Below are 121,896 nucleotides of genomic sequence, written 5' to 3'. Positions count from 1 at the left end.
GTACTACAATATATACTGCCGTCGAAGTCATCTGGTCGCTATTGAAAATTCGTATAGACGAAACTTTTGATGAAGAAAAAAAAAAACGTTCTACACGCAACAATACTCACAGTGAACATTCTTGACAGTTATTTTTGTGCTATGTCTTTTAGATCAGGAATTGGACGTATATTGCATTTCGCGTGTGTTAAAATTACAAAACGTTCATATATATTTTTTTTCGATAAAAACGTATATTACAAAATAAATGTACAGACAAAATAATACGAAATCTGTTGAAATCGTTTTTACAGTTCATCGATGATAAATGACTCTTGTACTTATCTCGGATTTAACGGGACAACACTAGTCTAGGACACATACCAACATCTGTTGCCATGCATTTAATATATACATGGTAGTACATACTTGATACTTGCAAAGCGTGAAATATGTTTATACATTTTTGTAATTACATTTTTACTAAAGCTCGTAAAAAAAATTTTTTTTAATTTTTTTTTGTCCCTGCTGTCGGACGAATAAGAAATATAATTATTAATATATGTATAAAGGAAGTAGGTACATTTTAAAATTCTCTATGAAATGGAAACAGTTTTTCTCTCATATTTAAATTATATTATTCTATTTTCCAATGTTTAAATGAGTAGTTTGGTTTATACTGAAAGATATAAGCAATATGAAATAATCATTTTTTCATATTGAAAGTACCTATCTCTAAAATAATTTTTTTTATAATGCTTATTTTTCATTTCTTTACATTTATTATTTATAATTTATTCACGGATGGATTTAAATTTAATTGCAATATTAAGTTGTGCAGTACACCAGTATGTCAGTACTTATGTATATTGTATACAATTTTAATATGTTAGATTAATTTCCTTCTCATTGAAATTATATATTGGAAAACAATGATTTTTTTCTAAAATAACTTAATAATATGACTATACTTCATAATATGATAAAAATATTTTTCTTATAATAATACAATATATACTCTTCTTTAAAATTAATAGTAATTACTATTTAATTTTAGTTATATCAAGTCTTCTGAATTTAGTATTTTGTAAAAGTTTTTCAATCATCATATTTCTTAAGCTATAAAGTCCAAATTTAATGAAAGCTAAAAAAAATTCATTATAAAAAATAAATAAATTTATCGAAAAAAATGAATTTTTATTACTTATCACATCGAGAGTATTTTTTATTCCTTGTTAAAGTTTGTAATAATAGAAGTAAAAATCAGTGTTGTTAATAATATTTAACTTATTTAAGAATCCTAAATATCCAAACATAATTATTTTCTAAATTAGAATTATAAAACATATTACGTTTTTTTGTTAATTTAAATACAAAGCAAATATTACTATTCACTAGTATTATATTTTTGTTATTTTTAAATTTACAAATTAATGAAACATTTACATTTCAAACAAATTAATAAGTTTTTTGTGATGTTAAATGATACTACCAGTAAGTTATTTTCTTGTTAATGTTCTTTAACTCAATTGCATAATAATAATATTTTTCTGTTCGCTTCATAACAACTTTCAATTTTTCTAGTTTAATGCACGTATATTTTTTAAATTAATATAGGTAGGTACTCTAGTTTCGAATTCTATCACGATTCACATGAAACTTATTACAGCGATTGAAAAAAATTATTCAAATGCAACTATTGAACAGAGCCCGTAAATTGCAACAATTAATTGAACTGCTTCTTCTTTTTCTGAAATTGTATTATCGATATTCCCAGTTTCTTCTTCATTCCATAATATGAGCATGAAGTAAAACTATATACTCACAGAGTGTAATAAAAATGACTGACAAATGTAATTAATTTGCTTTGGTTGGTATAAGTATCTAATAAGTATTATTCTTATAATTTTTTTCATTTAAATATTATATGATTATTGTGAATTATGTAGGTATTTAAAACCAAATTGGCACCGAAAAGTGTTATTACATAATAACTGGTTAATTTATTTTCAAAATGTTTGTTTTTTATTTCTTATTTTTTGTATATAAATATAATGTTTTATATATATGTGAGTAATATATCATACACATATGGAATATGTCCTGAATCGCTACATATTAAATCTTACGATATCCAACGTTCAATGAACTATCCATTTCACCACCGTAACGAGGTATATCGGGTCGTATAATAACGCGACCCAAACATCATATATATATATAATTATCATGTCGTGCAACCGGAGTCTTTGGGTCTCCTCGGGGCAATAATTTTCCGCGGAAAACGGCGATAACATCGTATACGTAATAATATAATATAATATAACGTATAAGAACTATACCTATATAATTCTTTCGATACATTTTTATTACGGGTATAATATTGTTATTTTATTCGGTTTTTCTCCTCGTTATAATTATAATATCATGCGCCTCTCTCGTTATTTTGCCGTTGGTCGACTCGACGCGGGGTACATGCCCGACATGCCCGCCGAAACGTGCTCACCTTCTATAATTATTGCAGTAGGTAGTTGATCGTATCCAATATACGACGCACTTAATATAATATATATATATATTATGTACACGTTTTCCCGTCGTACTTGCGTTGGCGTGGGTGGGCTGCGCGCTTGCGTGTGGGTGTGTGTCCGATCTTCGTGTCGTGTTTTGCGACGCCGAGAGGCGCTTGCGTCCCAGCCCGGTCCCGCCGCAGATAAATGAGCGGGATTCGGCCGCGGAGACGTCACAAAGTGTTCGCATCGCAAATCGCCGTTGGAACACGGGCACGGCCGCATCACCGTCGTCGTCGTCGTCGTCGTCGTCGTCCCGAGGAGCCGCAAGCAACGCAACCGTCAGCCGGCGCCCCAGATGAAAGCCGCAACGATCCTGGCCGCCCTGGCCTGCCTACTCGAGGTAACCGTTTTTTTGGACCGATTGATATTATTATTGTTGTCGTTTTTTTTTTTTCATAAATAGACTCGTTTTTTCGACTGTACCGTTCGTTACACCGTATAGATTTCGGTAGCGACGACTATGACCTATGTTGTTTGTGCTACTACTGCAATGATTTAGTAAAAGATTTACCAAAGTAAATTCTGTTGGTTCGATTTCAAATTATTTGAAAGTAAAATATTTACTAACTACTAAGTAACATTTGGACAAGGATATGCAGTTATATTATAAAATACTCAGTCGCTTGTCAACTGTCGGCTTACTTTTTTTTAATTCAATACAATGAATAAAACAAATAAAATACGATTTAATAAATTCAAAGCAGTACAATATTTATATAATATATTTTAAGCTAATTAACTACTAGGGATAAAATACGAAATAAGGAACCCATTAAAAACAAAATAATTAAAGAATGGTTTTCATTAAATTTATCAATGATGGGGTTAATTTATTAAACCTTAGTATAAAATAACAATATAATATACATAAATAAATCATAATCAATATTAATGATTTACCTAAATTGTACGTAGCACCCAAAAGTGTTTGAAAATTACAATTTAGTTTTAAATATTGAAATCCAATTATTATCCTTATAATCTATTTAAGCTTGGTTGATCATAATTAACTTGTTGGCTTACAATCGTCAAATACCTTTTTAATTTCTAAAAGATTTATTCTATACCTATATATATATTAATATTAATACATTTTTTATTAAATTTGATTTTTTTGAATAATTATACAGAATATGTACATAGTTATCTATACCGGCTTAACTATAACGGCTTAGTGTATATCAATATAAAATTAAAAAAACAATAGTTGAGTGAAATAATATATTTCAAAATTAAACGATTACAAAAAACGGAAAAATATAAATTATAGTATAGATTTGTTATATCAATTAAATATTTGTACTAAAATCATAATTTTCTATTTAAGATATATATTTTTAAGAATTAAAAATCGATAAATCTATTGCTTAATATATTATAATCATTCTACAACCATATTATAAGTTTTAGTTTCTAATTTTTTATTAATTAAAAGAGGTTTTTAGTATTAGATTCTAAGTGGAGTGATGAATGTGTTGATATGTTATTTTTAAATACTATTTTTTATCTCTTGGTTTTTTGTTTTGGAACAGTAAAAATTCTACAATCTTCAACTTAATAACAGGTTGGGTTTCTGGTAGCAAATTGGTTAAAGTTGGTAGGTACTTACTTTCCGTGGAATCGAAAAATACCTTGTACCTACTTGTATTTATAATCGGAAAGAACTAAAAAAATTACAAAAAACGAGAAAAAGACTTGTATTGATGCAATACGCGATTTCTAGACATGGTATATTGACTCTTTTTAGAATATTAAAAAACATTTCAGATTTTCGATTTTCGAAATGTTTACGCTAGGTTGAAAAACTTGAAAATTTAGTTCAAAGTTCATCATATTAATAATATATTGTTTTTACTGAAGTCAAACAAAAAGTTCAGCGTAAATCCTACACATTAATTTTTTATAACAGTTTCATGTTCTAGTTTTGAGGAAAGTCGTCAAATTCGTAAAAATGTTATAATTATTTTGTAGTTAAAAATTCATACAGTTTTTAATAATTACACTTGAACATTTAATGCAACATTTCACATAAGTTGACCTTACTAAAATTTTAAAAAAATGTTCAGCGTTAAGTCACAGAAATTGTTCTTAAGTTTAAATGTTGTACGTCATGAATATTCAAAAGGTCTTATTAGTTTGCTATTATTCAAAAAATATTAGTTGAAATCATTTGAAACAATTATTAAGTACAAATAATTATCACAATGACTTAAATTATCATTTTACAATATCAAATTTTCAAAATATTTGAACTACTTATATGACCTATGCAGTATTAACTTATAAGTAACAATAATTTATACGTATAAAAATTAATAATATAATAGAATATCTGTGATATTTTAAAATTAATATATTTAATATATTTATTATATTTTAAAATTAGTTCAACATCCATCAAAAATAGAGGCTGAGAATCGTTTTTCGTATGCAATGATTTATCATTGAATTCAGATTTACCAATACGTAATGGGTGTATTAAGTTACATCGTGATTTAATCAATGTAATTTTGATCTCATAAATGAAAAATACACTTGAAATCTATACTATACAACAGAATGACTTCTCCGATATTATAAAGTATTATCTTAAATAAAAATATCATAAAAATTGTTCAATAAAGACTAAAAAAATTATATTAAAAGATCAACAAACTCGTAAATATATTGAATTGCTATAAAATATTTAAAAGAGTAATATTTTTAGTTGTAGTATAACATATTATTTTATTAAAACTTCAAAAGGTAGGCTTAGGTACTCTATTAATTTATTATTAAATTTTCTAGGCAATTAGCATTTCGAAATAATATTTAATATAAAAATATATTTTATTTATGTTTTATCAACCAATATTGTATACAAGTAGTAATTTAATTCATATAGAATATAAAACATAAATTATATCCAATTTAAAGTATTAAATGTATGTAATATAATGGTTTAATATAGACCATAGTAGCTAATCAGGATTTTTATACGTTTGGTGGTTGTATTTAGAAGCTTTAGTTAATAAAGTATGTATCACAGATATATTAAACATTTTATATAATATCTGTAATATGTATTAATAATTTTTTTTAAACTATTATCCATATGGTAATTTTATTCCATATTCTGTATTAACTATTAAGTTCGTGTTTTTGATACATAATTAAATTTTAAAAAAAATAATATTTCTCAAACCTAGTTTATTTAAATTGTTATACTTGTCTTATAAGTATTGTCTAACAATTTATGGATTCAAAAGAAAATAAATTACGATTTTATATAGGGTAGCATTTAAAATTAAGTAGTTAATTAAAACTACATAATAATGGTGATAACATAAGGTAAATCATTTTGAGTTGTAGAATAATGAATTGTAATTAAAATATTTTAAATATGTTAAAAATTCTTTTCAAACACCGTTCATATAAATGGATTAACTCGCTTAAATACTTTCCGTTGTATTATGGTTACAATGAATATGACATACCATTCGTACAAACATTATCATGGCATGCACTTACTAAATTACCAACTTGTGTTCTGTATAATAATATAATAAACTAATTTTACAGCACTCGAAGAAATAATAATCTAAAATCACTTTTAAAAAAATAACTTAAATACAAATATTTATTCACGTATTTTGTTTATAGATGTTCAGATGTAAATAGAATGTTTATGCAATAAATACAAATGATAAAATATCAAATATAGAATAAATTTGAAATCCTCTCGATAAAATATTTTTTTATATACTTCGATGGAGAAGGAATATTAATTAAAAAGTTCTCTACAACATTGTAGTTGTAGACAGTTATTAGATACATTAGTGCCGGGTTGCACAATCATTAAACATTTAATGAATCAATAGTAAGCTTATGGTCACTTTAAGATGATTGATTGGACCATTAATTTAATAATTTTTTTATGCAACCCTGTATGGAAAATTTTTCGAGAGAGATCTGAAACTAATCAGCAAACAGACGAGCATTTGCGTGTTATTTAAAGTGTCTGTTGAGCAGTTTCTTTAATATTCTTTTACAGTTTGTATTTTAAAATATGTAGAAATGTATCATTTTTAAGACGTAAAGCGAAACTTTTAAATATTATTCTTCGAATTTTTACCGAAAGATTCAAATCTTAATCAATTTGGACATTTAATCAATACCCCATAATTGAATCCCATAAAATCAGACTAGTTCGTTTAGTAATTTTTATATATTTATTTCATTACTTTTTTTTAAAGAGGTGGCTTAATAAGTTGGATCTAAGTTCTATAGTTATACATTTGGATTGGATAAAAGCAAATACAAGAACTAAAATTTAAAATAATATACTACTTCATATTATAAAAATAAGTTTATTTTCATATAAAATTATTCCACATAATAATATGTTTTATTATAATTTATAGCATTTTGTAGTTCTTTCATATCATAAATCTAGTACAAGAAGTATAACTTACACCTTTCGTGAAAGTATTTGATTTTGAAAACATATTAATTTATCAGTAATCTCAGAAAGCAGTAAGTTTTAGTATAAAATTGTGTAACGACTTGTAAAGGTTATTTTTATGACAATATGGCGTTGTACAATAACCATATAGGCATAATAGTAAACTACCTACTAAAATCGATCATTTTCAATTGAAATTTCTTATAATAGTGTTAAGCAATAAACACAAATCTGAATTAAAAATATATATAAGAGCTGTATTCGGTTGGAAAACTCGAAATATAAATCAGACATAAGAGTTCTTATCGTACGTATACCTGCCATAAAAACGAACTGCCTCAGTTGTAAGCTGTGGAGTAGCCATTTAGTCGATTATGTTTATTCGACCGGTAACAAATAAATATTTAATACCAATCTAGAGGGATGAAAAAATATAAATAAATGATAGGCTCCAATATTATATACTTTGAAATTAGATTTTCGATCGTATCTGACCGTTTTAGATTTTCCGATTTACCGAGGGTTCTTCAGTCTTTAGAAGTATAATATTATTATTGATATTTGATCAGAAGATTAAAAATATTGTTTCGGCCAAAACCCGAAGTAACATAATTTATAAATATAATATAGGTATAGTGTGTCCCATATATTTTCCACCTTTTTCCAGTTCATGAAATAATTTATGTCTGTATGTGTCAGTCGGCTACTTATTTGCCGACGCCAAACCATTGTCCTCATCTTGGAAGTCGAACTTACTTTTCCTTTTTTGAGATAAATAATTTATTTAGTTTTTCAATTCATAGTCTCCCCATTCATAACTTTCAGGTCATTCTTTAAAACTCAAAATTTTCAATTATTGCTTGCCTATTAATGAATGAAGAGTTATTATGATATATTTGAATAATTAAAATAAAGTATATTAGACCAAAACATAATTGTTGGAATTTTGATTTCGGTACCTACATCAACATTTTTAAATAAATTCATCGCTTAGCTCAGAATCTAAAATAATATCTGTTTAAAATTTATAGTAAAAATGCAGGTTCTTGTTAGTGAAACAAAGGTTTATATTGCCATAAATCAGTAAAATAAAAAAATTATGTCTTTTTTAAAATTTTAAAATATGGAATTAATTATAGGTATCTGATAAAAAATTTCAAAAATCAGAATATTTAATAAACATAGTTTTAGCAGAAAAATGGGGTGAGTATGGTAAAATCCTTCTGTATTTATAATTTATATAATTATATGTAGGTATAGTTTATAACAATATAGAAACAAAAATGTTATTAAAAACATAACATGCAAATTAGAACATCATAAATGATATTACTATAGGTACTTTTGTTATGCTAAACATAATTATAAACGATAATAGTGCAATACATTAATACCATTATTTACAATATAACGAATTTTATTGATCGATAAAATAATAGTCAAAGTAAATAATTTTAATATTATTATAAAAACAACAAACAACTAAATAGGTATGTGTTTTATATTATACCAATAAAGTACTAGTTTATTTTAATATGGTATAATATAAATCACCTAATCTAAAAAAAAGGTTAGAATTAGAAATAATGTAATACTGATTCACATTAAATTAAAAAAAAAAATAACCGATTATAATTAAAGAATAGTAGAAAGTGAGATTATAAAGAATCTAGCGCAAATATTTTGGTGCAATTAAAATTAATGGATTGTAAAACATGGAATTAATTTTACTGTTTAAACCTAACTAACAATAACGTTTGTATTCTGGATGATAAAAATACACACTTGTTTTAAAGTTATTAACTAAATTTATATTACAAATATTAAGATGGTATATATAATGTGGTTGTAAAACAAAATATTAAAAAACGTACATTTATATTGAAACACTGGTACGTGGTTTATAAACTTCAAGAGGATGAACTTTATTGAAAAAAGAGTATTTTGATTATTTTCTACGATTGCATTGAAAGGTAAGTACCTACATAAGCAGTAGAGCGAAAACAGTTTATTACATTTTTGACATTTTTATGTGACAATTTAATACCAAGTAATACTTAAATTTATGAAAATAAACAGTTATATATGAGTATTGATGATGATATTTAATTTATTTATTGTCAATTATGTAAAAACAATTTATTGCGCAAATGGAAATGTAGGCACATTAAGCTTTTTTAAGACAAGAAATACTTATATTTATAGATTGATTGCATATTATACCTATTTTAATAATAATTAATAAATAATATTATATACTTTATAATGTTAGGTTTATTTTTATTTTTATGAAAATAAAATACTAATTAAAAAATTGAGAATTAAAAAGGGGAGTGGTACCTAAGTAACAGCTTTGCTGTAAAGTAGGAGTCAAGTGTACTTCACCGAGTAGATAACTTTAATGGATGTGTTAAATTTGAATTCAATGATAAATCATTGCATACGAAAAACGATTCGAAGCGAAGGCAATTTGTCAGTCTATATTACTACAATTTATAATTTATATTAAGTACTGTATAATTGTCATAAAAACCGAAAATGTAAAATGTATATAGTTAAATAGCTAAAAATAATTGTATTATATACAGAAAATACTAATTTAAATATTTTGTGACATTTTCAATTATCTACGATTATTCGTTTTGGAGTTACACCAAAAAACAAAATTTGTTTCGCCGAAAACTTGTTTTGCGTAAAAATTCCAGTTTATCATTTATAAGTAGGTAACTTAATTTTTGTTTTTCCCGAATATTTTGAAAAATACTGGGAATATTCAATTTTTACTTATTTTAAGTACCATCTAGATCTAATTTGCTATCAGAAGCCACACTCAGTGTTGTAAATTGAAGCATTTTTTCTGCTACTTTTCGTGTATCACGATGCAAAGAAAACACACACACAATATCATTGTACAATCAATACATTCATCGCTATAATCAGAATCTAAAATATAAACATATAAAGATATCTCCCTAAGTACTGCTTATTATGAAAAATGTTTGTTATAATGTAAGAGAAACGGACAAACCAACAAATATAATAATATTATAGCCAGTTTATGCAACTCGGTGCCTTGCTCATTTCGTGAAATTGACAAACAAAAGACAATTTTACGTGTTTTTAATAATCCATAATATAAAGAACTAATATTATATATTTTTACCTCATACCTATTATATCATAATAATCAATTGTACAATAAATCAGATAAATTAAAACATTTAAAAAAGACATTAATTTAAAAAAAAATCGACAGGAGATCCTATTACAGACAAATGCGTTGCGTGCCTGTATAGGATATACAATGAGAGTATCTGTACAAAAAAATCAATTAAAAGGGCAATTATTTCATGGTGTAGGCCGTAGGGGAACCGATTTAAATCGTGTCATATTTATACAACAGGCTGAAATCAATATATTTTTACAACTTTATTCTGTTTAATTTAGAATTTAAACGAACTATACATCAATGTTTAATTAAATATTTATTATAATACACAAACAGGCACATCATAATACGTTTAATTCATATCACATAATACGATTGTTTTATATTAAATCCGTAATATAAATCTGAAAAATGTATGTACCTATAGTTGACAAACCATACATTTCAACTGAACATGAAACGCTTCGAGATCATTATTTTGTACAGCATACGTATAAAAATGTACCACAAGACTAAAAAAATAAAAACATATCTAAGTATTATATTATTTTATGATATAAAAAAATTCAATTCAATTTTTTTGTACGCGCATAATACCCGTTAAATATAGATATAGGTAACAACTAATATGAACAATTATTACTTGACATAGCAAAGTGAGAAATATGGTTTATGAATAAGGTACAACAATAAAATAACAAGTTTAAATAATATGATAAAAGCATATGTGATGTTATAATTTTACATTGTAGTTTTTCACAAATATGTTGACTAATATTGGAAAACTCCTAACAAAAACTTTATCAAATAACATCCGTGTCCAATTTCCAATCTACAAATAAAATTTAATGAACCTTATATGCATGTTAATAAATTCATGTTAATAAACCGTGGATCTACCGCGATAATATAAAAAAAAATAACCATCATTGTAAAATCAATACATTTCTCAACGCGCCCAGAATCTAAAACTTTAAAAATATTAAAATAAAATAAATAAATATGAAAAATATTCCCAAAGGATAATGTTAGAATTTTTTTGAATATTCTTAAATTGAAAATCTACAACAAGTGTGCCTTTTGATGTGAAAGTTATTTAAAAAAGAATACATGAATAGATCTAACTCGACGTCAGCAATTCCATTTGAATGGAGATACAACCATCATATTTCGTCGAACAAAAATACGATAAATGGAAAATAATATATACGTATGCGTATCAGTCGTATCAAGTCCTGATATACATACGTGTGGCATATTATATAAAATACAGAAATGGTATCTATAAACTCTTTTTGAATAATAAATTCATCGTTTCACACTGTCATTCACACTAATATACATAGATAGTTCGTTTCACTTTATGCCAATCCATTGATCTCCAGTTTGTTCTAATTGGTATACCTATAACATTATTTACAAATTACATACTATACTGAATCAAAAATTGTAATATTATTATTATTTTTTTAATAACGCAATTTTCAATAAAAAAACATCAGCATATTTATTAATAGTAAGTACCTAGTAAGTCTAAAAAATATTTTCATACGTTAGAAAATGGACGTCACACGTCTAAACAATTTACACTTAATCTTGACTATAATACCATGGAATGTGTGAAGACATACTTTAAGGTAACCACAACTGGGATACTAGATGACCCGATCTTTTATAGTCAAGGAATGCAACCCCTGCGGAATCATTTCTATATTGTAATAACGTTCAAGTGATAAAAAATAAAAACGGACCCAACGCGTAATATTGGCCCAAGCTTGACACATGGGTTATATGGTTTTCGTGATAAATGGAATGTTTTTGGAAGCGCATAATACAAGTTTAGGATTCGTTGGGGGCCTTAGAAAGAAAAAAACTAATATTGTCTATCATTTAACATGTGGAGGTTATATGTTATGGCAGGTCTCGCATGCATTCCCGTTCAATTTCAACAAGAGGAATTTAGATTCCCTAGCGAGAACCGGACAGTTACCAGAATACAAACGATCGCTTGCTTCGTTGGCCAAGAGTGGACAATTACCCGAAAAATTGGTTCAAGAGAAACGAATGTTGGACGTTTTGGAACAAGCAAGCGATGCAAACTCAAAAGCCATCCAAGACCAAAAGAATCGGGTAATAGAGGTACTGTTTTTCATTTTATTTTTATAATATCATCACAATGAATTGATTCGCCGTAAATCAAATAACATTGAAACCTATTGGTAGCGATATTTACTTTTGATTTACAACTCATGTCAAACGTAACATAACGTTATTGTTTGATAAAAAAAAAAAAAAAAATCCCCATGACAATTTATTTATAATAGCGATATATCAAAATATATTTTATTAACGTTACTGAATCATGCAACATAACTGTCTGTAATAATATGGTATTCAGAATTTTGACACCCAACAGTTGTATTGATATCAGACGTTTCACGCCCGATATTTTTAAACCACGGACAATAGACACACTGGCGAGTCAGGCTTTTATAGTATGCAGAATTGTTGCAGTCGCCAGTAATGTATTGTTAATTTAATAATTTTAACTTTATAAGATGTATGCATTTAATCGAAGTCATAATAACAATTAAATACAGGCATATCAATAGATTATAAAACTAAACAAGTGAAGAAAGACTCAAAATATATGTAAAAATTCTCAATTTATTAGAAATTCTGAATTAATTAAGTAAATAAATCATTATTATAATATATTATCATATAATAAATTTTCATATTTTTAATTATTTTATTTTTACTGTGTATTTAATATTTATATTATTATTTAGTATTACAACTTTCACAATTATACATTCAAAATATTTTATTTTTCAAATTTTATTGATGTAGTATTGTAGCTCCCTCTTTAAACAACCTCAGAAATGTGCACCTGAATTTGGTATGTGTGAATTACTGGTAAAAACAATATAAGGTGCAAATATAATAATCAAAGTTATAAATAAAGTTACAGTTTTCAAAAATGTGTTTGAGTTTATAAATAATTATGTTTAATAAATCAGTATTTATGTTGTATAAAATATATACAGGGTGATTTTTTAAATGTGCTGTACTCCATTTTTTCCCTTAATTTTACATTTATTCAAATTCTGATTTTTAGGATTTTTAAATTCCAAAAGTACCTAATTTAAATATAAATTAACCTAAAGACCATATTTTTAAAATCCTGATTTTTTTGTATTGCTTAAGAAGTTGTCTTGTGGCGATACAAACATCTATTTTTCAAATGAAAACCCCCCTTATTTACTTAAAATTATTTAGCTGTTAATTTTCTTGAAAATTTTTTTTTATCTAAATCAAATTTCTAATAAGTAATTGCCGAGTTATTAAAATGTTTGTACTGAGGATAATAATCCTTAAATATGGTTTTACAATAATATAAGCTATATGTAATATTAGATGTAGTATTCATTATACTTGGATCATTTTTACAAATTATTTATATTGATAGATCACTAATCATTAATTACTAAAATTTTCAAATCATCTAAACCCCCAAATCTAATTAACCCGTTTTCATAGACAAATTATCCTTAATACACAAAGCTATATAACTCAAAAACTACTAGTTCGAATTTAGATTTACAAACATCAAAATTCTCAAAAAAAATATTTACTGAATAATAAAAAATAAAAAAGGGGGTTCTTATTGGAAAAACAGAAGTTTGTATTGTCACATGATCATCCTTGACAAAAAATTAAAAAAGTATTGGAAAATATGGTCTCCGTGTGTATTAAAAAAATTCCAAAAATCAGAACTTAAATATGTGTATAATTTAAGCATAAATATTAGTTGAGCATGCTTAAAAAATCACACTGTACATTTAATGTTTATAATATTATGTATTAAACATTTTAGTAAATATTTTTTATATTCATGTGTAATTGTACTCCACGTAGTCCAACTAAATTGAATAGGTAATATAGTTCGCTGGAGATAATGATATGCATCACGGGGGAACACCACTCTTATCAGGGTTTTATTTTTAATTTGTAATTATTAATTAATTTGTCAAGTGTGGGAAACTCTTATCATTATTATTTGTCCATTTTAATTTTTGGTACCTAGTCATTTAGTATTCCGTTAGTGTTATAATTTATAACTTATAAGACTACGTTTCCCAATCACAATAAATTTGGAATTTATATTTTTATCCAATTTATCGTGGCCATTTATTTTTTGAATATTATTTTAAATTATTTACATGTGTGTTTGTATTTTTGAAGGAGATAAAAAATTTGGCACTAACTGGGTTATCAAAAAGACAAGCAGCCACCGAGCCTGATTTCCGCGACGAGTTTAAATCAGATTTGCGAAGCATATTAGACCAATTTTTGGAAAAGTTTGGAACGACATATGATCCAGAAAAGGTTGAGCTGTTCTTAACCAACATGGCCGACGAAGTTTTTGAAAATCATGGTGTAGTTTCATTAGACCACATCCGATTCTTGATCGAAACTGGTTACTTTCAACCGGAAATGCGCGAGGTAGACGATGTAAAACCAGCTGATGGAGATTCGTCACCGGACGACTATATCGCCAAACGTTTCATGGCCTCGCTAGCCCGGAATGATAACATGCCGTTTTGGTACAACAGCCCGAGGTATGTCGCCAAGCGGTACATTTCTTCATTGCTGAGACAAGGGAGACTGCCTTACGGATTCCAACCCACCACAGAGTCGTCGACGAAAAACCAAGATTGGAATTTACAAGATGGGCAAAAACCTAAGAGGAGCGACCGGCCGTATCAAAATAGCGAAGAGTTTATACCCGTGATGCAAGGTAGCAAAACTTTGCAGAGCATTATCGACGACTTGACACAAGAACCTATGCAGAAAAGATACTTGGGTGAGTACATATATATTATACATCTTAATTGATGACGATATTGTTATTAACAAATTATGGTTTGTAGTATTAATGTGTTGCACATTTTCGTAAACGTAAATAAATAGTTTCAAACAAAAGTGATCAATGCGGGGACGATCAAACGACATTGATTGGACAATAATACTAAAAATCGTAGGAATGTTCGTTTTTTGAAGATCAGGAATTAAAAAATATAAATGAAACCTACAGAATTTTTTCGTCAGATTATTCACTGTTGTAGACCGTATTGAAACGGTTAAAATATTATTTTTTTTTAATAAACTCATTCGCTTAATTTCCCGGTCGTATTATATTTGTCACATATATTTTGTATGCAGTTTTCTTATTTTCATTAACAATGGAATTTAATCTAATACACATGAACGCATACAAGAACCATATGATATACGAATTTAATACATGTGCAACATAATTGGAGATGTTTGATTCCCATTTAGTTTGCGCTTAGTATGTGAATTCCTATAGTAATGAGAAAGCCTCTTGCCCACGGTTTACGAGTAAATCTTGTTTACAGTCTGTCGGGTATGACAATGAGCTGAACTCTGATAATGCTTGGATCTTTGCTTGCGTACGAAAAACTTTTGTTGCCTGCCTAATATATTAGGTAGCAAATATACTAGATTGCCTAAATGGTTAGCTAATGGCAGACACTTATATATGAGTGCACAAAGCAGAGTTACGGGTTTGATCACCAAAAAAAAAATAAGTAGAAAGTACCTAGCGACAATTGAAATAACTATTTACCTATAAATCAAACAATACGCATTGGGGTAGTAATTAGTAATAACAGTATCAGGCCATCTATCGGTCATCATCAGAGTTCATCTTGTTGTGCATAGATGTTTTAAGTATTCGTAATTTGCATGTGCTTTCGTATCTAATCATCTTAGCCTGTAGCATTGATTAAAGTATAATCTCAATAGAATATTTTATATTAGCATTGAGTATAAGATCTAGAAGTCAACAATTATATTAAATAGTATAAGTTTAGAGAGGTTACGTCGTTACGATGTACATCAATTGCTCTTATAGTGTTTATAAACACTATTATTACGTTTGAAATAGTTACTTACGTAAGCAATGTATAATATTGTATTTCTATTGAATTATTCTGTTATGCTTTCCAAATATATTTATTTATTAAGTTTATTACATACGTATAACTATACTACATAATATACTATGTATAAAGTTATTTCTTCGGCCCATTATATCATACCGTATGAAAAATTAAATTAAATTAAAACACATTTATTATTTTTATACCCATTAAAAAATAAGTAAATAAAACAGATATTTACTTATGCAATTTAAAACATATTTTACAACTATTCCGGACTTATTTTACACTCATACAAACATTAAACTTATAAAAAAGTTATTATTATTATTACATTAATTTATAATCCACATAATATTAAAACTAAAATATCAGCTTATATGCAACTTAAGTCAGCCATTTTGGTTTTGCGTTGTAGAAACTCAAACATGCATACTATATAGTATATACAAATTCGTCCAACATACAAAATTAATTTTTACCTATGATTGCAGTTTAAGATAACAATTTAGTACAATATGTCACAACATTATAGATAACTTTATTGAGGAAATAACATTTTATTACCTATATGTTATTTAGATATAAATATTTTATTGAATAATAGTCTTGAATTAAAATTACATATACGATTTAAAGTTGGGTTAAGATTACACACTTTTAAGTATTATTTAGAAATTGAAACTATTATTTAAAATAGATCATAAGTTCTTCTTGTCTTTTTATGTCTAAGTAATACAGTACTTTTTTTGTAGAAAACTGTATAAGTAATAAGTATAGTACATTAGTACACGATAATTTGGTACATAGTGCGTGTATCTAATTTATTACTATCTCCTGAAAAAAAAATCAAGTCTATATAAGACCAGGAGCGCCATTTCAGTTATAAAATAGGGCTTCCAAATTTTTTACCAGGCCACAGTTATAACAATGAAAATTGAAATGTAGCCATGTTGGAGTTATTTCTAACCTTACTATTAGGGATGAAAAATAGTTAATATTTTAAGTGATAACACTGATAAAAGTATAATATCATTATTCATTAATATACATTTTCTTTCTATATCTTTAATTCTTTAATATCCAAGTATATCTATGTAGGTATATCCCTTTATTTATTTCAAATTTCAATTAATTCGATTTAACTGATACATCGGGCACCGGCCCCAGCATGAAATTAAGGCAGGCCAATATGATACGTCGAAAAATAGGGCAGCCAATGTATACCCTGCGGTACCCCAAATGGCAGACCTGTATAAGACGATTACAAATCTTCATTATTTTCCAAAAAAATATCAAAACTGGTAAATAACTAGGAGAAATACGTATATTTTTCAGTAAATTAATCATGTTATAACATTATAACGTTTATGCACCAATGCTCATAAAATCAGGGGCGTATTATATATTTTGAAATTTAGGTTATTCATTGGTGCATAATTATCATAGGTGTTTTGAATTTTGATTTACCTATGTCCTATACCTACTCTATAGGTACGATTATACGAACTTTATTTAGATATATTGTTCATAAATATAAAATAATATAAAATGCGTATAAATCCCCAGATTACACAATTGAATATTATTATAGGAATAATGCGTGTTCGTGGAGTATTATGTACGAGTATTAGACGTGAATAATAAGAGACAAACCTAAGTTGTTTTATAACAATGACATTTTTATTTTAGATTTTTCACGAGGTATAATAAAATCGAAAAAAATCGTAAAACTCTCCGATAAAATGCAATAAAGTTCCAAAGCTTAACATTAAACACACCGTTGTTTTATTAGTCGGGATTAATAACTTTGAAATCTGGTTGAGATTTGTCGGATGACGTTTTACTCGTTACGGATATAATACTTATATTTAGTTATTTTTATCTCGACCTTACCTACTTTTGGTTTTAATAGACAATTAGTGAATTTTGTGACCGAATAGGGGATAATTGATGAGATTATATTTAGTTCATAGTATACAGCGTACAAATCTAAGTAAAGACTGGAACGTTTCGTTTCAAGCTTTCTGCGTATCATATTATTAATAAATGTATTACCTATCATTCAATAACATTACCAAATTAATATACATCATAATATAATATATTATTAGATACATAATATGTTTACCTGTTATATCCTATGTAATATGATTGTGACGTTCTATGTAGTATAATATAATGACTGAGTGTTGTGTTTGTTATTTATTATTTTTTTTTTGCGGTAACCGTCTACATTATAGATACATGGTTAATGGTGATCGGAAAATAAATATGTAGTTTGAATTTTAATGTGATAATATAACGATTTACGTATTATTGTAGTGTTTGTACCTATATTTATACATAATAATATAATTTATTAGACTCGTATTTCCTCTTCTAAAATATACCTATAACCTATCTGTGTTACGTTTATTAGTGACGTGTGTGTCGTAGAGATTTGTTTTTGTTGTGTCGTGTACTCGTGTGTGATGTCGTGTTTTCGCCATATTTACGTAATATTTTGCATTCTACTTATAGTCGTATTTTTGAACCGCATACACCTAAACGACAGTAATATTAATAAAATATCTATAATGATCTCATTAGCTTACAAGAACATGACATTTAAAGTCAACTTTTTTTTTTGATTTTCACTGTCGTGTGCGCCGGCGACTGATTTCCCGATGCCGTGCTCGTGCGTGTATGTGTGTGTGTGCGTGTATGTGTGTGTGTGTGTGTGTGCGCGTGCAGGTGCGTTGTCCCGCAGCGGTTGGATGCCCAGAGGATTCGCTTCGACGTCGTCCCGGTCACCGGCCTCGTATCATTCGTTCGGCAGCACCGGCCAGAGCGGCTACGACAAGAGGCATTTGGCCGCGCTCGCTCGACTCGGCTGGCTGCCGTCGTTTAGAAACCCTCATTCGTTTTACATGCGTAACGGCAGAGGGTCGTCGTTCCAGTGCGATATAAACAAGAGGACCTCCACCACAGTCTCCGAGTAAGATGGATACGAATGTTTATACTGTGTTGAACGGTAATATTGACGCGTTTTACACATATTATGTATGTACTTGTGTATGTGTGTGTGTGTATCTCTGCGGGTTCTGTTCTCTGGATCAGGTTCACTTATATACCTGGAATTCACACTTTTTTTAAATTCAAATCGCCAGCCGAACAATAAAAGAGGAAGCACATAGTATATTAGTATCTTCTACACACACTTCCGTAAACGACTCCTAACTCATCCTAACCCCTCCCATCTCATAGAAGATCTTGTCATCCTTACACTCACAGAAAACTCTAACCGCAGGTTGAAAAAAAAACAGTGCCGTCACCTTTTGCAAAACTTTAATACCTTACGCCTCTAAACATATATACCTATATCAGGGCCGTGTTAAGGGGGAGGCAAAGGGGTAATTTGCTTGGTAAAATCAAGGGGCGCCTCGAGCTTGAGAAACCGCTATTGCCAGTTCCCTGTTGGTGACTCCTCAATTTATATTTAATAAAAATTTGAATGAAAAAATTACGATGATTACTTCCTTAGTTATATCTTATATATTTAGAAATATATTTTTGTCGTACCGATAATAAAATAAAAATTAATCGAATTCAATTTTATGTAGGTTTTAGTAGGTACTTAGGTACTAAAAATAATGATATCATAAACTGGTGAACTGGTCACAAACTTCTTATCGCGATTTATTTATACTCGCACGGGTTTTCCGATGAGTGATTGCTGAGTTGTGACCCTCTAACCATAATAGTTAATAAATTTGCTAAAGGTAAAGCGAGAAAAAAATTGTTATAATTTGTTTATGTAATGCAATTTTATCGAATAAAACTAAATTTAATTTAGATAAAGTTTTCAACATTATAATTATATAATAGCTTAATATAAACTTATTACCCACTAAATCTATGTTAAGGTATTGTAATGCACATTTAAAATTGACCAAATTAGCCATCCATTTCAGTTCTATTTGTCTTATGTCAACACAACATCAGGGATCAGGATCATCAGAAAATTAAAAATATAGATGATAATCTTTTGGAGACTCCAAAAAAAAATCATCCTATACTTCTTCACATACCTGAAATACTAAATAACGTGCGAGGTAGTCAATAAGTGGATAATATAAAGAAGAGAGGGGGACTGGGGTGTTTAAAAATGAGTGCCCCTGGGCGCCAAAAAGCTTAACACGGCCCTGACCTATATACATAAATATGTATAATAACTATGATTAAAAATTAATCAACTAGCCAATAGTAACTAATGGGTGGCTACTTTAATCATACTTTTCATGTTATATAGTACTCTTATCATATAAACTATTTTGTGCTAATTTGTATGGATTGTTTAAGTCAAATAAAAATTTAAAAAAAAAAACAAAAAACTTTTTTTGTACATTGCTTGTACTAAAAGATTGATAATATCCAATTTCCAAATTTTACACATTTTCGTTGTTGTTTCTATAAGGATATGGTTTTACATTTTTACGTTAATCCGAAATTTAATAGTTTAATACTATATAATAGTTCATAATAAGGCCAAAGTTTGTTCATATTATACGTTGTTAATGCTAAGTTATTTCTACAAGGTGGATCTATACGTGAATACTAAGTCCCATGCTCGGAAAATTAAATACTTAATTTTGCCGTCAAATTGAAATAAAAAATCCATTGTGGGTGATGAAGTCTTTATCTTCCAACTATTGGACATTTAAAAATGTTCAAGTAATAGCATTGATTACATATTTATAATATTTAATTAAGAGGACGCCACACCCGCCTGTGTTGTCTCCGTCTTACAAATGCGTAACATAGCAAATTTACGCACAGCAGATTATGTTTACCTCCGTTAGTTTAAACATTAGAGTGAATCGATCTATTACGATATATAATGGTAAGAACATTATCTGTGTTCGTATGTTTGTTTTTTACGATATCTCAATTTTCTAGCAAGTTATGTTTATATAATATAGCGTGAATTCGAAATTCTCATAACTCACTTAAAAACTGAATAATCGTAAAATATCAACATACAAACACAGATATTGTTTTTACCATAAAGTTTCGTGATAGATAAGATTCGCTCTAATGTTTGAATTAACGGAGCTAAACGTGATCTGCTGTGCTTAAATTTGCTATGTTACGCACTTGTAAGACGGGGACATACGTGCGCATGTGACGTTCTTAATGGTAATAGTAACCAGGGGCCTAAAAAGCGTAAGTAGTCTGCTACTGGATAAATACACATAATATGTCTGACTGTGGACAAAAACTTAAAGATAAATCGCATAGGTGTATGGTATCTATCCTATTTTAGATTTTACGGCAAAGTGGTATATTTAATCTTTTGAAAAACACATTGAGTAAACATTAGGTAGATAATAGTGGGTTTAATATTTAATATGGTTCAAAAGATTCTCGCAAGAACGAATAAATTAATACGCTCTAAGGAAACGGATTTGAATGCAATATTGCCGAATAGAAACAAAATGGTGTTTAAGTGTTTAGTTAACATCAACATTTCGGTTTACTCTTGGTATTATTACTACATTTTATGGGTGTCCATTTTATAACCTAAGTATTTTAATAATAGTTACTTACATCATTTATTTGATATATAATGTTATAACTTATGACACAACTATTGTCCTTAAGCTTTTGTCAAATCGTGTAAATATCAAAACCTATACTTATAACAATATACATTAGTACATTACCAAGTATTATAATAGTAGTGTAGTAAGATACATTCGCTTCAAGTGTATTGTATTGTATTGTATTAAAATTGCATATACACATCGCCGTGATACGAAAGTAATTAAAATAATATTCATAACAATATTATCATTGGCCTACTCTTGTAATTTAAGATTTATTGCCTGAAACCCTATTATTTGAATAATGAAATATTGAAGCCTCTATTTGTATTAATGAATCTAATATTACCACATCACACATCAGCCGGAAACGGCCACAGCTCACCAAAACAAAATTACCGTTTGATTAGATATTTACATCTTATAATACGCTTATTATTTCATCGTTTAATACTATGAGCAATATTTATTGAATCAATTGTTTGTTATTTATACATATCTAATAATCTGATTCATTAAAAGTTATAAGTTAAATAATATATGTTAAATATGTTTTAAATGTCAATAATGAATTATTATTCTATAAGCTAATAAAAGTGAAAACTAAATTCCGAGATGACTCTTTAAATATTTATATAAGGGAAAGTAAGTAGACATGAAATAATTAAATGTCTTCAGACATACGATAAGCCATGTATCTCTATATAATAATATATCGTGTAAATACTTTCTTTGTTTCTCAAATTCGCATATTTTTAAATCACTTTTAAAACACAATATTATAAAACTAAATTTAATAATGACATTCTTTTAAAGTATTACACAACTTAACGAAAGGCTGGGTTTAAATGCTAAATTCTAATTAATGTTTCTTTCAAGCTGCAGTTTCATAAAAAGTTTTACAAAAATGTTTAAACTTTGGGAATTCTATTTCGACTAAAATTGATAATAATTTAGTTGGAATACAAACAACTTATTTACTATAGTAACTAATTTATATTATTTTTTTTTGTTTCTTTTTATTGGTTTTACATTGAATTTTTTTTATATAAAAATGTCTATGTATATTATATTTAATTACGAGGAGATTATTGGGCTGATTTAAAAATCATATCGTATGCTATTAATTATTATAATATAATTTTTTACAATAATATATATTAAATTATACAACAAGTAAATTGAATAAAATATATAAAAGGTTTTGACATGGGGTTCACATGACGAGAGAAAATATCCATTGATATTACTCTACAGTTATATAGAATAAGTAAAAAATATAATTCTTATACCTACTTACTTATATTGATTATTGATATGTTACTCGAGATGACCCCATACATCAGTAGGTACGTCATTTTTTTAAAAAATAATTAAAGACTATTTTAATTAATTGTTGAAATTACATATTATCATATTATATTATATTCAAGAAAAAAATTGTTTGCGAGTGTATCAAACATCATAAGCACATGACGGCCAAAACGGCCATTTGACAAGGGTTTGAAAACCGCTAATACACGTGTGGTGTAGTGATTTTGTGGATAACTTAATATTATGATAGATTGATAGCTATAATTTATCTTATAATAAAAAACAATACTGTACGCACGTCGTGACATGTAATTTAGATGTTTATGTATAAACATGCTGACATTCACGATATTTTAAACGGAGACATCCCACGTAAACTGCGGACTGACCCACGGGAAAGTTTTGATGGATCGATGTGGCTCGCTCGTCTGTGATATATAGATGGATCATATTGCTCACAGAGTCTCTATATAAGACCACAAGTAATAATATGCAACCCTTGGCTTTTTTTATCCTGAAGTAATTTTTTTCTTTTGTCGTCCTTTAATAAACTTGTGAGTGTAATCTCTTACGACAGCCACATAGAAAACTATTACACACGAACACAGTACATGTCCTTCCTCGTGCATCTTTTGGGAGAGGAAATAAGGGGCTTCCCCCCTACAACTTTTCTCGAAATTATAACAATACCTATTTAATATTTGTAGCTTCTTTATTATATATTCTGTGCCGGCAAAACATTATACTAAACGCTATGTACATATACTGTGACTTATCAGGTCGATTTTGAAGTTCTCTGTAGTTGTTATTTTGGGACGCAAGTGATAGAAGCCAGATTTATTTGTATGGCTTATAATTTGTAAATTAATCATACACACTATGATTAAGTACTGGTATTGAATAAACTAGGTTTAGTCCTTATGGATGATTGACAATTTTTTTCGAACCGGAATTTCAAAGGAAAACTTATTGAAAGGTCAGTGGACTGTGCCGAGATACTTAGCCAAGTTAGTTTCAAAACTCTATTGATTCAATCTAAATCTCTTTATCTTTTATTTATACCATTAAAGACTCCTGTGACCAACTAATGAATAGGATGATGTGTATTACCAATTAAGGAATTTGCAATCATTTTTATTTAATAAAGTTTTTTGTGTATATTTGTATCGTATAATTTAATATTTTTCAATACATAGCTGGTAATAGTTATCTGTATTTTGGGCTATGACCCGTCCTGTAATAAGACAAATAAATATTATGAAAATATAATATATAATATACCACCAACCACTACGAATTATATTGATACTTGATGGCTTGGTGCGTTTCTATAATAATAATCAATTAAATAAATTATAATAACAATATAATTCTAATATATAATCTATAATACTGGTAGATACATTAGCTCGTCGTTTCTAAGATAATATAACATAAGTATATTCGAGAAAATATTCTTTAGGGTCGTTAGGATCGATCGCGTTCAGAATTCCACAGTGTGGCTAATATAATATAATATCTGCGATGATTATCGAATAATAATAATGATATTATAAGATCTGATACCTACATTATTAGGTACCACGTTTCTCTCCGGTCACTTTGGCCGTTGTTATTTTTATTTCGAGTCCATTAACGCATTTTTTCGTTTTTCCAGACACGATCCTAACGAAAAACACGACTTCACGATTATACCGCATAATATTATATTATAATTTATATTGTGCACGGGGTATGTAAACCTATATGTGTGTAGGTCTGTAACCTGTATGGGTTATGCTTGGATTTTAGATACAATAACCTGTAAAACGTATCCTGGACACGAGCCTAAGTAAGTGTATATAGATTCGGAGCGCCGGTCGGTCTGTTTTTTCTATTCTACCGTTCGGTTCGAAATCGATATCGATAATAATAATAATAATAATAATAATATATAATAATATTATTGTGTTGTATCGCTATCATCGCTTCGACGCAATAATGACGCGGACGTTTCCGACGAAATGTAATAATATATTGCATACGTCGTAATACACCCATCAAGCTCGTACATATAGGTATATTTCACCATCCGCAGTTCCCCCCCGTCGCAGGACAAAAGATAATAATCATATTATTTACAAAACTGCTGTGCATGGGTTACCAATAATAACGGCAGCGCCGACAAGCCGGGTTTGATGGCGAGGTGGACGAGAGACGGATATGGAGACAGGAACACGATATTTTCTCGGGGCCGGTGAAAATACTTTTCTAGGCGTATAATGATAACAATGACGGCAACTGCATTTGATATAATATTTAATCAATATAATATTATGACGCAATGTAAAGTTACGAAAAATAACGCGACATGTCTAACGTCACAGCGGTACAATGACAACAGTAACAATAATAATATAATACCGTCTACTCGTGTCTGACCGACCAAACGTCGTTTTTACCCGCTACCGGAATCGCACGTGTTCGCACCCGAGTCTGATAGATATTACATAATATTGTTGTACGCGTATCGCGTTCGAGTGTACATAATATTATACGTCGTGTTTAGGGTGCAAAAATGACGGCTGGTGAAATGTTTTCGTCCGGCCCGGTGACTGTCGCGCGTTGCGACGAACGCACGTCGTGCTTCCCATACAGTCGACTTCTGGCCGGCAAAGCATAACGATGTTATTGTACACACAGGACGCGTGTATAATAGTTTTATTGTTGCGTGTTTGAGGTATTTTTTTTCTCTCTCTCCACTCCGACGTGACCGTGCGGCATAATAATGTGCGCGTGCACCCTACACGTGTAGTTGTAGTTCTCCGCAGTTGTTCGGCCCACGCGCGTGTCAATAGATTTATCGTTTGTTTTTTTTTTTTTCATTTTTCTGTTTTGCAAAGCTCCGACAAAGTTCCGGAAACCAAAAAACGTGTGTGGACGTGCAAATCAGCCTCCCACGTCGACGCTCCTATTATAAACGCGCGTGCATATTATAATAACATTAATTTATATTATTATTATTATTATTATCATCGTGATACGAACTCGAATGAAAAATCGCTCACGCGCATATAAATCGTGTGTGGCGTCCGTCGGTTTCAAGTTTTGATTACATTTTATGATAACCGTATTCGCGCGTATTGGCTGCTGCCTAGACCCGAGAATCATTATTATTGATATTTCCAACTTTTCATATCTATAATTGAATCTTTTCGACCACATCGTTTCGCGACTAAGCCAATTTGTTCGCGCTAAACAGCATGCGTACGTTATCGCGTATAAATAGGTGTTTTTCGGCGGCTGTTTGCAGAATAGTTGCGCACCAATAACTAATAACGTCAAACATCTAAAAACAAACTTGCTAAACTAAACAAATCTACGTGAAATATTATGAGACACGCCATAATGCCATCTTGTGATAAAAAACGAACAATTAACGAAGCGCATTGTTGGTACGTAGATGATGTATACAGGTACAATTTTCATCACACATGCAGTATAGGTACCTATTTCAATATGACCAATATAGATTTTAATATGAATTATACTTTATTCTATTCATCTGAATAAGGTTTTATAATTTTTGAATGAAAAACATATTTTTGATTTCAAATTCTGAAGCATAACATATTTATTATTTTTCGATATGTTTTCGTCTAAGTGATCGGCGAGAACATAATCTGGTGTATAATATAGTAAACAATGATTGATTGATATCTTTTGTAAAATATAATTTTACCAACAGATAAATAATATAAATTAATAATAATAATGTACAGGGGATATCAAATATTATTGCAAATCGTTTAAAACTAATCTAAAAGTCAACGTTTTAATATATGCAGTTCTCAAATTGATCTTCCGACGATAGCGTACGTAATGTGAATGTCGTATTAATATTATGTATTTGAATTTGATCGGTTTACGTGACTCGTGGATTATGTTAGGTCATACTTTTATAGGAACTTTGGTTTTGATCATAAAAGTATTATTATTATTATTATCAAGGATTATCGAAGGTTTTGAATTATCGGTTGAGGATAATAATTGTACCTATTATAAATTTTAATATTCTATAACAATATGGGTACCTATTCGGCATTCGTGGTATTACACAATATAGAGTGGTTAAAAGCTCGGCGAGCTGAAAAACAGTATTTAAATAGTTAAATATTTATATAATGATGATACTATGTTTTCTTTTTACTGAAAAATCGGTTTACAATAAATTTATACATACGGTATACAATATGTTTACATAACAAAAACATAATCGAATCACGTGACAACGACCATGAATGGCAGGGACGATGCTGGAGAGGGTAGAAGAATTGGGAATTTACATTATATTCGATTTTCCGTCGATATCGTATTATAATATGCATATATTACAATGACAATTTATATTATTATTATTATTTTAAGATCAAGCTGGCCGCAGTATGGGGAAAATAATCCATACACACTTTCGCACGGGCCGATAAACATTATTCATCCAATACCTGTACAATAATATATTTATAAGCATTAAGCACATTACGCCCATCCTAACAATGGTGGCTGCTTTTGAAAGTCTATTATACAAAGGTCATTATTTAGGTCCAATAACAAAATGCTTAATGGGACCTTTGTTTTTTTTTCAAATGCTAAACCATCTTTTTAAGTTTTAATCAACTCGAATCCAATTGTTCAATCGGGTATACTATACATTTATACGAATAGCTGCAAGTAAATGGTATTAAATATTACCTCGGTTGCAGCCGGTGCAGATACAGATAATCATTCATTGATAAATCGTAGGCAATTGGTATGACTGTGAAAAAAAAATGAAATATTAAAAACGAAATTAGACGACAAACAGGCCAGATAGCGAGCGGTCTATTTTTGAGAAATACGTGGTACAGAGATCGATTATAGCACCAGACGGAACGGCGGATATTTTGATTAATTTTATAATTTTTACAAACACGTATTTTCTTACCCAGCAATAAAATTGAGCTACTTCATTGATCTTTCACAAACTATTATTTGATTTGCTATTTGCGAAATATACGAATCACGTACAGCTGTCATCGAATCATGTTTTCTATGAAAGCTATAAAATTAAATTAAGACCTGTATGAGTACATATCAACAATGTAAAATTAGCATAGTATAAAGAACTAAATTAATTAATCTATGTACCTAAATTATCGACTAATATTCTTCTTTGGGCCAACTATATCGATCCACCATCATACAAACTCGATTTCAGACTAAGCGCACATAAAAGTGATCAAAGAAATTTTCGAACACTCGTTCTATTTGTAAAATATGTAGTCATAGCAAAGAGTCTTAAAAAAAACTTCGCTGTAAGACAAATATAGGTACTCTTCACCGGGGGTGGATCTAGAAATATGAAATGGGGGGGGGCTATCCGCCGACATCGAAAAGTGGTTGTTGCCCGAAAAGTAATATATTATATATAAGTATATACACGTCCAGAGGGCTAAAGCCGCTTAGCCCCTCCCCCTTGGACCCGCGCCCGCTCTTCACTTAGTTCTGAATCCAGAGTGCACTACATTGATAAATAAAATAATTAATTTCAAGTTATGTATTATGTACAGTGCGGTTAAAATTTATGCAGATGGTATCTTCAACAATGATTTGTTCTTGTCGTCAATACTTAACCTATATATATTAACAAACTTTTACTTATTCTAATTTTTCACTCTTTTTTCATTACAACTTTTGCTCAATGTATTTAGTTCGAAATAATACTTGTCAGCATGTTTGACAAGTGTGAACAGCCTGTCACTCGTCAGCCTGAAAGCACATCGAAATCCGTAAATTATTCTTATTCGTCTGCTCAAACGTAGTTGAACTTATCTCATTATACTGGTTATAACTTATAAATATAATATATATTATATAAGTAGAATGAAAATCATCCACCCCGTACCTATTATATAAACAAAGTTAAATTATTTTTTTTACTACTTGCATAGCAATTTAATTTTTATGACAAATAATTTTAATCTAGTATTGTCTAGTAATTTATTTTAACTTTTAATTGCAATTTTCATAAATAAAAAACGCAACTAAAACTTCAAAATCTCTATATAGTTTGTGCGAAAAAATTCACGAATTAAATAATGGCTTGGTTTTATGAAAGAATATAGTTTATGTTAACAGCTTAAGTATTCTGCAACATATGAAACTTCAAGTTTTAAGCTTGTAACTTGATGTAAGCTATACTGACTATGTTGCAGCAGAATATGCCAAAGTGTCAATTCGGCATCCATGATTTTGCACATTATTGTTATTTATTTTAAATATTAATTAGCTATTTTATGTGATACAGTGGTTTCTATTGACAGCTAAACAACCTAAATCTAATTCTTACTTAAAGAAAATAAAATATAAAATAAATATTATAGAAGGAGAGTACCTACATAGGCTACAGTAAAAATGTCATCTAATAAATAATAATTAAATGGCCAAGGCCAACATTTCGCTGAAAAAACGGTGATGTCGACGTTTAGGGTTTTCTCTTTCATTAGTGCAAAATAAAGTAAAAATATTATGTGACCATTAACCATTTTCGGGATGTCTGTCAACACTGTATGTATTCAAATGATTCTGATTCTGATGTTAAACATAATGTATGGAGTAACATTTATTATGAGTATAATAATTCACATAATGCTTAATGTAATATACTAAATATTTATAAATCATTATAAAAATATTTCACGATTAGCAAACTTAAAGTGTTTAAGCAATCAAATATTGAAAACAGTTTGTTCGTTTACTGTGTATAATAATGTGTTTTTTTGGAACGTATGAAATGTATGCTTGGCATCGCTGCAATAGCACCTATGACCATTGGTAGTTGAGTTTATTTTGTAAACGATATTCACCTCTGACAAAATGAAATATGTGTTCGTAATTGAAAATAAAAACTGCTTATTGGGTAATTACTTTAACCCTCATTTATTTTGTTTAAGAAATGTTTTGAATTTCTATACGAAAATATGTAAAGCACGCTGTTCCGGAAGGGTGTTTTATTATCTCTCGTCGTTTAGCAAAAATAATGATAAAATTACGCAGGTACTAGGTTTAAGAATTTATATTATAATATTATACAATATGTTTATGTATAAAAAACCTATAAAAATGTTTTCTTTGTGTTTAAACGACCGATTATAATATAATATAAACATTTTAAAATACGGATTATTTATTAAGCTGATATTTATGAACACTTCTGAGCATGGAAATATTATTTCGAAGAACCATATTATAATGGATAGGTAGGTACTAAAAAAGTAAAATATTGTCGCTGAAGCTTATATAAAAGAAAGGCTGAATAAAAATTGTAGGGGGGAGGGTGGGTTACGACACTGCTTCGTCGGAATGATCATTCAATACGTCTCGAATATTACTTTTTAATTTTCAAGTATTTATTAATTCAAATCTAAATTAAGAAAACCACTACATTTATTTCCATGGTTGGTAGAAATTAAAGAATTGAAAAAAAAAACAATTTTATTATTATATTACTTCTTTAATATTTCTCAAATGATTTTTTTTTTTTATTTAATTTTTTTTTAATATGCACGATATGAATAATAGGTGGGTAAAACTGTACAGAATTTTATCTTACAATTGTTTTTAATTTTATTTATAAGTTTTTAAATTTAAATTTTAGATTCTGAGCGTCCCTCAAGCTAAGAGTCACTGGTAGGTGACTTCTTAATCACGTCAAACATGTTATTTTTTAAGTCTCTTATCTGTTATCACATATACCTATTATGCTAAGTACCTAGTGGCTAGTATAGATTGTATATTTCTTATAAAAATAATAAGAAAAAAAGATTCTGAGCGCAGTGACGAATGTATTGATTTCACAATAATGAGTGTTTTTATTTATTTTTTTTTTGCTTCTGTTATCGCCTTTAGTGGCAGTAAAAGTGCTATGATTTTCTACTTCAGTATTTTTGCTGGTAGGGAAGTGAATCTAGTTAATACTTTTTGTGGGGAGGGGGTCGAAGGTAAAAAAATAATGATGGATAAACGAGGCTTTTTACGCAAAACCAGTTTAGACAAAATCGATTTACTTTTTTTGACGTAACTCAAAAACTAATAATTTTAAATTTTTACCATGTTTATTTGACAACTTCCCATACATGATGAAATTTTAAAAATATTTTGACCTTTTTTGAGCTGCTTATATCCATGACAAATTTTTGATTTTTCAAAGTTTTTTTTAGTTATTGTCGAGTAATATTAATTTTTTTTATTTTTATATTTTGTCAATTATTATTATTCTCGATGGCGAGATACACTCTACTCCTACTGTACTTACATAAATAAATTTTTTTTTTATTTTACTTAAACGTGTCGATTTTTTTTAGAACGAGTTGCTAGTACTATATCTATTTTTATTTCACTTTGAGTTTATCTTTTTTAAGCTCCAGCAGACATTTTGATGGTTACTGAGTAAAAATCCGCTTATATATAATTTAGACGTTAAATGTTCGACTTTATATTTATATAAAACGATTTACAAGTTAAAGTAAAAATGAAAAGAATCTGGAGGATTTCACTTGGATTGCTATATTATTACTGCGGTTGCCATTTTCTTTTCCCATGCCGAATGTTTTTACAGGATTATATCGCCTCCCCGTCTTTCCCATCTAACCATTTAACAATATGCCCAGTAGATACAGACTAGCACAAACTTTGTTTCAACGTGGTTGTTTTGTGTGTGGTTTCCAGCGGGAACGTCGAGAATACTGAGCGGCCATTTGAAGAACTCGGGTGGGAACACCAGCAGCCGTCGGCAGCAACAGAACAGGCGCAAACAGACGGCGGGATGAAGACCAAGAGGTATCTGCTACTGCCGGCCGTGGACAACATATTGTTGCGCAGGCAGTACCCTCATTTAGCGACAAATAAAATTTAATCTAAACACTAAGTTACACGCTTCGCCGACGTATATATAATATTGTAATACGAACGTAATGTCTTAATAATAATACATAATAATAATAATAATAATAATATATTATTAATACAACGTCATAATATTTACCTTGTTGTATCAAACATAATATCCACCACTCGTCCGGTGTGGCGGCCGCACACTGTCGTTGGACACTATAAATTGTGCCCGCAACACCGAACGGGTAAGTACAATAATCGACAAAACCTTTTTATTGGAATTTCTCAAATTATAAGACAATAACTATTTGTGTTTCTTAAATTAAATTATCATACGTAAAACATATAATAATAATATTATGTGATGTCTATGTGTTGACATATTATTTAGCTTTTGCCACGTTTAAAAAGAAAATAAAAAACAAGAAAAAATTAAAAAAAAGAATCAACATTTAAGAATACTAGAACATTACAATTCCCTGTATTGTAGACGTTTATCCTCTATTAAATTGAACATAATATAAAAATAAAGTTATTTTAAGTGTAACATAAACGACGTGTATTAATTATTTATGTACCTACCTATTATAATATGCACTGTATATAGTTATTTTGGATAGACGCGTGGGAAATAACTTTACTTATAACGATTAATGGGGTAAACGCAACCTCCACAATGAAGTTAACTGTGCAGTGTCCACCATAGGCGTGTTCAGACTTTGGTGGCCGAGGGGGCACAACAAATTTTTAAATTGTGAGACCTATTATTTTTTTTTTAGAAAAGAAAAAACACTCATTTTTCATGTTACAAAATTCACAATGGTAGGAGTATTTTTTAATTACGATCAAACCTGTCCCCTCCCGTAAACGTCACGCATATGGTGTCCACTGAGTTTATAGCCTAGTCATATGACATCAGAGGTGCATTTAAGAGTTCATAAGAGGAGTGTGGTGATTTTTATAATATCACACATATTGATATTTGGTTTAAGATATACAAAAAACATTATCTAGGGGAAATGTGTAGACATCTTAATCAATAAAATAGGTAATATTTAGATAGGTTTATATAGTAAAGAAACCTTATAGTCTAATCGCTAATGACCATAAACCGTAATTTAAGCAAGGCTATTCCTACCAAAATATTTTTTACGGGTTTTGGACGTTTTGGTTATAGAATAGAGAAATAATAAATACCTATACAGGTTAAGGTTAGGATTTAAATTTCATTTCTTTCATTTCAGTTTCACATAATCTATATAATTTTCAGGAGAGTAACACAGATATTTAGAAACTTGAGACATCCTGATGATACTTAAATCATAATTTTCAATACCTAATAACATTTTAAAAAGATTTAGACTAAATTAATTAAGCTTTTTATAGGCTTTATAGGATATTTACAGGTTTCTTTTGAGTTGATAAAATTTCAATCGTTCAAAATGCATGAAAATGTAACACAAAATGAAATTTGTTCTTATTGAAATTTAAAAATATTAAAAATACGCATTGGCGCATAATTCTTTACACCACGTGCATTTGAAATTAAAATGTTGACAAAATTAGATATTTAAATGAACGACATTAGTTATTTTGTTGTAATTCAAAAATATTATTCCCAAGAACTTGACATTTTTACGTATATCATTATATTTTATATAAACAAAGACATTTTCAAAATATTTAAGTTATTTTTAGGCTATTGCCTATTTATACCAGAATAATACCAGTAGATAATGCCACGAAAAACGAACTTATATTCAAAATGTTCTACACTAAAACATATGGTTATTTACTTAAAATTTAAATATGTATTTTCATATATTTCAACTGCTAAAGTAACAATATATCAGGAGCCTTGTATTAAATGTTCACGTTTTTACTCAACAAATAACATTTAATTGACTAAATTGAAAACTGAAAATGTTTGTAAACAGCTCAAAATGAGTCAAGGTTTTTTCAAAATTGTATGGTGTATAGAAAATAAAAATATTAACATTCAGTGAAATTTTCATGTATTTACAGTTATTAATTGTTTTCGAATTACAACAAAATAAGAAAAAGGGGACGGAGTGACGCACCGTCAACGGTTCGAATCTCGGTCACGGGCGGCATTTTTCTTCGGGCAGTAACGGTGTCTGGAGAGAGGCCGCCATCCCCCGACCAAGCATGGCAGAAACCTACGGGTGCCTAATTTGAAATTCTGCCAAACCAAAACACACGTGTTTACAAAAACCTAAAGTACCCTCTCCCACAGTTAAAAACCACCCAATGACCTAAGTTGCCACGGGTAAATTAATTTTAAAAAAAAATAAGAAAATGTCTGCATGAGAAATCAAGTGAATACCCAATTTTGTAAAAATATGAACTTCAAAGCTCGTAAAAATTGAATTTGATTTTCTTGTAGACATTTAGCCAACAAATAAAATTTTATTGACATTCATAGAAAAAAAAAAAAAAATTGAAAACCAAAAATGTTTGTAAACTGCAGTTCAAAACAAATCAAAATATTTATAAAATTGTATCGTGTGCAGAAAATGCTAATATAAACAAGCAGTGAAAATTACTTATATCTACGGTAATTTGTCTTGTTGCACCAAAAACCAAAATTTATTTTATCAAAATCCGATTTTGCGTTAAAATTCCCGTTTTTCCCTAATTTTGTGTATGTTTTTAAAAACTATTGGGAATATTAACGTCCCGAATGCACCAACTAGATTCACTTTCCCATCAAACAAGATGCTGTTGAAGAAACGGTGATAACAAACACACAAACAAATTTAAAAAAAAAATAAACACATCATTGTAAAATCAATGCAATCATCCCTTCGCTCAGAATCGATAATGCAATGTTTTCGGAATTAAAAAAAATCATATTTATAGTAGGTACGTTAATTAATTAGAAATTGTACCTATATAGCCCTAATTTGCAATATAATACAGAAATAAATTGTATAGTGCACTTTTTTAATGTAATATATCGCTTTAGCCTCTCTTTTACCATGTTTTAAAAACAAATTTAATACTTTTAACTCTTTTGTCAACGATTTCCGAGTGAACACTCTCTAAACAATCATTCATTGATAAACTTAAGGGTCCCGGTGCCAGTTTTTCAAATTATCCACAATTCTATAAAATTTGAAAATAAAATTTTATATTTTAGTGGCCAAGTAATTATAATACTTTTCCAATAATCTACTACCCGATACCTATTTAGGGGGGGGGGAGTTGATAGGGTATATTATATCGAAAAAAAATGACTACGGGAATAACTCTCAAGCTTTGTAGAGTTGTCAGATTTTGATGAATATTTTTTTATCTTAAAGAAGAAAACTTAATACAGCCCGCATCGATCTCTGATTTTGTATTTTATTTCAAATAATTGTATTAAAAAAATTGTAAAAAAATGCTTTTTATCTTGTATTTTCTTAGACATATTATAAAGTTTGAGAATAAAATATTGAAAAACAGAGATCGATGCAGGCTGTAAAATATTTCCCTCTAGCAATTAAAAAAAAATTATGAAATTTGGTTGATTCTACAAGGCGGTATCGTTATTCCCGCAGAGTGTATTTTTGAGGACAAAATTTCATCGGCACCGGGCGCCTTAATAGATAAAAGATATTAATTTATTGGATTTACACAATTACACCTCATTCTGATAATACGAAACACTGAAAGTTTGGAACTTAGCTACATTTTAACGTTACTTTGGATTCAGGAAAAAAAATACTATTTTTTTGTAAATCATAAATACTTACAATCGGTCCTTACAATTTACAAATTATGTGATAACTAATAAGCGATGTTTTCTAATTGCGGACCAAGTGACAAAAACCATGCGAGTTGCAGACGAAATCTGAAAATATACGTTTTGCGGACACAAATATAACATACTAATATTGCGGACATATTTCCAATTATTATTCTTGATATATTATTGTACTGCTGTACAAAATTTAAAACGAGCAAAAAAAACTGTCTAAAAGGAGGCATTTATTAGCACACAAATGTTGCAATATTCAAGTGGTGAAATCAGTAAAACATCATTTATACAGGACGTCTCAAAAAAATATTTACCACAAAATCTATAGCGATAAATAATGACAATAATCTATAAATATTTTGTAAAAAAAAAAACATTCACAATAATTTTAAAAATAACGATTGCTCTTTGCCGGACACACAATTTTTTTGGTAACTTGTCCAAAATCCTGAAAAAGTGGTGAAGGGAAATATTTGTGTTAGCAACTTACGTGGTTTTTATTAAAAAGAACTCTGTACGCAATTAGTATTATGACAACAAAACTCGTGTCCGCAATTGTTATGTTATAATATTGACCTGACACCTGAATAATTCGTCCGTAACTAGTATGTGTCCCTAAATTGACCCTAATAATGTAGTAACTAGTAAGGTAGGTACATAAGCAAAAATAATTAAAACGTCACATAATATTGTATTAATATATTTATTTTCCAACAATTTATATATAAAATAAAAGGCAATTAATAATATTAATAATTATACATTTAACAAACATTGTATAAATAAATTCTTTGGCTCCGAAATAAAAAAACCGAATTAAACCGAATTGTCGGCTAGCAAATAATAGTATTATCAATAAAATAAATATTTAGGTAAACTTATAATTATTCGTTAGTCACATCACAATGCTTAAGCCCGTCATAACACTGCTACTTTTATTTGACGAATTAACGGTTGGGATCTTGGGCAAACACGTGGACACGACTGAATGGCGTTTACACGAGTGTTTACATGGACGTGCAGACATGATATTAGGTATATCGTAATATAAGTACAACTGTACAAGTATGTGTCTTACCAAATATCACGTGACGATCATTATAGATAAAATATGATAATACAAAGCTTTATACAAATATAATGACTAGGTATATAACAGATTATACATTTTTTATACCCAACCTAAACAGTATACGTACCACGTACCACGATATACAATAGGTATATATTACCTATTAATTATTATTTTATGATCGGGAATAATGTTGATTGGCGTTTCGTGTGTACACTGCACAATAATATATTATAGCTTATAGCTTTATAGGTTATCATTATAAATCATATTACTTAGCTAGAACCCAAATAGATAATAGACATCTGAAACTACCTACGACACGAAATAAAAAACAAATTTGACAAATAATTAGGAATTATTATACGTATACATATTAATAACAAAAAACTACTTTCAGATAAATAATATATTATGCACATTAGCTGTGATATGTGTACCCAATGCACAATCTTAATTATTTTGTATAATTACGTGAATCGTGGTATTACAAAACAATAACGTATCAAGTATGGAAATAACATATCATTTTTTACTTTTATTAAAACATTAATAAGACATACAAAGCATGGGCCGTGTGTTTGTGTAAACTGTAATGAATCCATAAAATCAAAGAAATTAAAAATGTACATTATATGTATTAGCATATGCGAATTTATAATCAATGGAATAAGTCATACAAATGTTTACAGAGCAATATCGAACCACGTGAAATACAAAATTTAAAAGTATGGGTGGCCTGTACCTATAATAATCAAAAAAACTCATTTAACACGTCATGTTAAAAGAGAAAATAATAATTTAAATAATATCTATATCTATCATGTATTATGTGTATTACTGTAAATCATATTGTTTTTGCTGCATTTCAGTGGACGAAAAAGCAACAATTGTGCAGAGATCGTTTGAAAAAAGAATACATGACTTTAATATAGGTACACTACATCACAGATGGCCAAGACACCAATGACAATTATTGGAATTAATATCCAGCATCCTTAAAAATTAATTACATTACATTTGTTTTAAAACAATTATGTCTACATAAAATATTTGAAAATATAATGCTTGTTTTTTTAAACTCCATTCACATAATTATCGTAAGTAAGACACACCTATATTAATATTATATTATACAAATCATTTAAATGTTTTGATGTATTTGTACTTAGAATATGTTCTTAAAAATTATAGTTATAATAATAATAATGATAAAAAAAAACATATTAGGTATACATACAAATGAAAATATGAAATGTGCAATAATCAAACAAAATAAATTCAAACAATATTTTTGCTTGTTATTAAACAAATTAGTACACAGCAATTATTCAACTAGTTTTGCCATCTCTAATCGTAAAGTGTATGAAATGAATAATACATTGTTTTAATTGCATTACTAATAGAAAATGCAAAAGTAATTTTTATATTTTTTTTCATTACATAGTAGATATTTTTATAAAAAATAACATATTATGCATATTAAAATTAAAACTTCGAACATTATTAATGGTAACTTGTGTTTCTTGTTAGTACTAAGGACATACCATGGATGGAAATATGGAATAATAGCCAAAAGAAGTTAAACAAATTGATTTATGATATTTCAAAATGAATAAATACTGATATTTTTTAATCTGGATTGTGTAAACATTTTGGAAATGTATATACATTTGTATTAGTAAATTTATAGAACTCATGATTTATCTGAGATATTTCCCACATTCCTATGTCTCATTGTCACACGTAGTACTGACCCCAGTGAACAATGCAATAAGTTAATGTACCTACTGTAATTTAATATTTACTCTGAATTAAGTAGTAATTCTACTACACAAAATTAATTTAAAGGAATATTCAAAGATTTTAAATGACTTGTAGTTATTTCCCACAGATTCATTCTTCATTAAAAAATGACAAGACAATTAACACATTTTATGAATATGACAATAGGTAATTGAGTTATTATTCATTAGCATGAAACTCAGGGGCGTGCCTGGAAGGGGATTTGGGTATTCAATCCCCCTCAATATTTTAACGAATTTAGAAAAAAAGTATTACTTAGTGAAATAAATACATTTTAATACATGCTCATAAAAATATTGAACCCCCCCCCCCCCTTCACAGACGAAACAATTTCTAGGCATGCTCCTGATGAAACTATACTTTAGAGTTGGCATCACTATGAATTAAATCTGATAATAAAAGATTAAAAAAGAACACCATAATATAATTAATAATACATTATTAGTAATACTAGAATTATATACTGGTGGGATAAATCTTAACGATACAGTGAAAAAATATTAAAATTCAGTTAGCGTAACAGTGTAACACATAGATGATATCTCATATTATATATATATATAATAATTCAAATTAAAATAATCAACACATTTTACTAATAAAATAACAAACTTAAAAAAATGAATTTTAACACGCAATGCTTTTAATTTTAACATAATTTATAATGAAATACAACCACTAGAGTGCCATTAAGGAATCAACCAACACAATTTGGTTCCAATTGATAATATATTACTTAAACTTAATACATAATAGAAGAATGGTAACTTTTTGGAAAACCAAGATAACAGTTACTGGTTGTCGATATCACACATTCTTAAACAGTATTTAATTAGAGAACCCTCATCACTTTTCAGTCTACATGGAAATCTTTTATTTTAATATCTTGCACAATAGCTTCATCCCATGGTCCATAAATGTTGTCTTTGAATGAATGCCATTTAACAAAATAGTATGGGCACATCAGATTAATGAATAAGACAGTAAGTACAAATAGTCCACTCATTAATGATGACACCCTCATACATAATACAAAGGTAACAGTTACAAACAACAATAAGATGGTAATGGAAGATTTGATCGGCGATAAAAGTATCGGTGATACAGCAAAACATTGTACTGCTATTGTGATAAATACAAATACATGGAAAGCTGTTTGTAGTCTTGAACATAAACAAATTGAACCAAATAAGGCAGCATTTAATGACAGTGATGTTGAAACTATAACTGCTGATACCCCATAGTCAAAAAATACAAGATGTACACACATCATTACCGTGGCTGTAGCATAAATGGTGTCGGTGCTTATAGTTTCAGTCAATGTTTTCAACACAGGTGATAAAATATAACCAGATATCACAAATGCACACGCTGACTTCATCAACCATAATGGAAATGCCTTGGAATTTTCATAAAGCAAGAGATACATGATAAAACTAAAACTTATAGAAGACATTAGCAATAATAGTGGAGAAATTAAATTGCAATTCAGAGCATAAAAAGATAATGCAAAAATTACCACTATGCATAATCTTTGTGTAATTAAACCAGCTCCCAGGATTGCTTCTAGAAGTGTAAGTTTTCGTACATGAAGGTTTTTTCTCAATTCTTCTAGGAAAGACTTATCAGTATAATTATCTGGATAACCTTCATTGGAATAAAGGTTCTTTTTCCATGGTTTTAGGTGACCATTACGAATAGCTCCATTTTGATACTTTACTTTAGTGAAATACTGGGATGACTTGACAATACCATTATCTAAAATAAAATAATTTTAATATTAATAAATAAATTATATTATATTATATATTCAGAAAAATATTTAAAAGAACAAACATTTTCAAACGTTCCATACAGAGTATAACATAAAAAATAAATAGTTTAATTTTAAATCAAATAAAAATTGTCTTTTAATTTTAAAAACTTAGTTTAACAAAATTATTAATTTCCCTTATGGCCATATCCTAAAAAGGTTAAATTAGGTCAAGTGGACAAATAGGTACTATAAAGTAGACAGTAGAAACCTTGATTGATGATTTATATAGTTAAATCAACCTAATTGTACAACAGTATTTATTTTATTTAGGTACTATTTGATGTAATGTACCTTATAAATTATAGTACAAAATTTATATCATTTATAAATAAAATATTTCAAGAAGCATTAAGACATTGACAATATTGTGCTCTAAATAAAATAAGATAAAGATATCATAGATATATTTTTTAAAAATGTAATATAATGTATAAACATTAAACACTGAGTAACATTTAACTGATTGAATTCCTTATAACTAAACAATTACACTAAATATTGTAATAAAAATTAATTTATTATAATATTGGTTCCCTAGATAGTAGATTATCAGTTATTTAAATCATATAAATAGCTTTTAAGTAGCTAATTTTTTACAATTTTTTAATTATTCAATTAAAAATAGGTATTACCTAATTGTAAATATAAAATAAAAACACATAAAAGTAAATATTGTGTATGACACTATAAGATTTTAAAACAAAATCAATAGAAAATAAAAATTTTATTTATTAGGTACCTATGTACCTAATAATTATTATTAATAATATAGTATTAAATAAACACTAGCAGTGTTAAAAAAAATATAATTTGTCAAATAAATTAAAATAATTATACAATATACAATATACCTAATTAAAATACATTTATTTCTCTAAGAAAAATTAATAATCTTTATGGTACACGTGGCTTTTATACCTATAGCACGGCATGCCTAGGTGGTTTCTACACACTGCTTATAGCAAAACATACAGTTTGAAGAGAGAGACAGAGGAGAGTATTATATCGCAACAATGAATCAATACAGCTGGTACATATTTTATTACATTTTCTGCTTTATCTATGTATATGTCAACTTTTTTTTATTTCTTAAAATTTTTAAGTATATTTTCTATTTTTAACCTAAATTTACCTAATTTAAAAAATAAGTACAAATATAATATTGTATAGATAGCTAGAGAACTATTTTAAGAAAACTGCAAAATATCATCATCTATAATTTATTAAAACTGAGATTAAAACTATCATTACCTATTGGCATCACCTCATCAAGTATTGAATTTTCAAAACTTAAATTAACTGATACATTAAATCATGCCAAACCAAAATGACACATTGTTTGTGTGTAGTTTTTGAGTGTTGGACTTTCATAAAAAATAAAATGGCTTGCACTACAATAGCATAAGTAACAATTTGATATATTAATGAAATATTAGGTATATATCCACACCGAAAAAAGCACTCAAAGCACTGTGATCTAAAATTTAATAAAAGGCTAAAATTATTTAAATGATATAAATATATAATAAAAAATGTTATCTATTAAAATATTTAGAAGTACCCCATACCTAATAAATAAAATATAAATTATCGCTGTCACAGTTTGTGCCTTTTTCACTACAGCTTTTATCGTCAACACTACTGTCATAATTTTCAATAATAAGTACCTAATTCTTTTACAGACTGAAGTTTTGTTTTTTCTTCTTTACTCTTTAATACTATTATTCAATGGATCTGAAGATAATAATTGATGAAGAAAACTATCTTTGGATAGAAGTGTTAGATATTATTCAATATGTCTTCTATATATTATTTTCTCTAAAATGTTTAACATTTTTATTTCTAATTTCTTGTGCTTTTTCACTTAGTTATTCTATTGATATTATAAATGATGCGGCTATATATAGAATAGATTATTCTGAGATGTGACTATTTAAGGTTTCATGTCTGATTCAATTAATTGTTATGAAAAAATGGGAAAATAAGAGCAACTATGTAGAGATATTTTTATTCGGTAGGTATATGTGAGAATGAATGAAATGAGTGGTAAGTTAATTGAAAAATTAATTAAAATTGTACATTTCATAAATTTTAGTTTATTAGTATTTTAATTGAATTTAGCAATTATAATTATAGATAACATTATGTTACAATAATGAATACAAATATATTTGGTAGCAACAGCTATAATATTAGTAAAGGTACCTACAGGGCCGGATTGGTTAGGCGAGCTACCGAGGAAATCTCGGTAGGCCAGTCGTGTGAGTGAAAATAAATTCATGTTTAAAATACGATTGGGCCACCTATAAGCTCGTAATAATTAAAGACGTCATTTTGGGCTTCTGAATATGCAAATGGGCCGCTAAGAAGTGAAAATCTCGATGGGCCGATACATACCAATCCAGCCCTGGGTACCTACATATATATCTACCCAAAGATAATATTAGTTTTATCAATACTAAAATCTGGTCAAAATAAAATATTTTATAAAACAGCAATGATTAAATTAGGTAAAGTAGGTATTATTAAAGTAGGTACCCAGGAATAAAATAAACGAATATTTTCAAATGATTAAATGATTTTAATTGTGTATTTTTTAATTCTTTTTGGTAGGTACTTAGTAATTACTTTACTAAATGAATTCTTAGCACATTTTTTTAAAAATAATTTTAGACCACTGCAAGCACACGCACAGAGTGCAGATGATGACAAACACGAAGAAGTGATTAGAATATTAGATTATAAAATAAAATAATAAAAGGTGTAGGTATGGTCGGAAGACGGTCTACTATAAAACCCTATGGCTAGTCGGTCGCAGACACCCGTTACACTTACGTTTACTGGATGACAGGTACGTCGATTTGGTGACATCAGTCATACATGACATCAAGGGACGGCAGTTGAACAGAAACATGCGTGTCGCGATTCAGCGGCCTCGGCGACGTGAACGACGGCGGCGGTGGCGGTGGAGCCGTCATCAACTGATAAATATGCCGACGGAAACACAAACCAAATGCAAATGATGGTTCACCCAAAGACAAGACAAACATATTATTTAATATTTTGTTTACCAGCGAAGCGCACACGCCTCTGAAATAACAATACAATCATTACAATTTACAATGATATGCATCGTATTATCATAACATAATATTCATAATTTATCGTTATATAGTCGTCTGTGGTTAGATATATGTATAGTCCGTGTGTTTGACTGGTTTCGTAGTTTGTTTTCGATAATATTTTATCATCGACGTTTGAAGGTCTCGACTGATAACGTTGACGACAATGCACCAGTGTTCATGCTTGCAAGAAAATACGAACGGATTATTATATCATAATTGAAAAAATGTCCCACTGTCCATGACGTCATTATGTCTTATCATTGTTATCAATATATTGATATGATAAACCCACGATGTAGAGAAGAGAGAAGGTGATAACATTCCGCGAAAAAAGTGGCACAATTTTTGACGGCACAAATTTGGTTAACATGAATACCGCTAGGCACCGCCACATTACTGGAAGGCCGGTTATATTAATTATTTGCTATTATGGTGCATTAAATATAGACCAAACTAATGCGTATTGTATAAATATATTCACGAACTCAATAAAATAAACATATAGTGGTAGACTTCCTGTCATAAGAAATAGTATTTAAAATATAAATCCCTTCCCAATATTGTTCAAAATTTATTAGAATTATTGTAAGAACTATGACTGCCCATTTAAATGTCTACTATTGAATATTTAGTTACCGAAAAATAAATATTATATTAAGTTTTAAAAAATTATTTTAAAAGTTTAATAGGTAAATTAAATAATTAAAAATGCTAAATAAATGCTATGTACCAGGCTGTAAGACAGGATACGCTAGTGGAAGTGAAGGAAAAAATATTTCATTGTTTAGAGCTCCAAAGATACTGTGACTTTATTAAAGACAATATTTACATGATTTTTTATAAATTTTAAGTAAGTAATTACTTAATAGCATTACTCCACAATAATATAATAATTATATAGAGTATTATTATTATTTGGTACCTAATAATAATGTATACACTTAGATAAATTATTTGTACATAAAATTATTTTAAGTAATTTTCAAGATACGGATACTAATACATTAAATTTAAATATTATAATTTAGTATGATAATTATTAGGTAATAAACAATATTGTTAACATCTTTAATATTATGTGATAACTACCTGCTTATATGTATACTATTTTATGTATTATACTTAGGCACATTGCCTATTATTATTAATGTAATAGTGTCTTAGATATATTTAAATATTTTTAACAGAAGGTACCAAATACCAATATTAGGTAAATATTGAATCAAAAGTAAATATAAAGAAGTAAGTATATATAAATAGATTTGAGTTACTTATAATATATAGAAATTATCAAATTTGTAATGGTCCGTATTCTGTTATCTGCAATTTTGCTATAATTTTCAATTGTAAACTTCTAGGCAGTTGAATAAAGTATATCCTAAAGCAATAAATGATTTTCAATATGAATACCATACGTTAAAATTATCTTATTGAAATACCAATAAATAAACGTAGGTACACACAGGTATTTTCCATCATAAATACAATATTTATAATATTTAATATTTTTGATTCATTGCAATAAAACACAATACACATGTGTCTAAAATATATAATGTCTAATGCAATTATTCAAACACCCGGCTTTCGAAGCTTGTGCTGCTTCCGGTGGATATTATTTAAACTACAAATTTGCCGTCGAAAACTAAGCCACTTTTTTTCTCCTGGCCAAGCCGAGTGTTATCACCTTCTCTTCTCTACATCGTGGATAAACCTATAAACTAAATAATGGACGCGCATTCCACTCCGCCATGCCATGCAAAGCTATATAGGCGATCATAATGAATATATTACATAACCATATAACTGAGAGAGAAAGAACATAAAGTAGTGAAGGAGCCCGCAAAATAAACTGTATACATATTACTACTCTGTTTCTTTTATCGCTCACACTATATCGTACCCCTGTCTTTTCTCTCTTAGCGCTGTCCATTAGTTTATAGGTCTATGATTGATATAATGATATGCAATACATTTATACATAGACTATAGACATTAACCAGTGTTTGGCAAGTTCCTTATAAAAAGGAATTCGTTTCGTTCCTTGTTCCTTAAAAAAAAAACAAGAATTCGTTCCTTTGTCGTTCTTTTGGGAAATGAACGAGTTCCTTTTTTAGTTACAAATAATATTTACATATAATTATCTGTGTAAATTATTGGAACTAGAAAAGAACGAACAATTTTGTTATTTTTCCTTGAAAAAAAGAACTAGTTCATTTTCTCCGTTCTTTCCAAACACTGTCATTAATTACTTAATATGTCTATATGCAAATATCACGGTCCATAGACCATGAACCAAGGTGTATTTAAGATATTTTATTTATTTCAAAAAACGATAGGCGCCATAGAAAAGAGATTAGATGGAAGCGCGTTAGCATTGTATTTCCTCTAGTTCTCCATAATTAATTCCATAGCATGTCATTAGATTACCAATTTATAAAAATAGCTATACGAAAAAATGGTACTCGTCCAATATGCTATCTACTGTAAATATTTTATCTACCATAATTTTATGATAGTTTAATAAGACATCTACAGTAAATATTGTATCATAATATACTTTATCATTTTGTAATCAAGATTAAGTATGAAAGGATTTAGATGAATCTTTGTTCTAAGATAAAAGGAAATATAACCGCGGAAGATAATAACATCTTGGAGATCGCAAACCTGAGGAAAAGTCTGATGATAATGAAGATAGTTCAGATGAAGACTCTGTAATAAATAATTGAAATTATGGACAGCAAATCCAAGGGCCATAGATTTTTGGTTTGTGTTGTAAGCATGATTGCATTTTAGAGAGACATATTTTTAAAGTTCAAAGGCCAAATCGAAATACCTTACTACCAATTATATTAAATGAAGTTGAACAAGGTACTACTATATATTCCTATAAAATATATTTCCTATTCTACTTTAAATTAACATGGGTCTATCCATAAAATGATTTGAGCCGAAGACTTGTTCGAATCATTCCTCGGAGTGGTCAAAAATTTGTATACATAACTACACAGTACCACATGATTAAATGTGGCAAAGTAGAAATACTGCATTTATCATACTAAACCAACATAAAACGACGGTAGATAAAATATTTACGGTAGATAGCATACTAAGCCATCAAACGTGCAGTAGATAGCATATTGAACGAGTACCGAAAAAATTATTTAATTCTTGTAAATTAAATCTATACCAATTATTTCAATTAAAAGTATTAATGCATATTTTACTATATAGTTTAGAGGAACATAGTTAAGAAACTATCTAACCAAAATTAATGATTTGAGTATCAACATTTTCAGAAAAAAAAGCTTTACCAAAATCAATAAAAAAATATAGTGATTAGTAATCACTATATTTTTTAATTGATTTTGATTAGATAAATCACTGATTACAATTTGAAAAAATAAAGTTGATTTTACTATTGGTACACCTGCGTGTTTAAACATTTTGTAATTGTTATAAAAAATTGTCATGTTAAAAATAAAGAAACACGTATTTTTTTCGGTTTTTTTGAAATTCCATATCATCGATCTATAATTGTTAAAAAAACCCGCGTACAATGACATAAGATACACTCTGTATAATTATATAAATAATAGGAAAAGTTAATAAGCTCCGTAGAAGCAGTGGTGCTTTTGAGGGGGACAGGAGCTACTGGGACTAATGCCCCGAGTACCAATTTTTAGGGGTGGGAAAATTGTTATAGTTTACGACTACCATTGATTATGATGTGTATTATATAATCAATTCCACTAGTCACTACCCAGATCTACATTTTTTTCTATTTTGCCTGATATAATTATCATAAAAATAAAGATTAAAAACAGTCGTTTTTTGAAAATGCTTTAATTAAGATTGGAGAAGATGAAAAAGAATATTCGATGTGAAGCAAATGATATATTGTTAATGTCCAGCCTTTTCCAGAAGAGTTGCATAATATAATATTAGAGAGTATGATTGAACTGTAGGACGTCCTCGAAACACTAATAAGGACAAATTAAATGTGATGCAAGAATCAATACTTTTAAGGAGCTTAAAGAAAATGTGAGCAATTGGTCGTAATAAAATATTTACAAGCTATAAAATGTTTAATGGGTCATAGTTCAAAATAATGCATATATTTTCTAAAAAACGTTAAATACATAAATAACATATTATGTACTACTGGTACTAGTGGCAACATTTCCAACCACAACGTAGCCTGTGGTCGTTTAACCGTGCTACTCATTTCGGAACATTTTCACTTTTCTGAAGCGGAGTTTGGTAAGTTGCGCACGGCGTGCACCCTTATGGTATGGTACTATGGTTACGCTTACGCAAAAGTAAAAACAATAAGCACGGACTACTACACCGGACTGGAAACTAGACGTTTACCGCCGGGCCACCGCTGGAGAGGTGTAGTAAGGGGTACATACATGAGCTAATCTGGCGCCATCTATACTTCAATGATAAACCATTTATCAAATGTATTCCTACTACCATTGTTCTATGATGCATAGACGTATAATATACGTCTACGGTATGATGCTACTACCATGAACTAAGAATATTAGTTTAAGAAGATTCTTCTTAGTTCATGCTACTGTGGTTAGCCAGGCTGCGCTAGATTAGCTCACGTACTATTCCCACGGACTATACTAAGATATTTAGTCCGTGACTATTATAATATGTTCGTGTCCGTGACTATTCCCCATTCTACACCTCTCTCGAGTCCACCCGTCACCCACCACCCATGATGTTTCCGGTTCAGTGTAGTAGTCCGTGATAATAAGGTACTAGAGCTTAGATAAGAGATATCATCACGGCTATCTCTGACCGGTTATCAGTTATCATTTCACCCGCCAGACTGTGCGTCAGTCATATGTTTTGCACGTCGTCGGTTTCGCGACTGACGAATAATAATATGAATAATAATTAAAAAATAAGTAATAATTAATAACTAATAATAAAAAATGTAATCAGTTTCAATATATTAATATTATTAATATGCCACATTGTCAAAAAGCTAATATTAATATTAGCAAGTCGCAAGTGTTACCGCATTTTAAAGCCTAGGTATCTAATAACCTATAGGTAGTTTAAAGTGCATGATAGCTTGACAGCATTTGTTGACGGATGACAAATAAAAAATGTGAATGATAATTAATTATTACAATAATATAATATTATAATTCCGTCGGCTGTCATCGTTCCTTCTGTCATACCGTCCCCCTACCACATTTATTTGCGTGCGATTACGAAAACGAATTTTATCCGTAGAACTTTCGATTTCCAACAATGTTCGTAATATCATTATGTTCCTATCGGACCCGTCCAAGTACAGACATCAAATGTTGATCCGCATAAATGTTTTCCTGGCATTGGTAATAGGCAGTAGCCTGCTTTTGTTGGGTAAGTCTATGATTCATATTATGCATCAGTTTCGAATTTTGGTTTGACAATAATAATGATGGTCATGAAAAATATTATGTTGCTGTCGTTTCTTAATTTTTGACTGTATTGCTATTATCATTATGGGCAAAAACTTAGGTCCACGCTCTTTTGCTCTTTGGAGAGCAAACTATCGTTTAAAGTGACAATTCCAATTTTATTTTTATTGTAATTAGATACACGCTTCTATTATATCTAGGTATTGTATAACACTTGTATCGTTGTTATTAAACTTTTATATTTAAGTCCTATTTGCATTTATGATACATTTCTTATTGATAGCATATGCAATTAGATTTACCCATTTAAACTAAAATATTAACAACAGTCATATAACATTTTCAATTCTTATTTGTATGTTAAGTTTGTGTTTTTGAGACTAAAAAAATAGTTTTTATGCTGCTAATTGCAGACAACTATCTTTTATTTTGATGTATTTGTCAAAATTTAAATCTAAACTTATATTGAAAAATTTTGTAAGAAAGTATACTTTTCCTTAATTTTATTAGTGGTTTATTTATATAGCATAGGTAGGTACATAGGTACTGGTTTATAGTGGTTTATAGTAAACAACATTTAAACACTTATCTAGGTTAAATAAAAGTCGAAACATTTTAATTCAAACATGTTAGATTGTAATATGTCTTACTTATACCTACCTATTTTGAATATTTTAATCACATTAAAGTGTATTATATTATTTTTATTATTATTTCAGGATTAATCTATTGCTTTGTATCAAATAATGGTATTTATAACCATGAATTTCAAGTGTCAAACAAAAAAGAGTTTCAGCTTTTTGAAAATGTTGATTCTGAACACAGTACAGATCTTATAAATAAGCTGAAAAAAGATCTTGCTACTGCAAATGAGAAAATAGAACAACTTGAAAACAAGATGCAAGGGTTTGAAGAACGTATCAGAAAGCCTTATCCAAATGTCAAATATCTAAACTACCGTTCAAAAAAACGTATTCTGGTAAGATGAAAAAAAAAATTACCCACGTCCAAATCCATAGATATAATGTTAAAATTAAGGTACAATGTTTAATCTCTCTCTCTCTCTTTCTCTCTTATAGCCTTATGCTTTTATATTACAAGTACAAATTATTTATACTTATGCCATAATGTTCTATACCTAGTTTATCTGTGATTTTAATATAACCATTGAAGAACCATATTAAATGGACCACATTGCTGAGGTTTTAAAAAATTACTTTTATATGTAGAAAGTTAAGGTTGATGTTAAACTGTTAAAGTGATAAAAAGAGAAGTATTAAGAATTATTAAATATTAAAACTTGAATTTATTATAATTTGTAAATAAATTTACAAACTTTAAAACTGTATTATGTTATAATTTTCCAGGTTACTGGTGGAGCTGGTTTTGTTGGATCTCATTTGGTTGATAAATTGATGAAAGCCGGTCATGACATTACTGTTGTAGATAATTTTTTCACTGGAGTTAAAGCAAATGTTGAACAGTGGATTGGTCATGCTAACTTTGAGTTAATTCATCAAGACATAGTCAATCCTCTTTTTGTTGAAGTAGACGAGATTTATCATTTAGCTTCACCTGCATCACCTCAACATTACATGTTCAACCCAGTAAAAACAATTAAGACTAATACAATAGGAACAATTAATATGTTAGGTTTGTAAAAAAAAAATCCATTCTATAAAAGAATCTAAAATAAAAAAAACATTTATTTTAACTAATAAAATTTAAAATAATCAAATTATCTTTAGTATAATCTTTTTTTAGGACTGGCAAAGCGAGTAGGTGCCAAAGTCTTAATTGCAAGCACTTCTGAAGTCTATGGTGATCCTGAAGTACACCCACAACCAGAAACTTATTGGGGACATGTCAATCCCATTGGTATGTATACATTATTGTATAGTTATTTTTATGATCCGATTTTGTTACTTGATGTGTTTGCAGTTTGTATACTTATTTGGTAGAATCTTATAACAAATTAGATTTAATACATATTAGTATTTTCAAATATATAGACCAAAGCCATAAATACATATTCAATGCATATTTTTGTTTTTTCATATTGTATAGGTTTTCAAACAATTGTGTATATTTTAAGTTAATACTTTTAAAATATAAATCTCACTACTCTTTGTTTAGTTTTTGGAACTAATTAATAATTTTAAACATTGTATTTAATGCCTGAAATTCTGAAATAAAGTATAACTAAAATTATTGTTTTGTGATTTAGGTCCACGTGCTTGTTATGATGAAGGTAAAAGAGTTTCAGAAACATTGAGTTATGCATATGCCAAGCATGAAAAAGTATCAGTTCGTGTCGCCAGAATATTTAATACACATGGACCTCGAATGCATATGAATGACGGACGGGTAGTTTCCAACTTTATATTACAGGCTCTCCGAAATGAGCCGATTACTGTAAGAAATACAATGTTATATAATATGGTCTAATAAATTGTATATTATTTTTCCAATTTTCCCTTCTTTTTTTTTGTAGGTATACGGTAGAGGTAATCAAACACGTTCATTTCAATATGTATCTGATCTAGTAAATGGATTGATTGCTTTAATGGATTCCAATTATACCCAGCCAGTTAATCTTGGAAACCCAACTGAACATACCATTAACGGTATGTTTTACTATTGATTCAATACCATTGTAAATTACCATTCAGTTACCTACCTACCATTATTTTTAATGTTAAGAAAAATAATATAAAATTAATGCAGTTTTATTACAGCTAATTTTATTTAATGTCTAAATCGTATTTTAATAGACTCATCGATCGAATTTCAATATGTAATGATTTTTATTCTTTGCAATAATATATATGTTTCCATTATGTATTAATTGTTTGTATTAATATTTAATAAGGTGGAAACTAGGTATATCAAGTCAATTGATATTTTTGCCTAAAAGCCTAGGCATACCCTGGGGGATTGATGTTTTTTTTCGGCTGGAAATATGAATCAAACCGGCCCTTGAACCGCCAAATTAACTATTATTACCTCCCTATAGGTTATCTATGTAGGAAATGGATAGTTTTTTTTATTATTATCACTTAAGTAAAGGTCAATTTTGAAAAAAAAGAAGAAAATTCATTTGGTACTATAAATAATATTTCTATGTGAATTTTATAAAAAAATATTTTGTTGTGGGATCTTCCCGATAAGCCTATCCGCCCTTGGGCATACCTATCGCCTATCATTGTAAGACATATAAGTAAATAACAATAACAGTTAATTGTAACTTAAAAATAATGTTTTTTTTGAAAAAAATCAAATAGTACAATCTACCAGTTTAATGCTGATAGTTGATAAATAATATATCATTTATTTATTACAGAATTTGCTGTAATAATTAAAGGGTTGGTTGGTGGAAAAAGTAAAGTAATCACAACACCTGCTGTAGAAGATGACCCTCAAAGAAGAAAACCAGACATTACAAGAGCAATGACTTACCTAAATTGGAAGCCTAAGGTATATATTATAGTTTTGTTGTTTGTACTAAAAAAAAATATATTTATAAACTAGAGTGTCCTGAGAGACTGATTCATATCCACGCAGAGCCGCACCAATTAGAGCTATCAATTTGACATTTTGAGGGTAGATTAATATTATAATTTCACCATGCACTGAAAAGGATTTTGCAAAATTTTGATTTTAAGGGGTTAAAATCAGCAAAAACAAAATTGTATACCTACATACAACAAACTTTATTATCAATATTATTATTATTATTTCCATATTATTGATTATTTTCATTATTAAACATAGTCGGCATATTTAAAAATGTATATATTCAATATAATTGTATTTTGTCAATGGAATATTGACACCTCAAGTAGTTGTACCAATTATCGGTGATGATGCCTGCTCTTTATCCATTCAATTTCATTTCATTTGTTTAACACTCAAGAACGATGCCAAGAGATCCGAAATACAATTGTTTCGTATGTCTCTGATAATTGGAATAACTTTATAGTTTATTACCATGTCTTACAATTCAAATGGTGACAACTTCTCCACTGCTGAGGATTATGTACGTGAAATGGTCAATCTTGATTATTGCAAATTGATTGCAGCTGGCAATATTTTCCCATTTTTATTTGAAACTTATTATGATAATAATCTTTATTCTTTATTTGGTATAGATACATTCCCAGTAGCTGGAAATGTTAGTGGTAATTTTTATGTTTATTTATCTATTTCTTACAGAAAATTTAATTACTACTTCAGAGGGCTTGTTAGTGTCACAGAAAATGTAATCTGTTTATATATACGAGACTTTCCTGAGTGACTCATATTCAATGCAGAGCCGAAACCTATTAGAGCTATCGATTTGACATTTTGAGGGATTAAGGGTAGAAATTAGTATTTATTTATTATCGGTTGCCATTGGTTATTCGGATAGATCAGGTATCTATTGCCTACCAGGGTGACTACTGAGTTGCTCTTACTGTAGCGTTGCTCTTACTGTAGCAAGTTACACCTAAAAGAAGTTGAACAATCATAATTTTTTTAAGAGTCGCCATTTTTTACGGGCAACAAAGTGCACAGGATCAGCTAATAATATTAAATATATATTATATTATTATAATAAGTAAATTATATTGTACATGAGCTTTAATATTGATCTTAATGTATAATACTATAACTATTATTTCATATAATATATACTAAAACATTATTTGTTTTAATAACTAAATATAAACCTTTTTCTATGTGGTTTAACCGATGACCCCAGTAGTGCTTGACTTAGGTCATAACAATTCCGATGAACTAACTATTTTTTTATTAACTAACTTTAAATTTGAATCAATTATTTAAAATAATTATTAAACAATTGTATATACTAATATATTATTCTTATATGTATTTCCGGTTTTAATTTACATAAATAAATAGGGTAGGTACAAATTATACAAAAATACATATTTACTCTGTATGACGTGTAGTGTGCACTTGTAAATTTGAACTTCATAATGGTAAAGTAATCACACCTTAAAATGATGATCTTTTCATCAATTATTAATGTCAAATGAGCATTGTGTATCTATTATAGTATGTATTTAATAAATCTGATTAATGGTCATTAATTATTTTAAAAACACTAATTGTTTTCATTTTAATTTACATTATGTTTATATTTTACAGGTGGGTTTAAAAGAAGGTTTAAAAATGACAATTGACTACTTTAGACAAGAAATAAAGAAATCACAAAAAACTGTTTGATATATAATATTATTATACTACTTATGAGTTATTAGATTTTATTTCAACTGGTTTGAAAAATAATATTTTTACTGTTTATATGTTTAATTTATTTTAAATTTTGTTAACTATTGAATTTAAATTGATTCTATGAAAACATAGTATACTATTTTTATGAATCTGACAATTGTTTTTTATTTATGTTTATATTTATTTAGTATTTTTTTGTAAACTTCTGTGATCTCTATAACATTTTGTCGTATCGTGTTATGTAGTTATTTTCCTTTTGTTGCGTCTGTTCATTAAATCTATTGAATAAAATTAATATATATTTTTTAATTGAAGAATTATTAATATATTGTTAGAAAACTAACATTAAACCATATTAACTTCAGTTCTCTACAATGTTCATCCCTTTAAATTTTTAGGTTTATAGTTAACCAATCAATTATACGAAGCATCTAAACCCGGGGGAGACGATCTTTTTACTCAAGTATGAGTGGTGAGTGCCATAGTGAATTTGCTGCATACAAATTGCATCCCAAAATACAAGGTAAATACACACGTGTTGTGTGCGTAAGTGTATAACCAATTACATAGATAATAAAGAATTTCTTTATTATCCATGATCAATTAATATTATGTGCGGGTGAGTACAAAATCCAAACCTAACCTAATTGTACTAAAATCCGATTAATTAAAGAAAAACAATCATTCGTATGTTTAGTAGAAGAAAAATAAATTAATTAAAAATTAGAAAAAAAACAATGCAATTAATAATAATTATTATAATTATTAAAAACTATAGCAATAGTAGCAACCATTTATAAACAACAATTTCCAAAAAATAAACAATGCAAAAAATTTGTCCACCAAAACCGTGGTTCGAACTCGAGATCCCCTATTTAAATCCCTTGTTTTTAGAACAACCTCTCCACGCTGGACCTCCTATTTACCTTGTGCAGTGGAACCATGGTAGGGAATAGTAAGACTACATACGAATTGCGTCCCAAAATACGAATATCGGATATACATCACCATCGCGATATACGAGTTGAGTCCTGCAATTTTCCTTCCCACTTTTACAGACTGAGGACTGTCATTTGTGTGGTTAAAAATTATAATTATTTATTATAAATTACTTGTTGTTCTAAAATGTAATGAGCATTTATAATATTATAAATGGTGTATTTAAAAATTGTAATTGTATATTATTATATACTATATACTATACATCATTGTAAAATCAATACATTCATCGCTTCGCTCAGAATCTAAAAAACTGTATACTTTGTGGGGGGTTAAAGGGATAGTTGTGCCTTTAATCATAACTCATAAGTATTGACTATTGAATATACAATATAAATGTTCAGATGTTCTATAAAGATGACGATGTACCTACCTAGGATGTACGACTTATGCCAATTTTTTTTTTACCCCAACAATTTATATAATGCTTTATATATTAATGCTTGTAATAAAAATATTATTACCAATGTTCGTCTTATTTTATTTATTTAGATGAGTACCCAATCACGTGATTGCATAATAAAATTAATACCTATGAATTAAAATTAATACCCACCTTCCCACCTTGTATGTCTGTACCTACTACCATAGAAGGTAGGCAATGCATGGATTTAGTTAAAATTGAAAATATAAAATTCAATAAATTCAATTGTTAGAGAAAAATGAAGAAACCCATTATTTAGTATTTTAGTGAATTCTTAATTTTTTCAACTGAAACCTATGTTATACATAATAAACATATAGGTACGATGGTTATCGACGTTCTCTATTCGACAAATATGTATAAATTCTTATACTGGTTATTTATTTTTTTTTATTTTTTTTTTATTTTTGTGTCTGTCATCACCTTTTAGGACAGTAAAAGTGCTTGGATTTTCTTCAATAGTAACTTTTCTGATAGGAAAGTGAATCTAGTTGGTACTTTGGGGGAGGGTCAAAAGTAAAAATTTCCCAGTATTTTTCACAAGCGACGTGAAAAACAAAAGAAAAATTAAGGAAAAACGGGAATTTTTACGCAAAATCTGTTTTCGAGAAAATCGATTTTGGTTTTTGGTGTAACTCAAAAACAAATGACCGTAGGGACATGAAATTTTGACTGAATGTTTATATTAGCATTTTCTATACACCATAAAATTTACAAAATATGTTGACTCTTTTTGAGCTGTTTACGGCCATTGTCAGTTTTCAATTTTTTTAGTTTTTTTTTTCTATAAATATCAATAAAATTTTATCTTTCGAGTAAAAAAGCTTGAAAATTTAATAGAAGGCTCCTAGGTTATTGTTTCAAAGGCAGATGAAAAAAATTTAAAATCCTTAGTCACAGTTTTTATTTATAAGCATTTAAAGTTCAAATGTTGACAACATTTATCAAATGTATAATTTATTAATTATTTTGTGGTTAAAAATTTATGAATTTTTAACTTGTATGGCTAAGGATTGAAAATTTAAAACAAGGCTCCACGTAAATAGGTTATATATAAATTACTTTATTCACAATAATATCATCAAATATACTTGGTAAAATCATAGGCTGACTGACCGTTTTCGCCCAGAATCGTTTTTCTTATACAATGATATTATATCATTGAATTCAAATTTAACACCATCCATTACAGTGACCCACTTGTAACCTACTGTACAGCAGAGCGACATCCACTTATCCACCTTTTTAAATTTTTATTCTACTGCAATATTGCCATCAATAGATGGCATGCATGGTTGAAGACTGAAGTTAAATAAGTTGTTATACAGGGTGCGACAGTCAAACCCCACGATTTTAACATAACTGGCGGGCGTGGCTAAAGTGGTAGAGATTTCGGGAATGTTCTTATCGCTTTTAAATAACCGGAATTAAGTAATCCATCATGGAGCGTTGGTCGAGTGAACAGCGCGTGTTCGCGGTAAAAGCGTATCACAAAAGCGATGATAATATAATATGTGTAGTGGTAATGTGTGGCTAACCAAGGAAGGCATTTGCCTGACACAATATTTTAAAAATTAAGTTTTTAAATGTATAACATAAAATTCCACGTGTGTAATTTTTATTTGTTTGGCGAAAAATTAATAAAAAATTGTTTTACTATTTTTTTTTTTATTTTTTCAAATCGTCGGATTTGACTGCCGCACTCTGTATTATATATGAATTAGGTACATTTAAAAAAAAAATGTATTTTATATTTATATACAAATGTTTAATAATCAGTTATTTTTGAAACGAATTACGAATTACTAATTACTATATATATTTATAGTATATACCTACAGTCTACACATTGTAATTTTTTTACATATTCATATATGTTATTTGATGATTATATTTTATCAAGTTGCTTTTTGACAATTCATTGGTACCTAGGTATACGATATTCATACATAAATAATGAATATACGGTTGGTGTTCCTATAGTGTTATTACAGTAATATAGTACAATACTACCGAGTATTGTGGACTGTGTTAGGTACAATAATTTTTTGTCAGATTACGAGATGGTATTTGGTCGAGTAACCTTTTGTCGTTATCGCGTGGTTATATGTGGTTCAAGGAAAATTGATCAATTCACTTTGATGTGGCAAATGATGTAGGGCTACAGTTTGCGCACCACTGGTTTAAACTATCCATTACCGTATGTTCTAGTTCTGTATATCTACACTTCTTCTTCGCACAGACTCACAACTCACAGTCGAATATTGAAATGAATAAATAGAAATGAAACACAATTACATATTATGTCATATTTTGGTTTTTGGTAAAAAAAAAAAATATTCTAGTAATACTTATAATAATATTATTAAATAATACAAATTCCAAAATCGTATTTGGATAAATTATCATTAAAAAATGGAGGTGGGAGTGCTTGGTGAATCACCCTGTATAAATAAACTACTGACATCTTACAATTATCAGTAATCACAGTTCAATATAATCATATTAGTAATTACTAATTATCCTAATTCAATAAACCGAGGTCGTTATTCCCCCCATTCGACTGTATTGACCGTGCAAGTGATTCATCGACGGCATCGCACTCCTAACTGACCGACTTACCCGACTGACCAAAAGACGACAGTGCTCAGACAATATGGCATTGGCAACTAGCAGACTGGCAATAGTGACAGGCGCCAACAAGGGCATCGGGTACGCCATCGTAAAGGCTCTGTGTGAACGATTCGACGGCGATGTTTACCTCACAGCCCGCGACGTCGGCAGGGGCGAGGCCGCGGTCGGACGGCTGAATGAGCTGGGTCTGAAGCCTAAGTTCCACCAGCTGGACGTGACCGACACAGATAGTGTGGCCGCGTTCGCCGCGTTCGTGGCCCACAGCTACGCGGGCATTGACGTGCTGGTCAACAACGCCGCGATCGCATTCAAGGTGGCCGCCACCGAACCGTTCGGCGAACAGGCCGAGGAGACGCTCCGGGTCAACTACTTTGCACTGCGGACCGTGTGCGACGCGCTGTTCCCATTGCTAGTGCCCGGTGCTCGTGTGGTAAATTTGTCCGGCTATAGCGGCCGCCTGTCACTGATTCCGGGCGAAGAGCTTAGGCGAACGCTGTCCTCGCCTATGTTGACCATCGACCAGCTGGACGCTCTGATACGCCAGTTCGTGGAGAAAGCCAAGGGCGGCGATCATAAACAATCCGGATGGCCGTCGTCCGCGTACGGCGTGTCCAAAGTCGGAGTTAGTGCGCTGACATGTATACTACAGAGGCAATTCGATTTAGACTCCAGGACAGACATTGTGATCAACAGTGTCCACCCTGGCTACGTGGCCACGGACATGGCCAGTCACAAAGGACCGTTAACCACTGAACAGGGGGCCGAAGTTCCAGTTTATCTGTCTCTGTTGCCTGCAGGTGAACAAAATGTTAAAGGCCGCTTTGTCTGGAGCGACAAGACCATTAGTAACTGGTTCGAATGTTAAACCAAGTAAGTTTAAATGAAAAGATTTATGCTTTATAAATATAGTGTAAGTCTTTATAAATTATATAAAGGAACCATTTTTTTTTTAAATATTGATTATAACAAAAGTATTGGCAGTATTGAATTAGTTGTTGTTTCCGTTACACTTTGTATAGTGTATAAAGATAAATAAATGTATATTTGTGACTCATACTATATTCAAATATCAATTATTCGACCCATTTTAATGAACATTTTAGAGATTGTTCTTATAGAGATATCAGAATTATTCTGAGTGATAGAACATTGGCGTATTTGATTTAGTTTTATTGGTGGTGGGAAGGTGATGACACTAAAGTTATTAATTATTATACACAACCTTATATTCTACCCTATTGAATTTACCACTAATTTTACCACTTTTGTGCCTGATGAGTGATGACCCCTTTCTAGAAGAAATAATGCTAAATATTCAATTTCAAAGGGGATTTTGGTTAGACAACTTACTATAAATTAAATTAATAATTATATAGTATAATATTTTCTTTAGTGATAAATTCAAGCTCGGTTAATACCTTCAGCGACTCAGGGGCCAATACATAGTTTTGGGCCCCAACCAATGAAAAAATAGCTACGTGCCTCCACTTACCATACCTGTGTTGGTGAACATAGTAGGCGGGTGACGGGCTCCAACGCCTATTAGTTGAAACAAGAAAAAAAATATTATCTTTTAGGCACTATAAAAAGTACAAATTACTACTCAATGTAATTTTAAATCGAGAAGATTATGGGTTCTTTACATACGTGGGCCCCGAAGACGTGGTCCCCCTGCCCTCTTTATCCGGGCTCGCTGATAATGTAAATCGTTATACAAGTATGCAACTTATGTGATAATATTACTGCTCTGACTACTACGAAGTAAACGCCCTTCCCCAGGACGTACAAACAAACTTATTAGAAACTCCAGTCAGCTATAACATAATATGTTTTCATATTTAATATGAAAACATGTACAATATAAAAAAAAATTCGTTTTGCCTAAACATCATAGTATATTAGTATGTAGTATGTAGTATGTAGTATGTACCTATATTACCACTATATAAATAAAGACCAATTATTCTTCAAGTCATGGGGAGGGGTATTCATCCCCTCTGCCATCCCCAAAAATACACTACTGGTGTAGAAACTTATAGAGTACCTATAGTTTTTATCACGTTGGAAAATATATAAAGTAGGTAAAGTACCTACTTAATCCGATCCGCCATAGATAGGTGGGATAGTGTGGACTATTGCTAGGCTTTTGTGATTATGCGAGCAGTATATTATCAGGTAGATCACGGACCCCATGTGGTGCGTACGCAAGTGTATAATTTAACTCTAAAGTATAAATAATGTTATACTGATTGTATAACTTTTATATAACATAAGGTAGGTATAATATATTGTAATCATAGGGGCAACTAGACCTATATTTGCTATATTTTTGGGATGCACAAATTGCAAAGAATTACCAGACACCCGAACTCTTAACACTGTATACACAGGGCGTAACAGGAATATCTGACAAAAAAAATATTGATTAGAAGAAAAGTTATTTAATTTGGCAGATCTTCCTGCTATAATTTGTATATTAACAATAATTTCAAATGTATGTTTATGTACTATATTTTAATATGAGTGGAACAGCAACAGATTAAGAAATAAAATGATCTATTTTAACTATTTTAACATGATTTTTCTCTACAGTAAATTATATTTATTTAAAATACTGCTAATTCAGACTTTAGGATAACGTGGACCCTTTCTCTTCTCTTAATTTCCCAAATCAATGTTGCCATTACAATTATTTTTATTCAGTTATTTCAGTTTTTATTACCTAATGATTTTTTAACTCTGGCTGATTTGGACTAGAAGTAGAACAGGTTAAATCTAGATTGTCAATTTCTTGTAGTACATATATTTTTTAAAAATAATATAGGTCTTATTATTTGTTTAATATAAATAATTATTGAATAAACATTGAAGTATTTAATTTTCGTAAAAAGACATCATAACAGGTTTTTGAACAATTTAACTGAAATATGGTCGGCTATTTTACGCGCTCCCATTTATTTTATAAGTTATAACAAATTATAAACAAGAAACAATGTAAACGCGCTCACATTCACGGGCAGTCTTTCATTCTACCAAAGATAAAGATAAATATCATTATCCTGTGTTCAAAGTTATTTTGTCGATTGATAATAAAATATTAGGTATGATCATTGTGACGCAAATAAGTAATAATGACGTATCTAGTTTCTGTGGCTTGTTCTATGTACAACATTTTATAAGCTAAAGATTATGTCATACTTTTATTGCTGGGAATATTGGTACATAATAGTAAAGTGCCCACTTATTATATTCCTCAATATACAGTATGGTACAACATTTTTGTATTTATTGATAATTTTTACATCAAAATATTAGATTAAGCCTTTTATATTTAGGGGGTGCACATTTTAAACTCGGGGTGCACAGGGGACTTGCACCCCACTAGTTGCGCCAATGATAGTAATTATTTTACGTATTCATATATATGGTTTTTGATGGTTAAATTGTATCAAGTAGCTTTTTGACAATTCATTGGTACCCATACGATTTTCATACATAAATAATAAATATACGGTTGGTATGGGTAGTGTTATTAGTACTGTGCATGGGCGTAACTAATTTTTTGGGGGGCGCTTTGCACTCCTAAATTTTGTGTGGCTGTTTTTTACAATATTGGTAATAGTAAATCTTCTGATATTATAAATAATAATTTATGATAAATTTTCAAAATATATTATTTTTCTAAGTTATTTTAATTTATAATGGTCAATAGAAACACCAAATTCGTTTATTATTTGTACACGAATAAGTAGAATCAGTAGGTTCGGAGTTGCAGGGAGTGCTTGATGAATCAACCTGTATAAATACAAAATACGACAGACATCTTACAATAATATTAGTAATCACAGTAATAAAATAATAAAATATAATTATCTAATATATTGGTAATTATACTAATTTAATAAATTCAATAAACTGCATCACACTCCTAACTGAACGACCACCCTACGGACCAAAAGACGACACTGCTCAGACATGGAATTGGCCACTAGCAGACTGGCAATAGTGACAGGCGCCAACAAGGGCATCGGGTACGCCATCGTAAAGGCTCTGTGTGAACGATTCGACGGCGATGTTTACCTTACAGCCCGCGACGTCGGCAGGGGCGAGGCCGCGGTCGGACGGCTGAATGAGCTGGGTCTGAAGCCTAAGTTCCACCAACTGGACGTGACCGACACAGGTAGTGTGTCCGCGTTCGCCGCGTTCGTGGCCCACAGCTACGCGGGCATTGACGTGCTGGTCAACAACGCCGCGATCGCATTCAAGTCGGACGCCACCGAACCGTTCGGCGAACAGGCCGAGGAGACGCTCCGGGTCAACTACTTTGCACTGCGGTCCGTGTGCGACGCGCTGTTCCCATTGCTAGTGCCCGGTGCTCGGGTGGTAAATTTGTCCAGCTCTACCGGCCGCCTGTCACTGATTCCGGGCGAAGAGCTCAAGCGCACGCTGTCCTCGCCTCTGTTGACCATCGACCAGCTGGACGCTCTGATGCGCCAGTTCGTGGAGAAAGCCAAGGGCGGCGATCATGAACAATCTGGATGGCCGTCGTTCTCGTACTGCGTGTCCAAAGTCGGAGTTAGTGCGCTGACATTTATACAACAGAGGGCATTTGATGAAGGCCCCCGGACCGACATTGTGATCAACAGTGTCCACCCTGGCCACGTGACCACGGACATGATCAGTCACAATGGAATAACGTTTACCATTGAACAGGGGGCCGAAGTTCCAGTTTATCTGTCTCTGTTGCCTGCAGGTGAACAAAATGTTAAAGGCCGCTATGTCTGGAGCGACAAGACCATTAGAAACTGGTGCGAATGTTAATCAAGTAAGTTTATACTAAGAAATGTATGCTATATAAATATAGCGCAAGTCTGTATAAATAAATTATAGAATATAAAACAAAACAAAAGTTTTTCCATTAGTCAGTTGTTTCTGTTACACTCTGTATATAGATAAATAAATGTATGTTTGTAGCTCATACTATATTCAAAAATTATTTAACCTATTTTAGCGAACATATTAGAGATTGTTCTTATAGAGATATCAGATTTGTTCTGTCCAATCTGCCACAAATGGGTGGCCCGTCTGAATATAGTCAATTATACGTCATACGGTATAGCTTATTAAACTTTATTGAAAGTAATGTGAAAGTGAAACTTATCATATATTGTACCTACAAAAAAAAAGGTTAGGTTAGGTTAGGTACTGATACCTAAATGGTCTTTAGCTTAATATAATTTATAATTATCCCTATAGTATCTTCATCACATGTTTTGCTTATAGGTAGATAAATACTAGGACGAATACTAGGATTCATAATCAATGATAATAGTTATTAAATATTATAAGTAGGTATAGTGCCTTATTATTGTACTTACGTAGCTATGTGTCTTATTTAAATGTGCATAAACAAAAGTCAAAACTAAACTGTCACGATTCATGGAACTCAATGCAGTATAATATGTTCAACTGTACAATTTACTAGGATTTATTCGATCATGAGTATTGAATATATAATATACACGTTTAGATGTTTTGAAGATATTAAAGGATCCGATAAAAGATGTAATTTTATGTACCTATCTATATCAATTAATTTTTTTCGTCAACTAATTAAATTATTGCTTGTGATAAACGATGTTGTAATAAAAATATTATTACCAATGTTGGTCTTATTTTATTTATTTAGATGAATGATTGCATATTAAAATGAATGAATATATAGGTACCTACTTTAAACTTTAAAGTGAGTCTGTATGTCATAAGCCTTAGTTCATAGACCAAATAGGCATAGGTGGAAATCCATTATAATTTCAGGTGACGACTAACATTATTAACTCAAATGGAACTAAAAAAGGAGAGGGCTTGACGTACCTACTCTTGGGGGGCTAAGCCTAAGGCCACCCCTACCCCGATTTCCACCAATTATATAGGTCAATAAGTATTAGCATTGAGTATAGATACTTTATATTATATTACTATCTATACTCAATGGTAATATAGGTAGGTACTATACGATAATATAATATACAACTTACCAGATTCCTCGTTAAATTTTCGACATATACCAAACAAAAAGTTTACCAGAAAATCACATTCATTTTTTATATATGTTTGAATTTCAAATTTTTGGGAAATTGGATATTCATCTTTAACTATTTATCTTAAAACGATTTTTGATATTTTGTTATAATTTATTAAAAAACGAATCACCGTAGATAGGTACTCGACATTTTTACCAAATGCTTATATTAGCATTTTCTATTTGTACAGGGTAAAATTTTTATAATATTTTGTCGCCTTTTGAGCTTCTTACCTAAAAACATTTGAAATTTGAAATTTTTACTTAGTTTATTTCAATAAATTTCTATACAACTTTTTTCGTTGAGTCAAAATTTATGGAGGTAATACAAGGTTCCTCATAAATTTAAAAATATAAAAAGATACATATAAACATGACTTTTTAAAATTAATGTCATTAAAATATATCATCAAAAGTGGGGTGAAAGGGGTGGGGGCAGAGCCCCTCACGAGACACCACGTTGAAAATGTATATTGGGACTTCTGCCCTCCAATATACCTGATCAGTGATCACCCTACGTCTAGCGTATATGGACTGTTTTTTAAAATTGCAATTATAAAATTGAATAGATTCAGTTATTATTCAGTTATAAACCATTATTTGGAGTAGCTATGCTTAATTTTTTCATCCGAAACCTATATAGATATGTACATAAGCTTTAATTATCTACGTTTATAATACATACTTAATTATACATTACATTTTAGATAATAAATAGGTCGTAGGTATACGTCATAATACATATATATCTATATAAATTAAAACTAAAAATGGATGTTTGTGTCTAATCTGTATATGTCTGTCTGTTTGTTTGTTAGTAAGAGTTTCAAAATCTACCTACTGGACTGCGTTTTTCAATAAATATATATATATTTATAATTGTATAAGTACATAATTGTTTGATTTGAAATACGATCAAAAACTATGAATGCAATACAAGTCAAGACATATTATAATATAAAATATTATGTAAGTTATAAGTTTATAACAATATCGATAATCGTTATCTGTGGATAAATCATAAATTGATCAAAAATATAAAAACGAAGTATTTAATACAGAGCACTGAGAAACTAAAAAAAAAAAATAAAAATATATACCTACCTACGATATTTAATTTCGTTTACTGAAACACCCGATGGCATTGTACTTTGTAGGTGACATACTGACTACCATTAATTCTTAATATTTCTTATCCTAATGGTTGAAGTTAAATAAATTATTAAATTATATTTATATTTATAATCATTTATTTTTAAAACGAATTATTATATACCTACGAATTGTAATTATTTTACATACTATTTGTTATTATTTATTATTTATTTATAATTGTAAATGTTATTTGGTGGTTATATTTTGTCGAGTTACTTTTTGACAATTCATTAGTATCTATTAATAGACCTTAAGGGGCCTCGCTACAGTCATTATTATTTATGGGGCAACATTTAGGCAATTTCAAATCTTATCAGAGTCGCCCGGTATCTATGTGTTAGTTGTAAATGATTATCAGTGTGAGTGAAATTAAATGCGGGTATCCTCTCTTGTACGCGCATGCACATGTCAATTACTCGATAACTATATACATTTCACTACTCGAATTTTACAAAAATATACATTTGTTTTGACAAAATTAAAGTTAGTTAACGCTTTGATTCTGAAAAAATATTTGAATTCAGCAGAAAAATGTCTGTAGATCGTATGAAACATTTTCCGTTTTTAATATTAATTTTAATTTTAATTATGATTGGAAAAAGTTGATATTTTTAAGTTTTCAAATACAGTTCACAATAATATAAAATTTTGTTTTTCAAAGTGCTTGGTAGGTAATACGTTATACTAAGTAGGTAATATAAGTATAAATTATAGTAAGTAATAAATAATAATATTAAGTCTATGATTACTGATTAGTATAATAGTATACGATTTTTCGTACATAAATATTCGGTTAGTGTTGGTAGTGTTAGTACTGTAATATTGTGGACTATGGTGTTTTGTTCAAGTGACCTTTTGTCGATCTCGCGCGGCTTTATGTCGTGTGGTTAAATGCCCACAGTTTGCCCACCACTGGTTTATACTATGCCCTACCATGGTAGGTTCTACTCACGATTAAAGATAGTACTATCACTAGTACTAAATCGTTCAGTCAATAATATTGTCAAATAATGAAATAAATACAAACAAAACACAATATCCTAATCATATTATTGTAATATTTTGATTTTTGATAAAAAAAAATATGAGTAGTTTGACTATATATTATTATAATTTCTGATGTCATAGATAATAATAGATTATAATTATAATTCTTAAATTATCTATGAGTAATAAATTAGGACGTAACCCGCCACAATTATGTAATATTTATGCTTATACAGTAAAGTTATACAGTATAGACGGCCAATATCAGACAGAGTAGACACAATATTATGATAACCGCAAAATATATTATATTTAATTTTTATATTAATATATATGACGTAGACATATAAGGTATCTGACACCTGTTATATAAATATAACTGACGTCTTACAATAATCACTTATCAGTAATCGCCACAGCACAGAAGCCTAATTCAATAAATCGAGGTTGTTATTCGCTATTTCGAAATTCGAGTATTCGACTGTATTGGCCGCGCAACTGATTACACCGACCACATACGGCACTCGCGGAAACTGACCGGCTACCCGACTGACCAACATACGACGCTGCTCAGACAATATGGCATTGGCAACTAGCAGACTGGCAATAGTGACAGGTGGCAACAAGGGCATCGGGTACGCCATCGTTAAGGATCTGTGTGAGCGATTCGACGGCGATGTTTACCTTACAGCCCGCGACGTCGGCAGGGGCGAGGCCGCGGTCGGACGGCTGAATGAGCTGGGTCTGAAGCCTAAGTTCCACCAGCTGGACGTGACCGACACAGGTAGTGTGGCCGCGTTCGCCAAGTTCGTGGCCCACAGCTATGCGGGCATTGACGTGCTGGTCAACAACGCCGCGATCGCCTTCAAGGCGGCCGCCACCGAACCGTTCGGCGAACAGGCCGAGGAAACGCTCCGGGTCAACTACTTTGCGCTGCGGTCCGTGTGCGACGCACTGTTCCCATTGCTAGTGCCCGGTGCTCGTGTGGTAAATTTGTCCAGCTCTGCCGGACGTCTGTCAATGATCCCGGGCGATGAGCTCAAGCGCACGCTGTCCTCGCCTCTGTTGACCATCGACCAGCTGGACGCTCTGATGCGCCAGTTCGTGGAGAAAGCCAAGGGCGGCAATCATGAACAGTTTGGATGGCCGTCATCGGCATACAGCGTGTCCAAAGTTGGTGTTAGTGCGCTGACATTTATACAACAGAGGGCATTTGATGTTGACCCCAGGACAGACATTGTGATCAACAGTGTCCACCCGGGCTACGTGGACACGGACATGACCAGTCACAAAGGACCGTTAACCATTGAACAGGGAGCCGAAGCACCAGTTTATCTGTCTCTGTTGCCTGCAGGTGAACAAAATGTTAAAGGCCGCTATGTCTGGAACGACAAGACCATTAAGGACTGGTGCAAATGTTAAATCAAGTACACATTTACAAGTACAATTACATTTACAAGTACACATAACCATGTTTTTGTGGCATAGGTCCTTACCTTTCGATTGCCTTTTTCACTGATTATTGTTAATAAATAATAAACAATGTACTTTTTTACTACACATTTTTACTGTTCAAAAATGCATTCTGTAGACTTATTTATTTTTAAGAAAACCATATTTGTTATATTTATTCAAGTAGATACTACTTAAACTGTATACTTTTATTTTTTTATGTTCCCAGAATAAAACATTTTTATAAATTGCAAATACCTACTTGCATCGTATAACACATGCTATTATTTTATTTTAGTGTCCTATTAAAGTTTCAAGCAACATACATTATGCTTAATATTATAGGTATACTATTTAAATACAGTTGAATTAGATCAGTCTGCATGATCTTTCTTGTAGGTACAAACTTTTTTCTGAACTTTTACTTATCTTTTTGATTAATTGTTTGTGTTTTAGGAATTATTTGGTTAGATCTTTGAAGTTTGATCCATGTTCAAATAAAGTAAATTGGTATCTTAGTATTCAACCAACCCATTTACCTAACATGAAACCCTGAGTGTAATGAGTTTGAATCATAATTGCTTGAAGTACCTAGTGTAGTAGTGTCACTGGAAGCAACCATGTCTTGTTATTTCTTTTAAAACAACTGCTTATCCTTGTATTTAAAAAATATTGTGCGATTGTTAGTATCTGGTAATTTCTGAAACTACTGAACCGATTGCCACTAAATTTGCACAAACATTTTTTAAGACTTGGTGAGTGTTTATAGCTTTAAACACATAGAGGGTTATAGGGTAGCTCTTGATAATCAAATATTACTTTGTAAGTATATCGAGTTGCATTTTTTTTTATTGTAAATTTATATATATATATATAATCTAATAAATGTAAGTTTGTAGCTATACCTACTATATTCAAAAACTATTAGACTTATTTTAATGACAACTTCATTGATTATTTTTAAAGATATCAAAGTGTGGTTTTAATCATGTTAGAAAATATATCAAGTAATTAATGCAACTCACCACAGATGGGTTGCCCGTGTCATTGGAATTAGTTCACAAAGCAAGGTACTTACCTACAACCTACACCGATACCGATTTGCCAGTGAACACTGAACTGAGATACAATGCAACCGAAATACACCTATATACCATTATAGCTCCGTATTTTACATTTTCACATTTGTTTATTTGTTCGGTGTGAAGTCTGGGTATACTGTTAGTTCTTAGGGGTATATAAAATATACATTGTAAATATATTCTATTTTTAATATAAGAAACTAATTATCTTCCAACGGCAGTATTCTATAATTAAGTGTCATAAAATCATTAATAAAATCTCATAAAAATCATTTATAAGTAAATTTTTTTTTTAAATTATTTGTTATAAAAAATTTTTTTATGGTTATTTTGAGTCATAAAATGTGATCCTATTACCTTATATACTTTTTTTATTGTTCTATGCTATTACACACTTTACAGTTGACATACACTACCTATATATCTAATTTAATAGACAATATTATGTTATCTTATTCCATCAACCATTTCAATAATTATTCTTGTATAACAAATACTTTTTATAAAAATAATAAAAATATTGATTCTAATTAATTATAAAAGTGTTTCTTATATATACTATAACACCACATCAATACAAATATGACAAAATAATGGTTCATCAATAAGTTAAGTTAAATATTATATTAGGAGATTACTAATAGCACATTATGAAATTAAAAAAAGTTTATAAAAATAAATAAAGGGATTAGTACCTAGGGCAAGCAGGATTATCTATGATATTGTCAGGTAGGCAATTTACCCGCAGGTAGATTGCAGATACGGCGAAGTGGGAGATAAAATATAGTCTATATTAGTACAGCTTTTTAGTTGAAAAAAAAAATTGTATACAGTGTACCTAAAATAGTATTGAAGTCATAGTTGATCATCCCGGATTTTTAGGAGTATTTAATATTTATATATTAATATATTTTGGAGTGTTATTTTATTTTATTTTTACCAAAAAACCGGCGTAATTGTACTGTTAGCACCAATATTTTATTCCTGTATATGTTAACCGCTAACAGTACCATAGAACATTGTACCTAGCTCTGTGAAATAATTCGCATATAATATAATATAATCTGCATCCAAAGGCAACCATTAATAAACAATAAAACAGTTTCGATTTCCACCGTGAATCTTTAGATCCCTGTTTACCACCTCTTTAAAAAGCGAATATGAATTTTTCTTATTGCATATCTAGACCATTAGATCATTTAAGTATTCCAAATATCAATTTCGTACGTTTTGTATTTCAAAACTAATATTGTATATTTAGTTAAGGTATTGCTTGATAGATGGCGCCACTGTTATATTCATACAACCCCTTATTTTCCCTTTTAGGAATTGAATTTCCATAAATCATTTTTTTAGCGGACGCCTACGTCATAATAACTATCTATATGCCAAATTTTAGCCAGATCAGTCCAGTGGTTTCGGCCAGGTGATGATGAATCACTCAGGACAAGTCATTTTATATTTATAGATAGATAGATAGATAGATATATAGATAATAATAATAGATAATGATAATTATATAATAGTAGGTACCTACATAATATTATACAATTACCTACATTATAATAATTATTAAACAATAATTGTATAACCATGTAGGTTAGTTAGGTACACATATAGATTATTTATAGTGAATACGGTATAAACTATAAATAGGCAATAACAGAAAAAAATCCAACGGAAAAAGCCCACGGATAAATAATTTCACCGAAAAAAATTTAAATATAAACATGATCACATACAAATTCTGATTGTCCTTAACTCGTTGAAATATAAAGATTTCCGAGAAAATGTCTAAAAATCGCTTTGGAGCTAAACTGCATTTTCTATGTCGATTCGTGGAATAATCTGCGTAGGTTACTATATTAGGCTTATACTTATGTATAATATAAATAAAAACTTCAAAATGTTATAACCTTGGAACTAAGTCTGACCGACAAATTCTGATTCAAATTCTTTTTTGATGGAAGAGAATGACTGCCACCTTTACTTTTGTCTTCTACTTGAAGACTACGCCTCTGGAGGGTTCATTTAAAAAGCAATTAGCAATATTAACTTCTGACACGTGGTTAAAAACTAAATGATTTTTACAGTGAATTTAACATGTTTTCATGTTACTAATTACTAATTAGTAATTATAATATATTTCTTTGAAGGTACTCACATATTATTTATATAGGTATATAATAAGAAATTTTAAATTCTAATGCAACTAGATAAATTTCACAATGTTATTATAGGTTCTTAGTTTAATATAATTTGTAGTTTTTGGATTATATTTACATTACATGAAATTATGTATAAGTATACCTCTATATATGTATATAGTGTACTTATATAATATTGTACATTAAGGTCACGATCAAAGATAGTACTATAAGTACTTAAATCGTGATTAATACTACTACTATACGTTCTAGATAGGTACCTCATCATCTACCTATAATTAATATTCAATAGTTTTAAAAATCTATTCTTATAATGTATAAACTATTATTTTTATAAATACATTTTATATTCTAAGTAGATGTATTGATTCTACAGTAATTATGTGCATCTGTCAACAAAATTTTTGATGGTAAAAATGCTCTGATTTTCGAGATCAGTATCTTTTTTAATAGAAAAGTGAATCTAGTTGGTACTTTTAGGAGGTCAAAATGAAATGTTCCAATAGTAGTCTTAGAAATCGTCACGATAAACAAAAAAAAAGTGGTAATTCTTACGCAAGACCAATTTTTGAAAATATCGATTTAATTTTTTTGGTGTAACTCAAAAATGAATAACGGTAAAGTGTAGATGACGATCGAAATTTTCACCAAATATTTATATTAGCATTTTCCAAAAATGGTAAAATGTTCAAAATATTTTGACTGTTTTTGAGCTGGTTATAGCCTCGAGACCATTTTAAAATGTTGTAAATTGTTCGTAAATTATTCTCGATAAAAACTTTTTCATTTAGTAAAATAGCTTGAACATTTAATGCTAGGTTTCTCATAAGTTTCATTGATATATATTATGAATATTAAAAATACATAAGTACGACTATTTTTTATGCATTTAAATTCAAAGTTAACAGAATGCATCAAAATTTCGAAAAATCTCAAACTACGAAATTACCATTTTCCATACATGATGGTTAAATTTTCAAACAAGCTATTCATAGGCTTAAAGCAATGAGAAAAATTTTTACGAATTTTGTAAATTATTTTTTAGTTAGAAATTCATAAACGTTTCTGTTTTCATAGCTAACATTAGAAATTTTAATAGAAGGTTCCCAAAAAGTCGTACTATCTCTATCAAATAGAAAAAAAGTTTACCGGAAAGTTATATACTATTTATAGCCATGAGATATTTTCGATTTTTATTAATTTTTTTTTTACTATTAAATTTGATTATTTATATAAGTTGACACAACGTCTCCTTTCAGAATCGTTTTTCGTATACAATGATTTGTCATTGAATTCAAATATAACACATCCATTAAAACAACATGCTTGACAACCACTAAACAGCAGAGCGGTGCCCACTGACTACTAGTCCACCTTTTTAAATATATTTCAATATTTATTTGTAAAACAAAAAAAACAGTCTGTATATGCTGGGCACCCGTCTTAAAAAAAATTTAGCTAGATGACCGTCGGTACTTATCTGCAATACCACGGTAAAAATCAGTATTTGACCAACGGTACTCTCAATAGGTACTATAGAAAATGTCCCACTTCTAAGAAACTGTATGAATTATAAATATTTTTTGGTATATTTCTACTTTACGGGATACCTTTTTTAAATTTATAACGATACATCAACTTTAGTACCTAAATAATATTATGATGTTGTATATGCCCACATAAAATAAAAGAAGAATTTAGCGATGAGGTGCGAGCAAAGTATTAACTATATGATATACAGGCGAGTCCGCCTCGCAAGGCTGCAGCAGTGTCTACAGTATCCCGTCCGTACTTGGATATTTTCTTTCCCTCATGCTCGAGCCTCAAGGGTCACTTGTCACGACGGTCGTCAGTGGGTGGGGTAGGGTTGGCGACGTGAGGGGGGGGGGTGCAGCCGTGAAGGAGAAGGAGGATGAGGATTGAGGAGGTGGCGTGCCAAGAGCAGACGTGTTTTCCGTATCTGCAGTCTTCCTTTCCAGCGGCCGCGTTCCAAAATAATATGACTCCTCCCCGTCATTCGGATCGGACACGCCCCGCACGCTTGAAGTCACGCACGAAATCCCTTTGCACCCCGCGTGTGCATCGGCCGCGTCGAGTCGTGCTCCGCTATACCGCGGTACATTTTACAATCGTATGGCGTACGTTTGCTCTCTGTCCACGCTCACGCACGTTATGATGCCCACTATTTGATACCGGCTTCCGTTTGTTTGCATCGTCGCGCCACCTACGCCGCCGGCGTCTGCACTGCGGATGACGCGCCGAACAAAAGGTAAGCGCACAATCAAAACGCTATATGTGAACACTACACCTATATATTATGTCTATGTGTATATAAATAGGTACCTACCAAACACAACCCGTACATTTATTGTATACCAGCGTGTGTCGGTGTGCTGATAGTAGAACATAGAAAATAATAGGCGACGTGTTTATGCGCAGGTATAGTGGGCACCTATATAAGTATAATATTATTATAATACAGCGGGCACACTGCCCAGCGCAGTGTTCGGGCCATTGCCAATCACACGTATGTTTATTCACGAAATGCCCGAATTAAGACGGGAACCTCAGGAATATATTATAATACCTATAGCTAGTATGTTATCACATATATTATAACGGAGGTATTATTATACGTCTTATTTATACGAGGAGGCCTATTCTATATTTAATATATTATCCCGTTGGAGTCGTAGCTATTCTATATTGATAAATGATACACATATTTAACTTAGGTATAGGTAACTCACTGTCATAGGCGCGAATAGCGTTTGAGATTCGGGGAGGAGGGCTAAAGTCTTACTTTGATAATATTTAATAAGCTTAAAACAAACTTTAGGAAATGTTTGGGGGGCTATGGGCATTTTTGAGGGGCTTAGCCCCTAACGTCCTTCCTATTTGTGCCTATGGTAACGGTACATACTGCGCGTAGATAATACTTATAATTTATAAATAATCGCTTTCTGCTGTCACTGGCCAATTTTCCGTCGCTATAGGTACAGTAGGCTCCTGTACTGTAAGTTTAATAATATATATCTGAATTCCGAACTTTAACGATGGTATTATACTAATCAAGGAGGTAGTTACTTGGAGATTTATCAAGAGGGGGAGGGGGTCCATAAATCATATCGAGTACGGGTAAGTATTAGGGAAATAAAAATAATATGTGCTAGGACCAAAATTAATAATTGAAAATATTTTGAATAAAAGTTCTTTTTTATACAATAAATAATTAAAATGAAATAAAAATAATATATACCCAGGTACATATTATATTTGAGCTTTAACCTTAATAGTTGTTGATGGTGATGGAGGGGGTGTTTAGACCCGAACTTTTGTTAATTGCTGTTTAAATGTTTATAAGCCTGTTTTCTTTAGTCAAATGTATTTTAGTCTTAAAATATCAAATTAATCTGTAGGTAAATATAGGTGTGTTATAACTTAGTGCTTAGTCTATAGATGTAAAATATAAATTGTATACGATATTACAATAATAATGAACGATTCTTTAAAATCATAAATATTTACTAAATTATATAATAAAAAATGTTGTAATTTATAATAATATATATATTACGCACATTAATTAATCATACATGAACAGTATATTAGTAAAGATACTATTGTAATAAATAATAATTAACTACCTATATGACATTGATTTACAGTTAGAACATATTAAAATGTATTAGATAAAAAAAAAATAATATACCTGACACTTGTAATTGAAGTGTAAGTACCTAATAAATATTTAGTCAAACATTTCTAGCAACATACACATTCAACAAACAGGTAACTAGTAATGTAAAATTATTATAATATAAATGTACATAACTACAAACAGTACAAACCAATAATTTTTAATATAATAATATGTAAATACTAAATAGGCAGATACTAGGTATTATATTGTTTTTAATAAAAGTTAAGATTTACGATTTACGAACCTATTAGGTATATAAGTATAAGTTCTGGTTTAGAATATAATATAAACTTGTAAATTACATTGAATGAATAATATTAGAATATATTATATTATGTTAGGTTCTTATATCATAACAATTAATTAGTAAAACGTACACAGACATTTTTATAAACACGATTTATCAATGCAACGTCGTAAACATAGGTATAGGTACCTATTCATTTTTCAAATGTAAACCGTACAATGTCGAATTAGTTTAGCAATACTTCTATGTGAATGTGGGATATTGACATATATAATGCTTGGATATTTATCAACATTTCTACAGTATATATTATGTGGTAGTATACAGTTTATAACTAAATCGAAAAAGACAAATATCTGAAATATATATTAATTATGATATCACCTATTTAATATTTACCATTAGAAATTCATATTAAATATTAATATTCGTTATGAACAAGTAATGCTGAAAAGTGGGATTGAGTTTACGTAGGTATTTTCATGTTTACCAAGAACACAATATAAATACTAATCAGTAACATTGTATTATTGTAATAAGTAAGAACAGTTAATATTTCATATTCAGTGTTAACACGGCTGAACTACAATTAATCAAATGTAAAAGTTAGACAATATCATCAGAATAATACTGAAATACACTCGATTCGTTACAATATGTTAATGTTATATACTCGGTTATATATTTTATTATTACCTATTGGATATTTTATGATCTATTATCTATAACAGGAATAATAATTGTATTGAACTCAATAACTTGTTTTGAAATTATTGAGTGTAACGTGAATTTTAAAACGTTTTATTTACAAACTTTTCAAAGACTTAATAAATGTCAATCATCATCTGAAGGGTAACTCATCATCTATATGGCCTATAGGCTGGTGTGGAATTAATAAAGTCACATATACAATAAATGTGCAAGGGGTAGACATCTGAATTAAAGGATTACATAGGGAGACCGCACGTGTATCGTATATGCACGTGTGTTCAAACATAGTTGAATACATTTTATATTATTACAATGATGAACGTCATCAATATAATAAAATATTTTATCATTATCGTCAGCTCAAACCAAAAGCATCACAGACAAATTCTGAACTATGATGTACCAAATGCGCAATTCAGAGTTCATTTTATAGATTTTTGACTGTTCTGATGATAGTTGTACTCAAGTATAGGTATACGTTCTATATTGCTAATCCACTCATCATACCTATACCATATTTAAAATATATAAATATTTAAATAAAAAAAAAATAAAAAAATGTAATTTTAGTTGATAACATATTTCCTATATTATTATTTATTACAATAATAATCGAATACCATTATCATCTTAGTCACCCAAAAACGAATCCAAATATTGTAAGAAAAGTAGGTAATTGTAAAGAAAAAAATTAAAAGTAATAAATTAGTTAATTATGATTACAATAATTACAACAATATTACTTATTTAATGATCTAAGTTCAAATAATGAAATAAAAATAATAAACTATGTTTGCCAACTATTGCTGGCATTCATCCCAAAGTTGAATTCATTTTTTTTGTGGAATCAGTCATTGGATTACCGATTCAAGTGTATAAAAAAATTATTTAGTTCTAATAAATTAAATTTATACTAATTTCTAATATCAATTAAAAGTATTAAGAGGACGTAACACTGGTATTTGTTGTCTCTGTGTTATACCAGTGCGTAACATAACAAATTTACGCTCAGCAGAACACTTGTAGCTTCGTTAGTTTAAACATTAGAGTGAATTGACCTATTATAAAACTTGATGGTAAGAACATTATCTATGTTTGTACGTTAGTTTTTTTGCGATAATTCAGGTGAGTTATGAGCATTTATGATTTATGGTATATTATACACGCACAACTTGCTAAAAATTGAACTATCGTAAAAATCCAACATACAAACACACATAATATTCTTACCATCAGGATTCATAATAGGTCAATTCACTCTAATTTTTAAACTAACGAAGCTACACGCGTTCTACTGAACGTAAATTTGCTATGTTACGCACTTGTAAGACGGAAATTAGAGAACCAAAATTGATAATCTGACTATCAACATTTTCAGAAAAAAAGTTCTATAAGAATCAATTATAAATATAGTTTTTACCATTTAAAAAAATTAAGTTGATTTTTCAACAGCGTGCTTAAAATTTTTGAAATTGTATTAAAAAAATATCCAGGTAAAAATAAAGAAACACGTCTTTTTTCGTTATTTTTAAATCCAATATTATCGATCCATTACTATTAAATAATCACGCCTACAACGACATGAGATAGGTACAGCTGTATATTGTATAATGTATATCTATTATATATCTATTCTTATATTATAATATGTAATTTGGATATTATTTTAAATATTGTATCTCTCAACCGACGTAATTTGTATTTATTAGTAATTATAAATATGTGCAATACCTAGTTACCAGTTTCAAAATTATTAATTGTTTGAAGGTACAAAATATTTTAATGATAATATAATTAATATTTTCTTTATTAGAAATGTTTCAGTAATGAATTTGATTTTAAACTATAGAAAATAATACTTTTGCATAATAATTTAAATTTGTAAAGTGCATTTATAGTTAGATACAACATGATTTACAAGTTGAGTTACGGGAACTTCTAAATGTTAAGTAACAAGTCATGGTTTTTTTTTTTAGTTGAAAGTACAGCTATAGTGCATAGTGCTAGTATATTGTTCTTTTTATTTTGAAACGTTAACATATTACTCAGAAAGTAGTTAATAATCCTGAACATTTTTTGATTACAAAAATGAAATTCGTTAACGAATATAATATTCCGTTCATTCATATATGATTAAATATAATTTAAGTATATCTAAACTTACTTAGTTAGGGACTTAGGTACCCTTACTCAGCTGTGGTAAATTTCCTTAACTGAGTCTATTCAATTAGTAGATGTTACTATTGTATATTTATATATTAGTGTTTTTGTACGTTTTTCAAAGGAATCGAGATGAAGACAGCTTTAGGCGTAGTCAAAATGAAAATGGAACCAATTTATGGAGACGATCCGTCAGAACCGGCGGGAGTGTCTACCGTGTGTGCTAAATGTGAGTGCACAATTGCAGATAGGTATATTATGCGTGTATCCGGTCGATCTTACCACGAACGGTGCCTTAAATGCACGACGTGTGCCTTGAAGCTAGATCGGTCATGTTTTGTGTGGAACGCAAAACTATACTGCCGTCAGGACTACGACAAGTGAGTAGAAAATAAAAAATCATACACTTGGGTATTTTTTTTTACAAAAATCCAAAAATCGGTTACCGGAGTAGTATACGGTACCTTGTATTTTAAATGATAAATAATAATTTTTAAAAACCATAATAGATATAGAACGTATTTCTCGAAACTATACTTTACTACACCAAATTGGTACATACTAAATAATAATTATGTATTTATGTATAATATAGTACTTACCTATTTAAGTAAATAAATATCAATTAAAATAATATGAAGACATGTTATTACATAACTAAGATTTAAAATATAAAGAATAATAATAATAGTTTAAAAATAAAAATGTATAATAAAATCCCTGAAATATCTAAAATATCTTAAATCCGGGCAGTTTAAATGACGTAAATTAAACGGAATTTCAAAGTGATGATGATTAATTAATGATGGTTGATTAATTTAGCAAATCTATTGTACCTGACATTAATAAACTATACCTTACACTATAATATTATAGATGATTTTAAATGTAGTGTTGATTACTCAAACGTGTTTATTACTCTTGAATAAAACAAGTTATAGTACTCGACTATTTTGCTAAAAAAAATATAGTTGTATTTTATAGAAAAAATAATTGATTTTATATATGTTTTTTTTTAATTTCTTATAAGTTAAAGTGTATATCTATTATCTATAATAGTATAATTAGTATAATAATTAATGGCAATGAAACTGAAATCATAGTTAATTTTAATTATTTTACCTATAGGTAGAAGAAAATATTGTCGAACTGAAAATAATAAATATTTAAAGGGAATGATTTTCTGAATTTATTTTCACATAAAGTTTTAAAAAACTAATATCAAAGTATAGAACAACATAAAAAAAGCAGATTCAAAAGCATACATTTTACTGCTGTATACTTAGGTACCTACTTGTTAAAATTTGAATCTAAATTTGATATATTTTAATATTTCAAAAGCGAGAAAAACTAACGATCGGATATCTATATAGCTTATTAGGGATTGGAGGGGCCGCGCACTTATTTTGTTCAAAGTTCAACACATAGGCGCAGGTATATCTGCTTTCCGAACAGACCCGAAAACTTACTGCACAAGGTCATAGGTCCCCGTTCCAAACCATATTGTCGTTCATTCATGATCTGACCGTACCTGTCTCACCATATTTTATCATAATATATAGGCATTATTATATTATTGCGCGCCGTACGTCCGGTCGTAGGGCAAACATTTGCGACGGCCTGGCACAAATCGATGTACGGCCTATGGACTTCGGCCCGCACAGCTATCGCGCATGCTGTCACCAGAGGGCAGAGGCTGGTGAATACACTCCCTCCCCCTAACCACCGCACACCAAATGCATTTTTCCCGAATTATTGTTTTGTTTTGTTATTTTTTTCATACGTATGTATTTTTTATTTACGTCATATTAAAAAAATCACTTTCGTCCTGCCCTCTTTGTGCCCGCTCCAATATGACTATAACATCCGGCTCGATCGTATGCATATAATATATTATATATATATATATATATATATATGATACAACGTAAATAATAATTTCCACGGATTTACGCTGCATCCTGGTCTGCGAATCACCCTACTACTTTGAGTTTTTTGAAATGTCGAACGCAAACCTAACCTAGCCTATATACCTAGATGGCTGTATGTATTGCAGATTGCGATTTACGTGACGTTATATAATATAATATATAGTTGTGTATCGTGCCGGTATAGCTTTTCGTACATAGCCCCCACGTCAAAAGCTTTATATAAAAATTACCGGGACCCGGACATGTGGAAAATTACTTATGGACGAATACGACAACGTTAACATTTAGCGCACAATCTATGTCGTATTTAATGAGATTACCAAAAACATAAAATATTGCGGAGTTCAAGCAACGGTTTCCTATAATTTTGCAGTCAATGATACCAGGTGAAACTAGGTGGAAAAATTAAATTATTTAAAATTTTTACATTTACATAACTAATGATTTTAAATATTTTTTATAGACAAGTATAATATTATGAAACAATCTACTAATTACTAAAACAATTTTTGGCTGTCGTTACCCGTTTGGAATAATATAATAATTTTTGTTAAGTAGGTATCATTTAACAAAACTACGTGGATAATTCTGTGAATTGAAAATTTGGGCTAATTCAACACGTTGAGACTGTTGAGTAATATTGTACTTGTTCAATGTTTCAAAAACCTTGTTTTGATGTGCGGTAATAACAAAATGTAGAAAAATAAAGAGCAAAAAGTAGAAATGTACAAGAACTACAAAAATAGGTCAACCATAAAAGAAATGACCTGCGCATTAATACTTTACCTCTTTAACCAAAACCACCATATAGCTACCATTTTTAAGGAAACGAAAATAGACATTTGTCCCATAAGAACACTGAATATTGGATAAAAGAATCAGGTCACATAAGTTGTATATTGAAAATCAATGATACTATCTATACGTAGTGACTAATGACGTAGTCAATAAATGTTGTGGTGAAAGTTAAAATAGAATAGGTACTATTAAGCTTATAAGTGACAGTTTTGGTATTTGAGTGTCTATAATAATTTATTCATACCATTACACTATGTAGGACTTAATGGATATTACCTTTAATCTTTATAGCCATCAATCTATATACCTACCTACCTAATTTTTTAAAACTAGATTTTCAATACACTATACTCCTCCTACACTCATATATAAGAGTATAAAACATAAGATAACATTTTGAAGCTAACAAGCATGATTAAATGGTATACATTATACAAGACGTCTTGTCTACATAATACAATTGTGGATATTTAATATGCAGAGGATGGCGTTCCTAAATAAACCGTCAAATGGTTCTGACATTGTGGGGGATGAAATATATGAATGAAAAAGAGTGGAGTGATGCGAACCCGCCACGTCTACGGTTCGGTCACTAAGCTCACGGGTATCATTCACAGTAAGAATATTATTAAAAAAAAATAATGATAATAAAAATAAAATTGAAATTGGCACGGTGAGAGGGGTTGGGGGGGGGGGTGACTCGCCGTGTATAGCCACGACCGCCTGCACTAAACCACCCGGATACAATACGCATAATATTACCCGGTAATAATTATATCATCATATCGATTTCGTGGTGGGTGGCGTATAATATTAATGATGTATTTTATATTTAACACACGAATTATAAAGAGGAATAAGGGATCCGACAGAGAGACGGTTTGCAACTATTATTATATACATACATAATACAAACCATAAAATGACGACCACGACCCGTCGCCGTGTCGTGTGCGGTGGTTTAATGTGTGCGATTGATTCGCACGCGCGACGGACCCGAAGCCCTAAATCGCGCACGCACACACCGCCGGGCAAGGGCGTTAGGTCGCGACGTTTATGGCTATCGCGTGGCGTCGGCGTCGGCTTCCGGGCGGGCCTCGTGGCGCTACTAATACCTCATCGCCATCGTCGCCACCGACGTCCCAGATCGCGTTTATTAAATTTACGGCCGCGCTGACTTCATTTACGTCGTCGTCGTCGTCGTCGTTGCAACTACGCCACCGCAGACGACGGGGTGACGATGTGTATTAATTATATGGTTTTATATTATTATATATATGAAATAGCGCAGCGCGACGGCGGAGGTCGTCGCGGTCACAAAATAATACAACTATGTATACATCACCCCCCTCGCGCACCCCAATCCGCGGTTCACGATAATAGACCGGCACGCCCACGGATTTGGATGGCCGCAGTCGAAAATAATATCACATAATGTCATAATGTGTTAAAATATGTTATATTGTGTTAACCGTCTGCATGACTGGATGGCAATACACGAGAGACAAAACGGGTGAACGCCGTGAGCCGGGCACATTAAAAAAAAAAAAGATTTGTAAAAATTATGACCAGTATCAGTGCTACACTACTACTGTAATAATAGGTATTAGGTATACCGTTATATCTATTTTATACTCGACGTAAAATCATTATCAAGGATGATTATCCATGATACATATTATATTTGAATAACTTAGAAACTATTTGGTCGAATTTCGATTTCGATTTTAGATATCTACATTCTACAACATACATCAACGCGTATTCAAAAAATCATTTATTCGCGGATATCGGGCCGACGAGTTTCGGAGTATTTAATACTAAGACTTTCTCACAGGAAAATCTCTCACAGACCACAGACGCCCCATAGTCATATTCTGATCATTGTTTTTTTTTTAGTTTTTTGGAAGTTGAAGACTTTATGCAGGTCGGATTCGACTCCGATTTAAAAAAGGTGGGTAAATGGATGTCGCTCTGCTGTACAGTAGGTTGGGAGTTGGTCACTTTAATGGATGGTGTTAAATTTGAAATCAATGATGTAATATCATTGTATAAGAAAAACGATTCTGAGCGAAAATGGTAGAAAAACTTATGAGAAATCTTGTATTACATTTTCAAGTCTTAGGTTTAAAAAGAAAATTTTTTAGGAATTTCTAACTCAAAATAATTTGCAAATTTTCGTCATTTTCACGTATTTTATCAATATTTGAACTTAAGATGCTTATAAAAAAAATTGTGACTATGGATTTTTAATTTTTTTTATCTGCCTTCGAAATAATTTACTAGGAGCCATCTATTAAATGTTTAAGCTTTTTTAACCAACAAATACAATTTTATTGATATTTATAGAAAAAAAACTAAAAAAAAATAGAAACTGAAAAGATCCTTAAACAGCTCAAAATAAGGCAAAATATTTGGAAAATGTTATGGTATATAGAAAATGCTAATATGAACCTCCAGTCAAAATTTCATGTACCTACGGTCATTTGTTTAAGAGTTACACCAAAAACCAAAATCGATTTCTTCAAAAACAGATTTTGTGTATAAATTCCCGTTTTTCCTTAATTTTTCTTTTGTTTTTCATGGCGCTTTTGAAAACAACTGGAAAAATTTTACTTTTGATCACTCATAGTACCGACTACATTCACTTTCCTATCAGAAAAGATACTGTTGAAAAAAATCCAAGCACTTTTACTGTCCTAAAAGGTGATGACAGACAAAAAAAAAAATAAAATAATAAAAAAAAAAAAACTACACATCATTGTCAAATCAATGCATTCATCAATACATTGCACTCAAAATTTAAAAAAAGTATTTTATGTTTTAAATTATTTGTCTTATTTTCAGAAGTTGCAGCAATAAACCTCTATGTATCACAGTTTTTTGAGTATTTTGAAATGTATTTTTGTGACGTTATTTAAAGTTAATAAAAATTGGAATCCAATAATACCTAATTAGAGTTTTCCTCTTAGCGAAAAAAAATGTAAATCTAACAATTTTACGAGGCATCTGGTGTGATCGTATTTCATGTTAACTGTAAAATCTTTTTTGATAGTTGAAATGGATTGATTGATCCGACCAGTACAGAAATTATTGCGTTAAATAGCGGACTCTGATAGCTTTAACAATTTACTTTTTAAAAAGCTAGGTAGGTTGGTTTTTATTTGAAAAAAAATGTTTGTATCTTTACATGACACGTAGTTAATTTTAAAATCTATATATTTATATGTAACCGCTGGATTACTTATTTTTTCATTTAACTCATTTCATGTTTATCTTAGCACATATTCTTATTGTAAATAAAGTTTTACAGATTGTATATATTAAAAATAAGTATTTGAAAATATTCTTAAAAATTCCAAAATTCAGAAACATAGCTGTATACCTTGCAACTTTTATCGTTGTCCAGTGGTAGTAATATCTATAAAATAGACATAATAATAAATAATTTTTGCACTAATATTATACTTTACTTTATTCTTTACTCTATGATACGTATACATTCCATACATATATATTTTATTTTGAACTTCTGAAGCGTGGAATGTATTGGGGTTACAATTATGTGTTTTATTTTTAGTTAGTTTCATTTGTTTGGGAATCAGCCAAGCACTCCAACGTTTAACTGTATTCAAACTGTAATCTAAATTCCTCCGCAAAATTACTAAAGCACCGTTCTATATGTTTCAAATCATACACTCCACGTATCCACAAAGACTTGTCTGTGCTATTAGTTCAAAATGTCATCAAAACCTAGACCCACTCCCATTTACACAACCCTTGTATAACTCTCTAAATACTGAAAATTGTCTGCTAAACTATTCTAGCTGATACTGATGAACGTCAAAACGTAATAATGTAATAATAACGTAATAATGTTACCCATAGGTAGGCACTAATTATATGAATCAAACTAACTCCCAATCATAAAGTTTCATCAATAGACGACTTTTCGAACAAGGCAAGGAATCCAAATTTCATGTAAATATAGATGTAACTAATAGAGTTAATCTAAACTAAATTCCAATTTTCATCAAAATATTTTAATAAGTGTTTAAGGTTAGAGTTATGGGGAAATTGAATATTTTTACAAAACTACAAATATGAAATAATAAGACTATTAAACTTTTTTTCCGTGAAATTTGTGGTTTGCGGTCAATTGCGGTACCTATAATTTTTATTAATATATAAAAATATAATTACTAATATATTATTCGATTTCATAATGGAAATTTGCTATGTAAATATTTTTGTGGAGATAAATATCAAAACAAATTTTTGAATAAAAATTCAAAAAAATGCAATTCTCGTGTGTACTTATTTTAAATTTGATGCTAATCACCCCTAGCACCCCATATGTGCATCTATCATAATTTTAGTTATACAAATTAATTATTTATGATTTTGAGTTTCCTTTTTGACTATTAAAACAATGAATTCGTTTTAGAAGTTGGTGAAAATACGTTGCAATAGGCTTAATAATTTGGTTACACTTACGAAAAACTTAAATAACACCACTATGTTATATAGTATAATATTTTGACATTCATAGACATAAAAATAAATTGTTGCATTTCTCAACGGAAAACGTCATCGTTCTTGAATGTCTAGGCGTTATGAAATATGACTAAAATCTTTTTACATGTTTGTTCAATTCGTTTGTTCATTTTGGTAATGTTTCAAACGTTTTCAAAGGTTGTCGTGATACTTTATGTCATTAAATTGATGGTGTTTATATTTTCAGTCATTAATCATATTTTTAATATACTCTAAAGCGTGTTCATACATACTTCAGATAGGTCTTTTATATAAAAATACAATAACGGAAGTATATTAACATAATTGAAATAAATATTTTTTTTAAATAGTACCTACATATACATTTATAACTATAATTTATTGAATATAGAAGTGTAAATTTGCATTACCTATACGCTGACAACCTGCAGTATATATTATACTATATATTATGTAGTGGTTGCATACTCACATGTATGTGCTTTAAATCATAGTTTATGATAATATATTAATATGTGCTAATTCACTGATTGCTTTGCGAATAGAAATATATCTTAGTATACACGCATCATCGTTTCTATGCATTTAGTTAACTATCTTTTAAATCAAAACTCTACATATAGCTCTTTGTTAGTAAATTATCATGGTAGGTACATGATTACATCAATTCTGATTACCTATAGGTACCTACTAGAATTATTGTTGAATTAGTGGTTTCTTGTTTTACTAATTATTACTAGTCGAGAGTAATAGTTGAAAAACAATACAATTTACTGTGAGTTTCTTTAATTTGGTATTGAAGATTAATTTAAAAAGATATTATTGATTTTAAACACAACACTTTTCAATTCAAGGTGGCTGACTTACTTGTGTAAAATTCCATAACTTACATGTTTATCCTTTTTTCATAGGTATTAGATATTATGTATACTACGTATATAAGGTATACGTATTTAGAATTTATGCACCCCGGGGCACTCATAAAATTCCAGCCCTCTTTTTGGCCTTCAGAAGGGGGGGGGGAGGTATCCAGTGTTAAAAATAAAAACTATAAATACCTATCTATATAAAATTATAAAACATTACTTAAGTTTAAAATAAAGGAACAAATTCACTATGGTTTCCACGCTTTTTTTCTGATATTTTGTTATTTTTTAAACATGTATTTCTAATCATTAAAAACATTGGAGCAGAAAAATTTGAAAAAAATCATTTATTTGGAAGTTATATCCGAAGTTTACGGTTTTCTGTTTTTACGCATGTATAGGTACACAACGTTGCGGTTTACCGCCGGGCACCGAAGCCTTTAACTAATTTTGATTTTTTTTTTAAGATCCTACGTATTTTAATGAGTTAAGAACAGTACATAATAATAATAATATAGTAATATACGTGTATGCTAATAAAGTATGACAAGTAGACAATATAGTCGTTCTTAACGTGTACCAGGTTCGATCGCCAAATTCCGACAGATAAAAGTTAATTAATTATTATGAACATCGAATATCTCATTGTTTAATATATAATATAATATACCTATTACCTAGGTATCGTTTAATTTTTAATTTCTTATTAGATCCACAACGATATTTTTTAAAGTACAAAATGTGTAGTTATGTATTTTAAATACATACTAATACTGAAAAAAGTTTAAAAATAAAAATGAAACATATCATAAGTAAAAGCTGCCATCATTTTTTGACGCCTCAAAAATTTGCCCTCCGCTAAATGCTCCACTGATAAGGTATAAGGTCTTATACCTACATAAAATGATTGCTCCAGCGTAAGATATTTTTTAAATATATTTCAAATGGTGTATTGTAAAATGTATATAAAACTTGGTTTAGGAAATTTAGTTAACAGATCAATGAGTCGAATATTTAGGTCCCTACAACCATTCGGCTAGTTTGTCTGTCGTCTCGTTAACGTCAATCTAAAAACGATCAATTACGCAATTACACGCTGTAATTCCATGAATTGCGTTTCGATGACGTAGCACTACCATAATATATATATACCTACATACAGTGTCCGTGAACGCCCCCGTCAACCCTCCTTGCGGGAAACACGTGTTTTTTCAATCCCTATAAATAGTAAGGGAGCGATAAAAATGTATATATAAATATATGAATGGATTCCCGCAATCGAAGTCACGTTCTCCTCCCCCTCTGTCGTCACAATACATTCGGCTACCGCAGAACTCATTGTTTTTCATTTTTTTTTTTTTTATTTTACTATCGAAACGATATATGCGGAGGGGGAATAAAGTAAGGAAAAAATGTATATAGTACGTATACGGTGGTGATATATATATTTTATGCTAATAAACGGCTGACAGGGAATGGCTAGCGAGGCATTTGTAATCATTGAATTGCCATTAGAGGAAGACAGAGAGGTACAGTCGCGCGCGTAATACGTATAACCGTATGCGAAGGGTATATGTGCGCATAAATAATATACTGTATTGAGATTCGTATGAATTTCACCCCTTTTTGACGTAACGCGAATTAATAAATACGACCTTTCGACGTCTAGGGTGCTGTATGAATTTCATTAAACGCGCTTACATATATTGGCCACTGTTTGTACTATAATTTGTATGTATCTGCAATATACATTCTACACCATACATGTAATATAGCTGCAGAAAATATTGTTTTACTATTTTTTTTTTCAAAATTGATTTTACATGGATAACGGAAATATGCGGTATAAAATGTATAATAGGTATAGTTAAATAGGTAATAATAATCATAATTAGCAATATTCAATATGTATAAAATATTATATAATTTTGAGGTGACTTTGAAGTTTGTTTGAAAATTATATTTTATTAATTATTCGTATAATATATATTTTTGTTAACATTTTTTTTGAAAAGTTCAAAATAGCCAATTTTTAAAACTGGTTTATAGAAGAATTTCGATGGCAAATATAATTTATTTTTTTAAAATTTCAAATTGTTTGACGTGAGATTTATTAATTTTAAAAGTAATAACTTTTTAAAATTTTTTTTAGATTTTTACAGGTACTTATTCAAAAATAATCTTAAAATATTTAAAAATAGTTTATACTTTTTGAATTTGAAATGTTTCTTACGACTGGATCAACATACAATTTCTCAAAATAATCTATTGATTTAATGACGGATAAAATTTTTCAAAAACTATATTTAATTTTTTTCAGATTTAAAATGTTTTATTTTAAGTGCATCGTAACAGTCAAGATATTATTTATGAAAAAAATTTTTTAAATATTGATTAGATAAAAAGTTATTTAATTTTTCACGTCTTCCTGTTATTTACTTAATTCCATTAGTTATAAATTTATAAAAGAACGTATAGCAGCTAATTTTATGAAATTATTTTAGCATAGTACCTATAGCAGCTAGTTTTATAATTATTAAAAAATGTATATATTGTATTTTAATATTTACTTCACCAGTTTAATTGATCATACATAGAAAATCGGAATTAAACTATTCTAGATTTAGGGGTAGAAATAGAATGTAACAAATAACAATGGATCACCTCCTCAAAAATGAGAATGAAATCTTAAAAATGTATTTATAGGTCACTATAATATAAATAAACACAGCAGGTCACGTTAGTTTCACATTCAAAAGTCGTTACTTTCCAGTGCCCTCCTAATTTGGTTATATTGTGCAGGAAGTTTCGTTATATGACAATAGTTATCATATAGCCATATAGGGACATATTTTGCTTAATAACACTTTAAATAGATATTTTTAATCAGTAATACTATAAATGTTAAGTATAATATTTTCATATTGACTTATTACTTATTCTTAATTATCATTACGACAAATTTAATCTAAATTATATACTAAATATTTTTAGTTACCTAATTTAAATGTTTAAAACTAAAATTATATTAAGTCGTTAATTTATTAATAATTGCTATACACACATCCATATTATATAATTTATATCATATAATATTGCATAGGTATATAAATATAATTTATCTGTGTATGTGGGGAGGTTTAACCTAACTGTCAATATAAAAAACATGCTGCATTGATAGTTTTTCTTTTCTTTATTTTATTGGCGGGCGCAGTTTGTGGCTAAAAGTTTTCGGTCTCTTTTCTTTACGGTCTTAAAAAGGGAGGAGCCGTTTGTTTCGGTGATAAAATCATAAAGAAAAAAATAGAAATATAACACGCACACCCACATTTAAGTTTGAGTGTGCAAATAAATCGTTTTTATTTTATTCTTGAATTTTGCGGTAACACGTGCACGCATACGTCTTACGTCACCGAAAAAAAAGAAGTAGGGGGTGAGCAGGTGCAGATATTAGACGGTCACAGCGATTTGTGCCCTTAGATCGGAGGGGAAAAAAGAGGGATGACAGTATAGAACTTGTTTGTAACATATTGTCCTTCTCTCTCCACGGGTCGCCCCCACCGTTACCGTAACAACCGTGAAAACGTCACGTCGTATAAATATAATGCAAGTGTCGTCGGCCGGATGAAGGGAGAGGGATCCGCGATGATGCGATGTATAAAAACAATATGTTGCACCGACTATACTTTTGACTGCTTTTTGGGACCCCTTCCCCCGATATATATATACATATATACATATATACCTACGTCTATTAGGCGGTTTGTTTTTATAGCTCTACAGCCCCGCTAGTCCTATATAATATGTGTTCACGCGTGCGTGTATAGGTACATATTTGTATTTATATGTAATATGTATTATGTATACTGTATACTTGGTATATTATGTTTGTAGCTTTCTATAAAGCCTATCAAACGACATAACTTTTATGTATACATACACACATACGGTACACACGCTTCTATATCTATCTATATATACACAGTACGTACACACATACATATTATTATGATAAGCCTTAAGCAGTCTGAGGTCAAACGTATAGGGAATGTGTGTGCAGTAAAAAATAATAGTCGGGAAAATGAAATTTCCGTATATATTCTGCAATACTGGAAAATATATATTGCTATTTTGTATTTTGTAGATGAAAAATAGAAAAATGCTCGACAGACCTATAGTATATCTATAGTATAAACCTATCGTTGATATACCTATAGATAAATCGTTAAAAAAATATCTGAATTAAATCATATTGATCTACAATAATCTATTGTTATGGTCTTAGAAGATAAGATATGGGGGCTATAGTGATTTGAACATTTTAAGGATCAGTATTATTCTATCAACATAAATAATTTGTAAATAATTTATATTACATATATTTTATAATAACAGAGCATCTACTCGTTCAAGTATAGAATTCGGTAAAACGTTAAAAATAAACAGAAGTTTGTATCGCGACAGGGCACTCCTTAAGTAGTACAAAAAAATTCAATAATTTGAAAGGTCTTAAGGTATATTTGAAAATTCCAAAATCAGAATTTGAATAAATTCATTATTAAATTAACAAATGGGGGGAGGGGGGAGGAGCAAAGAGCACGCTTTATGAAAAATTCTGTATAAATATTATTTGGGAATTTCTAGTAACAGAGCATTTTGCTCTATAAAAATGTGTTGAGTTCAACAAAGTCTCATCAAGTTTATGTATGCGTTTATTTATGCATCATTGATCTACTTAATAAAATATCACTTACAAGCTGATTCCGTGCCCTTCGTTGACCGTTAAAAATACCAACTCTATATGATTCAAAATTTGTGTTAAATTTTTCATTTGACACTAGGCGTTGTGATGTTCAAAACTTTCCGTGGATGTACGCCATCTTAATCTCCATTAAAGATTTTTAACACAGTCATATAAAATACATTTCGTTTTTTGTAGCCAATAGCACTTTCTAATAAACAAAAACATATTATTATTTTTATTATTCTATAAAAAAATCTCCAATTTGCAGTAAAAAATTAAGGTCCACTTATCGAGATAAAATATAGCCTATAGATCCATAGTGTAACTTTTGGTAGATGGTAACAATTTTTTTTAAATCGTTAAATAGCTCAGCGATTACCCCGAACAAATGAAAAACGAATTTTTCTTCTGTATAATAAATTATTCTATATAAATTATTATCTATATATATAAAAGAACTAGTCTTGTCTGACTGACTGATTCATTACCGCCTAACCGGAACGGCTGAAGCTAAGAGTATGAAATTTGGTAAGTAATTTGGTTTATGATGTAAATACCAACTAAGAAGGGATTTTCCAAAATTTGCATTTTAAAGAGGTCCTCAAACAAAGATATTGAGATTATATTTGGGTGCCATTTGTTACAATAGCATAAATTTGTATATTTTTTTTTTGTATATAAATGGTTGCCATTGGTTACTCGGGCAGATAAGGTAGCATACATCAAATCGTTGCGTGTTTACATGGCCTCGATCAAAGAAACTATATCTTAAACCAAATAGCTTATATACTCAAAAATTACTCAATTGTTTTTTTACGAAAATCGCAGGTATTGTTTTTAAAGATATAAGAAAAGTTTAGAAAGTACCTAGTTTAAAAAATATATCAATTGCTAAATCCATTCCCACTACTTGCGGTTTCCCATCTAGGTCGAATTATTTTACAAAACTAGGTACACTGACGCCGAGTTACCCGTAAACTGTGGTACACTAAAACTGAGATACACCCAATATTCACACACAGGCAAAGCTGGGTTCTTTAGCTAGTTAATTATTTATTATAATATCTAAATATATATACGCACGGTAACACATACACATAATTTAAATATTTATATGTTAATAATTTTATACACTTTAAAGTTGTGTGTTTTCACCTATCTATGCACATTTCAATCAAACCCTTTTTTTTATTTAGTGACCAACAGATGAACAATAGGTTGGATTATTACTGATTGCTATTATTACTTATAAGTGATAAATATCTGCATAATAATTAATTATGTGTGTTGTATATAGCACACCTGCAATTTTCTCCAAAAGTTTCGGTTTTCGTTGAGCTTTATGTTTCCTATTCACCTTTCCAATAAATTAATTTTTAATAAAACACCTCCGATATGAATCATTGTTATGAGGATGCCACACATACATCTGTTGTTTCCGTCTTACGAACATACTTCCAATTTTGTGTAAGCTTAATAATAGAGTGAATTGATTTATTATCAAACGTAGAGCCTAGAGGTAAAAACATTATAATATTAGCTATTGGATATTTTAATTTTCAAGCAAGTTATAAGTACCTATGTAAAATATTAAAAATTCTTATAACTTGCTTAAAAATGTAATAATACAAAAAAACCCACACAAATAATGTTTATACACCTAAGTTGGATAATAGGTAAATGTTCAGTATTATTAAACGTAAATGCACAAAATTGGAAATTTGGAACTGCTGGACACAAATTCGATGTGTTGTACGTTCGTAGGCGGGTATGACATTCTTTTAAGGAAAATTGTTGCGGTGATTTTCTACTTGTCTACACACGAATACACAATATATTTAGTAATTTATTTGTACCAACTTAATTTCAAACAAACCGATCGTTCAGTAATAAGGATCCTGGGAACCGTTTATACTTAAGAGTTAAAGTCGGCTTTTTAAATTGTTTTGATTAATGTTCCCATAAAAATGTTTTCAAAATGTTTGAATTAATTTTGGCAGGCCTTATGATGTAAAGCTGAAAACAACGTTGAGTCATTTTAAATCAGACTACTCAAAATTCGAATCTATTTTCATATTCTCTATTAGTATCTATACACTCTAATATAGGTACCTACTATTAATATGTTAGGTGTATGATAAACAGATACTGAACACAACCACTCTCAATCCCCACCCATATCCGACATCCCACAATATCATAACTTATTCTATATGTCAATATTTAGTGTTACTCGTCGAACTAATACCAAGAAATACAATCTTAACTCTAAAGTATAACAGGAAAATGATAAAATAAATAAAAATCAACTATTTTGAGTTCAAGTATGTTTGCTCAAAGATACGCCATAATATGCTTTGTTTGCGAGGAACCCGTTTGTTTGTTTTCTCGAACGCAAAATATTAAAATTATTTCGAAATAAATAAAACCATGAAGATATTATTATAAATTTATAACTGCATAAGACCAAATTTTTTACTCGTCATTAAAAATAATATTTTAGTTATGATAAGGGGTTTAAAGAATTTTGAAAACTTAATTACAAAATAATGATCTATGATCTAATGTATTCACTTTTAAATAATAATGAAACAAATCAAACATAAAAAGTATTTTTAAAATAACAATTAGCAATCAAAGTTCTAAGATAATTTAAACTATGCATACATTGTCCTCAAAAACGTATACAAAATTAGCTTTTCACAGTCCTATTATATATTATTATACGTAGCCGATAAAGATAAATTATGGTTTTATTTATTGCGAAGTGATTTTTTTTACTCTGTAGCGAATGAATTGGACCAATAAAACAAACCGGTGTTCACAGACACAACCAAGACTCCTCAGTAGTCAGTCCTCAACAAAAGTTAAATTATAATAGGTACTTATTTTTGCTATAAAATTAAAATCAAATTAGTTTAATTTTCGTGTTTTAGGTGCGTATACCGTAGTTGTGGCAGTTGTGGTGATCATATCGCTGCTGGTGAATTGGTAATGCGAGCAGGCGAGAGCGTTTTCCACGAGCAGTGTTTTGTTTGTGTAGTGTGTGGTATACGTCTATGCACTGGTGATCAGTATGTAATCAAGCACTCTCAGCTATTTTGTCGTCCAGATTATGAAAAAGAGGTGAACATGATGCGAGACGAAATCAACCGAAACACAGGTTTGTTTATTTTTTTTTTTTGTATTATAAGAAAGACATTAGCTGAATGGTTTGAAATTTGAAATTTTAACTGTACCATAATGATTCATAATCTATTCGCAATTTTTTTTTAACACAGTATTGAAATGAAGTTCTAAATAAAACCCTATTCTTTGAATTACATCATTTTGACGTAATTATTATCAAGTAATATTAGAAGTAATTTTCATCTGTAATATTAAAATAAGTTTCAACACTAGGTTGAAGATTACTATACCTACACTTTATGCAATAAAGGATCTATCTATACTGACAATCACAATTTTTAAATTATAATTCTCTATATAATTCTGAAGTTTATATAGTTAGGGTCGCCAATGGCTTCTTCTATCATACATTTTGCTTGTATATATTTTACCCTTTTAATATTAATTACTTATTGTTATGTATAGAGTAGAAATAGTATTATATAAATATTATTATATTGTATATTTGTAAATATTATTATATTATATGATAATATAATAATTATATTATCATATAATATAAGTAGAAAATAAATACATGTTCCTTACTAGTTCTTACTATACGTGTTTATATGAAATATGATTATACAGGAGATTGGAGTTATAACCACGATGGTCGGCGTGGACCCAAACGTCCCAGAACGATACTCACTACCCAACAACGACGGGCGTTTAAAGCATCATTTGAACTAAGTCCAAAACCGTGTCGAAAAGTTAGAGAAGGTCTCGCTCACGATACTGGCTTAAGTGTTCGCATTGTCCAGGTTTGTCTTTACATGTGTTAAAGTGTCTACGTTAAATATATAAAATAAGAAACTGGAATAGTGATGTCTGTATTAGACACTCATATTTTTTACTCCCCTATTCGCTGTGATTAATCGTTTGGAAACGGCGTTTGTGATTTGAGTTGGTTATTAGGTCCAGTACTTCTGTGCGCAGCTATATATTAGATCAGAAAGCTACTTATATTTTTATTTAAAAAAACGATTATATATATAGCATATTATTTGATTTGTAAATTTGTAATGGATTTTATATTCGTATACCTATCTATTAAGGTTAGCAGAATTTAAATTATGAAAAGTGCAGATGATGGAGATTTAAATACATTTAGATTTAACTCTACAAAAAAATCCTTTACCTATCGCGTTATTATATTATATATTTTAGTACCTATTTAAAATAGAATAAAGAAATGTACAATTAATCTAAAATAACATACAATGATATGTGTTTTTTTGTCTATAGACAAATCACAAATCCTAATACTATTCTTAATATAAGGGAAAAACTTAAAAACAACAGTAAATATAATATTTACACTGCACCAGTTACCGGCAAAATTAGATTATGGTTTTGTTTAATAATTTTAATTTAAAAGAAATAACCGTATAGAGACTTAACATTATCACTAAATATTTATAATAACTTTTTCTAAACATGAAATCAATTTCAAAATATAATATTTGGTATTTTTGTGAAAATATTTTTTGACTAGAATATAAGTCTTAAACATATTTATATAAATCATATAACATGACGTTTAAAATTAATGTTGTACCTATTCTAATTTTGGAATACTCGACTATTATTCATACATACCTAATATTAGAGTTTGTATAGGTGGAATGTACAGTAGTTGTTGGAAAGTCGATTTGTATATTTCAGTTATTTCATCAGTTATTTTGTGTATACTGTTTGTATTCCGTCCATCGTTAGTTGTGTTGAAATATATAATTAGCATATTTTTTCTCGACAATATAAATTAAAATGACTATACTTTATGTTTCTAAAAAACATATCACTATAGTTTTCTAAATTATTCTCGCGGTAAAAAGTAAAATTCAAGATTAGGTAATGCAAGTATATATGCTGTCAATTTTTCTTACATTGTTAAGTTTTGAGTGCAAAATATCAAAAAAGTTGTATAGAAATATCAATTTTTAATTTAACAATTTAATCAAATAAATATAATACAATTTTCAAATACTTAATTATAAGCCATATTCGTATTGCTTTTTACGTTGTACTTAATATATTTAATAATTCATACAAAATTAATAAATTTATCATTCAAATACCTATTGAGAATTGGCTATTTATTAGACTTAAGGTATACCAACTAATTTGTTAGGTACCTAAATTTTAGTATACCAGATACCTACTAAATCAAAAATTAAATTGTGTTTCATGATGAGTCAATACAACTAAATTTATTTAGTTGATTTAAATTGAATACTTTAAGTTCAAAATTATTTTTTTATGTTTTAGGTTTGGTTTCAAAATCAAAGAGCAAAAATGAAAAAGATCCAAAAAAAAGCAAAACTTAATAGCAACAGTTTAGTTGCCACATCCAATAATACTAATGGAAATAATATTTGTAGTGGAGCTGAAAGTGGTAATTCGTGTAGTTCGAGTGGACTTCTACAATCAGCTATAAAAGACGAACAATACAGTAAGTATCATAATATTATATAATTTACACTAGTACCTATTATGTTTATTTGTTTATAGATATCTATAAATTATAATTTATGAATAATATATTCGACCTTAATGTGGTCAAAATGTTGATTAAAATACTATGTGGGGACGTATACACAAATACATAATAACATACATGTGTTATGTGTTCTATTAGTTTTTCTAACACTTAAAATTTTAAGTTTTCAAAATCTCCCGAACGAAAATTCTAGGTATGTATGTGGAATTTAGTGTCGATGTTATGCCACCACTGCTGTGAACTATAAGACAAGGGTCGTACGCGTTACCAAGGAAACCAAGATGCTCCACCCTCTGTCGATTTGCAGGCCGAAGAAACCTCCTACCCCACTCCCGTATTTATTTTCGGCTATCTATTTATTACTTTTCTTCATTTACTAACATACAAAAAAAATATATACCAAATTTTTTCATTCCAAGTTAGATATCTGTATTATATAATATTATGATGATTTCCCCCAAAATCAAATAATTGAATACAATTATCAATTCGTTAAATAAAGTGTATACAATATACATCAATATCGATTAACAACAAATAATATAAATATAAAATTCCAGTCATTAAGGGTTATAGTTACTTAGATAATTTTAAAGTGCTGTTGAATTTTAAATGTAATTATTATTCGGTAAATGCCTGTGAATTTGAATGTACCCATTGACGATAATTCTTTATATTATATTATAAGGTTTTAATAACCTTTATGTTTTGGAAGCAATAAGTATCTAATACAAACTGAGTGATTAGGTAGAAAATGTATAGTTATATTATAATATAAAATATAAATTAGGTATTATTGTAAAATATATATATGTATGATTGTGAAAATGTATATCTAATCATGTTGTTTTATGCATGCACGTTCTTCAAATATGCTTTGATCAGCAATTAAGTACACAAATATACAAACATCTTATCATTTCATTGGCAGAAGCCAGAAATTATATCGTTGGTTTTTAATGCATCAGTTGCTTTCGAGGTTTTGACAAACGTTATATTATGATACGACGCTTTTAATAGTTACGTAGTAATATTATTTATTTGTCTTCCCGAAAATATTGATGTGAACGCTTTTTAAAACTAAATTAGTAAAATGGTACATGGAAAAAGCAAATGTATAATAAAAAAAAAAGTAAAATCATAAATTTGAAGTTCCTATATATATAAGTACAGAAATAAGATACCTACCTAGTATATCAGTTCTTACACGGTTATACACAATACATTTCACTATAAATTGTTCTTGTGTATGTTTCTTATGGATTTAAAACAAAAAATACATTGTATAACCATTTATGAATTTCGATTAAACTGTCTATCCAAGAGTATTTTACTAAGTGAAATAAGTAACACAATTCTAAAAAAATATCTTAAGGTTAAGGCGTTAAGCCTGCTTTAAGCCTCATGGAATATAATATTTTTAAGCTAATTTTGTAATTTTTGTTTAAAAGTGTTCTTTACGTGTGTAACCACAAATTATGAATGTATTTACATTTATTTTATTTTCTTAACTCACATTTTATACCATGTAATTAACAAACACATGCTCATTAATATTTAAATTTTAAATGTGTTTTGTTCTTCATCGCACACGGTCGCCAATGCCAATGCCCCGATCATAAATCATAATTGTATATATATATTATCCATCCCATCCTTTCTCATTATAGTTTCTACCCTACGTCCATACGTAAGATCTAGGTTAATCGAAAATCTGGAACAATAATCTAACCTGACCTATTTACTACAGGATGTTTAAACCGCAGAATAATAACGCTATCCCCGTTGGCCACGTTGGATTATCTTACGACATGAATGGGTGCAAAAGGTAAACGGACAGTTTGTACTATCTATTGTTTGAGTTGCATATCGCGGACACTTTGTACGGTGAAAGTAATTTGGTAAAAATCGATCGCGGACACTTTGTACGGTGATGATAAATTGGTAAAATTCGATCGCGGACGTTTTGTACGGTATAAATAAACCGGGAAATATACCTTAAAAGATGAGATAAAATTCAATTGCTCAAAACTTTAGATTGCGAATCATGATCGCGATTAGTATGTGTTTGGTGTCACAGGCCACAGCATTAAAAGTATTAAAATATTAACTTATTCACTATATAAAATGAACAAAAATCAAACTAGCAAACTCAATCCAAAAATTTTTAAAAATGGCTATGAATATACTATTTTAAGAAAAAATCAATCTAATATTCGTTGGAAGTGTAATAAAGTGACGTGTACGGGGAAAGTTACAAGAAACCTTAATGAACCGGTGAGTTATAAGTTAAAAATCATATTATTTTCATAATACCTAAATCATATTATTATCATATTTTTTTTAAATACTTTTGTATGTTTTCATAGTATGAATTATTTACGAAATGGACTGATCATAACCACGAATCGAGTGATGAAATATTGAAGTTGAAAAACCTTGCATTAACTAATATGAAAAGCCGATCTCTTAATAGTAGAGAATCAACAAATCAAATTCTTCTATCTGTACTTCATTAAAATAATGGTTAGGTTATAACTAATTTACAATTGCTCGAAATAATTTGCCATACGTTTAATTTTTAAATATAATATATATTATGATTTATGTGATAATAGTACAAACTGTCCGCCATGTATATTTTATTACTTTTTGAAATAGTACAAACTGTCCGCCATATATATTTAATTACTTTTTGAAATAGTACAAACTGTCCGCGGTTTTCATTTTTTGTGGGTGACCGTACAAAGTGTCCTACAACCGGTGCAAAATGAAAAACTACTTAGGTAGGTAGTGTTGTGCCAACCACGGTGACCGGAATCCAACCACAACGCGTCGACATCTCTTAACCTTAACCTTAACCTTAACCTTAATAAATTAGTACAAGCATTTTGTTAAGAGGATTAACGGTACACTTTTAGTTTTCTCTCTCTAGCCCACGCACCACATAAACTTAACGCATTCACGCAAACAATTTTTTTTTATGTATTTGAGTTATCTTAGAGTAAATCAACCTATAACAAAAACTATAGAGAATAATAATAGAATATAATATAATTTAACAATAATAAATATCATGTATCACGTCGTTAAATTCCATATTTTTGTTTTTGTACATCGTATTAATATTTAATGTTTTCCTTTTTAGTGTTTACTATTTTGTCAACGCTTAAAAAACCGTTCATGGAATTAAAAAAATATTCATTTATATAATCGCGCAGCATGAATAATATATAATATAATAATATCTCCTATTAATATTATTTCAAAAAATAATATACCTACTATATTTCTATAATTATTATTTAAAACTGTATTTCATATTTGGTACTTTTAAACAACGTATGTGGCGTACTGACGTATGTACTTTTTTTTATAAAATAATTGTTTAGGTTCTGATGGTTGCGAGGATGGTGTATCCGAAAGATTCGAAACGACTCAACAACAAGAATCCCACCGACAACCTCAGCAACAAATACATGAGCCTTTTCACATACGACACCAATCTCCTGCAGTTGTAAAACAAGATTCCATGCCATCGTTTTTACAACAACAGCCTTTTGGTATATTTGGTCAAGGTAAGTTGTATTCATTTTATGGTTTATGAAGTTAACAAATGTGTTTTGAAATTAATTTGTTATTATTAGGGCTTAAATTTTTTTTTTTATTTAAATTGTTTTATCAACTATAGTATGATACTATTACATGTAATAACTGCAGTTAAGTATATTTAGACTTATCTAGAAGACTTATTAAGTGTTATTACACTTAATCCATTTTACATACACTTCAAATAATTTAAAAACCTAACTTACTCTACAAATTTAGGTAAAATTAGTTATATTTTAAAATTTTTAAGGAAGTACATTACGTATTAACTTCTGAGAAAAAAATATTAATTCTAAAATATAGAATCAAAGTATTACTAATATGATGATTGATGAGTGATGAGTGATGAGTCTCAACAGGCACAGATTAAACGAAAAATTCAATATTTAATTTGCGACTTACCATTGTCCAAGTAAACAATATGAATAAACATATATAGTTACTTTATACCTTAAGTCCTTGTATATATTTATAACTAATATAATTAATAGAAATAAATGGTAGGGCGACAATTCAGTCTCGGTGGTATATATTCGTCCCCCCGATGCGATACGATGATGATATATATATAATATACACTAACTGAATTTTCCCTTCTGCTCTTTCGGTTGCAAATATAAAAGCCAAGACCTAGAAAGCATTTAGCTAAAGGGGAGTGCGCATATAGAGTAAAGGGAGAAAAAAAAAGAGAAAAGAAAAAGGAAAAAGGGGGAAAAAGGAAGAAACGACTTTCCCCTGAAGATTCTCCTCTCCCCAGCATGCACTGGCGTCTTAAAGCTCCCGCGTTATTTGTAATGGTTCCCATACAAAACCCTTAACCCCACCCCACACTTCCCTCTATAATGCCCGTCCTAGTCTGAAGAATTTAATATTAAACCCGCGCCCGCTGTGATCGAAGGCTATATACGAACAGGGGGGATAATCCCTCGTCCCCGCGCCACGGTTTTATAGCTGTCAAAGGGATTTGTAGAGGGAGAAACGTAGCCCACAGTGGCAGACGAGGGGTGGTAGGGACCAATAAAGACGCGGGTGGGTGACACGCGTACACTCCCCGACACCACCACACCCTCTCCATCCGACGTAGCCTCCGATCATTTCGCCAAGAGAAGAAAATAATAAACGTGCGTATTAACGCCCGCGGGGACTTCCTGCGGTGTGACCTCCACACACAGACACATACACACACACACACACACACACACACACACACAAACACACATACCCAAACACACGACACCTCGTTTCCCCGTAGTCTCGGGCGTGCACGCCAATGACGAGTTCTAGCTATTGTACAAATATAGACGTAACAATGACGTTTATTTCCTTTTTAGTTTTTATTTTCCTCAGTTGCAGGCCAGTGGCAAAGAATACGCGTTGCGACATATTTTCTCCTAAACTGTTATTGCATTTAAACAGTTCATAAATTGGTATATATTAGTATATTACCCATATGATTTATGCTTCCAAATTGTTTATACAAAATACAACAGTTGATCATACAATTTCTTGAAAAGATACATTTACATACTATTTTACAGGATTAGATAATTTAAATATTTTATAAAATGTGTTCTTTATTGCATGGACTGCATAACTTAAATCCACAATTTCTACATAAATAATGAAACAAATATTATTTTTACTATTTTTCCAGCAACCTCCCATAGATTTTATGCACAATTCATATGATTGTAAACAAAAAAAATCACGTAGTTAAGAGTAAACTGCTAAAATAGGTTATCCGTAGTAAAATGTATATTTCAGAGTTCTTAATATGTGATATGATTTTAGGTTAGATAATAATACTGTAACCAAAGTTTAAACAAACTCAAACTATTAATTTAGCGTCATACATAACTCTATACTAACATAAGTAATAACTTAAATAATATTGGTCAGTACCTACTGATGTTGTACTAGTGTACTACTAAACTATGTAAATTATATGTAAACTAAATGTGATGTGAGTTGTGTTCAATTCGAGTACCTGCGTACAAACTACATAGATAGCATTTTATTATAAATAAGCTTTTAGCGGACTACGGGCGCGTTTTATTTTATAAAACATATTGAAAAATTTATTTTGTATTAGGTAGGTAGTATAAAACATTTACTTTTAGTAATTTAAACCCACATTTTGTTTTTGTTACCTATTCAAAGAAATTATTGCAACAGTTATTTAAAATTTAAAAAAAAATAGGGATTTGATATTTATTATTATGATATATTATGGTGCTGTAGTCAATGTTAAAACGGTTCAGGTATTGACGTTTTTTTGAAGTTAATTAGCAATGTAGACAAAACTATACAAAACATACCGGACTGTACTGTTAATTATATTATAATCTATATTAATTATTAAGATAACTGCTCGTATAGTTCTCGTCAAAATATGAAAAAACGTGGCTTGGCGTGGCTAAGTAGCGGCCACAGCTACTAGCTCCCGGATGGGTGACCCACCCGGGTTCATAGTAGTTAGAAACCTTGTCACACATACACGCGTTTGCTACCTACCGGAACAACCGTAAAAACAATCGTAAAAAAACAACCTACCGTTCCAACCTTACCCCTACCACAGTTCATAACCCCTACAACAGGCCCAGTGTTCAGATTAGACAAGTACTTTTTTATCTAGATACAGATAAAAATAATGCAACTCAAATGTATCTAGATAGATATAAAAGATAACTTAACTCATATTTATCTAGATAAAGATAAATACTTTGTTATCTAGGTAAAAAAAAATACAATTTTTTTTAAAATTTAGGTATATTTTAGTTGGGCACTAGGGACATAATAATAATAATGATATAAATAAAAATAATTACATTATTTATAAACCTTGTTTGAGAATCTGTATAAATATTTAAAATTGCGTTTGTACAAATCCGCGATTTTTATCAATAAAAAATGTATCTAGATGAATTAATTTAGATTAGTAAAAAAATTATCTAAGATGAACGTTTAGATACCTTGTAACTATTTATCTAGATAAGATAAAAGATGAACAAATAATTATCTAGATATTCATCTAGATAAGTCCGAACACTGACAACAGCGAATGGTCTTAATCGCCGGGCGTAAGTTCAATAATAATAAAAAAAAAAATATGAAAAATATCTATAGATAAAAATAAAATAATAATATGATAGGTGCCTATACTTTATTATTCAACCATTGAAATAATTTTAAGAATTCTCAGTAAGCGCTTTACAAAATCGTTTATCAAATGTTGAGCATTATGTACTTTACAATTTAAAACAAATATCCAACATCCTATAACTATATTTTGTCAAGCTGGAACACATTGACATTAACCGTACATGTATCTCATAATATATACACTAAACTATGTAATAGATACTACTAAATACTAAAACATCTTAAATATATAGTAAAAAGATAAAATAAATATTTTAATTACTTTATTTAAAATAGTTCAAAATATGTATGAGTCAAAGTGTACATTTTCCATGTATAATATGATTTCTGTTTGATATTTCAGTTTCCCGTTACATGATATACCTATAGTTAAATAGTAGGTAAATACCTAGGTTCTTAAATTAAACTAATAAATAGAAGAAAATAATAAATTGTGATTGTCTTTTCTGGTAGGTAAAGCTACTTTTTGTAAAGCTTCCTACTTTAAGTTTTTTTTTTATGTATTTCTGTATTTGAAAATAATTTACTAATGTACCTTTCTTGAACAACTTTTCATTAAGTTCTTAAATGATATTTGAGATAATGGATCAAATTTCATTGACTGTTTGAAATTAAATATATTTGTTACCTAGTGTTTATTGCTGTGTTTGATCTCTTTGAGCTTTGCAATAATGTTATTGAGTACCGATCTAATTTCACTTTATACATTTTCGAAAGAATTTTCATTTATAATTAATAACTACATACCTTTGGAAATAAATTATATTGCCATTAAACTTATTAATTTTATACAGTTTATACTAAAGTTCATACTAGCTTTTCAAATATCTAAAGGTACTAAATATAAATATTATTATAATGTATTCGTGTAAAGGGCTAATAAATGACAGGAATTTATGTTAACAGAAACACATTAATAAAATATAAATAGTAGGCATAATAATTGTATTGATAAAACGATGATTAAACATTTTCTAACTTAATGAAAACAGGCAGAAAGATACTTCCAGTGTTTTTATTTTTTATGAGATAAACTGAAAAAGATTTGATACCAATCATGTTTTGTTTTACTTAGTGCTAAATACTTTTTTTCACTATCTGTGTCACCAACTACTTTACTTTATTGCCAACTATTTTACTTAGATACTTATTTTACCTATTTGAATAAATTGTATATATTTTTAGTTTTACTTATTTATGTTGATAACCCTGATTAATTCTTCATCTGACTGACAATATTATTATTATAGCTATACCATGTAATTTATGAACTTAAATGGAAAAATAATTAACCTTACTTTTAATGATTGAGTTAATCAACTAACTTGCATATTCTTATAATTTTGTAGGTACCTACCTATATTATTATATATTATACATCATAAATTATCTTTTTTTAGACTTGAACAACCGCCAAGAACCAAATTACTTAACACCAGATATTATGATACCTAAGCACATTTATGGCGGTTTCGTTTCACAGGAGACTGTTATCCGATGTGGTTCAAATCCTATCGATCGATTGTACTCAATGCAAGCGTCATATTTTTGTAACAATATATCTGACGACGCCAGTTCATTACAGCTAGACGATCACCAATAATGAACAATTGAAATATTATTATTATCTATTATTATTATTATTATTATTATTTTATTCATCACAACTGTTTTGTATATTTTATTTTTAATGTGCTTAAGACTAAGTTGACTTGTAATCGTGTTAATTTGGCGAAATGATATATTGTTATTTAATAGATTAAATAAAAAAAACTAATAATACTTACGATTAATTTTACTTACGATTTATAATACCGTAATAATTATTATTTATTATTTTAGTTTTAGGTTTATCTATTGCAAATATATGGATAAAAGGTTGTTTCATATAATATTGTGTTGTCTGTGTAGCATATACAGACATACAGCACATCAGTACGCAGGTTCAGCGTGTCCTATCAATGTCTAAAACATACACGAAACCACCGAATTTGAGTTAGTCAGACCTACCGAACAATGACAATCTAGACGTGTAAATATAAAAAAAAAACTATAAGAAGTTGGACATAAAAACAAAATTAATACTTAACGTTTACATCATGCTATATTGTTCGACTGCGATAATATATTATATTAATTTACACACACTTGCATGAGCAGTATAGTCGAACGCGGACGTACAAAATAATATAAAACAATAAACCACGCAGCTGATCGTTTCCGATCGTATAATATGGATATGAATTTTAAGTTATAGATTTGTTAAATGTCTATTCCCCGTGCGTGCCGGCGATCCGGCATCCGGGATAATCGGCGGTAGGCGGACGGAGCACCGAGATGAGTCGGAACCACCGTCGTCCTATATCACGCTATACTGTAATAATCGTCCGGCGGGGGGGGGGGGGGGAGAGGGTTGAAAAATTGAAAAAAAAAAAAAAACAAAACAAAATTCGTATTCGTATTCACGATTCGCGTTGTACACGACGACACACGGATAATATTATAAACAGTCGGAAAACAGGTGCGCCCCGCCGCGACCGATCGCGTAGAGACATCGATGGCCGCAGGTGGTGGCGGTCCCCCGCGATACATCCATAAATAGACGGACAACGTGCGCTGACGACGTCGCATAATCGGCGTATTTTGCAGTCGTCCTCGGCGCAACGGTCATTGTTTTTTTCGGGCCCCGGACGGTCGGGCGGCATAATCGCATTACACACCATACAGCAGCTGCCCGTAAAACGCGACAAAAGATAATGCATTATTATTATTATTATTATTATTATCATCGTTATGTTCTATGACATTATATTATACGTCGAGTGGGATGAGCTGCATATTATACTGCGTACACACACGGATGTCACGCGGATTTTCGTAGTGACAAAAACCGTGACATCGTCATCGCACGAGAACGTTTATTTATGCGATCGGAATAAATAATACTAAAAATCAACCCTTGTTGTGACACCGGGAGCATGATATTTTAATGCGTAATAACTAATAATAACCAAAAAAAAAAATCCACACATTTTCTCAATAGTAAATAGGTATACATGCAGTGGCATAAGCTCATCACAAGTTTGAATGATCCGATAAAGGTTTGCCTTTAGCCACGTTTCGGTGAGTATATATTATTAATACTATCTTCTATTACGTATAATATAACTTACTATACTATATTTATGAGTTTTTTTCTTAACAGGATGGACATTTTGTAAATACATTTGAATTTTGAATTCATCCTATTTATTTAGGAATCAATCCTCAACTATCAACACTGCTTAGTCTTTAGGTTTCTATTCATCCGTTTTGATATATGTGAATATTTTATGTTAGTACTATTATTACATATTAATATATTATAAAAATGTCAAACACCTGTGTTATATTTTCTTAACATAATATATGACGTAGGCATACAATTATTATTCGTTGCACTACGGTACTATTCCAATAGAGTGGAGCCGAAGTCCAAGGCTTGGTCAAGCCATGACCTGACCTCTTTTTTTTAAAAAATGTGGCTAAACTTTATTATGAATAAATGTATATACTAGGGCACCTCTGTAATAAATAATTAAGATATTGAGGCCGCGAAGTTTTGAAATTGCCCAATCACATTTTTGAAACTTCAGCTAGAGGACGATACCATATCTCTGCACCTCAGTCTCTATACGTTGTTCATCCACAAATTTTAAATTGTATATAAATTATAGTATACTTAGGTAGGTAAGGCCCGTCTGCTGTTCGAACACCGCCATGAAATTGCAGGTTATGTTTAATCTATAAATTGCTATTATTATTATATCTTGATGTTATTGTTCCACCTCCCTTCCCATTTTTAGTGAAATTTTCTTAACTGCTTGTTGCTTGTACCTAATTGTAGTTAATCAATGATTGTCAAATGATTTTTTTATTTTTATTTTTGAAACGGCGTGACAAATTATTGCTATCCATTAATTTCTAGAAAATGAAATTAGTATTATACTACCCTTACTTTTAAAACTATGTATATTATGTTATATAATAATATATAATATAATATAGGTACTCGTGGCGCAATATACTGACACGTATTATATTGTATACTATAGCTGAATACTCGGCGTTGCCCGGAAAAAAATTCTGATTGTTCAACCCTTTTTGGGTGTAACACGCTGTGGAAGCAATTTCTTTTAAGTGTAAATTATATTATATTTTAATGTATTGCCATCTCAACCGGCGTTTTCCTTGGATTCGCTGCAGTATATTATCAGGTAGGTAATCCACCTGCAGTAAATCGCGTACCCTGTGTGGATTGTACGTAAGTGTACCTATAATTTAACTCTTAAGTATCAAAGTTATACCAAGTTCGTCGTTTTTACTTAATTTAACCTATGGCGGATTACTACAATCAATTAATACAAAACCCTAACCTAACCTAACTGTACAATCCGATGAATAAAATAAAAACCAAACATTCGGATGTATAGATAAAGAAGAAAAATAAAAAATAAGAAAAAACAATGCAAAAAATTGGTTCACCAAAACCGTAGTTCGATGTAGAGACATTCTGTACTCAATTACATTGAAGTGCCACTGCGCCAACAGGTATTAACAATTGATATTATTATTAAAACCAATAGCAACCATTTACAAACAAACGTTAATTCCATCGTAAATCTTAAAATCCCAGTTATTTAATCACCTCTCCTGGTTGGACCTCTAATTTACCCTTTTTAAATTAGCCTATTTTTTTCCCAGAGGTCTAATCTATCTCTGCACCATAATATCATGTCATCGCAATCGGATGAACGGTTTAGGAATGCATAAAAGACACACACACGGACATTGATTTTTGTATAGATGGTAGATTGGTGAGAACGCATAGCCGCAAACTGTTGAATTCCGGTTAATTGTGCTCAGCCAATACTGGTACCATGCGCGTACAAATCCCGTAAACGGTGAGAACGTTTTCGCCAACTGTATATTATCATTTTTAATGCGCCCGAAAACCTGCTGCGGGGCGATAAGGGGAGGCGGGTGGGTCGTCGGCCAAAGGTCCGCGGCCGTACAACATAATATAATATTATAACGCGTAGTAATAACATAATGGACCGCCGTATTATCGTTTTCGGGAGAAATATAAACACGGCCGGGGCTAATTTCACCGGGTTTTTGTTTACGGGTGCAAATAACGTTCATTGTGCCGGGCGCATACGCGTTGTATAGTAATAATGATAATACGGCCGGGTCGCACATTCGGGTGGGCACGATATTATATTAAGCGCCGCCGCGGGGATGGGATGGCGTGTCGCGGCGGTGTCCACGTGCAACAAAAGATTACAAAACGTCGGGGCACGTGTACACCGGCGTCGGGGGGGTATATAATATAAAATACGATGCCGTGTATAATGCTGTATATGTACGCGCACACATTATACGTCACCGGTGTTTGTACAAGCCGCGAAAAACAGCGTCAGTGGCGATTTCCAATTCACACGACTCGAACAAACAATATAAGGTACGTATATACATATATACAAGCATAGATATTGTATAGCTGCGCGGTCTATATATTTTATACGCACACGCGTACCTACGTATGATCTATACATAGAGGTGCCTGTATAATATGTATCTGCAGTAGTGTGCGCGTTGGGCGTATATATATGTATATAATTGATATATTGTTCGTGGTGGCCGTCTGCGGAGGGTTTTCGACGTGCACTACGTATATTATAATATAATGGCGAGGGGCAGGTCTGACCGGAATTTTATACGGAATCGCAAAACAAACCATTAAAGGTCAAAATTGATCTCGCTTCACTGTGTCGTTAGGTTTAATAGCCAATATAGGTAATGCAGACTACTGGAGTGTGTATAGTCACACACGATTGGATTTGTCCACGCAGACGCATTATTATCATACCAGCAGTACAGTATTATGTAGAAATAGTGTTGTAGTAGATAGACTGTTTCGGCATGCAAGATTATAATAATAAGTTATTGTTTTTTTTTAATTAATGCACTTAAAACTAAAATCCCAAAAATAATTGTAATGCTAGTTTTCTTGTGTCGTATTTACGATTTTTCTGAGGGGGTTGTGTAGTTATAAGGAATAGGTAATATTGTTTAAGCTCCATTAATGTGCTAAAAAATAAAACAATGATTTTCGTGATTAGAAATAAACAGCTGATCACACGAGTCGGACACAACGAAAACGCCCAAATATATTCATCTTAATGTACCTACGAAGAGAATACTGTCGAAAAAAACATGCGTGTTACCCATGGATAAAGTGAAACTTCTTTACAGAGGGATATACGAAAAAATTGAAATTAATTTGTTATTATTATAACACAAAGATAAGACAAAGATTATTATTTATTACCATAGAAACCATAATGTCTTGACGGGCTACCGTAACGGACAATAATCTTTTTTTTTCGTACCCTCTGTTAAGAAGTTTCAGTTCAATAAAAGATTCTGAAACGTATTACCAATAATTTTTATACTTGATGTACCTACATCACAATTTTAATTTTTATAAAATCTTTTGTCAATATCATGATACCAAACATTCATCAAAAAAAGTTTATGATCAATAATTTAGTATTTTTTTTATGTATGCGGTATGTCTATTGCCGCCTAAGTTCAAGACAAAATATTATACGAATACCTATAGTAAATTCCTTACACGATTCTTTTTTTTTTTTTGTATTACAACTTGTATAGTATATTTTTTTCAATTTTATATTAGTAGGTATTTCTATTATTTTTAATATACATATATTATTTGTGTACACTACATAAAGATACTTTAAACAAATATGTTATTTCATAATATTGCAAACAAGGTGGATATATATCCACCTTGATTGCAAAATAATAATATACGTATTAGTATGCTACATAAAGTTACATACTTACAAATATTATACATAGATTATAGGTAATAGGTTTATCTACTAGTTACTACACATAGATCTATTTAAGTTGATTTAAATGTGCAATGTGCAATTTATTAATAAAATATATTATTTCTACCTTATGGACGATACATAATCAAGATCACCAAAGCAGTTTGAAATCAGTTTTGGATTTTAATCGAAAATCCAATAACAACCCGTTGGAACATTAAACAAATACTACGAGAAAAAAGTTTTTTCTTCGATGAAATATGTGTTAACAGAAAAACTGATGCAAATTAAATGATATAAATCAACGTTTATAATTATTGCGACTACCTATATAGTATCTACAATTGTACTATGGGGCAGTGTGCAGCTAGATATAGGAAAGCTGGGCTTTTGTTTGTGCAAAAAAAATGAACGAACATTTTGCGTTGGCGTTTTTATCTCTTTAGATTTTTTTCGCCCAAATGACAATATCTAAATTAAACCGATATGTTTTAATCTAAAGTCACCCGTTGACACCAGATTTTTTTTTTATTTCCAAACCTTAATCCACATGTTTATTTTTTTATTACAATCTACTTTACCCAGAACGTAATATATATATATTTTTGGTCATCTACAAAGCTTTGTTTGATGTTTAATTAAATTTTTTTTTGCCTTTAAACCGGAATTAAATATTTCGTGATAGCGTATGAAATCAGTTAGAATGGCATAGAAAAAAATCAGCTATTGATAAAAAGATCAAAAAAGGGATTATAAAAGAGATATTTATAAGTGTTACCAGTTCAACAGATTATACCTCTGTCATGTAGGTAGGTACCTACCAAATATTTAAAATATTTGATTATATTTTAAATAACTACGAATATTTACTACATTTTAATTTAATACTCGATTCATGATAAGTACAGTAAATTATTTTTAATGTAAATACGAAGTCTAAGTGAATTCTTAATGTTATCCATTGAAAATTAATTATATACCAACCTACCCACCTTTTTTTATTTATATCTACCTATGCATATTATATTTTAAGAAAGGAATTTGTTTGGAAACTAAATTGAAGTGGATATACTTCTATAAAAAAACAATATTTTAACCCCGTCAAGAGTTGTCACTTTAATATGGTTATTACTTTATTAGTGTTTTAACAGTTTGGTATTGAATAAAAAAATGCATGAAAATTTATTATTTTTTATATATTATGAACAGTAGCCGGTGGAGTGGATAAAAAAAAAAATACGGAGAGATCGATATAGGTATGCTCCCAGCTATTATATACCAATTTTATAGTTTGAATCATAACTATTGATAGGTAACTATTTATTTTTAACGTATTATTCTCATTATTATTTTACAATGTTTTAATTTATAGCTATTACCTTCTGTACAAATGATTATTCTTATTCCAATTAATGCGTTTGTTAATTTTAATTTCTGCGTATACATATTCGCATTTCACATGAGTTTTTTTTTGTGTCTGTCATGACCTTTTTGATAAGTAAAAATTCTTCAATCATCAACTTTAAGGTTGGTTTCTGGTAGAAAAATATATCTAGTCGGTACTTTAAGAGGGGAAGTGTCAAAAGTAAAAAAACCAAGTACCTAGGTAACTATTTTTCAAAAAAATCAGGAAAAGCATAAACAAAATTATGCAAAATCAGTTTTTGACAAAGTTGATTTTTTTTTCGTCACATTTACTTTTATTTTCGATACCGATATAATGTAGACAGCTTAACACGTAGATAAAAAGAACAATATAAAAACCAACAATGTTCATCTAACCACTAACACGTTTCGATTTCGATTTCAAAAGTAACATCTGCAATTTCTTAGCTGTCCTTTTATTTTATTATATTTTGAAAATGTAATTTAAAGGTATACAATAGAGTCAAGTATAAAGAATTTTTAACTCAGTAAGAATAACCAACAACAGACTCCACACTTATCCAGAGTACCAGACATCCGCGATAAACTATTCACAGCTATAATTCAACTATTGTGTTACGAATTATTTGTCACGTTAATGTAACTTATTTATATTGTATATTTGTACGGCCATATAGGTTCCATTTAGCGCATCGAGTGTCGGTCAAAAGACTTCGAATTTCTAAATAATAAAATAGGTATTCAAACTGTAGGTCAGTTGGTGTATTTGTGTATAGAACTACGAGAGGAACAAAATGAAAAGAAACGATTACCTATACGAGACACCTAAATGACCGTTGGGAATTCTACCTGCAGCAGCGTTGATCATTCGACCGCTTCCGGACAACAGTAGTTACAAAATGTCAGTGAATACTGAATAGAAGGGCCAGTATGACAATTACTACGGAAATAAAATAATAAAAAAGGTTTATTATAAGACACTTAAATCGTATTTAGTATGTTACACACACATACTAACACATACTAGCACATACATAATTTATTAAGTATATTTTATTGTAAAAAATGTAATTAAACGAACGACGTAAAAGACAATACTAAACAATTTGTCGGAATAATTTGTAAAAACCAAACAACATTTCAAGTAGATTATTGAATGAAACTATAATTTTAGAAAATAGCATTTTTATTTAAATTCTTACTCTTATTCTTAGCAAAAATATTTGAAATTGGCATAAATTAAAAATTAAACTAAAAGAAAATTATAAATAGATAAAAATAAAAATAATATTCAAAATTATATATTTATTCCATAGTGGTACACATAAATATTTAGTATTTCAATTGGAAAAAACTTTCAATTTTCTGAATTATAAAATATTAACTAAAATGTGTTTAGTTTAATAGGAAAATTTATAGGTAGGTAGGCTTTAAAGATACGTTTATTAAAATTAAAATAATAGGTACCTTTAAAATAAATATTATTTTTAGGACCCCCCCCCCCCTCACCACCCCCGGAAAAATGTTGAAAGTCCACCATTGAACTTTTCTATAAATATTTCCTCTTAAAATTAGTTCCTAGATAAATTACCGTATGCTTATCTCAAACTTTGTCTAAAGATGACCAGAAATTAGAATAGTATTAATGTTTATATTGTTCTCGAAATTATACAATATTACTATGTTAATTCGTTTTCAATCTTACCAAATAATCTTATCTTACCTATACTTCATTCAAATATATGATTTTACCAACTTTTTAAGTTGTCACTTGTAAGAGTACCTATTTAAAAAGTTTTTCTGATATTTTACCCTTATCAAATGGATGTATATTTGATCATAATATTATGGTCTATAATTTTCTGAAAATTACTCCATAGTCCATAACCAATTTTAATATTTTAAGTGTATAATATGTAAAAATGATCGAATTCTTGTTCAAATTCTGATCGAGTTCATAGTTGTACTTGCTCGGGTTCGTAAAGTAAATTTTGCCAGACTCAAAATAACAGCCGTTGCATAGACCTACGGATTGAAGTACCATCTTCTGGTCGTGTACCATGCGGCGCGCAGCGGGAAAAAGTTTAAACAGTAGATTACATATATTTTGAACGTTTTTACGTGCTCTCCCTTCTCACGTGGTTTTTATATTCTTTTTATTTTGTTTGTATTTGAATTTGAGAGTACACTCGGAAAACTCCACGGGTGGTTGACAACAAATCCGAAAATAATAAGCCACTTTTGCGGTTGTTGTCTTGCCTTACTTATTGCTGCAGCTTTTGAATAGTTGTAAAAAATCAATTTTAACCGTTTTTTATTAACAAAATATTATATAATATATAGTATACATACCTACTGTAAATTTTATAAAATATTTTTAGTGTCATTCAGTAGTTAAAAGTTATTTGTTGAATATATTATATAATGTAATATTTTATAATAAAAATTGTTTTTTCTATGGAAAATAAATAAAATACATAATATCTAGTTACTAATGTTATAACAAATATTAATATTTAAATAGGTAGGTATATTCAATAAGTATTAATAACACTAAAATATAAAAAAAAGCTCACTAATATTTTATATACGTTTGATGTTTACAACTTATTCATTATATAAAATTCCAGATAAGAAATATAAATATATATATAGGTATAGGTAATAATCTATCATTGCATTCAAAAAATGACTTAGAGTAGATAGAGATCAGTTAGAACTAATACGTTTCCTGACATCCGGTAATCTATATAGTATATTGTTATATACGGAAATAGATGACAAGGTTCATGTATAAGGTAGAAATATATTGTAATTACGAATTATAACACCACATATTTTTTAAGACATTTTAAAATAATTATGAATGTTAACAGAATAAATTATAATATGAACTACAAATCTCTTGAATTCACGTAATCTTTTAGGTATTCAAAGTTATCTAAGAAAGAATTTCATTTTCAAAAAAAAATCTCGGCTTTAGTCGTACTCATAAATCATAATAGTATGAAATTTAGTATTATTCATTTGAATATAGCCATTCAATGAAATCGGATGCCCTAGAGCGAATCGGTTTTCAAGTGTACTCGTCACCCTTCTAAATGAGCCGTATGACAGTTATGAGCATTGAGCACCCTAGAATTCGCAATTCAAATATTTTTTCCGATCAATGAAAGCAGTATAATATTTACTGTTTGAAAGTAATTGGCCATTCAACAGCCACTTGTGCGCATGCCTATTTAGTGTTTTTTGTTCGTCCTCACAAACAATACATAACATTTATTGTATACTCATACACACGCACACCGGATATACAATATGCATAATATATAATAATATGTATATGTAAATATTATCGGAGTACATAGTTTAGAGTTTAGACCATGGGCAATATTGTTTATTGTCTTTACTTGAATTTTAATGGAAGCATTTTAATGTTTTTATAAATAAATTATACACAAAACCAGAAGTAAAACGGCAGGAGATAATGCAATATATTTTTTACGATTTAAATAATAGTTATTAAGTATATAAGGTGTCCTTAAAGACTGTGGTGATGTGCTTGTGGTACTTGCTAAGAATGTTACATTGTTTTAATATAATATCAACGCTTATCAAACATGTAAATTTGTGTGAAAATATGAATAGCTATTAAAAACCACTGCGATTTAAAATCGCGTTCGTCGCGCAAACATTCGCTTCGTGTGAAATGTTGTATTAATCATATTTTCTAATCACCAAATACATTAATTCGTTACAACCATTGACATAATATATATATATATTATATCTTAATATTAATGGTTATTAATTACTATAGTCTATCCATGCCCCATGGTCGTAACTACTAACTATGAGCGGCTATGTAGTATTTAGTGTGGCTCAGCCCCCTAAAATGTCTCTATCCCCATCTGGAATTTAAGTTCTCACAAAAATCAGAATTATATTATGATTATATTCAATCACGAGTTAAGGTTATTAAGATTAGTGTTTTATAAAGTGATTTCATATTTATAATAAATTTGTATGCCACACGACTTATTATTAACTTATTAACTTCAAGTATTATTGACTTTGATTTTACAGTACTCTAGTCCCTGATACAACTAAGTTCTAGTTGAGTCTATTTGAGTACCTATCTGGCTATACTTCAACCTCGCATGAGTAAGAAACCAAAATTAATAACAGTACTATTTCGATCATGCAATCACGACGAGAAATCAAGTTCATAGTTTATTTCAATGAACAAAACATATTTAAGTTGAACTTAATAATGCCGAAAAATATTAATGTAAAACAGTTTTAACACCACAGGAAATAATGACGAAAATAGAGTTAGTTGGTTGTGTCAAAAGCCAAACGGTATTATATTATATTATAAACGACGCGACATGTCAATAGCCTCGATGACAGTATTATTGCTTCGAGGGTTAGAGATAGTATCTCTCCAGGGGATTACACGTCATCAGATCCAGCCATACAAGATTCGACAGTGCACGTACCTTCATTCGATTATTTTCATTTAAATATATACAAATGTCTGTTAGGTATGTATACAATATACTCTATATATAGTGTTTTTTTAAAAATATAAATTCCCCTAATATATATTTTAAACAGTTGTAGTTAAAAATAAGCCATAAGTAGCAACACATGAACCAGAATTACATTATTGAATAGAATAATTTCATATCTTGTTATTAGCACATAATCAATCTGCAATTTGATTTTTGAAATACAGTATTTTAGTCGCTTCGGTTAAAAGTTCTTTACCTTTTACCAATGCAATTTAAATATTAAATGTTGTACTCAACATATTATCAACCCATTCCTCGATAAGATGAATCCCGCTAGTAAATTTGTTTCATTATCCATGCACTATTGTGAACATTAAGTTTTCCACGACGAGGTCAGTATAACAATACGTGCCCATACAGTTATGTTCAATTTGCAGTTAAACTCGAAAGCGAAGAGTAACATTAAAAAAATAATCAAACACGGTATCATTACTGCGAGTTGCGACCGACAACAACAATCAATCAGAATATTTGTGTTTTCGAATCGACGTCTCGATTGCGCGGTACGAATGAAGTCAAAAAAAATTCAAAATTATCAAATAATATAACGTAGTGTTACGATGATGCCCGCCGGGACCAACTCTACGCAGGCGAGTCGCCAAAAAGGAAATCGGACGTTTTTCCTTTTCGACATGCAAATTCGCACACAATATTATACAACACGGAGCCACACCGTCCGCGGCACATCATCAGGTACGATATTATTATCTAATATCGAAATATAATATCATCCTTTTGCGAACCGTTCATAATATTATATATACGGCGCGTGCCCCTCCGGCTCCTCGTCACTCGGTCGCCGGCCGCCGAATGACCGGAGTAAATCGTTTTCGAGCGTATCCCACACTCGCGCACCGCCGCCGCCGCTGCCGCCGCACACGGCACGCACACGGCTGGTAAACATTTTCCGGCCAACTAAACCGGCGTATTATTGTCAAACGTCGGTCGCGTGCCGCGGCTTATCTGCCGGTGCCCGGGCGACCGGTCGGACACGTGCGCGGCCGCGTCAATTTGCAGCCCGGCCACGACCGCCCGCGGACGAAAACGTTTTCATCGTCGTCGCGGTACACAGACACACAGTACACACACCGGCGGCGGCGCGAGAACGATATAATAATAATTCTGCTGTTGTATGATATTATTATTATTATTATTATACTGTTGCGGATTTAATACGCCGCCGCCGCCGCGTCTTCGCAAAATCCCAAGTATACTATTTTATATAATATGAACCGATACGGTACGAAAAGCGGAAAGACCCGCGGCGTCGGGCGTGCAGACGAGAAAGTATATTATTGTACGGACGAAAACGATTTTATACCTAATAGTATATTTTTTTATTACATCGAAATCTCCGCCGTTGAAAAAAATCAATACTATATGGTATATATATGACGAAATTCCCAGGATTTCATTCCGCTATGATATGGATTAGCTTTAAAAGGCAAAGAAAAATGTTAAGAAAAACCCACCCTGAATTTTCGCTGAAGACACGAAGACACCAACGTTTATAACTAGGTGTTTCAAAAATATATTTTTAGAATGTTTTGATGGATACAAAATAATTATAAAAAAGAACACTAAAGTCAAAAATATTGTCCACAACAAAATCATTAGATTAGTGTAATGTATCGATTTACTGAAGGATTTAAATTTAAAATAAACTAACGTTAACTATAAATTATAATATATACAATAATATGAAAAAAAATAAAAATGTATTAATATTTTATTTATTAAACTTGCGTATTCGTATGTACCAATGTATAAATCCTGTACTACAGGATTGAAAATGAACCATACATTTATTATTAAATATTTTTATTGTTATCTGATAAAAAATAAAGATAAAATAAACTAAATTAATACCTACCTACTTACTTGATTTTATTATTGAAAAAATAAAACTTTGAAGACACACTGAAATGTAAATAATGTCATCCTGCAGGGGTGTTAATATAATATAGCACCGGCTATTATGCACAATGAATGTTTTCTAAATAGTAAGGACCGTGTAAACGAAACGCCTGCGACGTCATATAGGTGAAACGCGTGTCATGCACGTGACAAAAAAATTGTGCACCAATAGATTTAGAAATTGATATAGCTTAATATCCGGTGAAAAAAGGGCCAATAGAATATAATAATAATATGTAGCGTACCATAACGTGTACATGAACTGAATGTGATCAATAGCGCGTGAAGATGTACTTTTATTATACATAATATTGTACTATATTAGTACTTATTAATACCCACATGAATATCGCACAGTGATATTTTGAACATAAAAAAACATCAGTTAAGTTCCTTCTCATTTTTATTATAGAGTATAGACGGGTATATAATATAATAGGAACGGTATACCCAATACTTTTTTTTTTAATGTGTTGAATATTGATACCTACTACACAAAACATTAATATTATATTATGAATAATATGAGGCATGACTATTGACTATATATAAGTCACCGCCCAAAACAAGTCCAAATAATATGAGATATAAGTTGCGAATCTAATCCGTGGAATATGCATTGAAAATACAGTAATTTTCTTTTTGTATGAACTCTTAACTTTTCGTTCTAGGCTAAAACTATTTGGGAAAATCGAAATTCGGTTGAAGTATTTCAACTCGTGAAAAATAACGGTAACCAAAATGTATTGGAAATCTTTACATGCATTGTTTGTTTTATAACCTAATTAAAAATGTAAAAATGGCTTAAAAGAATTTTACATTTTTAATCCAATCATAAAATTAACTCTGAATGTAAAGATTTTTCAATAGGTACATTTGTTGGTTACCGGTATTTTTCCAGAGTCTAAATTCCGAGAAATACAGTTATTGATTTTATGCTAATGGTTGATATTTCAATATTTGCATCAGCTTTATATTTTAATGTAGTATTGAAGTATTGAACATATCTTGTGATTATTAATATATACAATATTTTATAATACAATCTATTACTTTGTTTTGAAAATTAATTCATTATACTTAAACAATAGTTGTCCGTATTTTAATATATTATTATGTATATTAAAAATTGTACACCCATACTGAAAAAATACAAAATGTATAATTTATGGGTATATAATTAAATCTTTTCTAAAACAGTATGCATAATAATTAATATGTAATTTTGTAAATTATTTTGTTTATCAATCAAATAAACGTTTGAATAAAAAATTCGTTTGGAGCAATTAGTATATTATATTAAACTCTACATAACGATCGCAGTCACGAATATAATATTATAGTCGAGAGCAGAGATTCTTTTTGAAATATAATTTTTTATTATTTTCGCGTATTTTATAAAATCTAAAAAACGATATATTTGTTTAACAGCACGACTCAATATTAAAAATATCTGCAATGACGTGAAAAACGGCAAAACTAAATGTACATAAAAAAATATACCTTTTTATATTATTAAATATATATATACATACATATAATATATATACTCTCTGTTTATGGATGTTGAAGGGAAGTGAATGCATGCGCTGAAGCGTTTTTAATAAAGTGTAGCTCATCGTACAAAGGCACATGTATATATAGACAACGAACCTTTGTAATTGTCATTTGGCTTCGAACCCGAGATGGATACGTGGCGGTATGGGGCACAGGGCGGGGGTGCCTGTAGAAGGGGCGTATAGTGTATAAATATATTATACAATATATATATATAAACTACATTATATATACGTGTTGTTTATAACACTCAGTTTGGCTCCATTAAGTCTCTACTTCTCATTCGGCATTTGTGTAATATATACCACTCCGTATAAACATCAATCAATAGCAAGACGTTTCTATATATTAAATTGTTATTATATTTATGTCAAATATAATTTATTTACTAATATAATTTGTCTTATTTCGTGTGACGTATATACAGTACATACATATATAATATATTATCCACCAAACGGTATTCTGCACTCTGCAGCAAGGTTTTGATTCGGCAGTGACCGATGAGTAATGGAAATTATAATATAAACACAAATATTATAGTAAGGCACTGCAGACACCAGGTTGTTTCAAAATACGGCTACGGGCTGATCAATTATACGTCTGTGTAATATACACATATTATTTTGTACATTTATTTTATATTATAGATAGAGATGTGAATTTTTATAATGAATGTTATACATACTATAAACACTATAAAGAATTATTTTTTATTTTTATTTGCATTATTTTATATAATAGTGTAAAATGTAAATAGCAAAAGATACCTATGCATAAAAAAATATTCAAAATTATAATTATTACAAAATTATTTAAAAAACTGTTATTAATTACTTATTACTTAATTTTTTTTAATTACTCCAATTCGTATTAAAAAGATTCAAATTTCAAACGGGAAATAGTTGATTAATCAAGTCCAAGTTTTGTATGTAATTTCAAATTTGCATATTATTTTTTAATAAAGGAATTTCAATTTTATCACTGTAAAAAAGTGTGTTTCATACGTTGTATAATACAAAAATTAATTATAGTATGGCTATTAATACACACATTATTGTATAAAGTTTAATACCTACAAGGTATACTATGGTATAATACAACAAATAAAATATCGTATTTTTAAATCACTAGCTATAAACTATATAGGTACTTAAAAATCAATTTTTTCGTAGTTAAAAGGTTTTTATGGGTATACGTAAGAGTATGAGACCCGCGGGAATAACGCTCGAACTAGCTGTTTTCCAGTAATAGTGTTGTTATTGATTAGAATTTATACTAATATATGTATAAAAAATATAAGATACAAAACCCCTAAAAAAATTAATTACGTATTATAGGTATTAGGTATTTGGTATTAGGTATGGTATTCTATTACTATGAAAGAAATTTTTATTTTAAAGTAACGATAAAAACAGCATATTATTATAAACTTTCTAACAGAAAAATTAATAGCTTTTCATAATGCATTTTTACATAATACATATTTTGTATATGATATAAATATGTAATGAATATACATATTATGTTCTCCTCTGTTTTTTTCTTCAAATAACCTAGCACAGACAAACCAATAGAAAAAAGCATTTTATAGAATTGCTCTAAGGGGTAAGGGAGAAAAAAACGTTCGAATGTAAAAATTAAACGCTAGAATTTCTTTAAAACTATTACACTGATAAATGTATCGACAAAAATGTAAAATTAATAAATTAGATTTGTGAATTAATAAAATATACAAGCGTTACCTACCTGATATATATTTACTGACATTAGTATGGATTGGAATAGCGTGAACATATGACAAGATACAAATATTTGCTATTACTTAACCATCTGTATGTGAACAGTTTACTTGGTTACTATAGAGACTGGTACAAGTGCACATATGTATTGCCTACTTGTCAAATATGCCAATCGTTGACCAAACACTTGATTTGTAAATTAATCACCTATACCTACATGGGTACTAAATATACGATTATTGACGCCCATGTCAAATATACAAATCCTAGGAATGGAAACCCACGTATTTACTCTGTGTTATTATACGTAACTGTACGACTTTGTTCCCAAATTAAACTTGATAAATATATTTAAAACAAATTAATGGAGTAAATGTAAAAATATGTAAGAATATGGGCTTAGTTGATTGGATGTAATCCAATGGACATTGACCATATTGTAGACAAAAAATGATGAACATTTTTACAACATGTAATAATTTAAAACAATAAATTATATCAAATT

The 121,896-nt window shown here is 29.7% G+C and overlaps 7 protein-coding genes across 11 annotated transcripts; 6 read left to right on the top strand and 1 right to left on the bottom strand.

The window, feature by feature from the left end:
- Window positions 1-2,697: 2,697 nt before the first annotated feature.
- On the top strand, window positions 2,698-32,502 carry LOC132943360 (uncharacterized). 2 transcript variants are annotated; one of them, XM_061012326.1, is made up of 5 exons: window positions 2,698-2,892; window positions 12,086-12,304; window positions 14,414-15,035; window positions 18,874-19,117; window positions 31,785-32,502. In XM_061012326.1, exons 1-5 carry the CDS (start codon window positions 2,848-2,850, stop codon window positions 31,969-31,971), a joined length of 1,317 nt encoding a protein of 438 aa, XP_060868309.1. In that variant the 5' UTR covers window positions 2,698-2,847; the 3' UTR covers window positions 31,972-32,502. The 2 variants fall into 2 exon arrangements, with proteins under 2 accessions (XP_060868309.1, XP_060868310.1); XM_061012327.1 differs by lacking the exon at window positions 18,874-19,117 and having other exon boundaries at window positions 2,700-2,892.
- A 3,897-nt stretch (window positions 32,503-36,399) lies between these two features.
- Window positions 36,400-43,712, bottom strand: LOC132943206 (phosphatidylinositol N-acetylglucosaminyltransferase subunit C). Its single transcript, XM_061012082.1, has 2 exons — window positions 43,245-43,712; window positions 36,400-40,351 (listed from the first exon to the last, which is right to left on the bottom strand). The coding sequence occupies exons 1-2, from the start codon at window positions 43,321-43,323 to the stop codon at window positions 39,447-39,449; spliced, it is 984 nt and encodes a 327-aa protein (XP_060868065.1). The 5' UTR covers window positions 43,324-43,712; the 3' UTR covers window positions 36,400-39,446.
- A 4,691-nt stretch (window positions 43,713-48,403) lies between these two features.
- LOC132943704 (UDP-glucuronic acid decarboxylase 1) lies at window positions 48,404-54,516 on the top strand. The gene is made up of 8 exons (XM_061012756.1): window positions 48,404-48,928; window positions 49,686-49,945; window positions 50,334-50,619; window positions 50,731-50,844; window positions 51,194-51,381; window positions 51,461-51,593; window positions 52,310-52,443; window positions 54,121-54,516. The coding sequence occupies exons 1-8, from the start codon at window positions 48,832-48,834 to the stop codon at window positions 54,196-54,198; spliced, it is 1,290 nt and encodes a 429-aa protein (XP_060868739.1). The 5' UTR covers window positions 48,404-48,831; the 3' UTR covers window positions 54,199-54,516.
- A 3,770-nt stretch (window positions 54,517-58,286) lies between these two features.
- LOC132942755 (carbonyl reductase [NADPH] 3-like) lies at window positions 58,287-59,065 on the top strand. The gene is made up of 2 exons (XM_061011395.1): window positions 58,287-59,005; window positions 59,062-59,065. The coding sequence occupies exons 1-2, from the start codon at window positions 58,287-58,289 to the stop codon at window positions 59,063-59,065; spliced, it is 723 nt and encodes a 240-aa protein (XP_060867378.1).
- Window positions 58,928-105,092, top strand: LOC132942282 (LIM homeobox transcription factor 1-beta-like). 4 transcript variants are annotated; one of them, XM_061010557.1, is made up of 7 exons: window positions 58,928-59,134; window positions 78,136-78,391; window positions 93,805-94,031; window positions 94,628-94,800; window positions 96,308-96,491; window positions 99,932-100,117; window positions 104,711-105,092. In XM_061010557.1, exons 1-7 carry the CDS (start codon window positions 59,071-59,073, stop codon window positions 104,911-104,913), a joined length of 1,293 nt encoding a protein of 430 aa, XP_060866540.1. In that variant the 5' UTR covers window positions 58,928-59,070; the 3' UTR covers window positions 104,914-105,092. The 4 variants fall into 4 exon arrangements, with proteins under 4 accessions (XP_060866540.1, XP_060866542.1, XP_060866541.1 ...); XM_061010559.1 differs by lacking the exon at window positions 58,928-59,134 and adding an exon at window positions 62,983-63,089; XM_061010558.1 differs by lacking the exon at window positions 58,928-59,134 and adding an exon at window positions 73,246-73,459.
- Window positions 61,326-63,929, top strand: LOC132942284 (carbonyl reductase [NADPH] 3-like). Its single transcript, XM_061010561.1, has one exon. It carries the CDS (start codon window positions 62,240-62,242, stop codon window positions 63,083-63,085), a length of 846 nt encoding a protein of 281 aa, XP_060866544.1. The 5' UTR covers window positions 61,326-62,239; the 3' UTR covers window positions 63,086-63,929.
- Window positions 66,635-68,195, top strand: LOC132942285 (carbonyl reductase [NADPH] 1-like). The gene has a single exon (XM_061010562.1). The coding sequence runs from the start codon at window positions 67,068-67,070 to the stop codon at window positions 67,908-67,910; it is 843 nt and encodes a 280-aa protein (XP_060866545.1). The 5' UTR covers window positions 66,635-67,067; the 3' UTR covers window positions 67,911-68,195.
- Window positions 105,093-121,896: the final 16,804 nt, after the last annotated feature.

The sequence above is a fragment of the Metopolophium dirhodum genome, chromosome 4, assembly GCF_019925205.1.
Source record: "Metopolophium dirhodum isolate CAU chromosome 4, ASM1992520v1, whole genome shotgun sequence".
Classification (NCBI taxonomy): domain Eukaryota; kingdom Metazoa; phylum Arthropoda; class Insecta; order Hemiptera; family Aphididae; genus Metopolophium; species Metopolophium dirhodum.
This window is presented reverse-complemented; position numbering and strand designations above follow the sequence as displayed.

Coding starts and splice junctions, on each gene's coding strand:
- LOC132942285 (XM_061010562.1), top strand. CDS start 67,068: ATGGCATTGGCAACTAGCAGACTGGCAATAGTGACAGGTGGCAACAAG.
- LOC132943360 (XM_061012326.1), top strand. CDS start 2,848: ATGAAAGCCGCAACGATCCTGGCCGCCCTGGCCTGCCTACTCGAG. Junction 2,893..12,085: donor CCCTGGCCTGCCTACTCGAG/GTAACCGTTTTT, acceptor ATGTTATGGCAG/GTCTCGCATGCATTCCCGTT. Junction 12,305..14,413: donor AAAAGAATCGGGTAATAGAG/GTACTGTTTTTC, acceptor GTATTTTTGAAG/GAGATAAAAAATTTGGCACT.
- LOC132943206 (XM_061012082.1), bottom strand. CDS start 43,323: ATGTTTCTGTTCAACTGCCGTCCCTTGATGTCATGTATGACTGATGTC. Junction 40,352..43,244: donor GTACCTGTCATCCAGTAAAC/GTAAGTGTAACG, acceptor ATTTTATTTTAG/ATAATGGTATTGTCAAGTCA.
- LOC132942755 (XM_061011395.1), top strand. CDS start 58,287: ATGGCATTGGCAACTAGCAGACTGGCAATAGTGACAGGCGCCAACAAG.
- LOC132943704 (XM_061012756.1), top strand. CDS start 48,832: ATGTTCCTATCGGACCCGTCCAAGTACAGACATCAAATGTTGATCCGC. Junction 51,594..52,309: donor AACTGAACATACCATTAACG/GTATGTTTTACT, acceptor TATTTATTACAG/AATTTGCTGTAATAATTAAA. Junction 52,444..54,120: donor ACCTAAATTGGAAGCCTAAG/GTATATATTATA, acceptor TATATTTTACAG/GTGGGTTTAAAAGAAGGTTT.
- LOC132942282 (XM_061010557.1), top strand. CDS start 59,071: ATGTTAAAGGCCGCTTTGTCTGGAGCGACAAGACCATTAGTAACTGGT. Junction 78,392..93,804: donor TGCCGTCAGGACTACGACAA/GTGAGTAGAAAA, acceptor TTCGTGTTTTAG/GTGCGTATACCGTAGTTGTG. Junction 94,801..96,307: donor TAAGTGTTCGCATTGTCCAG/GTTTGTCTTTAC, acceptor TTTATGTTTTAG/GTTTGGTTTCAAAATCAAAG.
- LOC132942284 (XM_061010561.1), top strand. CDS start 62,240: ATGGAATTGGCCACTAGCAGACTGGCAATAGTGACAGGCGCCAACAAG.